Source organism: Bubalus bubalis, chromosome 22 (genome assembly GCF_019923935.1).
Source record: "Bubalus bubalis isolate 160015118507 breed Murrah chromosome 22, NDDB_SH_1, whole genome shotgun sequence".
Taxonomy (NCBI): domain Eukaryota; kingdom Metazoa; phylum Chordata; class Mammalia; order Artiodactyla; family Bovidae; genus Bubalus; species Bubalus bubalis.
In genome coordinates this window covers 12,071,272-12,190,890 of record NC_059178.1, presented here as the reverse complement: position 1 = coordinate 12,190,890, position 119,619 = coordinate 12,071,272, and the positions used below count along the sequence as shown (strand labels likewise).

At 42.7% G+C, this 119,619-nt stretch overlaps 1 protein-coding gene and 2 long non-coding RNA genes across 9 annotated transcripts; all 3 read left to right on the top strand.

Moving 5' to 3' along the window:
- Positions 1 to 2,110: 2,110 nt before the first annotated feature.
- Positions 2,111 to 17,756, top strand: SKA1 (spindle and kinetochore associated complex subunit 1). Its single transcript, XM_025273741.2, has 7 exons — positions 2,111 to 2,336; positions 3,634 to 3,729; positions 6,383 to 6,507; positions 8,008 to 8,105; positions 11,505 to 11,642; positions 16,401 to 16,570; positions 17,459 to 17,756. The coding sequence occupies exons 2-7, from the start codon at positions 3,645 to 3,647 to the stop codon at positions 17,605 to 17,607; spliced, it is 765 nt and encodes a 254-aa protein (XP_025129526.1). The 5' UTR covers positions 2,111 to 2,336; positions 3,634 to 3,644; the 3' UTR covers positions 17,608 to 17,756.
- A 14,491-nt stretch (positions 17,757 to 32,247) lies between these two features.
- LOC123331154 lies at positions 32,248 to 114,583 on the top strand. Of its 7 annotated transcripts, none has more exons than XR_006547647.2 (7): positions 32,248 to 32,460; positions 41,940 to 42,022; positions 73,877 to 73,969; positions 91,563 to 91,681; positions 92,477 to 92,586; positions 97,677 to 97,841; positions 113,634 to 114,583. It is a non-coding gene; the product is annotated as an uncharacterized LOC123331154 (long non-coding RNA). The 7 variants fall into 7 exon arrangements; XR_006547649.2 differs by lacking the exon at positions 113,634 to 114,583 and adding an exon at positions 111,228 to 111,902; XR_006547645.2 differs by lacking the exon at positions 113,634 to 114,583 and having other exon boundaries at positions 97,677 to 97,953.
- Positions 46,557 to 48,743, top strand: LOC123331155. The gene is made up of 2 exons (XR_006547652.1): positions 46,557 to 46,614; positions 47,565 to 48,743. It is a non-coding gene; the product is annotated as an uncharacterized LOC123331155 (long non-coding RNA).
- Positions 114,584 to 119,619: the final 5,036 nt, after the last annotated feature.

The window sequence follows — 119,619 nt, the reverse complement described above, 5'->3', positions numbered from 1 at the left end:
ACATCTTGCTCTTTCCATCTTTTTTCCCTCTTGAATATATGTGGTCCTAACTCTGAAGAAGACAGGTTTTTGTTTTATATCTCCCTGTCCCCATTGTCTCATAAATGTTGCTAGATTGTCCTTTGAGAAATTACCTCTATCCTACTCTGAGACTCGGTAGGGTAAGGCTGTCCTGGCTTCCAACTCCAGGATGTCTAGTGAATCAGACCATTTAAAATAGACTGATTGACTCAGGAGTGAGTAGATGACCCAAGTCAGGCTGATGAGATTCAGTCCTGGGGTTTTTGCTACATCTCTTAGGAAAGCGAGAACTGCTAACCCATTAGGGTATAAATCTGGAGATACCAGTGGTCATCATAGGGAACAGGCTGCCTGAGAATGGAACCAACACAGAGGAACACATAACTGAGAGATGGTTTCCTAAAGGTATGAGTACCTGGGTTCAGCTGTAACTAAACACACACACACACACATACACACTTTACAATTTTATAAGCCAAATAAAATCTTTTTCTTGCCTAAGTCAGTTTGGATTGAGTTTCTGTCATTGCAGCTGAAGGAGTCCTGCCAAGTGCCAGAGAGAAATCAGAAGTAGGCAGTATGATCCAATTGCTCATTTCTGTATTTTTTCCCCACATTTCCCCCTTCTCTTGTATTCAGTGCCTTTAAACTATCTTCTTCTCCATTTTTTTTGCGGGAAATAATCTGATAATTTTGTCTTTGATACTGCAGGGTGAATTTCTGTTATTATGTTATTTTTTGTAGAATTGATATTTTAGGCTGTACATTTAGATCTACAATGAAAGGCTTTAATCCTGCTATAGGATTTTAGCTCTAAATATGAAGGTGTGTTCTGATCAAAAGAGATTTAAGAAATGTATCAACCAAATAACAATTTGTAAATCTTGTTGGAATTCTATTTTAAAAAACCAACAGTTTTTAAAAATAAACACTTTTTAAAAAGTTTCTGTCTTAACAGATAAACATGGAAATGTTTTTAGGTGAAAAGATACATTTGAGATATGTTTCAAAATATTCTGGGAGGCAAGGGGTGGGAGGAGATGAAGTATAGCTGAAACAATATTTGCTATAAATTAATAGTGGTCAAAACCCAATGATGGGTTGAGCATGGGGTTCATTGTACTCTCCTAATTGTGTATGTTCAAAACTTTCAATAATAAAAGACTTTTAGAGAATAATAAGTAGAAATGGCCAAGGCAGCTGTTCACTGCCCCCAGAATCTCTGTTCTCCTTCTCGCTTACAAGAAGAACCCTTTATTGTTGAGGATGCAATGTAACTATCCAGATTTTTTTTTAATTTTAATGATTTTTTTTTCTAGTCTCCCTTGTAGATGTGAGTGACCAATGGAAAGCAGATAGGACTCATTAGTTGTGGTTTCTAGGAATACTCTTTAAAGGTGCTGCTTCAGCTAGTTCTTTCTCAAAGAACTGAGAAAGGTACTGACAGTTATTTTGCATCACAGGAAAACTTCACGCCAGAATGCATGATGAAATGGGCATGGGTGGAAAAGACAGACAGAACTTGGGTCCGTGATGACTGTGTAGCTGCCACACCAGCCCTTGGGCAACTTTTCCTCTTTTTTACAGAGAATTAAACTTTTTTTTTTTAATTTGCATTTGCCCTTACAGAGTTTGTTAACTCCACGAAAGAAGAGAGTATCTCTCAATCTTATAGTTCACAAACTTGGCTGCTTTTTGGAAGTACCTGGTGTGCTTTTAAAAATGTTAAGGCTTGGATCCTACTTACAGTGTCTGAATTCATTGATTTAGGGTACAGCTTGGGCGCTGGAATTTATAAAAGCTGCCCTGGTGATTCTAATGTGCGACCAATTTGGTGATCCAGTATTGAAGCTCGCGATTTGATCCCCCGAGCGCTGGGCCCTGGCTGGGGGGACGGTCAGGATTCGGTGACCGACTGAGATCACCTGTTTGTTACAACGCGGAGTCTGAGTGCTAAGTGTGTTGGTAGTCTTAGGCGCCGGAGCCAATCCGGCCCCGCCTTTTCCCCAGATCGGCCCCGCCCCCAGCCCGGGCCCCGCCCCGGCCCCGCCCAGCTGTGGCCCCGGATAAACGCGGAAAAGCGTGAGCCCGCTGAGCAGCCTTGGGGGTGCGGCTGTGCGCCTGCGCTGCGCCGAGTTCGGGAGTGCGGTTGTGCGCTTGCGCGGCACCGAGTACTAGCGGGCAGTTTGAATTTCGCTCCCGGAGCCAGGTCTCGAGACCCTACGCTTCCGACCGAGATTGGGTCGGGGAGGGGGCGGTGTCTCGGCGCCTCGCGACCCCACCGAGTGGGCCCTTTGCTCCCGGACCCGCACGAGGTTAGAGTCTGGTGTTGAAGATCCCCCCCCCGACTTCGGAAGCGGGCATTGTTTAGGCGGGGCGGGGGGCCGGGGCGGCGCGGGCCGGGGTGAGGAGCGGGCCTTAGCCGCGTTAGCTGGAGTGGAGGCTCTATTTAGACCTTTTCACCTATCCTCGGACTTCCCTGCTGGCTAAAAGGGTAAAGCGTCTGCCCGCAATGCGGGAGACCCGGGTTCGATCCCTGGGTTGGGAAGATCCCCTGGAGAAGGACAAGGCAACCCCATTCCAGTATTCCTGCCTGGAGAATCCCATGGACGGAGGAGCCTAGTGGGCTATATATGTAATCCATGGGGTCACAGAGAGTTTGACACGACTGAGCGACTTCACTGCTCACTTTTTTCACTTTCTTTCACCTCCCTTGAAGTGAACGAACAGTACCTGATTTCTTTCCTTCCCCTCCTTCCTCCTCCTTGTGGGCTTTGCTGTGCTCAGTCGTGGCTGACTCTTTGCGACCGATAGAAGAGCCAGGCTTCTCTGTCCATGGGATTTTCCCGGCAAGAATACTGGAGGGGGTTGCCATTTCCTTCTCCTGGGTCCGCCTCCTTACCGACCCCAACAGTAAAGCCCCAGTCCCCACAGTATAGGAGAAATGCTTCCCTGGACCCGTTTCTTTGAACTTCCTGTGTTTTTTCCTTAAAATTCTCGGGTATTTAAGTTTTCAGAGAAAATACTGATGTTGTCTTTATGTATAAATAGCATATTTGTCCCCCTGAATCTCTGAGGAAATGACACAGTCTTGTCTTCTGTACCTTGCTTTGGGATGCACTGACTATAGAAAGCTCTAAGACGGGACATTGGTGATGGTTGTTCAGTCACTAAGTCGTGTCTGACTGTTTGCAACCCCATGAACTGCAGCACTGCCAGGGTTCCCTATCCTTCACCATCTCCCGGAGCTTGCTCAAACTCATGTCCATTGAGTCAGTGATGCCATCCAACCATCTCATCCCATCCCCTTCTCCTGCCTTCAATCTTACAAATCCTGTGAGTCGGCTCTTTGCATCAGGTGGCCAAAGGATTGGAACTTCAGCATCAGTCCCTCCAATGAATATTAAGTATTGATTTCCTTTAGGATTGACAGGTTTGATGTCCTTGGTTAGAAACTGAATTTTGTAGAATTGAAAGATATTGCTCATGAGTTTTTGTACTTTGTTTTCCAGGAGATGTGACTTACTGGATATTTACCATTCTTAGATTTTGAAAGTGAACAGAAATTTGTTTGTTTGTTTTTTTGTAAATGTGTTTATTTTTTTTCTTCAGAGGCTTAAAGGATGGCCTCAGATCTGGAACAATTATGCTCTCATATTAATGAAAAGATCGGCAATATTAAAAAGACTCTGTCATTGAGAAATTGTGGTAAGTAAAACAGATTCCACTGACTTTGTACATTCAAAATACATTTTGATTATTGCCCCACTTTGATATCTTATGCGTGATTAAGTGAATGTATCTTAGAAAGGTAATTTTCAGTTTTGAATAGTGATTGTTAAAGCAGTCTGCTATCCATATTTTGAATATTGCAGAGGATACTAAAATGTAAATTACATTGAACAATGAACTAGCTAATAATTACATTTACTTATTTATTTATATGTTTTTCTGAGACACACAAGGCTGAGTAGTAAGATTTTAAGGTTATGTTGAGTTCCTGATTCTAGAGCTAAGCAGAGATACTAAAAGATAAGGAAAAAACCAGAAATGGAAAACACCCACAGAGATAGAAGTATCCCATAACTCATGTTGCAGACTGCTTCGATAAGGAAGGTTATCAATATATATCAATATATATCACTAGGAAACAGCTAATTGACAATGAAATCAATTTTTTAAACATCCAGAAACTTGGAGGTTGTGACCATCTTCCAAAATATTTTGAAGTGCAGAGAAACAGGGGATCCTGGAAAAATATCGTTTACAAAAACAATGTGCTCTCCAGCCTTATCTAGGAGAACTAAAGATTTGATAGGCAGAATTCCATCTGCAGGGGAGATCCTGTTGAACTTTTATTGTAGTTTGTATTTTGAATGGATAATTTTTTAAAAATTCAAAAATGAAATTATACTGTTGGAATGTCCTTTCAGATTATACATGTCCTTCTGAGACTTGCATATTCTCCCTCCCTTGTCGAGAACCACTAATAAAGAGACTCATCCAGTTTACAGTTGGTGGCTATGTATCCTGTAGAAAGTTAAAGGTGAAGCAACTGTGGGTTCTTCTGTAGCCTCCAGTCTCATATGAGGAAACCGAGGCTCTAGAAGTCAGGTGACTTGCCCAGGTTCTCCTGCTTATCAGTGGTCACTTGGGACTACAGCTTTTGTGTCCTGATTCCCAGTATAGTACTTGTCTATTTCTATGCCATTTTTATTGAATAATCTAAAAAGGACATTTAAATCTTTAATAAGTAGTCTTTAGATTTTCTTTCTCAGAGCATGATTACTCTTGGATAGATATAACTTAGAGATTATCAAACTATCAAACCTTGAATTCAAATGGCCCCATTGAAGCATGAGGCCTTGCAGAAGCAGTCTGACCTGTTAAGTTACTACACACTGGGTAACTGTCGTTTGCACGTGGGGAGAATAATTTGTCTGTTCGGTTCCGCAGCCTATTCAGGAAAGCCCAGTAATACATTTGCCACTTTGGCTGCTGTAATTTACTAGATTGCTACTATCAAAAGTAGTGAATTTACTTAGTGCACTTACTTTACTACAAATCAGCAAACAAGGCCCTAAAATTTAGGTGACTAGGTTATTTGAGATACCAGTATATCCAACCAACTGTTTCACCCCCTGAAATTAGTCTCAGCAGAGACATCAGTACTCTCATTTATTTGTTCATTTCTTTCAGCTGTTATGAACCTTCGGTCAAATGCTTTATTAGATTGTTGATTTGCAACAGCTTGCCTTTACTGAGTGCTTTACTAGGTTACAAGCAGAGCGCCCACTCCTCTTCTATGTACTTTCCTGCTTCTCAGGAATCCTCTGAGGGCAAGTGCTGGTGTCTCTACATGCCTAGAAACTCTAGCCATTTCACTCTGCATCTGTAATCTCCATGTGGTCAAATTTTGCTTTCACTTAGGCGTATTTCATGATTTGGTTGTTAGAAGAGAATATGGAAAATATTTGGTTATGAGGATGGTTTTTCCTTTTGTGCTTTTGAGGTGTCCTTAAAAATTCTTTTTTTTTTTTTTTCACTTCTTTTATTTCTAGGGAGGAAGTTTCTCTGGTTTTCCCATCCTTGTATCTATGAAGCTGGGGAGAGGGGCCCGGCGGTGGGGTTGGGAACTTTGAGAGCAGGCTGCTCTCCCCTACCTCCCCCAGACACTTGCAGGCCAGTCCATTCGAATGTAAGCTTATCTTCCTGGCCAGTGATTAGAATTTTTCAGGTTTACACATTCACAGGATATATCCCATGAAGAGAGTCCTGGCCTCCTTCGGGATTCTCACTTCTAGCATCCTGTGCTTTGAAGGCCCAAAGCCGGGACTCTTATCCCCATTAAAACCAATTATATTAGGTTGCTGAGGTTGACAACCTCCTCTCTCCAGCATTTCTCTGCACCTTGAGTCCCGATTCTGCATGCCCCCCACCCCCCTCATTAGGGCCACTGCAGCATCAGCTCATACATCCCACCTGGTCTGTGATTCTTTCTTCAAGTTGAAACTCCTGGAGATTTACTTTTTTTCTCCTAAGAGCCCAACTATGCATGCAAAAGGGTGTTTATTTTATCTAGCATTTCTAAGTGCTTTATTACAGTGGAAGAATTTTCCAAAAACAAAAGATTCAAGGGATACTTTGTATTTACCTCTTCCTCCCTTTTTTCTCATATTACTTAGTAACGAGTTCTTAAGATTATTCATGGAGACAAGTCCTAGGGGCTGAAACATTGTTCTTTCTTCACCCTCAGTGTCCCTTTATGGTAAGGCTATGTTGGAAGAGTTCCCTTGGCTACATGTAGGTTTTATGGTTTTCTGTAGGTTTTATTTTCCATTTTATCTTTGTTTATTAATAGGGCAAGAACCTACCTTGAAGACCATTTTAAATAAAATAGGAGATGAGATCATTGTAGTAAATGAACTTCTAAATAAATTGGAATTGGAAATTCAGTATCAAGAACAAACCAACAGTTCCCTCAAGGTAATGGTTTTTCTAGTGATGAAACAAAATAAAAAAGGGAGTTAATATAAACACCTAATCACCAGGGAATTCTTAAGGATTCTTTATGTTTATAATGTTGTTAGCTTTGATTATTAAAAGTAAAGAGTACTATTTGCATTTTATTTTCCCAGTGTAAAGGACTCCAGAGTTCCAGAGGTATTTCTTTCTCCATGCTAGTTAGGGAATATTTCCTAAATAATTCTTGGGAGGTTTAATTTAAATAAATGATCTCCTGTGGTGTGGGAGGAGTGCCTGCCCTGGGTTGAGGAGACATGGTCTCCCACCATGGCTCCCCCAGCACGTTCTGCCAACCTAAGAAAGTCATTTTTCCTCTTGGAGTCTCAGTGCCCTTAACTGAAAAGTAACGGGTCATACTGAAGTATTTCTTGTGTCCCTTCTATTCTGCATTTCTTTCTCTATTTCTACAGATTGTAGTGTAAGGATTCTCAGGTAAAAAAACCACTTGAGCCTCATTCACACACACATTTTGTTCTAAATAAGCCTTTACCTAATAAAAATGCTTCTGATAGGATGGGGAAAGAGTCTGTACCATAATTACCTCGTGCTCTTAGAGCCACTGATAAGTTCAGTGGGATTGATCAAGGTGGCCTCTATAGTCCTTTTCGAGCGTTATAATCCTCAGTGTCTGTAAAGATTTTTCAGGGGATTTTCTGTAGGACTGGACATGATTATGCCTATCCTGCTGTTGGTTGAAATGAGATCAGTATCTCTGAACATGACCCAGATCTTTAAAAGAAAGATGTCATACAAATTCAAAACAAACCAATAATGGTTACATTTCTACCTTGCCCAATAAGGCCCAGGGTTAGGTGTGGGTTTAGAGAAGGTCCAACTCAGGATTAAAGCCTATTTGGAATTTTTGTTTACGTGATGACTGAAAATCAGATGACAGGGATCCAAAGGTACAGAGTAGTTTTTCTTATTACATTTCCATGAGTTCATAACCTCAGATTCTTGGGAAAGTTAAATAAAGACAACACAAAATGAAGGCAGTTATGATCAAGTAGAAATTTTCATTAAGCTAGAATATACAAAGCGTTCCTAAGCAATATCTCGTCCTTGCATTCCAGGAATGTATTATCATTTGGTGCCGGGGAATGCTTGCTAAGTCAACAAAAGCACTTTTACCAGAATGACAAGCGTAAATCTTTCATATACTTTTTAGTTGCTTCCCAAGGTTGAAGTATTTTAGAAAACATAAATGTCAATCCTGCCTGTTGTAATGTTATTCTAGCAATTGTTCCCTGAACAAATCCAGTAGAGAAAAATAATGTCACCATCCCAAGTCAGCTCTGGAAACCAAAGGGCTCCTTTTAAATATTGCGGAGTTCAGTGCTTTTTAACCCCTTCCGCTCAGCATCACTGTAATTGTACTCAGTCTTTCCTGCTCTTTTTAACATGTTAAAACACACACAGGCAGGACAGATGCTTATTTGTGAGCTTTTTTCTTTTTTAAAGGAGCTCTTTGAATCTCTCGAAGAAGATTATAAAGATGTGGAGCATCTCAAAGAAAACATCCCTCCCCATTTGCCTCAAGTAACAGTTACCCAGAACTTGTAAGTGTGTTTATAATTATTTTTACTCTCTGGACATATAAAACTATTAAAACAAGCATTTTAGATCTTTTTGCTTTTCGATATACTTGCAGTTTTGTCAGTGATTATCCAGTTTTGTTTTGTTTGCACTTACATGAGAAATAATCTTTCCCCCATCTTTACCAGTTTTCTTATCCCACTGTCACTAGGGAAAATGTGCTGCCTCTTTCCCAAGGATCAGCCCCTCAGAGCAGAGTTTGTTAACATCGGCTCTGTTGACATTTGAGGTCAGATAGTTCTTTTTTGTAAAAATAGCATATTTAGCAGCATCCCTGCTCTCTTCCAATTGAGTATCAGGAGCTCTCCGGTACCCTCCTCCCATGGGCACCCTCCACCCCGGTGGTGACAATGAAAAATGCCTTCAGACATTGAGGGGGTGGAAAATCTCCCCTGACCCTTGAGAAACACCGCCTTAGGGTAAAAATAAACTTAATGAGCCTCCTATCTTAAAAATAGCTCAAGAAACAAAGGCTCAGCTCTGTTTTTACCCTGAAACTCCTGTCCTGCCTCTCTTGCCTATTCACTGCTAGTAGATGTTCTTGCCTGCCCTTTCTCCTGAAGCCCCTAAAACCTAGCTTTTGACTGTTAATTACTACCATACTTGTGAAAATGATTGCGTGAAGGTCACAAAGAGGTAAAAACAATTACCTCTTCAGCCCTGATTCTTTTCTGGTTTTATTTTGCTGCTCATTTTTTAGAAATGATGCTGTCTGCCCTACTGGGCTTTCTTAGTTGTCTTCCTACATCTTTGACTAGGCTGCCTCCCTTTTCTCTGCCCTCCTTTAAGTTACAAGTGTCTCCTAAGACACTGTTACTTAACACCGTTATTAATGCTCTCAGATGTCCACCTCCAGCCTTGACATGGCCTCTGGTTCAGCTGTTTGAACTGCTTGCTGGGAGTTTGAACAGCTCACAAATGAGCTGTTCTCTCTTCCAGGTTTGTGTATGTGAGACTAAATTGGCTATCTCCTTGTTACCTACCCATCACCTAGACAGGAATAGGTGTCTTCAACCTCTCTCTCTGTCCTGTAGCCCCTTGGCCTCTGCAGGGTTTTGTCTGCCTCTGCCCTCCCTCTCATTGTCTGGCTCCATGAGATCTCTCATCATCTTTTGTCTTGATGATTTGGGAGTTACTTGTGTTTTGTCTTTCAAGTATTTCTCCACTGCCATCTCTCCAGTCCTCTGCCACCAAAATTGTATTTCTTTTTTTTAATTTTATTGAAGTATAGTTGATTTACAAAATTGTATTTCTAAAAGGGGCTCCCCTTGTATACCATGACTAACTTAACTATTTTAACTTTTGAAATGGATCATATATACAGAAAAGTAATTGAAGTATTATTAGTGCAAATTAAAGGAGAATAATAAACATCAGTGAATCTACCAGTCAGATTAAGAAATAGGACACTGCCAGTACCTACAACACTTCTTCTGTTGCAGATTCTCCTTCTATCAAAGAGGTAATCACCCTGGCATTTGTGATAATCACAGTTTTGTGTATGTGTTTCCACCAACAATATACTGCTTAAATTTGAAAACTAAAAGGAAAGCATGAATCTTGCTGTGTAGGAAAAGAGCCGTGTTGCTGCTGATAGCTGAAGGTCTCCAGGAAATAAGCTCAACAGAGTCCCTGGCGTGCCAGGGTACCTTGGAATTTCCCTCCAAGAAGAGAAAATTAGGGAGTTCCTTGGCAGTCCAGTGGTTAGGACTTAGTGCTTTCACTGCCACGGACCAGATTCAATCCCTGGTCAGGGAACTAAGACCCCACAAGCTGAGCAGTGTGGCCAAAAAAAAAAAAAAAAAGGGGGGAAGAGAAAATTAGTGGGCAGGGTCATGAATGAATGGAGGAAGAAAGAACATCTTGGGATATCTGCCAGGTCTATTGGGCTGGACATTGGACACCCAGCAAGAATGTGGCCCAAGGAATAGGGGGGATTTTCTTCTAAACTCACTATGGCCTAGGTTCAGCTTTCAGGGCCAGGTCACAGCAGAACCTTTGTATAGGTAGAAAAGGTTATTTTTAGCTGATGCACACAGCAGGACCTGAGAACAGGTAAGAATCAACCAAGCTCAGCATGGAGTCTCAGGTTAGGATTCATGTAAGGATGATGCTTGGAGAAGGCATTGGCACCCCACTCCAGTACTCTTGCCTGGGAAATTCCATGAACAAAGGAGCCTGGTGGGCTGCAGTCCATGGGGTCGTGAAGAGTCGGACAGGACTGAGCGACTTCACTTTCACTTTTCACTTTCCTGCATTGGAGAAGGAAATGGCAACCCACTCCAGTGTTCTTGCCTGGAGAATCCCAGGGACGGGGGAGCCTGGTGGGCTGCCATCTATGGGGTTGCACAGAGTCAGAGACGACTGATGTGACTGAGAAGCAGCAGCAAGGATGATGCTACAAGCATTGGGCATCTTCACCTTCACAGCCTGTCACACGGTTGTCTCCTTGTCACACTGCCTCCCTCAGGCCTGGTTGCTGTCTGTGTCTGGTTCTCAGCTATCATCTTGGGATCTCACCTCCTTGTCCTTGGGATTCCCTTTGTATACTCCTGGGTTGGATCATTTCTTTCCTGTATCCCCTTTTCTGTTTGGAGAAGTCAAGCCAACCTGACTTGCTGCTGGCACTGGGGTTTCTTCCTTCCCTGGCAGTTAAACAGCCTAGAAGCTATAGCCCATTCCTGGACTCTACTAATGCAGAAGGAGCTGTATTAGGCTTCTCACCCACACCAAAAAATGGTGTGACCCTAGGGTACCCATGTTCATTGCTGGCAACTGAAATGAGTCTGCAGCAGGTGGGACTGATATTAGCAACCAATGGGGTAAATTAGAAGTATAAGATGATTGATGTTTCCACATCCAGAAATAGGGAAATCAGAAAGAGAAGTTTAGAGGTTAAATTCAGCTTCACACATACTGACTTTGAGGAGCCAGTGAGATAACAGATGAAGATGTTTGGCATCTGTATTATTTGCCCCATATTTTGTGTGCATAAATAATGTAATTATGTTACTGAAGATTTGGGAACTTAATTTTTCAGTGTTCTCTCCACTATTCAAAAAAAACCTTTTTTTTTGGCTGAGCCATGGGGCATGTGGGATCCTAGTTCCCTGAGCAGGATTGAACCCGTGCCCATTTCATTTGAAGCTTTTGGAGTCTTAACCACTGGACCACTGGGGAAATCCCTTCACTATTCAAATCTTCAAAGCATTAGCAGTAGGGATAGAAAACGAAAATGTTGCCTATAAAATTATAACAAGATGGAAAAATTATAAGACCAGCGCTTAATACTAGTCATTTTCAGTTGCAAAGCCTCCTACTATGCTGCAGAATTCTGACAATTGTGTGTCTCTGTTCTGTAGTGTTAATGGATCAGATCTTGACCCTGAAGAACCCATCAAAGTTGAGGAACCTGCACCCACAAAGAAGCCTCCCAAAGAACAAAGAAGTATTAAAGAAATGCCATTTATAACTTCTGATGAGTTTAATGGCATTCCTGCGTGAGTATTTGAGATAAATTTTAACATTCAGCTCTTTAGTAATCAGCATACATGATTGTTTGTCATAAACCTTGAATATATTATTTGTAACATGCTGTGTTCCAGTATTGATCTTTTCTAAAATAGTTTTACATTATGCTGCAGGAATCTTTTGTGGAAGATCCTTAAATTTTTGTTTTTTATTTAGTTGTAAAACCTAGTCATAGATCTAGAGATGGATCAATTTGTTCCTGAGTCCTCTTAGGGTCATTTTATGATACAGATTTTTTATCCAATTACATTTTAGAAGTAGCCTCAGTTTTGCTACAGTTTTAAGGAAAAGGAGTATGTTGTATAGATTTTGAAATAGCACGGAGAGAGCTCTGTTTGATTTCCATTTGTCCATTAACTTGTGCCACACACTTGTTTGAGTCTGCTCTATTCTGGGCTCTGGGTCACTGAAGAGAAGAATACAGGGGTGAATGGGACAAGATGCTTCCCCCCAGTAAGGACTCCATTGCCCTTCATAGAAGACATTAATGGGTAACCAATTATGGAAATCCATGTTTTAAACTCATAATTCCAGGGCTTCACATCTTGGCTTTATATTATTGCATTTCTTCTTATTTTCTTATACAAATCATGCATGTTGTTAATGTTTGTTGTGAGACTGATAACTCATCTGTAATTCCACCACTCAGACAAGATAGAGTATTTCCTTCTGTATTTTAATTTCACCTACATAACAAGTTGTTTCTAATTGTTATTACAACAGTGTAGTTATTCTATGAATATAATTTACTTATTTTTATTGAGCATTTTTCCATCATTAACTGTCATCAAAAACTTGGGTGTTAATAGTTGTATAATATTTTATGGTGTGGCTACTCTATAAGCTATTTAAGCATGACTTTATCAAATATTTGGGTTGACTGTGTTGTTATGAAGAATGGTGCAGTAAAATTTCTTTTACACAGGTCTATTTTGTAATTCCCTTATTATTATTATTTCCTTGAGATAGAGTCCTAGGAGGAGACTCCCCAGGGCAAAGAGCATGGTTATTTTACTTGCCTGAGAGTTGTCCATCCAGATTTTTTTTTTTAGGTTTACAGAAAAATTGAGCAGATTGAACAGTGTTCTCATAACTGAAAAAGTTTCCCCTATTGCTGACATCTTGCATTAGTGTGGTAAATTAGTTACTATTGCTAAACCAGTCTAGATACTGTTAACTAGATATTAACTACAGTCTGTAGTTTGCAGTAGGGTTCACTCTTTGTGTTGTGTAGTCTGTGGATTTTGTCAGGTGTGTGATGTCACGTCTCCACTGTTATGATATCATACAGAATAGTTTCACTGCCCTAAAAATTCCCTGTGCGCCTCCATTTCATCTCTCCCCCTGAGACCCTGTCAGCCACTCATCTTTTTATTGTCTCTATAGTTTTCCCTTTTCCAGAATGTCATACAGTTGAAATTATACACTGTTGCCTTTTTGGACTGGCTTCTTTCACTTAGTAATACACATTTAAGATTTCTCTAGTGTCTTTTTGTGACTTGATAGCTCATTTCTTTTTATCGCTGACTCTGATACTGGGAGGGATTGGGGGCAGGAGGAGAAGGGGACGACAGAGGATGAGATGGCTGGATGGCATCACTGACTTGATGGACATGAGTCTGAGTGAACTCTGGGAGTTGGTGATGGACAGGGAGGCCTGGCGTGCTGCGATTCATGGGGTCGCAAAGAGTCGGACACGACTGAGCGACTGAACTGAACTGAATATTCCATTGTGTAGATGTAGTATTTTGTTTATCCATTCATCTGTGGAACATTTTGGTTACATCCGGTTTGGGGCAGTCATGACTAAAGCTGCTGTAAATGTTCACGGGCAGGTTTTTGTGTGGACATGTTTTCAGCTCACTTGGGTAAATACCTAGGAGTGTGATGGCTGGATCATATGGTAAAACTGTTCAGCTTTGTAAGAAGCTGTGAAGCTGTCTTCCCTAAGTAGCTGTACCATTTTGCATTCCCAGCAGAACAAGAGTTCTGTAGCTCCATATCCTTGCCTGCGTTTAGTTTTGTCTGTTGTTTTCTATTTTAGCTGTTGTAGTCAGTATAATGTACCTCATTGTTTTAATTTTCAGTTTCCTGTTGACATATGATATTGAGCATCTTTTCATATACATAGTTGCCCCTTGAAAAATATATGGCAGTTTCACAAATCTGAGACTCGGAATGAGGCTGACATTTTAGTTTTTTTGTTTGTTTTGGCTGCTCAGTCATTTCCTTTGTTGACAGCTTTATGTAATTAAAATTGTTTGATGCTATTTGGTTTTCTAAATTGTTGTTGTTGCCAAGAACAAATGGCTGTGAGGAACAGTGCAGTAGAAAGGTCTTTAGAAAATGCTTTCTTGGGGACTTCCCTGGTGGTTCAGTGGTTAAGAATCCACCTTGCAGTGCAGGGGATGTGGGTTCAATCCCTGGTCAGGGAACTACGATCCGACATACCTCAGAGCAGCTAAGCCCATGTGCCACAACTACAAAGTCTGCGTACCACAGCAAGAGATCCCACGTGACGCAGTGAAAGTCTGCCTGCTGCAAATAAGACCTGCTGTAGCCAAGTAAATACACAGATAAAAGAAGATGCTTCCTTGTAGGGAGGATATTGAAGTAGTCATGGTAGAGTATTCGTTTTTAAACTAAGAGATTTTTTAACGAATGAGAGACGTTAGAAGGTTAGGATAAGAAGAATGTGTTCCAAGCATGGGACTTTGATTCATTTATCTTTAAAAAGTTGATACTGAGGTGCAATTTAAAGTGGAAAACACTTGTTTTGAGGAAAGTAGAGGATAGTTCACATGGTTGACTCATTGGAAAAGACTCTGATGCTGGGAGGGATTGGGGACAGGAGGAGAAGGGGACGACAGAGGATGAGATGGCTGGATGGCATCACTGACTCGATGGACATGAATCTCAGTGAACTCCGGGAGTTGGTGATGGACAGGGAGGCCTGGCGTGCTGTGATTCATGGGGTCACAAAGAGTCGGACACGACTGAGCGACTGATCTGATCTGATCACATGGTTTAAAGCAGGGGTCCCAATCTCCAGGGTCTAATGCCTGATGATCTGAGGTGGAGCTGATGTAGTAATAATAGAAATAAAGTGCACAATGAATGTATCACACTTGAATCATTCCCCAAATCATCCTCCCCTACCCTGCCCGACCCGGTCTGTGGAAAAATCGTCTTCCATGAAACTGGTCCCTGGTGCCAAAAAGATTGGGGACTGCTAGTTTAAAGGAATTTCATTGTGTTGAGCTGTGGCATCAACTGTTTGTGGAAATTGTGGTTAAAAAAAATGAGTGGAGGAAATGAATTTAGAAAAGAGAATAATGAAAATGGTTTTGGTCAATATGAATATTTTTCTTTAAACATTTATATATTATTTTATATTAAGAAACTTTCAATTAGAAAACTGCCCCTTTTAACAGAGGGGAAGGTCAGAGTTTAATATAATGAATCCATGGTTTGTTGAAGGGAAAAGGGAAGCAGATCATGAAAATTTTGTTTTGGGTATATACAGACCACTCAAAATCGAAGGTCTCCTATTCTTATATTCTAAGACTGTGATTGGCATCACTGACTCAATGGACATGAGCTTGAGCAAACTCCAAGAGATAATGAAGGCCAGGGAACCCTGGCATGCTACAGTCCATGGGGTCGTAAGAGTCAGACAGAACTCAGTGACTGAACAACAAGAAGACTGGTGACTGGGAGGACAGGCAGGAAGGAGGCTGAATTGGAAGAATAGGCTTTAGAGTCAAAGAGACAATGCTTAATCCACCTGCCAATGCAGGAGACACAGGAGATGCATGTTCAACCCCTGGGATGGGAAGATCCCTTGAAGCAGGATCCCAGTATTCTTGCAGGCTTCCCTGGTGGCTTAGATGGTAAAAAATCCACCAGCAATGCAGGAGACCTGGGTTCAATCCCTGGGTTGGGAAGATGCCCTGGAGAATGGAATGGCTATCCACTCCAATATTCTTGCCTGGAGAATTCCACGGACAGAGTATCCTGGTGGGCTATAGTCCGTGGGGTCACAAAGTGACTGAGTGACTTTCACATTCACTTTCAGATAGTACTTAAGGCCATTTGAGCGTGAAACGAGTGAGGCTGTCCATCCTTCTCCTCTGCCAGGCAGCTTAACTTCCGGGCCCTCTGATCCCTTTGCAGCTCGTCCACCATCAATTCTTCTTTGTTGGCTCTTCATCTCTGTTGTCTTCTTTGTCATTTTCCCTTCCTCCTCCCTTTTTTTTTTTTCCCCTTTATTTCTCTGAGCAGATCTGTTTCTGCAGAAAACTGCAGTGGTATGAGTTATATAATTATTAATACTAAAATTTTTCTTCCCCTTGTTTACAAACATTTTAAAATATTTAAATAAACTGTTATATTGGAATTAATCCATTGGAATCAGAGTCTGAGATTAAATTGTTAACTTAAATTGTTACAGTAATTCTGTAAGGAGTAGGGATAGAGATTTCTGCATCCACATATAAGTAGGGGAGATAAGCACTAATACATTGTAGCCTCTACTTAATTTTTTAGTGGTTGAGACACAGCTAGTTTATTTGGAAGTTGCTATAAAATATTTTTCCAAAGAGTGCTAGTAGCTTGTATAAAGTAGCTTGACTGTATAAAGTCACCATATGTAAATATTTTTCTTCAAAGAAAACAATTTTGTATGATGATTCTTTTAAAAAATTAATCATTTTCTTTTTTTACAGGTACATGAAATCCCGCTTAACCTATTGTCACATTAATGATGTTATTAAAGAAATCAACAAGGCAGTTGTTAGTAAATACAAGATCCTACATCAACCAAAAAAGTCTATGAGTTCCGTGGCCAGAAATCTCTATCACAGATTTATTGACGAAGAAACGAAGGAAACCAAAGGTAAAATGAGAGTATATATATGTGTGTGTGTACATGTCAGCTGTTTGGAGTATAACTAAATCATGAGAAACAAAACTAATTCCAGAAGATTCTAGCTCTAGAGAGGTAGTTCTCAACCAGGGGCAGTTTTCCCACCAGAGAATATTCTGCCATCTCTGGAGACAGTTTTGATTGTTAACACCTGGGGATGGGGATGCTCCTGGCACCTGGTGAGTAGAGACTAAGGGTCCCACTGAAGTACCCTATAGTGCACAGGGCAGCTCCAACAAAAAAGAATTATCCAGTCTAGAATATCTAGTCTAGATAATTATCTAGAATTATCTAGTCTAAAACAGTAGTAGTGCCGAGCCTCAGAAATACTGCATTGGAGTCTCTGACAGAATGATACCCAGTGTTTTCAGAATTAGAATAGTAATAACAGCTGGTGACACTTAGGTAACACTTACTATGTGGCAGAGAGTGTACTAAGGGCTTTAGTCCTCACAGCATCCTTATGAGTTGTGTACTATTAATACTCTTATTTTACAGATGAGGAAGACTTCAGTTCCTTGCCCTAGGTCAGTCAGTTGAGTGATAAAGCTGCCGTGGGTTTCTGGGTTACAGTCTCTTAACCACTACCGTATTGCTTCTTGAAAAGTGAATTGTTCAAAAGATACCGGCAGATAGCCAGTGATAAAATAAGCAAGGCCGCACTGCTGAAATGCTGCAGTAAACATTATGCAACTTCAGTTGAAAGAATAATTATTTTAGCAAGAATACCAGTTCTCACTTTGATTCAATGATGATAGTCAAAATCATTAATGTCACTCATAGTCATAATGTAATATATTAAAGACTCATCTTGAAAGTTGTCCTAATAAAAATTAGCACTAATATCTTTACTTTCAGGTCATTATTTTGTAGTGGAAGCTGACATAAAGGAGTTCACAGCTTTGAAAGTCGACAAGAGGTTTCATGTGATACTGAATATTTTACGACACTGCCGGAGGCTATCAGAGGTCCGAGGGAAAGGGCTCACCCGATATGTTATAACATAATGTCCTTGTGAGCTTTTGAACCAGCTAACAGGGTTTAGAGGCTGTTCCTATAGTTTCCTTACATGTAATTTTTTAATACATAATTTTTTTAGCTTTTTCATTCTTTTTTTGTTTCTTCTAAAAATAAAGCATGTATATTTAAAAATCCACTACCTTACAGTAAGTCCGTAATCACCTACCATGTGAGCCTCTCTTCTAGGCATACAGTGGAACTAAGAAATGTTCCTGTTTAGTTTTCTTGTTCAGTGACAGTGTCGCCAAGTCCCAGTAAGAGGGATGCAGATAAAAGCCAAAGTTCAAGAAGAGAAGATCAAGGAAGACCGGCTCTTTGGAATTAAAGTTCATTAGTGTCTATATTCCATCCTATAGAATGATGATATTTCAGGCTATAGTCAGAAGTTGGATATGAGGGCAGCCCATTGGTCCTGGGTCGGGGAGATCCCCCGGAGAAGGGAAAGGCTGCCCACTCCAGTATCCTGGCCTGGAGAACTCCACGGACTGTGTAGTGGACGGGGTCACAAAGAGTCGGACACGGCTGAGCGACTGTCACTTTGTTCACTTTCGTCCATGTGGTTTTCTGCTTTCCCATATGTGGTTAAGGAACAGCCTGCCTGAAATGCATTCAGTGTAACTCAGTCTGTAAACATCAACCTGTAATGAAATTGTAATAAAAGTATATTGAGATGAAAAAGATGATAAGATGTGCGAGCAGATTGATAGTGGTCACGGAAAATGGGTGGTTGGATTGTAAGAATTTAATGGAGTTTTACTTCCACACTTGGGGAGACTGTTAGTCTAATCTGTGTCTTAGTGTTCTCTAGAGAAACCGAATCAACAGGCTATCTATCTGTCTATGTGAAGTGAATTGAAAGTCACTTAGTCATGTCCAACTCTTTGTGACCCCATGGACTATACAGTCCATGGAATTCTCCAGGCCAGAATACTGGAGTGGGCAGCCTTTCCCTTCTCCAGGGGATCTTCCCAACCCAGGGATCAAACCCAGGTCTCCCACATTGCAGCTGGATTCTTTACCAGCTGAGCCACAAGGGAAGCCCAAGAATACCAGAGTGGGTAGCCTATCCCTTCTCCAGCAGATCTTTCCTACCCAGGAATTGAACCAGGGTCTCCTGCATTGCAGGTGGATTCTTTACCAACTGAGCTATCAGGGAAGCCCTTGATACTGGAGTGGGTAGCCTATCCCTTCTCCAGCGGATGTTCCCAACCCCAGAATCGAACCAGGGTCTCCTGCATTGCAGGCAGATTCTTTACCAACTGAGCTATCTATATCTGTGTCTATATCTATCTGTCTGTCTATCCATCTACCTCTAGTGGAGATTTATCATGAGGAATTGGCTCCTGTGATCATGGAGGCTGGGGGCCCCCCAGATCTGCTGTCTGCTAGCTGGAGGCCCGGGAAAGCCAGTGATTTATTCAGTCTGCGTGTGACAGCCTGAGAACCAGGGAAGCCAGGCCAGAGCAGGTGAGATGAGAAGTTGCAGTGAGGCAGGAAAATAAAAGAACACATTCTTCCCTCCTTCCTCCACCTTTTTTTCTACTCAGGTGCTTCCTGGATGGATGGGAAGATGCCCACCCACACAGGGAGGGAAGTCTGTTTCATTGAGTCCACTGATCCAGTGCTCATCTAATCTGGAAACACGCTGAAAGACACACCTAGAAATGATGTTTAATATGGGTGCCTGGCGGCCAGTTAATGCTCACAGTCTATGTCTGTGCCATCTGCTTGGCAGGCTGATCCTTGCAGCCGAGAAAGAAGTGGCCTGGTTAACACTCACTGTGATGACCCCAGAATACGTTAGCACTGCTTGTTTATTGTTATTCTTTTCTTTCTCCCTGAGTTAAATGCAGGTATGTTTAATTTTGACTAGACAGACCTTTGTTGGCAAAGTAATGTCTCTGCTTTTTAATATGCTGTCTAGGTTGGTCATAAAACTTACCTAGTCAAAGTTATGGTTTTTCCAGTAGTCCATGTATGGATGTGAGAGTTGGACTATAAAGAAAGCTGAGTGCCAAAGAATTGATGCTTTTGAACCATGGTATTGGAGAAGACTCTTGAGAGTCCCTTGGACTACAAGGAGATCCAACCAGTCCATCCTAAAGGAAATCAGTCCTGAATATTCATTGGAAGGACTGATACTGAAGCTGAAGCTCCAATACTTTCTCCACCTGATGCGAAGAACTGACTCATTGGAAAAGACCCTGATGCTGGGAAAGATTGAAGGCAGGAGGAGAAGGGGATGACAAAGGATGAGATGGTTGGATGGCATCACCGACTTGATGGACATGAGATCAACTTTGGGAGTCGGTGATGGACAGGGAAGCCTGGCGTGCTGCAGTCCATGGAGTTACAAAGAGTCGGACACGACTGAGTGATTAGAACTTCCTTTTCAACCAAAATGACAGGCTTGTTCTACTTACTTACTTTTGAAAATAACATTTTCTTAAAATCCAATTTTGAAAGGACTTTGTGGTCCTGGCCTCTTTGCCCTCAGACCCATTCCTTGCCCTTTCTCTGCCCCCCATCTTCTGCAGTAACATCAGTAGCTCACAGCCCAGAAGCACCCGTGCAGTCCAGTGCCCCCGTAGCATGGCCCTCTCTAGAACTTTATGCCCTGAACCTCGTCACAGCTTTCTGCTGCAGGTCTCACAGCCTGGAGGGGAACGAATTCCAGCTGACTCCAGCTGAATTCCACAGAGCCTGACACCTGGTTTACCACCGTCTAGTCCTACCAGCCTAGGTAGAAGAAGGGTTCACAATAGTGACCGAGGACCTCACTCTGTCTTCTTTGTTGAGATACTCATTTTTTAAAAACATTTTATTTTGTTTTGGGATATAGCCAGTTAACAGGCTTCCTTGGTGGCTCTGATGGTAAAGAATCCATCTGCAATGCAGGAGACCCAGGTTTGATCCCTGAGTCGGGAAGATCCTCTGAAGAAGGGAATGGCTACCCACTCCTGTATTCTTGCCTGGAGAATCCCACGGACAGAGGATCCTGGCAGGCTACAGTCCATGGGGTTGCAGAGTCGGATCAGTTACCAAACAGTGATTGTTTGACATGAACAGCAAAGAGACTCAGCCATACATACACAGGTATCCATTCTCCCCCAAACTCCCCTCCCATCCAGGCTGCCACATAACATTGAGCAGAGTTCCATGTGCTATACAGTAGGTCCTTATTGATTATCCATTTTAAATACAGCAGTATGTACATGCCCATCCAAAACTCCCTATCTCTAACCCCCTGGCAACAATGAGTTTATTCTCTAAGTTTGTGAGTCTCTGTTTTTTAAGTAAGTTCATTTCTATCATTTCTTTTTAGATTCCACATATAAAGGATGTCATATGATATTTATCCTTCTCTGTCTACTTCACTCAGCATGACAATCTCTAGGTCCATTCATGTTGCTGAAAATGACATTATTTCATTCCTTTTTAATGGCTGAGTAATATTCCATTGTGCATTTGTAGCACATCATCTTTACCATTCATCCATCCATGGACATGTAGGTTGCTTGCATGTCTTCACTATTGTAAACATTGCAATAATGAACATTGGGGTGCATGAATCCTTTCAGATCATGTTTTTCTCTGGATATATGTCCAGGAGTGGGGTTGCAGGGTCATATGGTAGCTCTATTTTTAGTTTTTTTAAGGAGTCTCCATACTGTTCTCCAGGCTTCCCAGGGGGCACTAGTGGTAAAGAACCTGCCTGCCAATGCAGGAGACGTTGCAGACGCAGATTCAATCCCTGGGTCAGGAAGATCCCCTGGAGAAGGGAATTGCAACCCACTCCAGTATTCTTGCCTGGAGAATCCCATGGATGGAGGAGCCTGGCCGGCTACAGTCCAAGGGGTCGCAAAGAGTTGGACACGACTGAAGCAACTTAGCACGCACGTACATGCTATTCTCCATAGTAGCGGTACCAATTTACATTCCCACCAACACTGTAAGAGGGCTCCCTTCTCTCCACACCCTCTGCAGTATTTATTGTTTGTGGATTTTTGATAATGGCCATTCTGGCTGGTGTAAGGTGATAATCTCGTTTTGATTTGTATTTCTCTAATAATTAGCAATGTTGAACATCTCTTCATGTGCCTCTTGGCCATCTGTATGTCTCCTTTGGAAAAATGTCTATTTAGGTCTTCTGCCCATTTGTTGATTGGGTTGTTTGTTTTGATGCTATTAAGGGTCATGAGCTGTTTGTAAGTTTTTTGATTTACAAATTTTTATGTAATGAAATCTTTAATCTGTTCCTTTATAGGTTCTGTGTGCTGTACAAGTGGGTTATTTGTAAATTGAAATATTTTTCCCAGGTAACATGGGCTAGCTAAAAGTGGTCATGCTAGATCACCACCTCGGTCTTGTTTTACCTCTCCTAAGGACCCCTGTTCCCTTTCACCTCTCCTGAGAACACTCTATCCCCTTTTACATTTCTTAACTGTGTGGGTGTCCCCTCAAATGGCCTCTTCCAGTTTGAATGTCTGGATGTGGATCTTGTGTCTATCCTACTTTCTGGTTACAAAGGGCAAATGTAACTTTAAATGAAGAGATCTGACTGTCACTCCTTGTGGCGGGTTGTATTTTCCAGCGTGAATGGATGATGGGAGAATTCCATACTCCATCCACCCCATGCGCCCTTTCAGTGTGATGTCAACACTCTTCCAGCAGGAGGCAGGCACTTTGTTCCCTCTCTTTGAATCTGGAGATAATATTTGTAACTGCTTCAGCCAATAAAATTGAGAGGAATGCCACTGCCTGATTTCCAAGCTAGCTATTAAAGAGAATATGAATTCCATCTGGTCTCTTCCTTGGGATGCTTGCCCTTGGAACCCTGTCACCATATTGCAAGAAAGCCCAGACTACATGGAGAGGTCACATTAACTGCCACTGACTACCAGTCATGTGAGCAAATTATTCCAGCCCCCAGCCTTAAAGTGTTCTTGCTGAAGTCCCAGACACCCAGGAATAGAGACAAGTTGCCCTACTGTGCTCTGAATTCAGGACCTTCAGAAATCCTGAAAAATAAATGATTATAGTAGTCTAAATACACTACATTTTTGCATAATTTATCATACAATGAGAGAGAAGGAAAACACTACTCAAACTTTGCATCACCAAAAAATGGGACATCCTGACATTATCTGCCTCCTAATGTGACACGATATGAAATAGACAGCACTGCCTGTGAAATACTGTCAAAAAGATTCAACTCGAATCTGATGAAGACTTTGGTTCTATCATTTTTGTAGGAAGCACAGGGGATGGAGAAACAAGTTAAAAGTCATCATGAAGAAATAATCAGACAAATCCAGATACAAGTAATCTGGTCTTTTAAAAACAAGTCAATAATGGAAAAAAAAATAAAGGGATCCAGTTCTAGATTAAAAGAGCCTACGATTATAGTCAACATAAACCATGAACCTTGATTCCTTTTGAAGAAAAAGATATAGGGACAGTATGGAAACTTAGGTTGTATATGGGATGCTGTGAAAGAACTAGCATCTGTTTTCTTAGGTATGATAGTATTCTTGTGGTCATGTAGGAGAATATCCCTATTTTATGCAGATATGTCTGAGATATTTTGGGATAAAACAGTATGTTTATAAATGGCCAATCAATATGATACATCCATACATAGAGTATACATGGCAAAGTGTTAATAATTGTTCAATCTGACAGAATAGCATTCCATTATAACAGTCTTTCTAATTTTATGTGTCAACATTTTTTTCCTAATAAAGTTTAGAATACTTGTGAAACAAACACTGATACTTACATTTCATGAAAACACAGATAAGAACTTGTGGGCTGGTGACTTGAAGCTGGGAAGGAAGAGTTGTTAGCAGTCCTTGTGAAATTCAGGTTCCTGTATCCATGCTTCCTAGCACTGCTCACTGAGCCTAGACTGGGTGTTTGAGTTTAATGCATTAGATGAAATTTCTTGAGTTATGCTGGATGTAAATATTATGTTTACACGTGAAGCAATGTGTTGGGCATCTGTTAATGACTTTTGCATGGAGAAATGATGCACAGGGTATAAAGCTTGATATCTGGAAAATATGTCACTTTTAATGAACCATGTTTTCACATAATCTTAGGTAGGGCATCTACTCCACGAGTGATGAACGTGGACAGATGTTCATTTCAAATGCATGTTTAACTTAATGATGAGCCCACTTGCCTGCCTTTTTACAACTGTAGAACAATTTCAAACTAATACTTTAAATCTGAGATCAATGTACCAACTCCCAAAGCTCAAGTAATTAAAATTCCCTTTGTCCTAATGGGTCAACATGACAAAGTGGGCAATTCTAATGACAAAAGTTTTCTTGGTAGAGTGATTGTCAGCTATGCCTCAACTGCATACTAAAAATCACAACTCTAATCCTAACTGTGACTCAGAAATCAAATTATTTCTTGGGGATACTCTCTTCAACTTAAAAAAATAATAATCCAGTAACAGGGTGCATCAGAAAGAAAACTTAAGGCACTCTGGGGCTTCCCTGGTGGTCCAGTGGATAAGAATCCGCCTGCCAATGCAGGAGACACAGGTTCAATCCCTGGTCCAGAAGGCTCCTGCATGCCATGGGGTAACTAAGCCCATGCACTACAACTACCAAAGCCTCCATGCCCTAGAGCCCCGTAGCTGCAATAAGAGAAGCCCCTGCACAGCAGTGAAGGCCCAGCACAGCCAAAAATAAAAATACTTTTTTTTTTTTTTTTAAGGAAAGAAAACTTAAGCTTCAGAAACATGGTTCTAGTCCTCCCTCTGCAGTTTACTCTCTCTCGGTTCTACCTTCAAAAATTTGACGCCTTCTCACAAGCTACCACCCTGGTTCCAGAAGTCTCTCTTGGATTAACTCAAAGCTTCCTGACTGGATTCTGTGTTAATTCTTGCCCTGCTATTGTCTGTTCTTCACATGAAGTCCAGGCGTTGGTGAGGGACAGGGAGGCCTGGCGTGCTGCCGTCCATGGGGTCGCAAAGAGTTAGACACGACTGAGCGACTGAACTGAACAGCCTATTCGCCACATGAACCAAAGTGATTCGTTCACTCTGCTGCTCAGAACCCTCCAACAGCTCCCCATTTCTTACAGAGCGAAGGCTGAATCCTCATTAAGGCCTGCAAGGCCCTTCGTGGTCCCTCCTCAGCTCAGGGGTACCGTCTCCTACTCCAGCCACCGTGGCTGCCATGCTCTTCCTGGGACGGGCCCAGCGTGAGTCTCCCCAGAGCGCTACGCTGGCTGGTGCCTCTGCCAGGAAAGGCCCTCATCCTTCACCCACGTGACCCTACCCCCTCCCCTCCTTTATATCTGCTCGTGTCATTTGATCCTTCAGGCCTTCTCAGACCACCTTTCTTTATATTTACAGCTCCCTCTATAACACTTTCCTTTGCTGCTTTATTTTCCTTCTTAGCACATACGTCTGTCTGATGGTTTATATACTTTACCTGTTTATTTGTCTCTCTCTTCCCACTAGAATATAAACTACTAAGGCCAGGAGGTTTTTTTGTCCCTCTCATTCCTGGCTCAGAGGGTAAAGAGTCTGCCTGCAATGTGGAAGACCTGAGTTCGATCCCTGGGTTGGGAAGATCCCCTGGAGAAGAAAATGGCAACCCACTCCAATATTCTTGCCTGGAAAATCACATGGACGGAGGAGCCTGGCGGGCTACAGTCCATAGGGTCGCAAAGAGTCGGACACGACTGACTTCACTTCTTTCTCTGCAGTGTCCCCACTTTAACAAGGCTTTCCAGCAGAGGGCGCTAAACAAACATTTACTGAACATACATAACGGACAGTTTGTGGCTGTGGGCAAGTGACTTCATCTCTCCAGGTCTTGGTTTTCTGTATATATTGAGATGGTTGAATAAAACTTTTTCTCTGGACCTTCTAGCTTTAATATTCTATGATTTTAATGTTCCCAGTTACTTCTGGGAAATATGTTGAGATTAAAGGATATTCTCTCTGCAGGATTATAAAAATTGTTTTTCAACCCACTCCAGTATTCTTGCCTGGAGAATCCCCGGGAACAGGGGAGCCTAGCAGGCTACAGTCCATGGGGTAGCAAAGAGTCTGACACGACTGAGCATCTAAGCACACGCACATTTTACTATAATTACATGGAACTCTCATTGTTGGGGCCAATGTGAGGAAAGCAGGAGAGACTCCATCTTGAAGCCTGTTATCCATCTTAAAGATTTGATGTGAACTGGCCTGAACCCTTCCCCAGAGTGAGGAAACTGTTTCTGGTGAAAACCAGGTCTCCTGGAGACTTCCCTCCCAATGGATGACAAATGGAGATTGTAGTTGAGATCAGGCTGCCCCTGTTAGATTAACCATGGAGATATCCCCCCTCGACATATAATCATTGTTCCCCACCTTTGACCTTAATTGTTTGTTCTCCTAGCACCTACTTGTTGCAAAACTCAAACATACAACAAAGAGGTTGCTACCATGTAACCAGTCACATAGTGGGGGGTATAAAACTGGGCCTGTCAGAAACATCAGGGTCCTTGTTGGGAACTGATTCCCCTTGCACCCACTGGTGTAATAAACTGTACTCCACTGTCTTGAGTGTCTTCAGAGGTGTGTTTTGCGACTCTGGATTCCACAACATCATCTTTTAACCAAAGAATCTGTAAAGTATTAAGCTTCAAGAAATACTGAAATTCTAATTACTAGTTAAATAATAAAAAGAAGCTTTCATTGACTAAAGTGTTAGTCACTCAGTCGTGTCTGACTCTTTGTAACCCCATGGACTGTATAGCCTGCCAGGCTTCTCTGTCCATGGAATTTTCTAGGCAAGAATACTGAAGTGGATAGCCATTCCCTTCTCCAGGGGATCTTCCCAACCCAGGGACTGAACCTGGGTCTCCTCCACTGCAGGCAGATTCTGTACCATGTGAGCCACCAGGGAAGCCCTCCATTGACTAAGGAATGGACACTTACGAAAACAAAACAAAACAACAAATCACTTTTTTTATGGGGTCGCAAAGAGTCAAACACGACTGATGGACTAACACTGTTCACTGTTGACTAAGGACACTTACAAAAAAGTGTTTTTTCTCTTTTCAGCCAACATCTTTAGTTTTCTAATCTTCCTTATTAGAAATAGTCTTAGGATTTCATACTTTATAAATGTTACACTTAATCATAAATGAAACTTCTGTGGTGCATTGAATAGACCTATGTGTTATAGAATGCAGTTTTGTTTCATGATATTAAATGATTTTTTATGAAACATTCCATCTCCTAATAACCATTGTCATTGTTCCATAAATACATCTACTAATACAAGTGGCATAAAGGAACGGTTACTCAAGATACTGAGGACTCTTCCTGGATATATTTCCAACAGTGTTACTCAAACTGGTGCCAAGGGTATATGCATGATTAGAAAGTAGAAATAATTCAACACAATGTCAATCGAACTTTGTTCAAGTTAGGCTGACAGAAGATAAGTCTAAGGAACATGCAAGAGAAGTGTTTATCAGAAATTATGGTACTTAGTAAGTTGCACCTCAAATTCTTCATTGTGAGCACTCTTTTGCCATGTTCCTCTTTAAAGAATATTTTAAAAAAAACGTTTTATTCTTTATTGTCTGTTCTGGGTCTTTGTTGCTGCTCTCGGGCTTTTCCCTAGTTGTGGCAGTGGGGGCTACTCTCTAGTTGCAGTGTGAGGGCCTCTCACTCAGTGACTTCTCTTGTCATTTCTCTTGTTTTGACTTCTCTTGTCATGGGCTCTAGGACATGTGGCCTTCAGAAGCTGCAGCATGCAGGCTCAGTAGCTGTGGCTTGCAGGCTCTAGAACACAGTCTCAATAGTTGGGGTGCACAGACTTAGTCACTGCATGGCATGGTCTGGAAAGATCCATGTCCCTTGCATTGGCAGGCAGATTATTATTATTGAAAAGTAGTAAATGTTGCTAGGAGGCTACAGCATTTCTTTAAACTTGAGATTAAATTTACCTACAGTGAAATGCACACTTCTTCAGGATACAAATCAATGAGTATTGACCAGTGCATCTATCCATGTAACTTATACCCCTATCATTTTTTTTTTCTTGAACTTATTTTGAGATAATTATATGCACTTGTACAAAATAATACAGAGAGCCCTTAACCCTGTACTCTTCACCTCCATAGCACCATCCTCCACAATTTTTGTACAATTATCAGAACCTGGATATTGACACTGATACAGTGGAGACAGAACATTTCCATCCCTCACCAAGCCCCTTTCTGGCCACACCCACTCCCCTCCCACTATCACCTCCCCCTTAGCCCCTAACAACCACTCATCTGTTCTCCATTTCCATAATTTTGTCATTTCAAGTGAAGTCGCTCAGTCATGTCCGACTCTCTGTGACCCCCTGGACTATATATATATATAGCCCACGAGGCTCCTCCGTCCATAGAATTCTCCAGGCAGGAATACTGGAGTGGGGTTGCCATGTCCTCCTCCAGGGGATCTTCCTGACCCAGGGATCGAACCCAGGTCTCCCACATTGCAGGCAGACGCTTTACCCTTTGAGCCACCAGGGAAGCCCAAGATTCTTGAAATTCTTTCAAATTCTTGTCATTTCAAGAATGTCATATAAATGGAATGATACAGTATAACACCGTTTGAGACTGGCTGTTTTCACTCAGTGTAACTCTCTGGACATTCATCCAGGTGGTTGCACATAGCAAGAGTTTGTCCCTTTTTATTACTGAGTAGTGTTCCCTGGTGTGTGGATGTACCATTGTTAGCTTCATCATTCTACCCGTTGAAGTACAACTGAGTTATTTCTAGTTTGTAGCTCTCATGAATTCAGCTGCTATAAACATTCAAGCACAGGTTTTTGTGGGGAAACAACTTCATTTATGTGGGAGTACAACTCCCAGGAGTTCAATTGCTAGATCCTGTGGTAGCTGTATGCTTAGTTTTTTATTTTTTTTTAACTGACAAATTGTTTCCCAAGTGGCTGTACTGTTGAAATTTCCCTCTGAGCCCTGTTTTCACTACATCCCACAAATATTGCTAAGTTGTATTTTCATTTTTCTTCCTTCAGAATATTTCAAAATTCATCAAAATCTCTCTTGAGACTCCTTGTTTACCTAGGTGTTATTTGGAAATATTTGTTTAATCTCCAAATAAATATTTTGCCATTCTCCAGCTATCTCTCTGTTATTGATTTTTAGTTTAATTCCATGTTTGTCTGAGGACATACTTCGTATTATTTCTAGTTTACACATGTGTTATTTATGACCAGGGATGTGGTCTCTCCTGGTGACTATTCCATGTGAGCTTGAGAAGAATGTGTAGTCTGCTGCTGTTGGATGAAGTATTTTATAAATGTCAATTAAATCCAGTTGATTGATGGTGCTGTTCACTTCTACTCTGTCCTTACTGATTTTCTGCCTGCTGCATCTGTTGATTACTGACAGAGGGGTGCTGAAGTCTCCAACTGTAAGAGTGGCTTTGTCTATTTCTGCTTGCAGTTCTGTCTTTTTACTGCATGTATTTTGCTGCTGCATCGTCAGGTCTATACACATTGCCGTTGTTCAGTCCCTAAGTCGTGTCTGACTCTTGGGACCCCTTGGTCTGTAGCAGGCCAGGCTTCCCCGTCCTCCACTATTTCCCAGAGTTTGCTCAAACTCATGTCCATTGAATCAGTGATTCCATCTCGTCCTCTGTTGCCTCCTTCTCCTCCTGCTCTGTCTTTCCCAGCATCGTGTTCTTCTGGAGCTTCAGCTTTAGCATCAGTTCTTCCAATGAATATTCAGGACTGATTTCCTTTAGGATTGACTGGTTGGATCTTGCTGTCCAAGGGACTCTCAAGAGTCTTCTCCAGCACCACAGTTCGAAAGCATCAATTCTTCGGTGCTCAGCTTTCTTTATGGTCCAGCTGTCACATCAGTACATGACTACTAGAAAAATGATAGCTTTGGCTAGACAGACCTTTTTTGGCAAAGTGATGTCTCTGCTTTTTAATACACTCTCTAGGCTTGTCATAACTTTTCTTCCAAGGAGCAAGCATCTTTTAATTTCATGGCTGCAGTCACCATCAGCAGTGATTTTAGAGCCCCCCAAAATAAAATCTGCCACTGTTTCCATTTTTTCCCCATCTACTTAGGATTGTTATATCTTCTTGGAGAATTGATCCAATCAATCATTAATGCCCATCTTTATCTCTAGTAATTTTCCTTATTCTGAAGTTGGCTTTGTCTGAAATTAATAGAGCTACTCCATCTTTGTTTTATTAACAAGACATACCTCTCTCTATTCCCTTACTTTTATCTGTCTTCATAATAAAGTTAGTTTCCTATAGATAGACAACATATAGATAAATCTTGATTTTTTTTAATCCACTTTGTCAGCCCCTGTCTTTTAATTGGTATATTTAGACAATTCATATTTAAAGTGATTATTGATATATTTGGATTAACATCTGCCATACTTTTTACTGTTTTCTGCTTGCTACATTTGCCTTTAATTCTTTTAAAAAACCTTCTTTCCTGCCTTGTCTGGTTTTGAGTGTTTATATGAATCAATTTTCTCTTTTCTCTTAGCTTGTAAATTATACTTATTAAAAATTTTTTTCAGTGGTTGGCCTAACATTTGTTAACATACATTTACAACTAAATGAAGTCCACTTTCAAATAACACTATAGTGATTCACAGGTAATGCAGGTTCTTTATAAAAGAATGTTCCCAGTTACTCCCTCCCATCCCTTATCAGTTCAGTTCAGTCGCTCAGTCGTTTCCGACTCTTTGCAACCCCATGAATCGCAGCATGCCAGGCCTCCCTGTCCATCACCAACTCCCTGAGTTCACTCAGACTCACGTCCATCGAGTCAGTGATGCCATCCAGCCATCTCATCCTCTGGAATCCCCTTCTCCTCCTGCCCCCAATCCCTCCCAGCATCAGAGTCTTTTCTAATGAGTCAACTCTTCGCATGAGGTGGCCAAAGTACTGGAGTTTCAGCTTTAGCATTATTCCTTCCAAAGAAATCCCAGGGCTGATCTCCTTCAGAATGGACTGGTTGGATCTCCTTGCAGTCCAAGGGACTCTCAAGAGTCTTCTCCAATACCACAGTTCAAAAGCATCAATTCTTTGGCGCTCAGCCTTCTTCACAGTTCAACTCTCACATCCATACATGACCACTGGAAAAATCATAGCCTTGACTAGATGGACCTTTGTTGGCAAAGTAATGTCTCTGCTTTTGAATATGCTATCTTGGTTGGTCATAACTTTCCTTCCAAGGAGTAAGCGTCTTTTAATTTCATGGCTGCAGTCACCATCTTGCAGTGATTTTGGAGCCCCAAAAAATAAAGTCTGACACTGTTTCCCCATCTATTTCCCATGAAGTGATGGGATAACTCAGTGGTATTCATTTCACTTATCCATAAGCTTTAATAGTTCCTATTTTTATTTTGAACCAACAATTATCTATCACATCAGTAAAAAATAAGAAACATAAAAAATTTTACCTTTATTTCTTCTCTAAAGGTTCTTCCTAACCTTATGTAGATCTGAGTTTCTGACCTGCATAATTCTCTTTGTCTCTAAAGAACTTTTAACATTTTTCTCAAGGCAGGTCTACTGGCAACAAATTCCCTCAACTTCTGTTTGTTTGAAAGAGTCTTTTCTTTTTCAATATTTATTGTTGTCTTATTTATTTTTAATGCTTATTCATTTATTTGGCTGTGTTGAGTCTTTGTTGTGGGATATGGGATCTTAGTTCCCAGATCCGGGATCGAGCCCGCGTCCCCTGCACTGGAAGGCAGATTCTTAACCACGGGGCCATCAGGGAAGTCTCTGAAAGAATCTATTTTTCTCTCATTCTTGAAGGATAATTTTGACTGTTTTTTTTTTTTAAAACCCATCACCTTAAATATTTCACTCCATTCTCTTCTTGTTTGCTTGGTTTCTTATGAGAAGTCCAGGATAATTCTTATCCTTGTCCCTCTTTAGGTGAGGTATTTTTTCCTCTGACTCCTTTCCAGATTTTCTTTTTCTTTGGTTTTCTGCCATTTGAATGTAATATGCCTGGGTGTGTAGATTCGGGTATTTATCCCTGCGTGATGGTTTCTGAGATTCTTCTGTTGTTAATTTTGGAAAATCCTCACGAATTATTACTTCAAGTATTTCTTCTCCTTTCTTTCTTCCCCTTCTGGTATTCCCACGATGTATATGTTCCCCATCTGTTCCCTCATTAGTCCTGGAACATAGGTTGTTTGCTCCTAAGGCTCTGCAGCCCTTTCAGTGGAAAGCCAGTAATGTTTAACAGATTCCTCTCACCTAGGAGGATTCGAGGAGAAGGCAATGGCACCCCACTCCAGTACTCTTGCCTGGGAAATCCCATGGACTGAAGAGCCTGGTGGGCTACTGTCCATGGGGTCGCTGAGAGTCGGACACGACTGAGCGCCTTCACTTTCACTTTTCACTTTCATGCCTTGGAGAAGGAAATGGCAACCCACTCCAGTGTTCTTGCCTGGAGAATCCCAGGGACGGGGGGAGCCTGGTGGGCTGCCGTCTATGGGGTCGCACAGAGTCGGACACGACTGAAGTGACTTAGCAGGAGGATTCGATATCCAACTCCGTTTCCTCTTGATGAGCAGCAGCTGGTATCTTTCCTCGACTTTTCAGCACCTGTTGCCCACGTGCTCCTCGCAGGCTCCTCCTCCAGGCCCCTCCTGCCTGCAGCGCAGCGCAAAGCAAACGTCTGAGTAGAGCGTTTGAGTAGATCTGGGGGCTTCTCTCCCTGTGACTCCTTCGTTTCCGGGATTCCATCCTATTTCCAGTCACTCTGGCATTCCCAAGGTCCTTCCTCTGATACCTTGAACCAAGGTAAGGTTGGAGCTTTCTATTTGAATTTTAGTTTACGGTCCACACAGCTGGGGAATGCCTTTCTAAATGCGGGAATCACCTAGCGCAGTTCCCTTTTTCCAAGGGCCATATTCCGTCCAGTTCTGCCTGTGTGTAGTCACTTTCCAGAGCCTTTAAACAATAGTTTTTCTTTAAATAACTTAAATAGTGTTGACTGTTGTTATCTATGGGAGAGTTAGTTCTTTTATTCCTCCATCACCGGAACTAGAACCTAGGAAGCGATTTCTTCATTGTTTTGATGAGACCAGCAAGGTAACCTTTAGGGTATAGACATTACCCCTTAATTCCCTAGATCACCAGTAATTACAAAAAAAAAAAAGTCATGTGCTTGCTGTGTGCTCTTAAGGGTCCATTAATATTTTTCTACTAAGAGTAAAGCCACCATTTTCTGTTTTCGACAGGTGTATTTTGGATTAAGGAATTTCTTCCAGCAGGGCATATTTATATATCTAGACTTAATCCTGGCCTGTTTCTACAGCTTGGAAGAATATTGAGAGAAGTGTTCTGTTTATACTTTTATTATCAACTCTAATCATTGAGAAGAAGCTCTCTCTCCTTCTCTAGTCCTTTGCGTTATCAGAAGCAGCTCTTGGTATTAATAAGCTAGAAATAATGATTCACTCCTGATTATCCTTTCAAACAATTGTTTGTTTCCCTAAACTGGAACACCCAAGCTTTGCTGTAGCATGTGGGCAGAGCATGGAGGTGGGTGGCTCTCTTCTATTCCGAGGCTCTCCTTGGAGGTGGGGTTGGATTCAGAGATGTTTATTCACAAACACCATTGTCATTTGTGAGTGTGAGCTGACTGCTGTCTTGGGGGAGGAGTGAGAAGGGCATTTGTTCTTTCTGCCTCCTTGACCCGCTCTGAGTCAGAAGAGACTGCTACCATGTGAACCCCCATATTTTGCGGGTTCTCCAGCCCAGAGAACCTTTTTGAGATGAGTAAAGGGCAGTACTCTGATCACGCAGGTTGGAAATTCATGTGTTAGATATGATTTTCTGCTTGTCTGTACCACTGGGGCAGAGACACAGTGATAAAAACAGTCACTGTGTTGTTAAAATACTTGTTGGCAACATTAAGAGGCTGAATCCCAAGAGCTTTGATGAGCTATAATGTTTAATTTTATTAAAAGTTAAATCTCATGTTATGTGGACCTCTTCTAGGTGGCTGTAATCTTAGATGGTGAAATGTCTCCTCTGCCATAAAGGATTATGTGGATTATTTATGAAAATGGAAAGTGACTCCCAGTTTTCTTTCTTTCTTTTTCTCTTTTAAACCTCTTAGCTTTTTAAATTATTTTTTAAAATTTTGGCTGTCCTAAGTCTTCGTTGCTGTGCAAGGGCTTTTTCTGGTTGCCTCACCTTGACTTAGTTGCCCTTCAATATGTGGGATCTTAGTTCCCTGACCAGGGATCAAGCCCACGTTCCCTGCATTGGAAGGCAGATTCTTAACCACTGGATCTCCAGGGGAGACTCTGCCCAGTTTTCTTAGCTATTAATTTCTCTTTGTATCTGATTGGGTCTCCTAGTTTGGCCATCTCTCAGTCATCTTTCCTATCTACCCTTTGGTTCACCCTGCATCTATTTCTAATCCCAGCCTGATTTTCAGCCTATTCTGGCTGCGTGTGATCTGAACCCTTAGCCTCCTGAGATATGCCTGCTTCCTCATGCCCCTTGGGAGAAACTTAAACACAGTGCTCCTCCATCTTTTTTTCCAGTCCAATAGACAAGATAGATGTGTTTCTCCACTTGACAAATGGTTACTGAACATCTGCTTTGACTCAGGTGTGTTAGAGCTTGGGGATTAGGGATATTAGAAAAAAAAAGATACGAGGTTTTGCTTCCATGAAGCTTCTATTCTAGAAGGGATTACAGCTAAGTAAGTGGAAAATATTTGTGCCATGAATGCTTTGATGTGCGTGTACAGGATATTGTAGTGACACACAGAAATGCCTGACATAGATGTGCAGGGGTCAAGGAGGAGTTCTGGCAGGAGTGGTATCCAGGCTGAGGCCCGAGGTGATTAGGAGGAGCGGGGATCCAAGCAGAAGGATCACGCCCATCCTTATTGCAGGGCATATGCCCAGGAAGGATCCAGGGTTAGACCCAGCCTCCAACTACATCATCTACCCACCCTTTTCTCTCCTGTTTTAGAGGGTGTATAGACCACAAGGGAGCAGTAAAGTCCCTGTGGGGGATAAATCAGAATCTGCTCTTTTTAAAATGGGAGAAGGCAGTGGCACCCCACTCCAGTACTCTTGCCTGGAAAATCCCATGGACAGAGGAGCCTGGTAGGCTGCAGTCCATGGGGTCGCTAAGAGTCGGACATGACTGAGCGACTTCCCTTTCATTTTTCACTTTCACGCATTGGAGAAGGAAATGGCAACCCACTCCAGTGTTCTTGCCTGGAGAATCCCAGGGACGGTGGAGCCTGGTGGGCTGCCATCTATGGGGTCGCACAGAGTTGGACATGACTGAAGCGATTTAGCAGCAGCAGCAGCTCTTTTTAAAAAGATAAATCATAAATTATTCACAAACTCTGCTAACTAAGAGTCTAGGTATGATCCATAGTTAAGGAATGCACTTCAGAAATAGTTTAGTGTTCCAGTGTGGTGCTTTAACAAAGCAATTCATAAAATAAGAAAAGTCATTAGAAGTACACCCCCTCCCCAGAGACAACCACTGTTAAGAGTGGGGATACATTCTTCCAGATCTTTTTCTTTCCAGCTGTATGTTAGGTGTATAAAAGTCTTGTGCAGTATTATTGGTCCTTTTGATTGAATAGATCATAAACATTTACCAGTGTCATTAAATACTATCTTACAGCATCATTGAAGTAACTGTATACTCTTTCATATGATGTATTTATAGAATTAGTTCCTTTTTGTTTGGCATTTGGGTGCTTCCAGATTTTTATGAGTAACATTGTAGTATCTCAAAAAAGTCTGTAAGCTATGTAGCTGAATCTTTCTAGTTTTGGAACTTCTATAAAGTGATTCTTCCATTTCTTAAGTTAAAGTTGAGATTCACTCAAATACAATGGGGTAAGTGATACAATAATAGAGTTTTTTGTTTTTTTTTAATAGTTTGAGAAATTTTGGTTGTGAAAGCAGCAAGAGTAAAAGGAAGCATTATAATTTTTATAATTTTCTTCTTCATAAACCTAGATAAGGTTTTCAATTTATGTTTGCATGGTTTGATGATATTATTTACTGAGTTTTGTAGAACTTTGAGAAATAGAACGAAAAGCCATGGATAATAGATTTAGGCACACAATGAAAACCATAATATTTTCTTAAAACGTTTACCATCAAAAACATAAAGGTGTAATTAAAGAAAATTTGCTTTTATAACCTACTGCATTTGGTAGAAATCTAATACTTCATGTAAATTCAGGGAGAGTGGGGCTTGAACTAAGAACAGGTTAGTTATTTAAAGCATTTTAAGCTACTTAAACTTATTATTGCTTTCCTTATCATAATACTATCAATGATAATGTGAGTTTATAGTCATTGGAGAGTTCTTAGTTGAGTCATAGGGATTTATGAATCCTTTAAAATGTTAATTTAAAAAAGCTAAAATATTATTATCTTAATATCCATCTGATTTTGAATTTCTCTTCAATCTCTATTTCCCCCAAGAACTGATAAGTTTTATACCACCTTGAGATCATTAGTAGTTAGATCAAAGAAAATTTCTTGCAACATAGATATTTGATCATCTAGAAGCATCCACCAAGAAGCCATATGCTGCTGCTGCTGCTGCTGCTGCTGCTGCTAAGTCACTTCAGTTGTGTCCAACGCTATGTGACCCCAGAGACGGCAGCCCACCAGGCTCCTCCGTCCCTGGGATTTTCCAGGCAAGAGTACTGGAGTCAGTTGCCATTGCCTTCTCCGAGAAGCCATATAAGCATACTTAATTTTGAAGGAAGTGCTAAACCTTTCCTAATTTCATCTGGTTCCACAGTTTTTCTTTCTGGAGTTAGTAGGACTGTTTGGCAGTCATAGCTGGCTTATTACAAGTCAGTTTCAGGTCAGCCCCTGTTTTCTCTTCTAGCCTGAATTTCCAGACCTCTCTCTGTCTTCCCCCTCCTTCCCTCCTCCTCTCTCTTCTGTGTGCCGTTCAGATTCAGCACGGAGGCTGCCTCCTGGTCCCCTGAAGGCTGGGCTGGCTCTCAGGGATTTGTGTCCCCACAGGACACCTCCCCTCACTGTTGCTTCTGTCCCCGGGAGCCTCTGGCCAGGAAGCAGGTGACAGAGCATCCATCCTGGGTGACAGGAGAAGGCAGGACCATGTGGGCTGGGGCTCCGGGTCCTTGGCGTGTGCTCCCATCAGACTTCATTTACTAAACACAAGAAAATCAAAGATAAAAATCATTAAGAATTCCAAGATGGCAATGGGGAGGTGGATTGGGGGGCATTAAATCCCAAGAAGGAAGCCTTCCTGAGGAGAGGGAAGGGGTATATGAGACTATGCTGGTCACAAACCCGAGAAGCTGGCCCTGTATGTGGAGATTGATTTCGAGGAAAATACTGCACTGAAAGGCTAAGTTACAAGTCAGATATCAGGCACCTGGGATTTGAACTTGGGTGGTTTATTCTTGTAGTTCTGCTCTCAACTCTTCGCTGGCCCATCCCCTGTGGTAAGGTGAGGCCAGGGTTCATGCTCTGGGAGGTTGGAAGCACAGGGTAGGAGGAGCCATTTCTTTGTGCTTTTCCTGCATGCATGCTGCTGAGGTGAATGAATCTCAGTCAGGTCTTTGGTTTCAGTTGAGGATGGATGATGTCTCACCTATTATTTCTTCTTCTTCTTCTTTTTTAGAATATTTATTTATTTTTGGCTGTGTTGGGTCTTAGTTGCAGCATGCAGGCTCTTTTGTTGTGGCATGAGTGCTTAGTTGCCCCACAGCATCTGGGATCATAGTTCCTGGGCCAGGGATTGAACCCATGTCCTCTGCGTTGGAAAGTGGATTCTCAACCACTGGGCCGCCAGAGAAGTCCTCACCTATTCTTTACGTTGGACGACGTTAACAATAAAAGCAGTGTGTCGTCGATCAGCATTGTCCTGATTTTTAAAAGGCTTCTCTCATTACATGTGTAATTATTTTTTTATATATTAACTTTGCTATTTTTGAAAACATTGCATCTGTATGGCCCTCCAGTGGCCGTGAAAGTGTCAAAAGGGACTAGGATAGCAAGTGGAAGAGCAGCTGTGTAATAAGTGTGCTCATAAAAGCATGAATCATGCTGCTACCATTTACTGCTGCTGTGCAGACACAGGGCCACAGCGACCAGATGGGCCGTGGCACAGGCCGGTGATGGGACGACAGGAAATGGGACAGTGCTTGTCCAAAGGCGGAGGCTTCCAGTGAGTTCCAGCCTCTGGTTGCCCTGGGGGGAGGCAGACCGTGTTGCTAAGGAAAAGCCCCAGCTCCGTCTATTTGTGTAAAAATTCCCAATTTTTCATTGCAGGCAGTTAACTAAAGAAAATTATCAGCATGGGCCATAACATTTCCATGAACTGGATTTGAGCTGCGGTCACCGCTCACTTGTGTCCTTTGGTTTATTGATGTTCACTGCCAGCTGGGCCCTGTACTAAGGCTTTTTCATACAGCTTCCCACTTGAGTCTACAGCATGGCCCTAGAATGGTTAGTCCCTTTCTCTCACACACCAGTTTCCCCCTGCCCCTTTGTGGCCAGTCTCCTGCCCTCAATTTCAGTCCCTAGACACCACTCATCTATTTTTTGTCCCTGTGGTTTTGTCTTGTCCAGAATGTCATATGAATGGAATCATATAGTTTGCAGCCTTTTAATTGCTGAATAGTATTCTAAATTGTTCTATAAGACAAGTGTTTCCTCAATGGCAACATTAACTTTGAAATTCTAATGAAAACCAATGGGAAATAATGGTTCCTGTTAGAAACTTGTCTTACAAACCACTTTCAAGAGCAGGCCAATGTCATTACGTGAGGCATATCTGAATTCAATAGCATCCCTTGGTTTATACATATAATTCATTGACATGTGAGATCATGCCTAGTCAAAGTAATAACTTTCTTGGGGATTGTGGTGGCAATGGGGTGGATAGAGACCAAGGAATCACCTTGGGAATTGTTGCTGAACTTCCGTCATTGTCTCCCCACATAGAGAAATACAGATATAAATGTTTCAATGTGCTGCATACTGCTAGTGTTTAATCAGTGCTGCTGCTGAAGTAGTGAGACCAAGGACCATTGGGTCTACATGGAAAATTAGTATTCCTGGGACACCCTCATGCATAGGTTGACTGGAATTAGCTTACCTGAGTGACTCAGAGGCAAGTTTGGTGAAGAAGAGAGAGAAATCATTTAAGGCAGCGTGAATATCACGTGCAAAGGTCCTGTGGCATTGTGCTATTAGTACATCAAGGTTAGCAAAAACTCAGGGCTGATGCTCAGCTGTTTTCACTGGTCTGACCATCCAGATGGTCAGTATGCATTCTGGCTGATGAGAGCATGGGCCTTACCCCTTGGTTCAGTTCAGTTCAGTCGCTCAGTTGTGTCTGACTCTTTGCAACCCTGTGAATTGCAGCATGCCAGGCCTCCCTGTCCATCACCAACTCCCGGAGTTCACTCAGACTCACATCCACTGAGTCGGTGATGCCATCCAGCCATCTCATCCTCTGTCGTCCCCCTCTCCTCCTGCCCCCAATCCCTCCCAGCATCAGAGTCTTTTCCAAAGAGTCAACTCTTCACATGAGGTGGCCAAAGTACTGGAGTTTCAGCTTTAGCATCATTCCTTCCAAAGAACACCCAAGGCTGATCTCCTTTAGAACGGACTGGTTGGCTCTCCTTGCAGTCCAAGGGATTCTCAAGAGTCTTCTCCAACACCACAGTTCAAAAGTATCAATTCTTCGGCACTCTGCTTTCTTCACAGTCGAACTCTCACATCCATACATGACCACTGGAAAAACCATAGTCTTGACCATAGACGGACCTTTGTTGGCAAAGTAATGTCTCTGCTTTTGAATATGCTGTCTAGGTTGGTCATGACTTTTCTTCCAAGGAGTAAGCGTCTTTTAATTTCATGGCTGCAGTCACTATCTGCAGTGATTTTGGAGCCCCAAAAAATAAAGTCTGACCCTGTTTCCACTGTTTCCTCATCTATTTCCCATGAAGTGATGGGACCAGATGCCATGATCTTCGTTTTCTGAATGTTGAGCTTTAAGCCAACTTTTTCACTCTCCTCTTTCACTTTCATGAAGAGGTAAATATGTTTAAATTATCTTCACTAAATGCCTTTAGGCCAGTTAGCCTCAGGCAGTTAGGTTGTTGTACATTTGAGCCCAACTAGAAACAGGAAGCAGTGTAAAGAAAATTAAACCCAGAGACTCTTGTCCATAATACATATTGGGCTAAGAGCTCCATGTCCGTAATACATATTGGGCTAAGAGCTCCATGCTGACTTCCTAGAGAGGCCCGTTATTACGGTAACTTAACAGTAATAAGTGCCATGAGCAAAATTGGGGTCCCTAGTTATTTTCCTGCAGCCACCAAGAAGACAAGCTGAACCAAAACCACTGAGGAAAGTGCCCAGCATAAAGCTGCTCATCCCTAAGGATTAATATTTGTTGATCTGCTGGCAAAGGACATTCAGGCATCTGTTATGTTTTCTTCTGAAGTCCTGTCTGATTAATACCTGTTCTCCTACAATAGGTTAGGTCTATTAGGTGAGAAATGGAGTATTTCCTGCCATATCTGTAAACAAGGATGTCACAGCCATCAGCTGTTCCCACCCTCCAAATGTGAATTCCTGAGCCCAGAGGGCTCCCAGAAGAGCAGTGCCTGCTATCTAGCAGCCATCAGCCACTCCCCACAGTGAGCGTTTAGGAGCTGGAGAGGAGGATGGGGGTGGGGGGAAGTGTGAAAAATGCGGATACTGGCCCCAGATCGCTGAGATGCATATAAAAGGAATGACTTCAATGAACCCAGACTTTTGCATCTTCCCATACACAGAAAAGTGCTAAATTCCTTAACTTGAGACATCTGGTTTTCCTTAATTAACAATAATCTTTTGATGTTCCGAGTACCTGCCCTTTCTTGCAAACTTCTATATAACCTGACTCCTCCCTGCAGTGCTTTCAGGGTCACTTGAGATGCTGTCTCCTGGGCTTGAAGTCCTAAAATTTTCCACCAAATAAAAACAAAACTCTCTCAGCTTCTAGGCTGTGACTGTTTTTTTTTTAAGCCGACACAGGTTTGATTTAACAGAATTCCATTCTGATTCCTGATATTTATAGAATATTTAATCCAACTCTAATTTTGCAAATGAGAAAGAAAGGAATTCGGCTTGAAGGACCCAGCTAGACAGTGAGTGCAACGGTGATTGAACTCAAGTTGACAAAGTCAGTTTACTCCCCTGTTTTAATCAACATAAATCGTCTCCCACCCTCCCCATTCCCATCCCTCCTGTCAGGCGAGTGTATGCTCCTCGGTTCTTTGTCTCGTCACAACAAGGATTTGGAGTGACGGACATGAAAGCCCCCTCGGCGTGTGACACATGTGTCACGGCTCTCAGGTCTCGAACAGGCCATGTTATAGCTCTCAGACAAATCAGTGTTACAGCTCAGCGTCACAGCTCTGTTTTATTTAGAAGATAGCAGGGAAACCCATCTTCGAGACATGAGGGCGTGTCGATCCAAAGATGCGAAGAGAAGAGCACCCCAGCGCGCTGAAATAGAGAGAGAGAGAGAGAGAGAGAGCCCTTTGGCTCCTCTTTTTATATGTTTTTTTCTTCCCCCTGGGCCTGCCCTATGCAAATTGGGCTTAGTCAGGAGTGCTGTTCTACCTAAAGTTCTCACTCCGGTCCTTGGACCTTCCTTTGACCTTCCTCTGTTCTATTTTCGCGGGTTTTTCCCTTCCTTGTCTTTTAGCCACCTCCATTTTGCACTCCTTTTCCCTATTCTAACTACCTAACATTCCCAGAGAAAAATGCGTTATGTTCCTGGAACCAAGGCAGATTCAATTGCTGCTTTCAGGTCTCAGTTCAGTAAGGTCCTGGTTTGGCCTACAGCAGCAAGTAGATCTATCACAGATGAAGTGGATATAAAAAGGAAAACCCTCACACCTCATAAAGCTTCAGGACAGCATCTCAGAGAGGCTGATATCCAGTGGTTTTATGAGGCCACCGATGGGGCAGGCCCTCAATCTGTTGCCAGAAGCTCCATGGACCTGTCAGGGGTGGGGCAAGGTCCAGATGCTGCTCACAGTTTTTCCAGGATAAAGAAACTGATTTAGGATTAACCTAGATGGGTGTTGTCTCAAGTGCAGCTAGAATGTTCTTTACTGCATAAATGCCTTCTTTTTATTATGTTTTCCTCCTACCTTGGTAGGAAGATTCATTTCCAGAGGGTTACATGTCTGGTTCTTGTGACAGAAAAATGGGTGATTGCTCTAATTTCAGCAGGAGAAGGAGGCGGGACTTCAGAGCATTCACTACAGCAAGCAGCTGGATTCCTTGCTGAGCACTTTTGCAGTCTAATTAGGGTGAGTTACACAAAATGTAATTTAGCCTGAACTGCCTTCATGCAGAGGTAACAGACTTTCTGCCTAATCTTAGCCTCCAAGATGAAACTGAACAGAAACTGGAAATTAGTGAATTTTTAAAAAGTAGCTCTAAGCCCTTCTTGAATTAACAAGAGTTGCTGTTGTTCAGTCGTTCAGTTGTCTTGTTGTATCCACACGTTCCAGGAAACAAACTCACTCAGAAGGACGATGCAGATAGTGGAGTACAGTTTATTACACCAGTGGGCCCAAGGCAGAGTTTCCTCTTAGCCAAGGACCCCGACCAACTTTTGTGAAAACCTTATATACCTTAAGCATACTGCTCAAGCCCACATCCCCAAATTCCTTAAACCTAGCCTCAGTTCAGTTCAGTTTGGTTCAGTTGCTGCATCATGTCCAACTCTTTGCGACCCCATGAATCGCAGCACGCCAGGCCTCCCTGTCCATCACCAACTCCCGGAGTTCACTCAGTCTCACGTCCATGGAGTCAGTGATGCCATCCAGCCATCTCATCCTCTGTCGTCCCCTTCTCCTCCTGCCCCCAATCCCTCCCAGCATCAGAGTCTTTTCCAATGAGTCAGCTCTTTGCATCAGGTGGCCAAAGTGTTGGAGTTTCAGCTTCAGCATCAGTCCTTCCAATGAATATTCAGGACTGATTTCCTTTAGGATGGACTGGTTGGATCTCCTTGCAGTCCAAGGGACTCGCAAGAGTCTTCTCCAACACCACAGTTCAAAAGCATCAATTCTTCAGCCCTCAGTCTTCTTACAAAAGAGTAAGTGAATGAATAAAACTCCGTCATTAAACCTTCTGACCGAAAGCATCTCCCCCGAAGCCTTTGATGAGCCCATCCTAGTGTGCTGGTGCCTTTTGTTCAGTTTGGGCAAAAGTGAATAACAAAGTGGTTAAGGGCCTTGTTTGGGGTCTGACATTTAAACAGACCTTGCAGGTGCTGAAGAATCTCTAGAAGAACAATAGCATTCAGGCAGGGAGTCTTTCTCATTGTCAAAGAAATGCCATGGCAACATCTCTGTGAAGCTGTGTGTGGGCAGATGGGCTGGAGCCAAATGCAAGTTCACCCTATGTGTGCTCATGTGTTTCACATGGATCACCCTCCCTTCTAAATCCTCATGTAACTATATATAATCAATCACATATGCTTATATCAGCTACCCCAAAGCAGCTTCTAATTGGTACTTCAAGCTCAGAACAAGGAGTGAAACTGAATAAATTTATCAGTGAGGGGGACAGAAAGTCTGCACACAGTCCTACGCTGTATGAATGAACCTAAGAAAAAAAGGCACTTTTTAGTTTAGAGAGCTCTCCAGGCATGGAGGTCACATGGAGGAATCAGGAACAATCACTGCTATAACAAGCTGGGACTTTGAGAGTGACTTGATTCTTTCTGCAGGGAGAACAAAATTGAAAAGTCTTTTTCGATTTAGCAATTTAGTTTTGACTACAGCTTCCTTGGTGGCTCAGATGGTTAAGAATCTGCCTGCAGTGTGGGAGACCCAGGTTCGATCCCTGGATCAGCAAGATTAGCAACCCATTCCAATATTCTTGCCTGGGAAATCCCATGGACAGAGGAGCCTGGCAAGCTACAGTCCATGGGATTGCAGAGTCAGGCATGATTGAGGGACTTTTTCACTTTACTTCACTTTTGAGAAGATTCAGAGTAAAGTTTTCACAATTTAGTTGTTTCAGTTGTTGTTCAGTCACTCAGTCATGTCCGTAGTGATTTTGGAATCCAAGAAAATAAAGTCTGTCACTGTTTCCATTTTTTCCGCATCTATTTGCCATGAAGTGATGGGATTGGATGCCATGATCTTGGAGTCCTAACGCTGTCATTGAAATCAGGAAACTTATTTCCACTTCAGGATCTCTCAACAGTATCCTTGGCCTGTAGAGCATGGGCCCTACCATTACTTTTGAGGATGATGACAATATTTTCACCAACATAATTCTCAAGAGCTTGGTAAAGAAAGTGTATCCTGGGTTCTCTTGAGGTACATAGAAGATGGATGAACAGGATAGGATGCCTGTGGTAATTCCACCTCAACATTTGTATACCCCACACACTGGATCCTTTCCTCATATCCTGACTGCTCAAAGTGTATGAGGAGCAGGAATACTGGCATCACCTGAAGCCTGTTAGAAACCCAGAGTCTTGGACTCTCTCCCAGACTTTACTGAGTTAGAATTTTAACAAGACCTCCATGCTATTTATGTGCACATTAAAGCTTGAGAAGCACTAAACTACAGTTATGCCAGCGAATTTCTGGCATCTCAGCATCTTGCAGTTAGGCCACCCCTGAGCCCAGGTATCAGTCATCTAATTGAAAACACAAGGAAAATCATTTCCACCTGCTCAACCTGACATACTGAATTCAGAGTTTGGGGTACCCCCAAATACCAGTAAAATCAGCCTGATGTAACATTATGTTTCTCTCTCCTTGGCCTAGACCCCCTATTCTCCATGTTTTTGAAAATAAAAATCAGCAGTATCTTCCCCATCTTTTGGTGTGTTCATCTCCTCCTGGGTTTGTCTTCGTAATTACATTCCAGGCTCTGCAGTTACTGGAAACTGGAATCTAGTCAAAAGCTTGGAAGCAAATAAGGGTGGCAGAACTGAATCAGAAGGAGAATGGGTTCCCTTAGCAAGGTACCCACTGAGAAATGGAATACTGCCTGCCACGTTAGTCAACAAAGGATGTCACAGGCAGAAGGGATTGCAGCCACCACGAGACCACAGCCACCACCTGCCAGCGAGCTGGTGAGCCCTGAGGAACTCAGGAAGGAGAAGAATAACCTGCCTTTTGGCAACCAGCAGACTGCCGTCATTCCTCATGGTGAGCCCAGAGGAAACTCAGGATGTGAAAACACAGGATCCTGGCCCCACATATCTAAGTTGCATATCAAAGGAATGATTTCAGTGAACCCAGACTGTTGCATTTTCTCCTACTTAGAAAAGTGCTAAATTCCTTAACTTGAGATGTCTGATTTTCCTTAATTAACAAGAATTTTGACATTCAGACCACCTGCCCTTTGTTGCAAAATTCCTGTATATACTAGCTCCCTCCTTGCCTCCTGGAAGCAGTTCTCTCAGGGTTACTTGAGATGCTGCCTCCTGGGCTTGAAGTCCTAAATATTTCTGCCAAAAAGCATATACAACTTTTAAGTTGTGAATATATTTTTAGTTGACACCACTTCAGCTATGATCTGTAGGCGTCCCCGGGCAAGGAAAGGATGACCTCATCAGGAGGGAAAGGAAAGGCTCCTTCTGAGGCATTCAAACCCTCCTGTTACATCCGTTTCATTTTACATGCCCAAATTTTTACATAAGAATGAGTGAGGCCGTGAATTACACCAATGCTGTAATTCAGCAACCAAGAGCTATGGCCATGCTCCCTGATTCCTACCAGCAAGAGATGGGAGGAGACAAGCTATTGGGCATTGGGGATTTCATCCTTGCCCCCAAGAGGGAAGCAAAGGGGAAAGACAGTTTCTGTCTTCCTCTGGAAGTCTGAGTCTAGAGGTGTTACTTGGCACTGCTGCGGTTTACCTGCTATCAGCCTGAGCGTGTAGACATCACTGAGAGAAAGAATGAGAGATGCCAGGAACCTGGGCCCTTGAAGACATTGCCGAGTCTTTGATTCCACCAACCCTGGGGGCTGGTTTCCTTCCGTGTTTCCTGTTATGTGAAATGACATCTTTTATCATCTTTTTAGCCTATTGGAGTTGGGATATTTGTTACTATGGCTAGAATCTGGGTGTAGAAGGACTAGGATGTCCATTGATACCAGATCCCATGGCAAAGAAGTGAGAGGCCCAGGATTTAAGTTGGTCTGAAGGCAAAGCCCATGCTCCAGGAATGTGGCCCTGCACATAGAAGGGACATTGGGGTTTTTATTAGTCATCTCCTGGTAGTTCTAGGGCAGGTGATGGCAAGGGCCAGATAGTAAAGATTTTAGGCTTTGTGGGCCATATGGTCTCTGTCTCAGTTACTCAACCCTGCCATTGTAGCAAAAGTAGCTATTGGCAATATGCAAATGAGTGAATATGAATGTGTGACAATAAAGAGCTTGGTAAAGGTTGGTGGACTTATGGGGTTGTATTTTGCCCATCATGGTAATAGAGTAAAAGGTTGGAAAAATCTGGAATTAGATCCTACATTTTAATTACAAGTGTCATTATATGAATATTGACTGAATCTGATTTAAGTGTTTGCAGCAAAATATGAAATTTCAACACAGCCAAATCATGTGTTGCATTTTTTAAAAGTTTTACCTACATCTTCCAGTAGCAGTGGTGGATTTGGGTCACCATAATGTGAGTTGAAGTTTTCCTGGATGGTGTTAGTGATAAAGAACCCGCCTCCCAATGTTCTTTGCAGGAGGTGTAAGAGACAAGGGTTCGATCCCTGTGTTGGGAAGATCCCCTGGAGGAAGGTATGGCAACCCACTCCAGTATTCTTGCCTGGAGAATCCCAGGGACAGAGGAGCCTGGCGGGCTGCAGTCCATAGGGTTGCAAAGAGTCAGACACAACTGAAGCGACTTAGCATGCATGCACAATGTGAGTTGATTTCTAAATACAGAGTGAGTAAGAAAGGTTTGCAAGTAAAGGGTTATGACCAAGTGCCCTGATGTGTTTGCAAAAGGCAGCCCTGGGAGGCTGAAAGGATGTGATTCCTGCCTGAGAGTGCCAGGAGATAATACGGTTGCCTTTCCCTCTGTTTCCATCAGTTCCTTCCCTCTTCCCCCTAAGGCAGTGACTGGGAGAGTAACTCTCTAGCTGGGAGTGGTTATTGCACAGGGCACTGTGGGTGTGATTTAGAAGTAGGGGTGGGGAAGTGGATTAGGGATGTATGGACCAAAAATGTCACCATATTAGTAAACTAAGGATTTTGCAGCCATCAAGCTACCAGCACTGCATCCACCCCCAAATAAGCATCCTGAGGGGGCTCAAGATGGAGAAAAATGGGATACTGGCTGCAGATAGTTAAAGTGCATATCAGAGACATGATTTCAGTGAGCCCAGACTCTTGCATCTTCCCATACATAGAAACAAGCTGAATTCACTAACTTGAGATATCTGATTTTTCTTTAATTAACAGTAGTCTTTTGATTTTCTGACTACCTGGGTTTTTTTGTTTGCTTGTTTTGTTTTTATTTTGCAAAAACTTCTAAATGTCCTGGCTGTTCCCTTACCTTTTTGGAGTGATCCCTCTGAGAGGTTGCCTCCTGGGCTTAAATCCTCAGCAAGTCTATCTAATAAAACTTAATTCTCATCTTTTAGGTTGCGCATCCTCCCCCACCACCACCCCCACCTGCTGACAGTGGGAATCCCTCCCATGTCTTTTGGGAGAACAGAGAACATTCAAGTAACCCTAGATAACCAGAGCTTTTGATGTGTTCTACCATGATTGTTAGTGAATTAAATGGTATTTTGGGGGGAACCTGTAAGATTTTTGGTCTACAGGAAGAGGAACATTTATAGCCCTCTTTACTTGATTTCTGTTCTAGGGCTTACAACAGTAATTGAAGGGGACCTCAGTGAGGGTCCGGATCAGGATGTTGGCCAGAATTGGGGAAAGAGAGAGGAGCCTGGAAACTCTCTGAAGAGATACAGAACGGAGCTTAATGATGTTGCCACGGCTGAAGATAACAAAAAATGAAATGCTTCCATTTGCTGCCCAGTGGACATGCTCAGGGGACACACATTTTGAGATTGATTCTCTGCAGAGCCAAGTATTTAATATGTCAGCTTAGCGGTAATACCATCAAGAGCATCACTTTTGTACCTGCCGTGATGAAGGCCAGCTCTGGCCTGGGCTCAGACAGTGTGTTTGTGCCTGAACTCCTCAGCCTAGGGAGCATTCGAGGTCCTAGCTCCCGCCTCAGTCTGGCTTCCTGGCAGTCCCTTGGGGTTGACTCATCTCATCTGTTATGGCTGGAGGGAAGCCTCCTGGGGCTGTTGGCCTGAGCAGAGGGGGCCCAAGACACAGTGGAGCCCTTTCTTGTTCCCCGCAGGCTGGATGAGATCCCCATCGGTGCTTTCTAATTTCAACCATGGGGTCCTCTGCTCGTGGTTCAGGAGGGAGGGTCCCAAAGTGAAATGTGACAAGTATTTCATTTTATGGGACACTTTCTGAAGCCCTTGCTAGAAGAAGAGATTTCAAAAGACAAAACGATGAACTACACATCACAAGTATTGACCAAGCAAAGCCACAGCCCAGGAACCGCCACAAAGCTCGGGACCTGGCTGGGAGCATAGAGCAGCCGCTTTCAAAGGAGATTCTTAGACAGAAAGTCATAACTTATTCATGCTTCATACACACGCAGGCATTCAGGTCCCTTAAACACAGTATGCCACTTCACTTCAATTAACAGCAAAGTGGTGCCATTTGCTCACAAATTCTGCCAGCTTTGGTGTAGACAGAGCTCCTGCAAGGAGGCAGCTAGCCATCAAGCCCAAAACTCTAGCAACTGATTTGAATCCAAGAAATGCCGGCCTCCTTGGCCATAGGAAAGACATTTGGGGCCATTTCTGTTTTTTTCTTAATTTGGAATAATTTGTTGTGATCAAATAGAAAGTCTTAGTATCTGAGCTCGGAGAAGGCAATGGCACCCTACTCCAGTACTCTTGCCTGGAAAATCCCATGAATGGAGGAGCCTGGTAGGCGGCAGTTCATGGGGTCTCTAAGAGTTGGACACAACTGAGCGACTTCACTTTCGCTTTTCACTTTCATGCATTGGAGAAGGAAATGGCAACCCACTCCAGTGTTCTTGCCTGGAGAATCCCAGGGATGGGGGAGCCTGGTAGGCTGCCATCTCTGGGGTTGTGCAGAGTTGGACACGACTGAAGCAACTTAGCAGCAGCAGTAGCAGCAGTATCTGAGCTTCACTTCATAGCTAAGAAGAGGTACAGATTAGAAATAGCATACCTACTAGAGAAGGTGTGTGTGTGTTCAGCTGTTCATTTGTGTCTGACTCTTTGTGGCCCCATGGACTGAGGCCTGCCAACTTCCTCTGTCCATGGAATTTTCTAGGCAAGAATACTGGAGTGGGTTACCATTTCCTACTGCAGGGGATATTCCCGATCCAGGCATCAAACCCGTGTCTCTTGTGCCTTCTTCATTGACAGGCAGATTCTTGACCACTAGGTCTACCTGGGAAGATCCTGAGAAAGTGAAGAAGCAGAAAACTCATTATCTGATGACTGGATGTACTGTCTGGTTGGAATCAAGAGATGGGCTGTTGAGAGCAACCTTTTCTCAAGGCCTAAATGGCTTCAGTTCAGCACACCATCTAACTATAGGCATTTGGATGGAGAGAAAACACCAACATTAAGTGGCTCAGTGGAAAAGAATCTGTCTGCCATTGCAGGAGACAAGAGTTTGATCCCTGATCTGAGAAGATCCCACATGTCACTCAGCAACTAAGCCGTGTGCCACAACTACTGAGCCTGTGCTCTAGAGCCCAGGAGCTGCAAATACTGCAGGCCACGTGCCTGGAGCCCGTGCTCTGCAACTCGAGAAACTGCTACAATGAGAAGCCTGTGCTTCTCATAGCTACAGAGTAGCCCCCACTCACTGCAACTAGTGAAAAGCCCGTGCAGCAAGAAAGACGCAGCACAGCCAAATAAATAAATACATAAAATTATTAAAAAAACAACAGGATACTCCAGCACATGTGACAACCAAGTAGGTCTTTATTGATAATGCTCTTGCAAGCCCTTGTTGACACAGCACACCTCAAATAATTCAGAGAAATAGCCCTTACATCATCATGAAAACCAAAACCACCTCCAAACATTTCTATAATCATATGGCTGGAAGGCTTTTTGGGAGATTACTTAGTTGAGTGACTCTTGACTGGAGTATTACCAGTCAAGAGTATTACCCCACTCTCCCCTACCCACTCTGCCATGGGGCATCTGGAAGTGTTTGGAGGTAGTTGTGACTTTCATGATGACTAGGGGTAGGGGCTTTGCAATGGCAGTTGGAGCTCAGGATTTCAGGGACCTTAAACATCTCACCACAATGAGCAATTCTGTCCAAGAAGAATTGTCCCAAGTAAAAGTCAGTAGTGTTCAATTTAGACCGATTGCCACATTTTACAGATGAGAAACCCGAGGCTCCGGTATAGAAGATCTTTTGTCTAAGATCACCCAGGTTGTGTTGGAGCTCTTTGCCAGGAAGTGGGGACATAGACCGCACGATTCCTTCTTCCACCAGAGTCACACTTAGCACAGCGCCTGGCGTGCCATCAGCCCTCAGCAAATGTCATCTGTTACCGTCATCAATAGCACCATTACCTTCCTGAGTTAAGCTTATTTTCTTGCAAGTAAGGAAGGTTCCTGGGGTGTAGATTGGAGATACAAATTAGAGTTTCTAATAAAACAGGAAAGCAATCAGAAAAATACAAGGGTCAGTACACTGAGACAGGAGATTCAGAACCATTCAGTTAATTCCAAACAGACTGTCTCAGCCTGAAAGGCTATACTCAGGGCAAAAGGCCATATGGTGGCTTGGTTGGTGGCATCCCCAGAGTGCTGAAGAACTGCCCTTTGGCCCAATTGTTTTTAACTTAAATGATCTGGAAAAGAGAATAAATCACACATCATGGCTACCCAGAGGTGTGTCAAGCATTAAAAACAAGTCAGAAATAAGTTGCAAAATATTAGTCTCCAAGATGGAAAATAAAAATATGACTTCATGAAGAATGTTGGCAGTGCCAATCCATGTTAATTCGCATAGGCTTCTGAGTCCCTGGCTCGACAGAAATACTTTTTAGGCAGGCTAAGATTTTAATTAAAATGGAAAAAGCCTCACTGCACTCTCTCTAATGATCATTATATACAAGGCTCATAAGGTTGGAAGAAACTGGGGAGGATTTGCAGGGGAAATAACTTTGCATAGAACTTCTGAAGGCTGTAGGAGTCCTGAGAAATTATTTCATTTAAAACCATTACTTTGTAAGAAAAGAAACTAAAGCCTAAGGAGATGACGTAATTTACCCACATCCTACATAGTAAATGACATAATTTGGCACTGCCAGCCTCCATCCAGGACTGCCCTCACCACTGTACCTCTAAAAAAACTGTAGAAATTGGTGATGGTGCCTCTTGATTTTTTTTCTACTCAGCCTTAAAAGGAGAAATTTTTTGAATATAGAGGGTTTCTGGTATGCTCATTTCCTGAGCTTTTTAATGCTTTGAATATTTATATATAATGAGATGATCTTCCATCATGGGAAATAACATCACGTTTTTCTCCCAGAATCTTCTCTGCAGCATTCTGGATAGGCATTTACCTGTAAAGAGAGAGCTGGTCAAGCCTAAGGCCAAGGTCCATTCCAGTCCCACCACTGTTCCACCTTCATGTTCCTTAGAAGCCAGGCTCTGCTCTTGCAAGCCGACTGAACCGGCTGGTATCAAATATTGTGCAACTGAACGAAATGTGGAATAATTGCACCTTCCCATTAATCAATTATACAAGACTCAGAGTCATCCTTCCCTTAAAAGCCAGTTGCTTCAGCAGTGGAGATTTCTCCCTTTCCATTAAATATGTCAGAAGTTAAGCTGGAAAGAAATCACATGGGTGATTTCATACATCAGTGAAAGAGAAGTGCACTCACACAGAATAATGGGAGTGAGAACAACCTGAAACAGATTCAGTGCTAACGGACTAGTTGCCTACTCTTTTTGCCCTACAGAACAGAAAACACAAGTAAAGTCCAGTTATTAAGGGTAGAAGAAAGGGAACAGTCAAGAGATTTCCTTGGAGAAAATGCTCCAGGTTCTTTTGTATCCCCAAGATTAAGCTCTGTCCTCATTTATGATAATGATTCAAAGTTTTTCCATTAGGTAGGACCAAATGCTTTTCTTCAGCAGTGGAGATTTCTCCCTTTCCATTAAATATGTCAGCAGTTAAGCTGGAAAGAAATCACATGGGTTCATACATCAGTGAAAGAGAAGTGCACTCACACAGGGCTATCTTCCCTGGTGGCTCAGAGGGTAAAGCGTCTGCCTACAATGCAGGAGATCTGGGTTCAATCCCTGGATCGGGAAGATCTCCTGGAGAAGGAAATGGCAACCCACTCCAGTATTCTTGCCTGGAAAATCCCATGGATGGAGGAGCCTGGTACGTTTGCCTGGAAAATCCCATGGATGGAGGAGCCTGGTAGGCTACAGTCCATGGGGTCGGAAAGAGTTGGACACAACTGAGCAACTTCACTTTCTGAATGCTTTTCAAATGTCAAGCTCTATCGTCAGCATCAGCAGCACGTAGTGTCCGTCTCTTCATCCCATGAGATGATGTCTTAGTCCATTGTGGTCCTATAACAAAATACCACAGACTGGGTGGCTTATAAATAGCAGAAGTTTATTTCTCCTAGTTCTGGAGGCTTGAAGTCTGACATCAGGGTGAGGGCCCCCCCCACCCCAGTTTATGAGGGTGCTAATTTCTTCACATCCTTGCTGATACTTATAATCTGTCTTTTTATTTTGTTTTGGAGTATATTAGATTAACACTGTTGTGATAGTTTCAGGTGAACAGCAAAGGGAATCAGCTGTACATATTACATGTATCTATTCTCCCCCAAACTCCCTTCCCATCCAGGCTGCCACGTAACATTGAGCAAAGTCTAGTGTATCTGACTTTTTGATTATAGCCACCCTAGTAGGTCTGAAGTGGTATCTCTTGGTTTTAATTTGCATTTCCCTGATGCTAATAATGTCAAGCATCATTTCAGGTGTTTACTGGAAGCTTGTGTATCTTCTTTGGATAAATTTCTGTTCAAATCCTCAGTCCATTTTTAATTAGGTTATTTAGACTTCTTATATATCCTCACATGATGGAAGGGGCTAGGGAGCTCTGTGAGTCTCTTTTATAAAGGCCCAAAATTCATTCATCAGGGCTCTACCCTCATGGACCTAAGCACCTACTGCCATCCCCTTGGGTATTAAGATTTCAACATTTGAATTTAGGGAGACCAATGTTCAGACCATAGCAGATGGTGAGAACACTGTGCTTTTTAATCTATTCTTGAATTTGAGACCAGAGTGGTAAGTAGTGAGAGCTATTTATGGTAATGAGATGGACTCTGGGTGTGAGAATTCAAGTCCACATCTTAGTTCAGAGATCTTCCTTCTCTCCTTAAGGCTTCCTGATCAGCTGAGTGGGCACAGCTCGATACACTTGGTGAGGTCAGACCCAAGACACACTAAGGAGTCTACAGTCCTCAGAAGCCTGCTGTCTCCATCTGCTGTGCTGGAGTCTCGCTTCCTGGGAACCTGTGTAGGGGCCTCTAGATCCTCCTGGGATTCTCTACTTTTCTGTTTTTAGTTATTTGGAACTTAAACATACCCCCAAATGCATAGGCAGAGAGTCCCTAGGCTCTGAGAGTAGGGGATCAACTCCAGGGGTCCTCCTTTAGAAGGAGGTTTCCAGGGTTGTATTTAGTTTGGGGAACTGTGGGGATCATTTACTAACATGCCCATGATGCCAGCTCTCAGAGTGATGTGGACAGCAATGATATCAGAGAGTATAGGAGCAGTAATATGTGTAATACCATCAAAGCTGTTTATTGAGTGTTTATTAAGTGCTAGGAACTATGTTAAGCATTTCACAGTCTGTCTTTTTACTTCTATCAGCCCAGTGAGGTGGATGTTATCCCTCTTTTACAGGTGAGAAACTTAAAACTCAGAGGTGAAATAACCTGCCTAAAGTCATACACAGCGGATGGCAAAGCTAAAATGGAAGTCTGTCTCACTCTGGGACTACTTGGCCACTATTTTCTACTGCTCACAGGTGTTCTTATTTAGAGAGTCAAGACCCATCCTTGGAAATTAGTGGGAAAGACCTACAGGCACAAGCTATCTTCCCTTAATCTGGCCAGCTAGCTGGCCAGCCTCAGTCAGGCTGGTTCCTGACGTGTATGGGCTTGCCCAGGTTGTAAATGACACCACACATGACTAAATGTCTAAATATTTTAAAGGTATAAATCCAGCTAACCCATAGTTAAATACAGTATGTTATCTATTTATTATTTAAGTATTAGATCAGTTGCTCAGTCGTGTCCGACAGTCTCAGGTGTACAACATAGTGATTCGATATTTTATAGATCGTATTACATTTAAAGTTATTATAAAATAATGGTAATATTTTCCTGTGCTGTATGATATATCCTTCTTGGTTATCTATTTCATACATAGTGTTAATAGTTTATATCTCTTAATTTCCTACCCCTGTCATGTCCCTTTTCCAATGAGTCAACTCTTCGCGTGAGGTGGCCAAAGTATTGGAGTTTTAGCTTTAGCATCATTCCTTCCAAAGAACACCCAGGACTGATCTCCTTTAGAATGGACTGGTTGGATCTCCTGATGCTGGGAGGGATTGGGGGCAAGAGGAGAAGGGGACAACAGAGGATGAGATGGCTGGATGGCATCACTGACTCGATGGATGTGAGTTTGAGTGAACTCCAGGAGTTAGTGATGGACAGGGAGGCCTGGCGTGCTGCGATTCATGGGGTCACAGAGTCAGACACGACTGAGCGACTGAACTGAACTGAACTGATCATGTCCCTTCCACTATTTCTCTCCCCACTGGTAATCATTAGTTTGTTCTCTATATCTGTGAGTCTGTTTTGTTACATACATTTGTTTTACTTTTTAGATTCCACATATAAGCTATACTGCTCCTAAGTCGATTCAGTCATGTCCGACTCTGTGCGACCCCATAGACGGCAGCCCACGGCTCCCCCGTCCCTGGGATTCTCCAGGCAAGAACACTGGAGTGGGTCGCCATTTCCTTCTCCAATGCATAAAAGTGAAGTCACTCAGTTGTGTCCGACTCTTAGAGACCCCATGGACTGCAGCCTACCAGGCTCCTCTGTCCATGGGATTTTCCAGACAAGAGTACTGGAGTGGGGTGCCATTGCCTTCCCCAACATATAAGCTATAACATAGAGTATTTGTCTTTCTCTGACTTATTTTGCTTAACATAATAGTTCCTAGGTCCTTCTGCAAGGTTACAAATAGCAGAATTTTATTCTTTTTATAGCTAAGTAATATTCCAGTATTCTTCAAATTTCAAATTTGCAGAAGCAAAGATGCACACTGAGGTAAATTCACAGCCTTGAGTGCGTGCGTGCTAAGTTGCTTCAGTCATGTCTGAATCTTTTGCAACCCCGTGGACTGTAGCCCTCCAGGTTCCTCTGTCCATGGAATTTTCCAGGCAAGAATACTGGAGTGGGTTGCCATTTCCTTCTCCAAGGGATCTTCCCAACCCAGGGATTGAACCCATGTTGTTTATGTCTCCTGTATTGGCAGGCAGGTTCTTTACCACTAATGCCATCTGGGAAGCCCAATATATTCATGTATGTGTGTATATATATATATATACACATACACATACAGGAAGATCCCCTGGAGAAGGAAATGGCTACACACTCCAGTATTCTTGCCTGGAGAATTCCATGGACAGAGGAGCCTGGCGGACTACAGTCCATGAGCTTGGTGAACAAATCAAAATGTTGGGAGGATGTTTTTGTCTTGAGATTGGAGATGGCATGTAAGCTCTGAGACCACTGCCTGCTCCCCGGCTGGCAATACCTTGCCCTGTTCATCTTCCATTTAGCTATTCCTGAGTTTATCCTTAATAAAAAAGAAACCCATAATAATAAACGAAGTGTTTCTCTGAGTTCTGTAGGACACCCTAGAGAATTGCTGACCCTGAAGAGGGGGTGTGTGGGAGCCCCTTAAATAATAGCCTACAGACAGGAGTATAGGTGGCCCCTGGGTGTTGCCAGTGGCATCTGAAGTGGGGGCTATCTTATGAGACTGAACCCTTAACTTGTGAGGTCTGCACTAATTCAGGGTAGTTAGTGACAGAATTGAATTGTTGGATGTCTGGTTGTTCTCAGAGAATTGGAGAATTGTTGGTGTTGGAAAAACCACACACGTTTGGTCTCAGATGTGGTTTCAGAAAACAGCCCACAATGTATAAAACATGCCTTTTTAAAATAATTTTTTAAAGAGAAACTGGTTTTTAATATATTTATGTATTTATTAATTTGGCTGCATCGGGTCTTCGTTGCAGCATTCAGGATCCTTGTTGCGCCACGCGGGATCTTTTGTTGCATCGCGCGGACTCTCTAGTTGTGGCACATGGGCTTAGTTGCTCCGTGGCATGTGGGATCTTAGTTCCCTGGCCAGGGGTTTAACCTGCATCCCCAGCATTGCAAAGCGGATTCTTAGCCACTGTATCACCAGGGAAGACCCAAAGCTACATCTCTTAAATAAATTGAGTGACTGGAGCACACAACTTTGATTGCAGGTGTGATGTGGATCCTGGAAAGAACAGGCCCAGGGCTGGGGTCCCTCTTGTCCAAGTCTAAGAGTGGTACTGGCTTCAGGAACATCAGGGATGGTCTAGCATAAATCTAACTCTTTGACTGGAAAACATGGCTCAGACAGCATCCTCTTTATAAAAGACAACTTACTGTGAGTTTGGGGTGATGAATTAAATGAAGTCACAGTAAAACTTAAAATTGAGCTCTGCGATTTGATCTCATTTTTGCTGTAGTAATTCAGTTTTTAAGTTACCATTTGGCCTGAAAATTACTTATTCCTAAACTTGAGCAGAATGATTGACTTTTCTTGGGTGTGTATTTAAACTCTATTAGGCAATATAGGTTTGAGCTTCGAGGCTTAACAGAAGTACAGTTTTATCTTTGGAGAAATGTGTTAGTCACTTTTCACCCATGCAGAAACATCCCTTTGCCATTTGAAATGAACAGTTCTCCAAACGGAAGTAGGATTTCTGATTTTAAACATTTTAGATCAAAGACAAAAAGTTAAGATCTCTGGTATACAGAGTTTACTTATGAGTAAGATAAAAATGAAAATGCAGTAGAAAAAAAGGAAAGGACATGAATCAACACTTCACCAAAGGAATATAAATGGTCAACACATGTTATAAAAGATACTCAACCTCACTAATCATTTTAAAACACAAAACAATAGGTGTTTTGTGGGTTATCTTTTTTTAGCCTATTAGATTGGGAGGGGAAAAGATTGCTAATATGAGAGAACAGACTTTCTAAACCTGCAGGATGAAGTGTCAAGTGGGTAGACTATTTTGGGACATGGGAACAGCATATAGTGTTATCTGCTATTATTGGAAATGTTTAGAAACATTGATTTGACAACTGATTTCTAGGAATTCATCCTAAAGAAACAGTCCAAACATAGATGAATAAGGATGCTCCTTGCCACAGTGTTTGTTAGAGTATGAAGCTGCATATTCAAGAGTCCCCAGGTCCACCATCTGATACCAGCTGCAGGTTTGGGGAGCCCCCAGACTACCTTCAGTTTCAGTAATTTGCTAGAAGGACTTGCAGAACTCAGCAAAGCCATTTCAACAAAGCCATTACTCTAACAATTAAATTTATCCCAGCAGAAACATGGATTAAAATCAGCCAAGGGGAGAGGCACACAGGGCTGGGTCCAGGAGACACCAAGCACAGTTTCCAGATGCTCCCTCCTGCCCCCTCAGTGGACCAGCTTCTCCCAGAAACTGTATAACAATATGCATGGCATACCGCCAACCAGTGAAGATCACTTGGGATTTGTGTCACAGATTTTACTGGGCTTAGTCACATAGACCTGACTGACCACCTGCATGGCTGATTTTAACCTCCAGACCCTCCAGAGCTCGAGCTGCTGCTGTATGACTCAAGGACCCCCAGCCATAAATCACACTGTTAGCCAAGACTATCCAGTGTGGCCCAAGGCCCCAGATAAACAAGGACACTCTTATCAGGCCAGAGAGTTTGAAGGTGTCTAATGGATTTTATTCTGTAGATGGAGAAGATTCATTGAAGAATCTTAATAAGAGGGTACCAGGAATAACATGTGCAGTAGACAGAATGTTATCTAGGTTAAAGATGTAGACAGGATCTCAGTGCTTATTAATTCCTGCCCCTGGCAGCACTGCTCTCCACTGAGGCCCAGTCTCACATGCACATCTAAACTGGCTGCCATCGCTTCTTGGCCTTTCTGTTAAGATCAAGTGAACTGGTTGCCATTATATTTAGGTTGGTGCAAAAGGTTGGTGTGGTTTTGCCCCATTGAACTTTGCTGTTTTATATCAGCTACATTCTTAAAGAAATGTGGTTATGTTATACATCATTTTAATGCACATTTCTCACTTTATGTTTTTTGGCTAAGGGTTTATTACTTGCTGTGTATTTTATATTTATTTTAGACTAGGGAATGATGTTAGACAAAAATCAAATTCGAGCAATTTTCATATTTGAGTTCAAAATGATCATAAAGCAGCAGAGACAACATCAACAATGCTTTTGGCCCAGGAACTGGGTGAGAGCAGCATGGTTCAAGAAGTTTTACAAAGGAGATGAGAGCCTTGAAGATGAGGAGAATAGTGGCCAGCCATCGGAAGGTGACAGTGACCAATTGAGAGGATCATCAAAGCTGGTGATCCTTACAACTACATGCTGTGTTGCTGAAGAACTCGATGTCAACCATTCTGCAGTCATTTGGCATTTGAAGCAAACTGGAAAGGTGAAAAAACTCATAAGTGTGTACCTCATGAGCTGACTGCAAATAAAAAAAAAATCATTGTTTTGAAGTATTGTCTTCTCTTATTCTGTGCAACAATGAACCATTTCTTGATTGGATTGTGACATGTGACTACAAGTGGATTTTATACAACAGCCAGCAATGACCAACTCAGTGGTTGGAGTGAAAAGAAGCTCCCAAGCACTTCCCAAAGCCAGACTTGCACCAAGAAGAGATCACGGTCACTGTTTAGTGGTCTGCTGCCCGTCTGATCCTCTACAGTTCTCTGAATCCTGGCAAAACCATTACATCAGAGAAGTATGCTCAGCAAATTGATGAGATGCACCCAAAACTGCAATGTCTGCAGCCATCTTTGGTCAACAGGAAAGGCCCAATTCTTCTCTGACAACGCCAACCACACCACACACAACCAACGGTTCAAAAGTTGAATGAATTGGCCTACGGAATTTTGCCTCATTTGCCATATTCACCTGACCCCTCGCCAACTGACTACGACTTCTTCAAGCATCTCGACAACTTTTTGCGGGGAAAACGCTTCCACAACCAGCAGGAGGGAGAAAACGCTTTCCAAGAGTTCGTCAAATCCTGGAGCACAGATTTTTATGCTACAGGAATAAACAAATTTATTTCCCGTTGGCAAAAACATGTTGATTGTAGTGGTTCCTATTTTGATTAATAATGATGTGTTTGAGCCTAGTTATAATGATTTAAAATTCACAGTCCCAAAACCACAATTACTGTTTCACCAATCTAATATTAAAACACTGTTCTACTGATGAGTGGGCTCTGGAATGGGACTAGTTGCCAAGAGCTTAGTGTCTGTGGTATGTGCCATGAACCTGGGAAACCCAAACCTTCCTGGGCACATCTTTTTCTGCCTCGTCTACCTGATTGTGTCCGCCTCTATATCTGTTTCCTGACATGTGCTCCGGGTGTCTGCAGGTGAGCTATCCTGAGCTGTCCACTCTTTGACCAGCTGCCTGGACTAGGCATACTCACTCAGGCATGAAGGTCAGAACATCCTTCTTCATCTTCATGTCTAGACATGATTCTAGAAGGATCTCCTGGAACCATGATTCTGCCGTTCATCCAGCTCCCAGCACCATCCAGAGAAGGGTGGCTAACATACTCTCTCCCCTCCCCTGGACCCACGCCAGCAGGGCCACAGAGCCCAGCATGCTTTCCCACTGTTATGGATGCAGCTTCAAGATCTTTTTCTACATAGTATTCTAAGCAGCCACTCAGATTAGTGTTGGCTATCAAGATTAAGGCCATTCCTCATTCTTGATGGAGGGCCCTGCCCCGCTTGGATATCAGTACGGTCCAAGGTGACTTCCACTTCAACAGAATCCTCCAATGTGCGTTGTTGGCGTGTCTGGGACCTCACCTGGCCTTGAGTCCACTTACTCCTGGCTTTTCTCTTCAACTTGGGTGTCTTAAGGTCAAGTCTACCTGAACCACAGTTCCAAGGTATGAATTACGGAGATTGTTTGTGCTTCTGGGAATTTGGAAATCTTTGGAGGCCAGTCAAGCCTTTTTTCAGTCAATACACTGAGAATTTCTACTCTCCCCGCAGCACTGGGTGCAGCCGGCTTGCTTCCCCAGGAGCTTACTAGCCAGTTAGAGAGATATTATGTGGGGCCATAAGATGAACCTAAAACTCCAGGCATCATAAGCTAAATGCTAAATGAGCAGAGAGGGTGACAAGTACCAGAGGAATTCAAAACACACGGGAGCAGATGCTTTCAGAAACAGCACACAGGGCTCCACTCCTGATTCATCACCCAGTCGCTGGCACTGGCCCCACAAGTGCCAGATGATGGGGAGGCAAAGCCAGATGCTGTGGAATGAGCAGGCAGGAGGAGGTGGTGCCCTGCCAGCCTGGCGGGGCCCCCGGGGCTTTGGTGATGCCTCCTGGTACTGGCAGAGGTTGCAGGAGGCAGGCAGGAGTGGGCGAGCAGAAAGAATGCCAGTCACCGGGAACATTCATGCGCTTTCCTGTCATTATCTAAACTAAACTCAGCTACACCCACAGGGCCCCCAAATCCCTAGGGAGGCAGCAAGCAGAGAAGCCATTTCTGGGGGTGGGCGGGAGGCTGGGGCACGCCCCTGTGAGGTTTCTTGGTGGCTTCACAGCAGCTGGTTCATGTGGGCTTAGAAAAGTGGGAGAGGACGAGGGGCTGGGGCAGCAGGAGCACCTTGACCACTGCGGCTCCATTTTGAATTACTTACCATGTCTTAACGTAGCTTAAATCCCATATATTTCACACGAGATGAGTAGGACTCATAGCACCGAAGAAATCACATCATAACAGAAAGACAAGGAGAGTGCAGAATATCCTCAGAGGAGGTAACTACAGAAAACCAGGAAAGTCACGCCCACCTCCTGGAGCAAACTTATTAGAAGACGTGTGCTTTGCCTCCCACCTGCCCCTGGCTCCCACCAACATGTTGCAGTCATCTCCATGGCCTGTTGCCAGACATTGAGGGAGTCCTTTCTGGGGTAACTTGTAAGCATCTGCCACATCAGCCCCCTTTTCCTCCACCTCTGTTGCCTGCCCTGATTGAGGCCATGGCCCTCCCTTGCCCACACTGGCCCCTACTTGGGCTTCCAGATTCTAATCTTGCCTTATAAACAAATAACCTGGATTTTACCTTTCTCTTCTGGGAAGGCAATCTGTTGGAAAAACAAAGCTCTTTGTGTCACTCTCTTATTTAAATCTGAACTCTAGATCACAGCTTTCACACCTCTTAGAGACCTGAGTTGGAGAAAAATAATTTATAACATGAGAGTTGTGAGATAAGTTTTACTGGGGGCAAAATGAGGAATGGGGCCCAGGAGGCAGCATTTCAGATGCTCTGAGAAACTGCTCCGAGAAGAGGGGGGAGCCTGGTGGGCTATACTCCATGGAGTCGCAGAGAGTTGGACACAACTGAGTGACTAACACACACACACACACACACACACACACACACACTGTGTCTGTGAAGATGCGAGAGTCTGGGCTCACTGAAATCTTGCCTGTGATAGCACTTCAGACATCCTGGCCTGTGTCCCGCTTTTCTCCACCCCGAGTCCCCTCAGGGCACACAGTCGGGAGAGACTGCAGTGGCTGAGGGCTTGGCAGCTGGCAGCCAGTCTGTCTCCATCATTTGTCTCCATCCTGTCTTCCCTCGAGGCTGGTTGTAGTGGCTTGATGGCTGCAACATCCTTTGTTTACTGATTTGGCAACAACGTTTTTTCACTCACACCATGAACTAGTGAAGAAAGCTTTTCCCATTGTTTAGGTCCCACGGAGAAAGTGTCTTATTTCCATAAACACGAGAGGGATCCTTGCCCACTTGCTGCCCTTAAGCCATATTATCACCTTGGTTGATTTCTTCGATTTCAAAGAAATGAAACGAGACAATTGCAGGGAGGCAGAGAAGACCACTGCGGTATGGGCTGGGGCTACCCTGTGCTGCTTGCACCCCGACTCTGCAGGAGCATTAGGAACAAATTAGATCATAGCGATGTTTTCTTAGGTCAATCTCCCAAGGCAATAGAAATAAAAGCAAAACAAACAAATGGGAACGAATCAAACTTATAAGCTTTTTCACAGCAAAGGAAACCATAAAACAAAAAGACAATCTATGGAATGGGAGAAAACATTTGCAAATGATGTGACCCACAGAGGCTTAATTTACTGAATATGCAAGTAACTCATACAACTCAACAACAAAAATCCAAACATCCATATTAAAAAATGGGAAGAAAATCTAAATAGACACTTCTCCAAAGAAGACAGATAGATGGCCAATAGGCATATGAAAAGATGCACAACATCACTAATTATTAGAGAAATGCAAATCAAAACTGTTAATGCAATGAGATATCACCTCATGCCAGTCAAAATGACCATCATGAAAGTCTGCAAACAATAAATGCTGGAGAGGGTGGGAAGAGAAGGGAACCTCCTATACTGCTGGTGGGAATGTAAGTTGATAAAGCCACTATGGAAAACAGTACGGAGGGTCCTCGGAAAACTAAAATTAGAACTACCATATGATCCAGCAATCCTACTCCTGGACATATATCCAGACAAAATTATAATTCACAGTAGCACTATTTACAATGTCCAAGATATCGAAATAACCTAAATATCCATTGATAGATGAATGGATAAAGAAGGTATGATACATATATACTATGGAATACTCAGCCATAAAAAAGAATGAAATAATACCATTTGCAGCACCATGGATATAACTGGAGATTATCATACTAAGGGAAGTAAGTCAGAAAGAGAAAGACAAATACCATATATATCACTTATATATGGAATCTAAAATATAACACAAATGAACCTCGCTATGAAACAGAAGCAGACTCGCGGACATAGAGAACGGATTTGTGGCTGCCAAGGGGAGGATTTTGGGGGAGGGACGGAATGGCAGTTTGGGGTTAGCAGATGTAAGGTATTATATATATTATAAACGACAAGGTGCTACTGTATAGCACAGGGCACTCTATTCAATATCCTGTGATAAGTTGTGATGGAAAAGAATATATATATATATACAACTGAATCACTTTGTTGTACAGCAGAAATTAATATGACATTGTAAATCAACCATCCTTCAGTAAGAAGTTTTAAAATTTATAAAAAGAGTAAGTGAGGACCATTCAGCATTGCAGGCAGGTGCCCACCCTCTGCTCTGTGGGGCTGAGGGAGTGTGGGCTTTCTGTCAAAGGAAGCTCCTTGGCTCTCCACGGTGAGATGGTGCTCACAGGCGATGACCTACTTCAAAAGCACCTGCTTAGTTATTCTCTGGCATCCCAGGCTTTCTGATAAGGAAATGGTACGTGGGGACTGGAATTCCAAGGTCAACAGGAGTCAGGACATGAGCTTAGAATGAGGGGCATGTACTATGAGTCTAGAACAGGGGGCAAGAACTTTTGTTTATAAAGGCCAAATAGTAAATATTTATGACTAAATAGAGACCATGGACCATGTGATTTCTGTAGCAACCTCCCAACTCTGGCCATTGCAAGGTGAAATAATATGCAATTGATGGGCCTGGCTGTGTTCCAACAAAATTTATTTAAACAGCATGTGGTGGGCTGAATTTGGTCTGTGGGCTGTGCTTTGCCAACCTGTTGTCGAGAATTTCACATTCAGAGATCCTGGGGGATTGTGTGTTGATGTGTTGGGTCATTTCTTAGATCACCCAGTTGCAAATGTGCATCGTGACTTACTCAAGGTCACACAGCTGGTAAACAAGGCTGGGATCCCAGGCCAAATTTTCACTGCCCAGGGAAATGCCACCTCCTACTCTTCTACTATACTGACAATCCCAGATGGTGGGCACACAGAAAGGAAAATGAGCTCATTAAAATAAGCCTTTTTCATCCCCCTTTAGTCACAAGGTTTAGTAGAAAAAAAGATCAGTCACTCTGAGTTGCCCTCTTCTAGAAGTCCAGCACAGAGTGACTCTGAGCGGGGTTGAGGGTCAGCCTCTCCTTTGCCTCCTGGATCCACCGGGCCGCAGCGAATCAGCGTTCTACAGGAAAAGTTGCTGCGGTTCACTTCTCAGTCCAGGTTCCCTGGCAAGGACACTGCTGCTCTAATCAGTTGAACTGCTCCTCTGATCAGAGCAGAGCGGGCAAAACGAGCCTTGTCTTTGGGGAATTAACTTTAATTTGCCATGTGATTTGTTTCTGTCCACCTGACTGTAGAAGTGCAGTGAGTTTTAACTCTGGTTCTGCTTCAGGGTTCCTACAGTCTAGTTGTCAGAGTTAATTAAAATGCAACACTTGGAAAACACTTCCAGTGCAGTCAGAAACATCCACGTGTGTATGCGTGTATACACGTAGATGCGTACACACTGTTCTTTCTGTGAGTGAACAATGATTATTAGAGACTGTGTAGTAGCATTAAGCCACTTTAGGAAAGACAAACATTTTTTGTGAGTATGCTGTAATCTATCCCACCCCTCCTTCCCATCATGCCCTTTCTATTGCTATGCAGAGCAGTTTTGGTGTTTTCTTTCCAGCTTACAGACAATGCCTGAGATTCAGTGTGGTCTAAGAAAATGAGGGTCACTTCAGTGTCTTGCCAGCCAGAACCATTCATCCCTGTCGGATGCCCTGAATTACCTAAAACTCGTAAAAACTTTTGAAAAGTGTCCTTTCCTTTCTTTGGAAATAGAAGTTTTAGCTTTTAGGCAAGGACCATTGACCGGGCAGACTGTCCTCCTTTCAGAAGAAGGGCCATGCAAGGATTTAGAATGCCCCTGGCCACACTACAGGGAAATGGGTCATTCTTACCAGCACACACTGGATGTTTCCTCTGGTCATTTCACAAAAATAAATACCGAGTATTTACTCTGGGGAAGGTGCTCGGTGTTCCTAAACCTAAAACGATGAGAACAGCGACTCAAGACTTCTTTGATTTTTAACCTGACATTAACTACGAAATGGAATTATTAACCTTCCGTTAACAAAGCAGCAGAGCAGAAACGGTGGTGAGGGTCCAGGTTATTTCCCTAGGGAACTGGGTATGTCATGCATGTCCTGGTTCAGGGGAGAGCAGCGGCCGGGGATCTGCTCTGCTGCACAGCCCTGGCCTGGCGATGCTCCTGGGCCCTGCTCACAGAGGGAGCCTTGATGAGCAGCTGGCGGATGTGAGTGCTGAAAGGGGCTTCAGGACATCCCTGGTCCCTTCTCTCTGTGCAGCTGCTCTGGAACCAGCACTGCCGGGCATGTGGCCACTGAGCAAACCAGAACCCCGGGCTGGCACAATCCCACTGGACAGCGCTCCTTCTGGTTGGCCAGCTGTGCTTTGTACCTGCACCCGTGTCTGGGCTGCTGGAGTCTGTACCCATTTCTGATTCTCTTCCTGATTTCTGGCTGCCTTCCCCTGGCTCCGGGTCTGCTGGATCACCTTCCAGCTTTCCACAAACAACCCTCCTGACAACTCCATCTCCAGTTGCTTCTTTTCTAAATCTGGTCATTAGGAGACATCTCTAGCCCTCTCCACCCCTCCCCCCACCCCCACTCCAAGGCCCATGGATGGTTCCATTTGTGCCTTAGCTTGGAGTTATTAGCAACTACTTTTCTGGGACGATATGAGCCTTCTGGAAACTTCATATTAACAATTGCCACAGGAACAACCAGTTTAATAACAGCTTTACTCCTCCGAAATCCAGGTCCCCCCAAAAGAGTATGCCCTTGCCTCAGTCTGTCATTTTCAAAGCAAGTGAATTTACTCATTAGCAATCAAAGTGATTACAGTTCAGATGTCTATTTGCCAGTAAACCTGATATCATTTTAAGGGCATCAGTTTTACAGTGAAACTCCTGCATTTGTCTGGAATCATGATGCTTTTGCCATTTTATTTCATGGCTCATGTTTTAACTCACTGCATATCTTAACCAGCCGTATTGTAACAGGGTGGTGCTATATTTGAAAAGTGACTTCACTTAGCCCAGCGATATAGAAAGACACTGACTTAAGGGGGAGAACCCTGATTTTTCCTGTCTCTGCTTAATTTGGACTTGTCATTTTGAAGGGACAGGATCTGCTAAGATGATGTCAGAGCAGTGGTCCACATGGACCTGGTTATTCCTGGATTTTTGCCACACACGGATTCAGGCTTCCCAAATGTCAAAAAGAATTTGATCATGGCCCTGGCTGTTCCCTTGTCTTTGGCATTAAAAACCAGCAAACATGTGTCATCTCCCAGCTTCCTGGTTACCTCCCACTCCCCCATTCCTGATGACATCCAATCTCTTTTCTGTGGTTTGCTTCTGGATTTTATCAACCTAGCTTCCTAATATGACTTAATCTTACAATTCACTCTGAGCTCTGATCCCATCTAGTTTTTAAAAATGAATAACTTTATGTTTTTTTTTTAATTACACATTTTCATTGAAATGAATTCATACAAAACAAAAAGGTACCAGGAAAGAAGTTTAAATACCGCCTGACCTTATACCATCCAATGACAAGCACCAGCTTCTTGCTAGATACCCTTTCAGGCATCTATATACAGTTTTATAAAAATGGGATTTACTTTACATTCAGTTCTGTGTCTTGCTTTCTTCACTCAACCAGATGTCATCGTGGAGAGAGAGTTCCCCATGGGTCTCTTGTGCTCCTACATGGTCTTTCTGGGCATGCGCAACATCGCAAGGTCATTTTTCAGGATTGTGTTGATAGCAAACCACCTGAAGGATATCTTCCTCCTGGACAGAGGGCCGTCTTGCTTACTGCCTGCAATAAAATGTGGGTTCACTTGAATGGCAATGAAACCTCTATCCGAAAGGACACAATTTACATGTCTATAGACAAGAATTATTTTGGAGTGATGTCTACAATTTTTCAAGAAGTAAAATTGCTTCCATAGCATCAGGGTACCCCAGGGGTGTCCTTTACAGTCTGGATGAATCCACAGTTTCCACTGAAGCGCGTTTCCCCCATTAGCACTAAGCAAACAGAGGCAACGAACTCCAGTTGCCTCTCAGAGGGCGGCAAAATATTGGGAAACATGCAAGGGCAGGGTTGACTTCAAGTTCAGCTAGAGGAGAGCCGCCTTCTATCCTTCCTGATTCAGAGCAGGGCTGGTCTCAGAGCTGGGGGGTCAAGGTGTTGAGGGTGCTGAGGAGCCAGAGCGGGGGCAAAGAAGGGGAGAGAGACAGCAAAGTCATTACAAACACACCCATCACACGTGATAGTAATGGATTTCTATTCAAACCCACTTGAATTTCATGAAGCAAAACTGGTGTCCCGTCAGGTGTGTTAAAGCTGGGTTTTAATCAATAAATGAAAATTGAGAGTAGGAAAAAAACTAAAAATGATACAGGATTTTGGGAAAGGGTCTAGAAGTAGCTCTATTTTCCCTTTTATTGCATCTCAGTTTTATTTCCAGACACAAATTTTCTTGGTGGAAGTGCCCACAGTTCAAAGTTCTGAGACTGGCCGTGAATCTCTTTTTAGCACCTTTTCGTGGTAAAAAAAATCTGGGTTGTTTTCCTCAGGGCTGGCCTGGAAGGGGCCTCCCTCCCTCCTGTATTTGGACCTGCATTTTAATGAGACCCCAAGGGACGACTCTGGGGATGCGAGGAGCCAGCACTCAGGTTCATTTAAGAGACTGGCTTTTTTAATTTTATTTTTTTCCTTCTGGGTCTTGGGCAGTGCTGAGCACTCCAGCTGACGAGTTTAGCTCTCCATTCTGAAGCACCCGTGCTGTGGTTCACTGAAAAGTCCTGAGAGGACTCAGGGACATAAGAATGATGTGTGTCTAGTGACCACAAGGCTGTCTGTAAACAAAGAACAGTTTCATAGCACAGGGAAGTCTGCTCAATATTCTTTAATAACCTATGTGGGAACAGAATTTGAAAAAAAAAAATAGATTCATGTGTATGTGTATCTAAATCACTTTGCCACACATCTGAAACGAACACAACATTGTTCATCAACCATACTCCAATATGAATAAAAATTGAAAACAAAAGAATGGTTTGTTGGGAAAATTCCACCTCTGCCAGCTGCCCATTCAAGTATTCATTCAGCAGCACTTACATTAAGCACATGTTTTAGTTTTCAGAACTTCCAAGATGAGCAAACACAGAACTCATGTCTGTTGAGGCTTGTTGTCCAGTACATGATAAACCCCAAAACAGACCATTGTAAGCAGCCTTTTTTTTGTTGTTAGTTTCTCAGTTGTGTCCAACCCTCTGCTATGCCATAGACTGTAGCCCATCAGGCTCCTCTGTCCATGGAATACTCCAGGCAAGAATACTGGCACGAGTTGCCATTCCTTTTTCCAGGGGAATCTTCCCAACCCAGGGGTTGAACCTGGGTCCTCTGCATTGCGGTCTCCTGCATTGCAGGCAGATTCTTTACCATCTGAGCCATCAGAGAAGATCCCAAGCAGCCTAGAAGTGGCCAAAGATTCATGATGAAGAGGAAAAAAGCTAGGAACAGACCACCTGACTAATACCCACTCCCATCTGAGTAACAAGAGTTATTTATACATATGGAGAGACATAAGACATATATGCTTATATATGCAGAGAACATTTCTGGAAGCATAGAGGATAACTGGTTATTTCTGGAGGTTTGGCTTTGGGGAAACAGGCAAGATTTTTACTTTCTGCTTTATACCCCTCCATATGTTCAGAAAGCATTCTTTTTACAATGAGAAAGCATTACTTATAAAATAAAACAACAAAAACAACACAGCATGGCAGTGCCATCAAAAAGATATAGACGGTGAGTAATGGAAGCAATGAAAGAAGTTACCAGGACTAAACTTAGGAATTTTCTTGACCACCTTAACTGGGGTCAATTTTTCTGTCTTCTGGAATCTCATAGGCTTTTGCTTACACATGTCATGCATGATACCTATCATTCTAAACCAGCATTTCCTTCCCCTTCCTCTTTCCCTCCCTCTCCTCCCTCCTCTCCTTCCTGCCTTCTTCTTTCTTTTCTTCTACAGATGTTGATTGAGATTCTATTATGGACAAGGCAGATGATTCAATACTGTGTTATGATCAAGTTTTGGGGCTTCCTCAATGGCTCAGCAGTAGAGAATCTGCCTGCAATGCAGGAGATGCATGAGACATGGATTCAATCCCTGGGTCAGGGAGATCCACTGGAGGAAGGCATGGAAACCCACTCCAGTATTCTTGCCTAGAAAATCCCATGGACAGAGGAGCCTGGTGGACTACACTCCATGGGGTGCAAAGAGTTGGACACGACTAAAGTGACTGAGCACAGCACATGATCAAATTTGGCTGAATATGACAGAAAGAAAAAAAATAGTGGCTCAAATAAAAAACATTGTTTCTCTCACACATGAAGAGTAGTCCAGGACCTGTATGGTAGCTCCAGAGTCATCAGAATCCCAGGTTGCTTTAGCTTGCTGTTCCGTCATCCTTGGCATGACAATTCAGAGTCTAAGATGGTGGCTGCATCTTCAGCTCTAATGTCCAAATGCAAGCAAGCCAAAATGAGGACTAGAGAGGAGCTCATACTCTCCCTTTTTGTGAGACTTCCCAGAGCTACCACACCACACTCTGCTTAAATCTAATTGGTCAGAGCTTATTCACATAGTCACATCTAGCTGCAAGAGAAGCTGGGACCTGTAAGAAAGTTGGAACATGTAGGGAAGCTGGAACATGTAATATTTTAGTGGGGTACATTTCTGCCTTCAATAAATTTAGGATTCTTTTTCTAATTAAAAAAAGTGGATACCAGATATTGGAAGGTCATGAGCAATCTCTGCCACACATAGGAGCCAAAACAGTCCTTGTCTTTATAATGCTATACTCTAGTATGGAAATTAGACAGTAATCCAACAATCATGAAAATAACAGTAAAATTGCATGTTGCAGTAAGTGAAGTAAAGAGAAATTTCAGTGGATTCTAGAAATATATAATTAAAAGTCCTGACCTACTCTTGGGGGAAGACATCCACAGGAAGTATGTAATGAGGCTGGAGAAATAGGCAGAGGTCAACTATGCAGGGCCTTGTTGTCTATGTCAAGGATTTTGATCTTTGTCTTAAAAATAAAGTCATCCATGGAAAAGTTTTGAGCAGGTTGTAGGATTAAATTGTTATTCTTCTATGCTTATGTTATAAAAGATCTTTCTGACAGCTCAGTGCAGTATGTGCTAAAGGTAGGAAGAGTGGGTGTGAGGGGTGAGATTGCACATCAGCAAAGGGATGACCGTAGTCCAGTCCACAGTGTCTTCCTTTTTTGGAAATTGCCAGTGGTTGCTGGTGAGGCTGCTCAGGGTTGTGCCATTTGTCTTGCCGTATCCTACTGAAGGAGGAGGGAAGGGCCTACGGCCACAAGAGAGGAAGGTCTGCATTGAGTCATATGGAGTCATGTATTATTTATCTATTTTTCCAGTGATAGCACAGCCTGGTAAACATGGTTGGTTGCCTACCCAGCAGCTGTTTCACTCACTGTTTTCCTGCTGAGTGAACCCTGATATACTCAATTGGATGGTAAACTCAGTAAGATCAATCCCTCCTTTATCCCTTGGGGATAACTCATGATTGTACAGATATGATAATCCCATACTTCTTCCCAGATACTTTCCCAGCTTTCCTGTAGCTAGTGATAAACTTGTGACTCAGTGAGGTGAAATGGAGTTTCTTGCCTAATTACCCTACCTGGAGAGAGCAATGTTGAAAAAATATGCTGAAAGTAGACATCGTGCCTTTGTACTAATCTTAGAGGGAAATTCTCCAGTCTTTAACCATTAAATATGATTTCAACTGTGGATTTTTCACAGATACCCTTTATGAAGTTGAGGGAGCTTTTTTCTGTTCTTCGGTTGTTGAATGTTTTTATCATGAAAAAAACGTTGAATTTTCTCAAATGCTTTTTCTGTATCAACTGAAATGATCATGTGATCTTCCTCCCCTTCATTCCATTAATGTGTATGGCTTTGATTGATTTTCTAGTGTTGAGCTATCCTTGAATTCCTGGGATAGACTTAGTCAGTTTAGAATTCTGTTTATATGCCACTTGGTTTGTTAGTATTTTTTTTTTTATGATTTTTGCATACATATTCAGAAGAGCTATTGATCTGTAGTTTTCTTGTTAGTGTTTGCCTTGCTTTGATAAGACAGGGTTATACTAGCCTCATCGAATGAGTTGAGAAGTGTTCTTCCTCCTTCTGCTTTTTGGAAGAGTTTGTGAAGAATTGGAATTAGTTACTCTTTAAATGCTTGATAAAATTCATCAGAGAAGCTAGCTGGTTTTGTTTTTCTTTGTGGGCAGTTTAAAAATTTTCATTACTAATTCAGTCTCTTCCCTTGCCTTTTCAGATTGTCTATTTCTTAAGTCAGTTTTGTTAGTTTGTGTGTTTTTAGGAATTTGTCCATTTCATCCAGTTTATCTAATTATTTTGCATATAATTCCATTAACTTTGTGTATGTTTCCTTTATAATTTGTTATTCTTGTAAGATTGGTAATACTGTTCTCTCTTTTGCTTATAATTCTATTAATTGAGTTTTCTGTCTTTTTCCTGGTCAATTTAGCTAAAGGTTTATTAATTTTATAGATTTTTTTCAAATAATCCACTTTTGGTTTCATTGCTTTTTGTCTATTTTTACCATTTCCTATTTCACTAATTTCCACTCTATGCTATGCTATGCTAAGTCACGTCAGTCGTGTCCAACTCTGTGAGACCCCATAGACGGCAGCCCACCAGGCTCCTCCATCCCTGAGATTCTCCAGGCAAGAACACTGGAGTGGGTTGCCATTTCCTTCTCCAATGCATGAAAGTGGAAAGGGAAAGGGAAGTCGCTCAGTCGTGTCCAACTCCTAGCGACCCCATGGACTGCAGCCTACCAGGCTCCTCTGTCCATGGGATTTTCCAGGCAAGAGTACTGGAGTGGGGTGCCATTGTTTTTATTATTTCTGGGTTTCTGTTGGCTATAAGTTTTTCATTCTTCCAGTATCTTAAGGTAGAAGTCTAGGTTATTGATTTGAGATCTTTCCTCTAAATATTGATATAGCTGCATTCTCTAAGTTTTACTATGCTCTATCTTTATTTTCACTCATTGCCAAAGTATTTTCTAACTTCCCTTTTGATTTTTGCTGTGAAAGTGAAAGTCACTCAGTCCAAATCTTTGCAACCCCATGGACTGTATCCTGCCAGGCTCCTCTGTCCATGGAATTCTCCAGGCCAGAATACTGGAGTGGGTAGCCTTTCCCTTCTGTAGGGGATCGTCCCAACCCAGGGATTGAACCCAGGTCTCCCACATTGCAGATGGTTTCTTCATTGTCTGAGCCACCAGGGTTTATTTAGTAGGGGTATGTTCTTTTTCCACATATTTTTTAATTTCCTAAAGCCTTACATATTCTAATGAATAGAATATGTCAAAACTGAGAATATATCACTGTTGTGATTAGATTTTTGAAAGACTGGTACTTCTATATTGTTTGCACAAACTTTCACAAATTGGTACAGCCACTGTGGAGAACAGTATGGAGGTTCCTTTAAAAACTAAAAATAGAGCTACCATATGATCCAGAAATCCTACTCTTTGGCATATCTGGAGAAAACCATGATTTAAAAGGATACAAGCACCCAAATTTTCATTGCAGTGCTATTTACAATAACCAAGACATGCAAGCAACCTAAACATCCATTCATGGACGGATGGCAAAGAAAATATGATACAAATATACAATGGAATATTACTTAGCCATTAAAAAAGAATTAAACAATGCCATCTGCAGCAACATAGATGGACCTGGAGATTATCATACTAAGTGAAGTAAGTCAGAGAAAGACAAATGTCATATGATATTGCTTATATGCAGAATCTTTAAAAATAATGCAAATAAACTTATTTACAAAACAAAAACAGATTCACAGACTTAGAGAATGAGCTTATGGTTTCCTGAGGGCATGGGTTAGGAGGAGGGATTGGTTGGGAGTTTGGGATTGACATGTACACACTACTCTATTTAAAATGGATAACCAACAAGACTATAGTACAGGAAACTCTGCTCAATATTCTGTAATAACCTAAATGGGAAAAAGAGTTTGAAAAATAGTAGATACATGCATATGTATAACTGAATCAATTTGCTGTATACCTGAGACTAACACAAAGCTGTTTAATCAACTGTGCTCCAATAAAAAATAAACATTTTTTTTTTTAAAAACCTAGTGCTTTCATCTTGTTTGTACAAGCTCTTGCTTTTTCTAATGAAGCAGGCTGCCATGTTGCATACAGATAGAGAGGCCTAACCATCAAGAACTGAGGGCGGCCCCTAGCCAACAAATCAGAGTCCAATGGCCCACAAGCAACTGAGCCAAAGGACCCAGCCAATGCATACCTGACTCAGAGAAACTGTGAAATCATAAATGTTGTTGTTTTTAAGCCACTAAATTTTGCATTAACTTATACAGAATTTCTCTGTCCACAGAATTCTCCAGGCAAGAATTCTGGAGTGAGTAGCCATTCCCTTCTCCAGGGGATCTGCCCCACCCAGGGATAGATCTTGGGTTTTCTGTATTGCAGGTAGATTCTTTACCATCTGTGCCATCAGGATAGCTTGCAGTAGATAACAAATATAATGTAGTTAATTCAAAAGAAGGGTCTAGGTCCTTTGGGTGGACCAGCCATTTCTTTCTTTTTATTTTCTGTTTCCACGATGTATGAGACCTTGAAAGAACCCTAGCTCACACATTCTCTCTTTGTTCCAGCAGCTCTACTAAGAACTAAATGGTAAATCAAATTGGGTCTGCTCTAGGGAACTGACCATCTTAGACTCAAGAGAGGAAGAATCAAGAGACCCTTCCGTAAGTTCAATTTTCCAATCTCTCATTCAGTACTGGGGTTAGATGGAGGTTGCTGTTTCTAAAGCGTTTCTTTGTTTACCATTTGGTTATTGTCCCCAGTGAATAAACTTGCTTGTTTATAATGGTAAGGGAGGAAGGGGAATAAAAGACTAGAACTCTCAAACCTTTACACCTAACCCTCATTATGATGAAAGTATTCAGTATTCATAGTAGGTGTTCAATAAGTGTTCATTTTTTCCCTATCATGTTCCTTTCCCTTAGGTAGTCTTCCAACCCAGGAAGACTCAGAGAAAAGACTCAAACAATTGGCATTATACCCCAGAACCATGGTCTAATGGGAGGTTATAAAACTCCTAATTTGTCTGCTATTGACATGCTTATTGATAACCTTTGTTGAAAGGGGAATTCAACTCAACAAACATCTAGGTGATGGGTATTATTACCTTGAGATCTCACAAACGGAGATGAATAGAGCATGGTTTCTGTCCTCAGAGCTTTTAGTCCAGAACTAGTACCTGTATTGGAGAAGGTGATGGCACCCCACTCCAGTACTCTTGCCTGGAGGATCCCATGGACAGAGAAGCCTGGTGGGCTGCAGTCCATGGGGTCGCACAGAGTTGGACACGACTGAAGCGACTTAGCAGCAGCAGCAGCAGTACCTATATGGGATAAGTTCGTCTTTATGGATCATCTCATAATTTGAAGTTAAATTGCTAAGAACCCACTGATTTTTTTTGTTTCACTGCACTTTCCATAATCCATCCTGCTAAGTGATCATTTCAGGAAATCTAATAGTTCTTCCATTTTAGCTTCAGTCCTGGTGATGGATTTTTCCTGAAGCTATCTACCTGGGTGCCGCCTTGGCTCCCACTCCTAGAATAGAAGCCTGCCCTGAAGGAACTCTACTAGCCTATATGGTAACTTTATGTAAATTAGAAAAAAGCGACTGAACATCAAGTCACTTCACGGCCACTGGTCACAGAATGTCCACAATAATGGTACAACTCTATGACATCTATGGGGTAAATGGTTCGCCACAGTTGTGTAATGTATGCTTGCACAAACATGAGTGATAGACAGCTTGTACACTTACAGGGAGCAGGAGTGAAAATATGGGGAAATGGCCTGCTTCATGTGGAGCAGGAATCTGGGGATGCCGGAGGTGGGTGGAGCAGGGGTGCCAGAGGAGGACGGAGAGGAAGGCCTTGTCCTGGGCGTCTCCTCCAGACGCGCACCTGATGCTAACATTCACACAGGAATTTGCTAGCTCACCGTTGCTATCAGTACCTTCAAAACTGCTGGATTTTCAGTGTCCTCCGGTTAATTCTGGTCTCAGATACATCTCAGACCAAGTTGGCTTGTCTCCTTGTTGAGCGCCCCTGCCCTCCAACCACTTGAGGGCAGTATCTCACCACTGGAGCTGCTGCCAAGTCTGTTCTCTTGAGACCAGTGACTACCCCTTACGTAGGCGACGGGTTTCCCAGGTGGCTCAGTGGTTAAGAATCCACCTGCCAAAGCAAGATATGCAAGAGATGTGGGTTCAATTCCTGGGTCAGGAAAATCCCCTGGAGGAGGGCATGGCAACCCACTCCAGTAGTCTTGCCTGGAGAATCCCATGGACAGAGGAACTTGGCGGGCTACAGTCCATGGGGTCACAAAGAGTTGGACACAGCTGAGCATGCATGCACTGCACTACTTAGGCTACAGCAGCCTTCACAGAACAGCAGAGCACTTCAGATGCCAACACTCCCATCTGTGTTCCCTCTCGTCTCTGTCCATCGAGACCCACACTGTGTCCCAAACAGAAATCTCCAGCCCAGATCCACCCTGGCTGTGGCTCTCAGGCCCTTCAGCAACCATGCTTGTCCCCCAGACTTCATAGTTTCCCTCATGCAGACAGCACCCCAAGGTCTTTTCTGCTTTAATATTTCCTCCATTATACTTCCAACACCCCCACCAGTTAGATACAACCAGCTTCTGAACACCCATCATGGAGTGTCAGAGAAACTCAGAACACCCTATTACAGTCATTCTGGGAAGTGGACCTTTACTTCAGGGAAGGGGTCTCCAGAAGTTTTGTGAATTAAAATGGTCTGTCTCCCTTCTGCAGCCATATTGTTGTTGGTACAAGAGGTAGATATGGGTGAAGAGGGATAAAATCCTTGAGCAAGTTGTTTCATGTGACTGTATGTGTGAGACATTGACCCACATCAGGATTAGAAGATTAGAATGGAAGCCCCTGCCACCTTCACTCTTTTCCCTTCTGGAAATCCCAGCACACTTCTGGCTCCAGGTTGGGGATGGATCACAGCAAGATTTCTGAGGACAATAACCAGTTTCCAGAGCCACTGCCTGGAGCTTTAGAATCTGCCCTGAAGGGGCTTCTGTGCTGGACACAGAAGCTGTGTTGGGGGGACTAGCTTCCAACCAGAAGGAAACTCAAAGTTCAGTTTTCAGATGAGTAAATAACTATATACAAATATCTGCCAGTCAAATGTTGACTGAAAATTTCCTGGATTTTTCCTGGTCTTCTGAATACATCCAGACCTTTCTTTGATCTTTTCTAGGAGGTGATTGTTTGTATTCTCACACTGAGTCAACTCAATTAAAAAATTAATGAATGAACCCACATCGGGGGAGAGAAAGGATGGAAGAAAAGAAAACTGAACAAACGCTGGGAGACCGTGGCTCAGGCTTTGTCATTAACTATTTGGGTGACACTGTGTCTTGATGGTCTCACCATTAAGATAAGTGGTTAAGGCAGTACCGTTCTTGAAGGAACCTGCAATGCAAGCGTTCTCTGCGGACACCCTTTCCCTCCGCCTTTGCCTGTCCGCCCCCATTTCTCCCTTCTTGCTCTATTTCTTCGGCACTGTCTCCTTTCACTGTTCCTTTTCCTTTTCTTTCATGTCTGTTGTTTTTATTCCCAGATCTTTACACAGGCTCTTTTATTTTCATCACCAGGCGATCTGTGCCAACAAGTGTGATGCAAATAAAGTTAGACAGGATTTTGGTTCTGACTGAATAAGAATTGCTCCACTTGAATTTTTTAAAAAAACAACCCAGTCCCTCTCAACTGATTCTATTCAAAGTTTCTTGGCCTCTGAATTTAAGGAACAAGTTGTTCTCGTGGGAGGTTAATTATAAAATGTTCAGTCCACCCCCTGCCCCAGGAGTGACCAACACACAAAACGAGTCCCCAGAAGGGTGTGCAAGCTCAGAACAGTCTTCCAAAGTGAGGACTTTCCCCTCACCTACCAGGTCAGTGAATCCAAGTTCAAAATTTCAAAATTCTATGAAGCCAAGTCTGTCTAATGATAGTGAGTTGAGGAGTCTCAGGAACATTCAGCATTTTCTGGCACACTCACACACCCTACACCGGACCATCGCTGTCAAAGCAGACTGGAATTAGCAACTCCAACTTTCTAAATGGTCTCTCTTGCTTATAGAAACAAGTGGCCATGGTGGGGTAGTACATTTGGGAGGAATAAGAAAAACCACAAAAAGATGAAGCATCTTGAACTTCCTAGTTATGAGTTAGGGAGAGGATAGGATTCAATTGCCTGAGGTGGGTGACATAATATGAATAAATCATGGAAACAGGACATAATTCTATTCTTTCCACCATTTTTTATCAAGGAGATGGAAAAATCACATTGAATCAAGTGGAATAAACAATACTTTTGTGCCCAAAATCCAAGATAGGTGAGAAGAAATTAAGAGAGCTCCTAGCTGCCCAGATGAAGTACCCTCCAGGCAGTTAAGATGGACATAGCGTCTTAGCAGACATTTTGATGCCTTGTCCCATATCCCTGGAAACCACCTGAGTTTGCAGCTACAGTGAGCAGTTTCTGCATGCTGCCGGCTTCCCAGCTCAAGCACCTGACCCTCTCTTCTTCTCTGTGTGATGCCTTTTTCCGTCCTCACCAGGCATCATTGGACTGTTCCCAGGCACAACCCAGAAAGTCAAAGTGGGGTTAATGCCCACAGAGGCAAGTCTCTGGGAAGTAAATGGGAAATAGGAGCCAGTGATAAATGCCGCAACCTCCCCTATTCTCCAGAGAGACGCTCTTAAGTCATGGTCCACCTGGTACCCAGGGTAAGGCAACAGTTTGCCCACAGATGGAGGCTGCTCCTTGGTGCTTCCTTGCTCGGGCGTTTGGCTTTCTCCATCTCACTTTCCCTGTTTCCTCCCTGGAGCCTCCTGACTTCACTTCTCAGACAACCTAAACCCAAGTCCCTGAAGTCCTTGTCTCAAAATCTGCTTTTCCGGGAACCCAAATGAAGGCTCCACTAGGTAATTTTTTTTTGGTAAATATGCATAGTATAACATTTACCATTTCAACCATTTTTAAGGTTAAGTGGCTTCAAGTTTCATCCGTGTTGTGTCATGTCAGAACTGCATTCCTTCAGATGTACTGAGATACAAGTTGCATATAGAAACACTCACCCTTCTGAGCTGTAAAGTTCAGTGGGTTTTGATCGGTGGACATAGTTGTGGGCCCGCCACCATAAATGAAGATGCAGAGCGTGCTCCTCGCCTTAATGCGCAGTGGCCTTAATGCACAGTGGCCTTAATGCACAGTGGCCTTAATGCGCAGTGGCCTTAACGCGCAGTGGCCTTAACGCGCAGTGGCCTTAATGCACAGTGGCCTTTTAATGCGCAGTGGCCTTAACGCGCAGTGGCCTTAATGCGCAGTGGCCTTAATGCGCAGTGGCCTTAACGCACAGTGGCCTTAATGCACAGTGGCCTTAATGCACAGTGGCCTTAACGCACAGTGGCCTTAACTACACTCAGGTTGTGCAACTATCACCACCATCCACCTGCAGAAATTTTTCACCTTCTCAAGCTGAAAGCCTGCACGCGTTATGTAACAGCGGCCCGTTCTTCACCTCCTCCTGGCCATTGTAACCGCCATTCTACTTCGTGTCTCTATGAATCTGACTATTCCAAGGACCTCATATGAATCGAATCATACATTTATTTTGTCCTTTTGTGGCTGGCTTATTTCACTTAGCAAAGCAATGGCAACCCACTCCAGTATTCTTGCCTGGAGAATCCCAGGGACAGAGGAGCCTGGTGGGCTGCCGTCTATGGGGTCACACAGAGTCGGACACGACTGAAGCGACTTAGCAGCAGCAGCAGTGCCTTCAAGCTTCAACCACATTGTAGCAATGGTCAGAATTACATTCTTCTTCTTTTTTTTAATTCAGATATACTGAGGTACAAGTTACCATATATATCAGTCACCCTTCTGAGCTATACAGTTTCATGTGTTTTGACAAATGGACACAGTTGTGGAATGGCTGCCATCAATTAAGATATAGAACATTTTTATCACTTCAAAAAGCCCTACTGTGTTCAAATAGCCAACACACACATAAAAAGATGTTCAACATCACTATCATCAGGGAAATGGAAATCAAAGCACCAATGAAATATCACCTCACACCTCTTAGTATGGCTCTTATCAAAAAAATTTCTTTCCTTTGTAAGGATGGATAATATTCCATTGTGTATATATATACTATTTGTAATCTTTAAAAATTCATGTTAATCACTGGATAGAATTTTTGAAAGACTGTAGATGGACTGGTTTTCAAAAAGGAAAACATTCGTTTTTGCTGCACAGCAAACAATCCCCAAATCTCAATGGTTCACAACACATACTCATTTTTCTCACTGCCAGGTGTGCAGGTCTGCTAGGGCAGCTCTGAGTCACACTGTGGGTCTCGTTCAAATCAGCAATATATGTCTTTCATTCTTTGTGGACCAGCAATCCCTGGCACATTCACCATGATTTTCATGGTGAATGGTAGGAGCACCTGAGGAGTGACTGGATGTATAGGGCCTCTTGTATGTTTTATAAGCCTGCATCTCTGCATCTCCCCCATCTCTTCTGGTGCCTTCCTTTGACTGGCCAAAGCTGCCACATGGCCACACCACTGTCAGGGCTGGGAGGAAATAGAATCTGCCAGTTCCCATGGGAATCCTGCAACGTCACACAGAAAAAGATGTGGATATATTATTCCAATGTAGGAGAGTGGAGAATTAGTAGCAATAATCCACGCTATAACAGAGTTGATTATGGAATATAAGAATCGATGCTTTTGAACTGTGGTGCTGGAGAAGACTCCTGAGTACCCCTTGGGCTGCAAGGAGATCAAACCAGTCAATCCTAGAGGAAATCAACCCTGAATATTCATTGCAAGGACTGATGCTAAAGATGAAACTCCAATACTTTGGGCCACCTGATGGGAAGAGCTGACTCACTGGGAAAGATGCTGATGCTGGGAAAGATTGAGGGCAGGAGTAGAAGGGGATGACAGAGGATGAGATGGTTGGCTGCATCACTGACTCAATAGACATGAGTTTGAGCAAACTCCAGGAGACAGTGGTGCCGCAGTCCATGGGGTTGCAGAGTCGGACACAACTTAGCAACTGCACAATAACAACAAGACTTGATAATGATTCCCAGTAAATTTTGAATGGGATTACTCAATGGGTGGTTCTGCAGTACTTAAAAAAAAAGAGAATGGCAGCTATAAGGATTCAGTATAACTTCATTAAGAGTAAATCAGGTCTATCTACTTTCAGATCCTTTTTCTCCTTTAGATTTGCTTTACAACCAAATCCAGGGAATGTGGCAGTTTTACTTAATTTAGATTTTAGAAAGGCATTCTAAATTTTTTTCTGCTATGTTCACCACACTGTACAATACATCCCTATGGCCTACATTCTATCCCTATGCTATACACGCTAATCCTTATGCTGTACAATACATCCTTATACACAATCGTTTGTACCTCCCTCTCCCACATCCCTATAGTCCCCTCCCCCATAACCACTAGTTTGTTCTCTGAATCTGTGAATCTGCTTCTCTTTTGTTATACTCGCTAGTTTGTTGTATTTTTTAGATTCTGCACATATGTGATATCATACAGTATTTGCCTTTCTCTTTCTGACTCATTCACTTAGCATAATACCCTCCAAGTCTTTCCACGTTACTGCAAATGGCAAAATTTTCTTTCTTGTTTATGGCTGAGTAGTACTCCATTGTGTATATATACCACATTTATTTATTTATCTGTTAATGGACACTTAATTTGCTTTCATATCTTGGTAATCATAAGTAACGTTGCTTTGAACATTGAGGTGTATGTATCTTTTCAAATTAGTGTTTTCATTTTTTTCCAGATAAATACCCAGGAGTGGGATTGTTGGATCATATGATACCGTTTTCAGCTTTTTGAGAAACAGCCGTAGCATTTTCCGTAGGGGCTGCGCTAATTTACACTGCCACCAACAGTGTGGGAGCGTTTCCTTTTCTCCACACCCTCGCTGACACTTGTTATTTGTGTTCGTTTTGATGATAGCCTTCTGACAGGTGTGAGGTGGTATCTTGTTGTGGTTTGCATTTCCCTGCTGATTAGTAATGTTGAATATCTTTTCAGGTGCTTGTTGGCCATCTGAATTTCCTCTTTGGAAATTCGTCTTTGGCCCACTTTTTAAATGAGAAGTTTGGTTTTCTTTATGTTAAATTGTGTTACCTATTTATCTACGTTGGGTATTAATCTCTTATCAGTCATATCACTTGCAAGTACCTTCTTCCATTCAGTAGATTGTATTTTTATTTTATCAATGGTTTACTGTGCAGAAGCTTTTAAGTTTAATTTTGTCTCACTTATTTATTTTTGCTTTTGTTTCCTTTACTTTAGGAAATAGATCCAGAAAATATTTCTGCACTTTGTGGCAAAGAGCATGTTTTCTGCATGTTTTCTTCTAGAAGTTTTATAGAAACCAGTCTCATATTTAGGTCTTTAATCCATCTTGAGCTTATTTTTGTATGTGATGTTAGAGAACGTTCTAATTTCATCCTTTCACATGTTGCTGTATAGTTTTCCTAGCACCACTTATTGAAAGACCTATCTTTTTTGTCATATATTTTGCTTTTGTTGTTGTAGATTTATTGACCATAAGTGCATGGGTTTATCTCTAGGCTCTATATCCTGTTCTATTGATCTATGTATCTGTTTTTTTTATGCCAGTACCATACTCTTTTGATTACTGTAGCTTTGTAGTATAGTCTGAAGTCAGGGAAATGTGAGTCCTCCAGCTCTGTTCTTCTTTCTCAAGATTGTTTTGGCTGTTTGCTGTCTTTTGAATTTCCATACAAATTTTAAAATTACTTGTTCTAGTTCTGTGAAAAATGTCATTGGTATTTCGATAGGGATTGCATAGAATCTGTTGGAGAAGGCAATGGCAACCCACTCCAGTACTCTTGCCTGGAAAATCCCATGGACGGAGGAGCCTGGTAGGCTGCAGTCCATGGGGTCACTAAGAGTCAGACACGGCTGAGCAACTTCACTTTCACTTTTCACTTTCATGCATTGGAGAAGGCAATGGCAACCCATTCCAGTGTTCTTGCCTGGAGAATCCCAGGGACGGGGGAGCCTGGTGGGCTGCCGTCTGTGGGGTCGCACAGAGTTGGACATGACTGAAGCAACTTAGCAGCACCACTGAATCTGTAGATTGCTTTGGGTAGTGTAATTTTAACAATACTGACTCTTTCAGTTCAAGAATATCTTTCCATTGGTTTGTGTTGTCTTCAGTTGGCAAATATATTTTATTTAAATTTTAGAAAGGCATTCTAAATTTTTTCCATAATATCCTTGAAGTTAAAATGGAGACATACAGATTATATAACAGTACTGTTATATAACAATATAAATAGATGTTTATACAACTGCTGTTAAATACTTTTGACTAATGGATCATGTGTCATTCTGGGAGGGAATCTTTTATAGCATGGCACAGAGATAAAGCTCTGTTTGGGCCTCCATTTTTTATCAGTGATATGTGTGAATATAGACATGGGAGTGAAGCAAGCACAGAATGGAATTACAGATAAAAACCCAAAGCTTAAAAGTTAACAGGTATAAATGTCGACTATCCTACTTAAACATTTTTAAAAACACCAAAGAAGCAAAAATCAACTACAGGAAAAGGAACACAAGGGAATGAATAAAACTTTAAAACTCTACTGGGGATCATAAAGAAAGACTTAATTAAAGGGAAAATATAGGTAATTCTTACATAGGAAGATTCAGTGTTATAATGGTGTCAGTACTCCCTCAGTTGATATATATTTTAATAAATGAGTTTAACTCATTCATATTTGAATTACTGATATGTTTGGAATTCTTTCTTCTGGCTCTTTTAATTTGGGGGAGAGCATATGGGGACTGCAGGATACTGGCAAGGTTGTATTTATGGACCTGGGTGGTGCTGTATAAAGGGGAAACCCTCTGTGTTTCTCCTTTATGCTCATACCCTGCCAACACTTTGCTTCACTTCTGACACCAGATGTGTGGATTTTCCACACATCAAGTAGTTCTCTGATGCCAACTGAGTGTCCTACAATTTAACTTAATTCTGATACCATTGACTTGAAGATAGCTTCAGACCTTACACAGGAAAGGCTCCTTCCCACAAGACATGCTCCTCCCTGCTGCCATTTTTAGATGCCAGTCACAAGTCTCAGATTGTTATCTATACTGGTTATAAATCAGGTTTATGTCACTCCCTCTTGCATTCAGTACTTTGCTAGAAGGTTCACAGAACTCAGGGAAATTCTTATGTTTACTGGTTTATTATATAATGAAGGACACAGATGAACAGCCAGATGAAGAGGTACATGAGGTGAGATCTGGAAGGGTCCCAAGTGCAGGAGCTTCTGTCCCTATGTAGTTGGGATATACCACCCTCTAAGCATCTGGACTTGTTCACCAACCCAGAAGCTCTCTGATCCTTACACTTTGAGGGTTTTTATGGAGACTTTATCACGTAGGCATAAACTCAATCTCCAGCTCCTCTCCTCTTCCTGGATGGTGCTGAAGTAGAGCTAATAGTTCCAAGCTTCTAATCACGGCTTGGCCTTTCTGGTGGCCAGCCCCCATTCAGGAGCCCACTAAGAGCTGCTTCATCAGAACAAAACACATCTCTATCACCCAGAAAATTCCAAAGGATTAAGTTCTGTGCCAGGAACTGAGGTCAAAGACCAAATGTTACTCTTAGCACTTAGGAAGTTACAACAGTTTAGTAGCTCTGTGCCAGAAACCGGGGCAAAGACCAATATAAATATCTTCTATTTTACATGATACCAGGGCATTTGCTTTATAATTATGCATTATGCTTTACATTTGTTTTATGCCCTCCTAATCACAATCTCCTTTCTCTCCCCAGATGTAGCCATCATCCAAACTCTTATAGTAATCAATTTCTAGCACTTAGTTTATATATCTGAATGGTATAGTTTAGTTTTACCTATTTTTGAACTTAATATGAATGGAATGAAATAGTACATATTTTTAATGTCTGGCTTTTTTTCCCTCCAAACTGTATTTAATATTCATATATTTAAATATAATGCAATGTATTTTCTGTCTTACTGTTGATTACTTTGATGTGTCTAGCTTTTGAGTATTAAGAACATTGCTACCACGAGCCTCTTCTTGTATATGTGTTTTGGTGCATATGTGCTCGAGTTTCTCTTGCGTACATAACTAGGAGTGAAAATGCTGAGTCACAGAGTATGAGACTCTTTACCTTTAGTAGATACTACCAAGCAGTTTTTCAAAGTGATTATAATAATGTATACTACTCCCGGAAGTGTTCAAGCACTCTTGTCCATCCACATCATTTCCAACTCTTGGTATTGTCAGGCTTTTAGAATTTAGCCAGTGGATTAGGTGTGATTATAAAGTTGTCACATGCATACTTAATATGCATTATTCTCAAAAAGTCTCAATAAGTGTATATATATATATATATATATATATATATATATATATATGTTTTTTCCCCTGGGACAGGAGAAGGATGTTAACATCCTTTTATTTCTCACTGCTCCCCTGGTGCCTCTACAGCCTTACACATACCTACCTATGTTATCTTCTAGAATTTTAGACTTAATTATTTTTAAAAATAATATTTTTATAAGTAAAACTTATTATATAGTTTACTTTTGTCTGTGTATTTTTACTTCTTCCATCTCTTTACTTCTTTCTGGATTCACTTTCCTTCTTAATGGAGAGTATTCTCTGTGAGGGTCTGTGGGTGGTGAACTTTTGATATATTAAAATGTCTTTATTTCATGAAAATAGTACATAACAAGATGTTCTTTCATATCATTGGAGAAAAGATGGATTATTTACTCAATGATGGCTTAAAATTAGATCCCTACATCATTCTTTTTTAAAATTTATGTTTATTTATTTATTTTTTGGTTGCGTTGGGTCTTCATTGCTTTACATGGAGTTTCTCTAGTTGTGGCGAATAGGGTCTCCTCTTGGTTGTGGTGCGGGGGCTTCTCATTGTGGTGGCCTCTCTTATTGTGGAGCACAGGCTCCAGGGCACATGGGCTTCAGTAGTTGCGGCGCAGGGGCTCAGTCATTGCGGCTCGCAGGTCCTAGAGCGTGGGCTCGGCAGCTGTTCTACATGGACTTAGTTGCTCCACAGCATGTGGAATCTTCCTGGACCAAGGATCAAACTGGTTTCCCCTGCATTGGCAGGCAGATTCTTATCCACTGTGCCACGAGGGAATTCCCTTACATCACTCTTTATGGTGAAAAAATGTTCAGATGGATCTAAGATTTACATGCACCAAAAGGGTGAGATTAAGCTGGCTTCACAAGAACCCACTGGCCAGTCATTACATCATTAAAAGTGGACATGCAGTCATTGAGTGTCTCCTAATTTGATCCAATCAGATACAGAGCACTTGCTAAGAAGTATTCCTGCCCTTCACAAATTGAGCCTAAATCCAGTCAAGTTTTAGATCTACCAGAGAAATACAGGAGATGGTGCTACATATTTAGCAATACCACAAGGACATAGTCAATCAAGACAAGAGTGGGAAATTCTAAAGCCTACCCCAAATTGCCCACGTTATTAAAAATTAACTGGCTCATACACACACAACACACACACAAACACACACACACACAGAGGAAACTGCTGTGGATTAAAAGAGACAGGATGTAATAGCAAAATTTGAGGTATGACTTTATATGGATCCTGCATTGAACAAACCAACTGTGAAAGACATTTTTGCCCCAATCAGGATGACTTGAAAATGGACTGAGGATTAGATGATATTGAGGAATTACTGTAAATTTCATTAGTTGTAACATGGTTTTGTGGTCTTTTAGAAAGTCTTTATCTCTTAGAGATATACACTGAAGTATTTAGAGATGAAATGATATGATGTCTGGGATCTATTTTAAAATAATTCATTAAAAATGTTTGGAATCTAGAGGTACTGATGAACCTCTCTTCAGGGCAGCAGTGAAGATGCAGACGTAGAGAAGAGGCTTGTGGACACAAAGGGGGAAGGAGTGGGTGGGACGAATGGAGAGAAGAGCGCTGAAACATCTACATTACCATATGTAAAATCAGATGGCCAGTGGAAATTTCCCGTATGCCGCAGGGAGCTCAAAGTCCGTGCTCTGTGACAGCCTAGAGGGGTGGGATGGGGTAGGAAGTGGGAGGAAGGTTCAAGAACTAGGCAACACACCTTTACCTGTGGCTGATTTGTGTTGATGTATGGAAGAAGCCAGCCCAGTACTGTAAAGCAATTATCCTCCAATTAACAATAAGTTAATTTAAAAAAGAAAAAAATTGGGGGAATGCATGAAAAAAGAATAACAGAAATTGATCATTTGGTGTAAAATGAAGTCGCTCAGTCATGCCTGACTCTTTGCTACCCCATGGACAGTAGCCTGCACCAAGCTCTTCTGTCCATGGGATTTTCTAGGCAAGAGTACTGAAGTGGGTTAAAGAATAACAGAAATTGATCATTTGGTGTAAGGAGGTGTTCAATTTTTGTGTGTGTTCGAAATTTTTCATAATGAAAAGCTGAAAATAAAGACAGCCTTTGTAAAGCATCTGCCTCTGCTTCTAGGAGGCACTCAAACCTGTTAGCTATAATCACAATAACCACACACATAGAATGCTAGACAATATTCTACCAGTTTTTACTAAGTGAGTAAAGTACAATTGAAGTTGATAATATTGATGTGATTTGTGTTAAAGTTTATTTTAACTGGGAGGAACAGACTTGATTAACAAAGGGCTCTGACTACCAACTTAATATATTTACTTAATGTCTCAAATACTGCATAAAAATAAGTTCTTGGACTGTGATTAACAGACTTAAAAAAAATAAAATTCTTAAGTTAGCAGTTCAGGTTTCCTAGGCTTAGTATTTCTAGACAACAGTTTATTCCTGGTATTTCCTGCTTAAATAATTTCTGCCTTTTTCTCATTAATATTCTCACACTTTCAAAACTCAGCATAAAGTAAATTAATAGGAATTTTCTTTTCAAATTACCGTTATGAGATAAGAAGCAAATGTCTTGTGTGATAAATGGATATGAGATCTAATTTTTTCACTCTTTCAGGCGCATTTCACACATACTCTTTCAACATACAATTAACCTAATTAACTCTTGATTAGTCCCTAATAGGTAGGGAAGGTTCATTATGTTTTGAGGACCATTTACTAAACAAGGCAAAAAGAAACCTCCCTGTGTTCTTCCTCCTCAAGTGTAGATCCTACAACAAGATAAGGATAAAAAATCCACATTGAGAGAACTCTACAGTTCAAGTATCCCAGAAGTAGTAGCCTCTGGAAATTCTTTGCAGCCAAAGATGGAGAAGCTCTATACAGTCAGCAAAAACAAGACCGGGAGCTGACTGTGGCTCAGATCATGAACTCCTTAGTGCCAAATTCAGACTTAACTTGAATAAAGTAGGGAAAACCACTAGACCATTCAGGTATGACCTATATCAAATCCCTTACGATTATACAGTGGAAGTGAGAAATAGATTTAAGAGACAAGATCTGATAGACAGAGTGCCTGATGAACCATGCATGGAGTTTCGTGACAGTGTACAGGAGACAGGGAGTAAGAACATCCCAAAGGAAAAGAAATGCAAAAAAGGAAAATGGCTGTTTAAGGAGGCCTTACAAATAGCTGTGAAAAGAAGAGAAGAGCAAAGGAGAAAAGGAAAGATATATCCATTTGAATGCAAAGTTCCAAAGAATAGCAAAGAGAGATAAGAAAGCCCTTCTCAGTGATCAGTGCAAAGAAATAGAGGAAAACAATAGAATGGGAAAGACTAGAGATCTCTTTAAGAACATTAGAGCTACCAAGGGAACATTTCATGCAAAGATGGGATCAATAAAGGACAGAAATGGTATGGACATAATAGAAGCAGAAGATATTAAGAAGAGGTGGCAAGAACACCCAGAAGAACCATACAAAAAAGATCTTCATGACCCAGATAATCACGATGGTGTGATCACTCACCCAGAGCCAGACATCCTGGAATGTGAAGTCAAGTGGGCCTTAGGAAGCATCACTACGAACAAAGCTAGTGGAGGTGATGGAATTCCAGTTGAGCTATTTCAAATCCTAAAAGATGATGCTATAAAAGTACAAAATGCTAGCAAATTTGGAAAACTCAGCAGTGGCCACAGGACTGGAAAAGGTCGTTTTCATTTCAATCCCAAAGAAAGGCAATGCCAAAGATTGCTCAAACTACTGCACAATTGCACTCATCTCATACGCTGGTAAAGTAATGCTCAAAATTCTCCAAGCCAGGCTTCAGCAATACATGAACCGTGAACTTCCAGATGTTCAAGGTGGTTTTAGAAAAGGCAGAGGAGCCAGAGATCAAATTGCCAGCATCCTCTGGATCATCGAAAAAGCAAGAGAGTTCCAGAAAAATATCTATTTCTGTTTTCTTGACTATGCCAAAGCCTTTGACTGTGTGGATCACAATAAACTGTGGAAAATTCATCAAGAGATGGGAATACCAGACCACCTGACCTGCCTCTTTTTTTTTTTTTTTTGACCTGCCTCTTGAGAAACCTATATGCAGGTCAGGAAGCAACAGTTAGAACTGGACATGGAACAACAGACTGGTTCCAAATCAGGAAAGGAGTATGTCAAGGCTATATATTGTCACCCTGCTTATTTAACTTATATGCAGAGTACATCATGAGAAATGCTGGGCTGGATGAAGCACAAGCTGGAATCAAGATTGCCAGGGGAAATATCAATAACCTCAGATATTTAGATGACACCACCCTTATGGCAGAAAGTGAAGAGGAACTGAAGAGCCTCTTGATGAAAGTGAAAGAGGAGAGTGAAAAAGTTGGCTTAAAGCTCAACATTCAGAAAACAAAGATCATGGCATCTGGTCCCATCACTTCATGGAAAATAGATGGAGAAACAATGGATACAGTGTCAGACTTTATTTTTGGGGGCTCCAAAATCACTGCAGATGGTGACTGCAGCTGTGAAATAAAAAGGCGCTTACTCCTTGGAAGAAAAGCTATGACCAACTTAGACAACATATTAAAAAGCAGAGACATTACTTTGGCAACAAAGGTTCTTCTAGTCAAGGCTATGGTCTTTCCAGTAGTCATGTATGGATGTGAGAGTTGGACTATAAAGAAAGCTGAGCACCAAAGAATTGATGCTTTTGAGCTGTGGTGTTGGAGAAGACTCTTGAGAGTCCCTTGGACTACAAGGAGATCCAACCAGTCCTTTCTAAAGGAGATCAGTCCTGGGTGTTCATTGGAAGGACTGATGTTGAAGCTGAAACTCCAATACTTTGGCCACCTGATGCGAAGGGCTGACTCATTTGAAAAGACTCTGATGCTGGGAAAGCTTGAAAGCAGGAGGAGAAGGGGATGACAGAGGATGAGATAGTTGGATGGCATCACCAACTCAATGGATATGAGTTTGAGCAAGCTCCAGGAGTTGGTGATGGACAGGGAAGCCTGGTGTGCTGCAGTCCATGGGGTCGCAAAGAGTCGGACATGACTGAGCGACTGAACTGAACTGATCTGAATGACCTTTGAGATGCTCAGGGTAATCATTAGCTTTCAACTTTTTGAGTCCAAAGCCTTCTGGTACTCTTTGATAGTTTGAGAAGATAATATTGCAAAGAAGGGGAAAATGCTTTTCAAAATCACGGTGGCCTTCAAGGTCAGACGTAGCAGAGTCTTTGTCAGGCCTCTCATATGCTGTGTATGTGTGCTCAGTCATGTCCGACTCTCTGTGACCCCATGATCTGTAGCCCGTCAGGCTCCTCTGTCCATGGGATTCTCCAGGCAAGAATACTAGAGTGGGTTGCCATTTCCTTTTCCAGGGGATCTTCCCAACCCAGGGATCAAACCCCCATCTCCAGCATTGACAGGAGGATTCTTTACCGCTGTGCCATTTGGGAAGTTGTCATATGCTAATAAGCCCTGTTTTTCAATTGATGACTTGATATGGGCCTGAATGGGTTAAGGACTAGGGGTTGAAGAGAACTGACATTGAGGTCTAGAGAATTGACATTCAGGTCTTAATAAATAACAAGAATTTTTAATTTCTGGGGACAGCATTTTGGAAGGAGGAGTAAAGAAAAGAGACTGAGGGGTAAGGAAAAGAAGGAATTAGCTAATTGGCATAGTGCCTTGAATGTATGTGAAATGTCATTCAGTGAAATGTCCAGTGGAACAGTAGCCAAAATGACCTTTAGGAAAGGGAGATCTAATACAAAATTTCAAACAGTTCGTGTTCTGCAGTGTAAACACATTTGGTTTCCCCGTAAACATTGATGCTCAAGTAGAAACCTTTATGATCTGACTGTGTTTATTTTTTGTAGCAGAAAGGTGAGGATAATCAAAGAAACAAGTTTAGTTTCCTACGGGGATGGGTTTAGCATAGAATAATGTGAAGTTGATTAACTCAAGCATGTCATCAGAAGAAAGAAATTAGAGCCAGAGGTGACCATGAAAAACCCAAGCTTCCGAGAATTTATAAAAATTGGTGGTAAGAGCTTAGACTTTTTACAGTCGTGGAATGGGCGTTTGAACAAACCTTCTCCAGCTCTTAACAGGCAGGGCTACCTCGGCTGATAAGGAACCATACAATCCTACTGTTTGTGCTCATCCTAGAACAACATTAGCCAAATCAAGGAAGTCATGTCTGGTTTCTAATGTCGACATGAAAGTGATATTCCTTTCATCAGTCCCCTTCAGCCTGTTCCCATTTGAAGCCACATCCAGCCTCTGAACCCTGACACTGAATTAAATCTCAGAGACAGAGCAGTGGGTGAAGTAGAAAAGAATAGTTTCATTGCTTTGCCAGGCAAAGGGGGCCAACAGCAGGCTCAAAACTGTGTGTTCCCACCTGGAGAGGATAGTGAGAAGTTTTATAATATTAGTTCCCAGAGCACGTGATCAGCTCCTGGACATTTTTCTGATTGGTTGGTGGTGAGGTTAAGTTGGAGTCTGCATCTTCAAACCCTCCATTTCCAACTGGTTTGGGATTTACGTGCCTGTGGGCAGCATACCATGGTTAACCTTTAACTTCTCCCATCTGGTGGGGGTTTCAGTATCTACAAAACAGCTAAAAGATATTGGTGCGTGTGTCCTTTGAAGAGGAACCAGGACCTTGCCCCAAGCTGCACTGTTGTTCTTCTTGACTGTTCCTCCTTTGTCTCCCATTCTCTCCTTTCCCTCATTAGCAACTGTTTGAACCTGCCTGTTGGAACTCGGGGAAGGTCATGGAAGCTGAATGAAGAATCAGAGAACTGGGGGACACAGGAAGGCTTTTGTGCCCAGGAGCTCCACAACGTCTTGCTTGGTATCACTTTGAGCAATTCAATTTGCAACTTTGAGCAAATCCGTTGTATTTGATTACAATTAATAGTTGTATTCATTTCAGTCTGTCTTTGAGAGAGAATGGTTCAATCTCCATAAGCATTCTAGTTGAACTTCTCTGACTCAATTCTATTATGATGTACTTCTTGTGTAAGGCTGTGTTTTAAACAAATATTATCCAAGTTCAACATTTCTGACCATTACCACTGACATCAAGAGGGTTGAGTGTGCCCTAGATTTGATCAGCTCAGAGATGCAGAGGACTCTAGACCAGGAGTAAAAACTTCCATGTTTGCGTCTCAGATTTGCTACTTAACTCACAGTGTGACCTTGATCCTCGACTTCCTTTTCTGCGAAACAGGGTGTCAGACCTTCACTGCTCACCTCATAAGACCCCTGGAAAAATTAGAAGAGATAATTTATACCAATGATATTTTTATATCATAAGAATAAATTAGAAGAGATAATTTATATCAATGATATTTTTCAGCATATAGAATTATGTAAATAAAGGTGAATAACTGAGCTGATGATATTTAGATTATAAAGACAAATGTATTTCCTTTGCTAAGGACTATTTGATCTAGCAATGTACCGAGAAAAGAATTAGTAAACCCTGAATGTTCTTTCTTGCTCAGTGGGTGATCTGACGATGGTCTAAACAAACACAAAATTGGGAATTCCTTTAAGCCTTTCTGGTTGTTAATTTTCCTTCAAGCATTCAAGCAGGCCAAGGACCCAGCTAACTTCTAGTTTCTCTCCTGTGAACAAACTGCAGGGAGAACTTCAGCTGAACTTCCTTTAAGGGTTACCGCCCTGAGGCTCTTGACGTTTTGCAGGACTTCTCTGCAAGCCAAGAATCAGATCTTTAGAGAGGACCAGACTCAGGTAAATAGCCTCAGGGCTGTAGTGCTTCAACTGAGGAAGAGAAACACCTTCCGGAACAGCTTCTCTGGCTCTCCCACTGCTTCACACTCTTTCAGCTGCTCTTCTCGGCTGTCATCACTTTGGTTGAATTCTCTTCCTTGTTCCAGGGAAGGAGACAAGAACCTCCAGGTCTCACCCATGCATGTTTTTCAGACTTAGTAACTGGAGCAGATGTTTTTATGGTAGGGGTGAGAAAGTTACTATTATGACACAGGAAAAATGGAAACGAATTAGGACACAGAGACTACTTGGTATAGATTATCATGAATGGATAATCATTGTTATCTGGTTATACATTTATCCAAACCCAGAGAATGCATTACAGCTTAAGGCAAACTAGGGCCTTTGGTTGATGAGGACGTGTCAGTGTAGGTTCAGGAGTTGTAACAAATGCACTGCTCAGGCTGGGATGTTGATTAGGGTGGAGGGTGGCAACGTATGCATAAGGGCAGAGGGCATATGGGAAATCTCTGTACTTTCAATTGTGCTATGAATCTAAAACTGTTCTAAAAATGGAAAGTCTTTACAAAAGAAATGCAACAAACTTAATAAACTATACAAAGATTAAAAAGCAGAGACATTACTTTGCCAACAAACATCTATCTAGTCAAAACTATGGTTTTTCCAGTACAGACATAAGAGTTGGACTATAAAGAAAGCTGAGCACTGCAGAGTTGATGCTTTTGAACTGTGGTGTTGGAGAAGACTCTTGAAAGTCTCTTGGACTGCAAGGAGATCCAACCAGTCCATCTTAAAGGAAATCAGTCCTGAATATTCATTGGAAGGACTGATGCTGAAGCTGAAACTCCAATACTTGCTACATGATGCAAAGAACTAACTCATTGGAAAAGGCCCTGATGCTGGGAAAGATTGAAGGCAGGAGGAGAAGGGGTCGACAGAGGATGAGATAGTTGGATGGCATCACTGACTCAATGGGCTTGAGTTTGAATAAGCTATGGGAGTTGGTGATGGACAGGGAAGCCTGGTGTGCCGCAGTCTATGGGGTCGCAAAGAGTTGGATACTGAGCGACTGAACTGAACTGATACAAAGATATTTTAATGCTAGTATCAATACATCCTTTCACAATCTAAACCTTAAAGTTCTTGATACATCGCACACAGACACAAACAAAAGCAAAGTAATTCCAGAGCAAGCTCCTTACCCACTTGTCAGGGCAATCACTGGTTCTGCATGAATGGTTGAGTCTGGGGGTTGCATGCTGGCTCTCCACATTGGTCCCCCAGCTTCTTACTCTTGGACCAGCAGTAGTTATCACCAGGCAGTTGCAGCCATGCACTCCCTGAGAACTGAGCTCTATGCTTTGCTTCTCCTTTATTGTTTTCTTAGTTGTGTCATTTCCTTGGGTTTACCACTTTTCTCCTTTTCTTTCATTCCTGAGGAGAGCGAGTATGACCCATTTATACATGTCTTTATTGTTGTTGTCTAAATATCATCAGCCCAATTAGTAATCACACACTCCATCTGTTACACAAAGCAAGTCGATCAAGGAGCAATGGATTGCATTCCAGTTACCCCAGAAATGTATGGCTGGGAAAATGAACAGTTGGGACTACTTATAAGGCTTTTTAAAAATTATTTTTTCTTTTTATAAAATAATAAATGTTCATGATAGAACTTGGCAACATATATGAATAGCCCTAAAACCCTTTTGTTGGAGATGTCTGATGGTGCATTTGGTTGTACAAATGTTGTTGAACTTAGAACATCTTCCTCTTTACATGGTGCCCATGGGAGAGAAATGCACAAAAGAAACAAGGCCAGGAAGGGACTCCTAACCACGAGGAGGGGTTCTGGATCTAAGTCTGATATTAGACTTGTGCTGGATCACATGGAATGCTCCTTTTTCTGAAAATAATTGGGCTTAAATGGCTTTGAATCTAAGCAGACTATAAACTGCTTCATCTGGGGCCTCCAGTCCTGAGCCCAAGGGGAGTGACAGCTGCCCTTATTGGAGCCAAGGGGAGAGAGGAGTCAGGACAGGGGCCACTTAGGCCCTGGGCTCGCCCTGCTCTGGCAGTGGCCTTGGGTCCAGCGGTCACTGGGGAACTCATGGCATCCCACCCCAGCCACCAGTTGTTTGGTTAGTTGCTCAGTCATGTCTGATTCTTTGCGACCCCAGGGATTGTCACCTGCCAAGCTCCTCTGTCCATGAAATTCTCCAGGCAAAAATACTGGAGTGGGTTGCCATTTCCTTCTCCAGGGGATCTTCCTGACCCAGGGATCCGGCACTGGCAGGCAGATTCTTTACTACTGAGCCACCAGGGAAGCCCCAGCCACCTGTGCTGGCCCAGAAAACGAGGCCCCTAAGAGACCTGAGATCTGATGGATACAGAGCCCTCTTGACCTCTTGGGGGTGATGACAGGATAAAGGGGAGGGATGGGGAGAGAAGAGGAGAGGACGTTTTCCTCCAAGAGACCTTGACCTTTGACCCAACAACCCCACTCCAGGGATTGTATCTAAGGAAATGATCAGGCACATGTGAAACCTTGGCTATAAGAATGGCCATTACAGCTTTACTCATGATATTTAATTCAGATGTTAAGTGTTAAATAAATTATGGAAACTAAATTATGAGGCTCTTAAAGGCATACTCTACATATCAAAGTTACAATCCCTGATCCTATCAAAGCCATTTTCAAGAAGTTCAGCTCATAGCTCAAGAATACTTATTTTTCTAAATTTCACAGGATTAATCCATTTCCCTCACAAGGAAAACATCAGAAAAAAGACCAGTGAAATGCCTTTCACAGATCCAAAGAGCAGTGAAAAAGCCAAAAATAATACTGACATTTGGAGCTGGACAGGACTTTAGAGATCATTTGGTCCAATACTTCTCACTGTGCAGATGATATAAAATTGAGATCCTGTTGAGGGGACATGACTGACTTGAGATGGAGTCATGATCAGATTGCTTTTCATGGGTGCCCCCCACACTTGGGCAGCTTCTTCTACCCCTCTGAGGCATTTACATTCTGGGAGGGATTTGGATCAGACTTTTCCCATTGATGTAACCTCTGATTAAATTTGGCATTCAAATAGAGTTGCTCAATTCAGCAAATAGAAATAAGGACACCCAGTAAAATTCGAATATCAGATAAACAACAAAAGTATGCATAGGATGTACTTATACTAAAAAACTTTTGCTGTTTATCTGATATTCGAATTTTACTGGGTGTCCTTATTTCTATTTGCTGAATTGAGCAACTCTATTTGAATGCCAAATTTAATCAGAGGTTACATCAACGGGAAAGGTCTGATCCAAATCTCTCCTAGAATGTAAATGCCTCAGAGGGGCTCCTTCTCGGGTGGGGGACACCCTAGAAAAGGAATCTGATCCTGAGTCCATCTCAAGTCAGTCATGTCCCCTCAACAGGGACTCAATTTTATATCATCTGCACAATATATAGTGGGCTTCCCTTGAGGCTCAGCTGGTAAAGAATCCACCTGCAATGTGGGAGACCTGGGTTCAATCCCTGGTTTGGGAAGATCCCCTGGAGAAGGGAAAGGCTACCCACTCCAGTATTCTGGCCTGGAGAATCCCATGGACTGTATAGACCATGGGTCCACAAAGAGTCAGACACGACTGAGGGACTTTTGCTTTCACTTTCACATATATACTAAAAATGGATTTGTTTATATATATATATAAACATATATGTAGGCTTCCCAGGTGGCAGTAGTGGTAAAGAACCCAGCTGCCAATGCAGCAGATGTAAGAGACATGGGTTCGATCCCTGGGTTGGGAAGAGCCCCTAGAGAAGGCATGGCAACCCACTCCAGTATTCTTGCCTGGAGAATCCCATGGATAGAAGAGCCTGGAGGGCTATAATCCACAGGGTTGCAAAGAATTGGACATGACTGAAACTACTTGGCATGCACACATATACATTTAGTATATATATGTACGCTAAAAATTATCTAACATTCAAATTTTACTGGCTACTTATTTTTAAAAACTGGATATGTTTTTATTTGCTAAATCTGGCAACCCCACATGCAAAAAGAGATAGGAGTGAAAGGTTGTTAGCATAAGAAAGGATGAGCCATTTCAATTTCCTGGATTTTGCAGATGAAAAAACTGATGAACAAAGAGAAGCTGTGACTTTTTCAAGGTTCTGAAGCTGTTGGACCAAGTTCAGGTCAGAAATCACAGTGATGACTTCCAACCTGTGACTCTTTTAAGAATGAAATTCCAAGGAGATGGTCTCCTGTCCAGTCAGTACCCCTCCACACGTCTCCTAGGCTACAACCTCACAGTGAGGACTTTCCAGGTTGCCAACACAACTTGTCCAGCACAGCATGCTGGGAAGATCTTTTAGAACAGTGGTTCTCAGATGCCAGCCTGCATCAGAATCCCCAGGAACGTTTCACAGATTGCTGGCTCCCACCTCCAGAGTTTCTGATGCTGGAGGTCTGGGGCGGCCCTAGACTTTGCAATTTCCAATATTTTTACAGGTGATGCTGATGCTGATGCTCTGGGAACCACAGTGGAGAATCACTTCTTATTCTACAGGAGTTCCTTGATTAAACAAGAAAAGATAAAATCCTTATGTTGGGTAATCGTGTATGTCAGTTATTTAAAATCTCATCTTGTGTGTTATGAACCACTTTTTAGGGGCAAAACTGATTGAAAGTGATTTGCTGAGCTGAGACCAGTACGACTGGACTAGAGCAATGAATTACATGATTATCAGACAAATTTAGCTGGCAAGGGGAAGAGGGAGTAGGGAACAATAATTAGTTTCAGGAATGGGGAACCACGTGAACGATTTGAAAATGCAGTGTAGTCAAAATGTTCTGTGACTATTTCATACCTTTTGTTTTTTCCCCTCAAACTTAGCTATCCAATTAGGTGACTAATTGCAGCTGAATGAGACATTTTGTTGAGATCGTTAGGGCCCAGATGCAAAATTTTGAGGCCTTTGTTCAGTAACTTTTGTGGGAACTGAGCGCCCTATTTCCACTCATCCAAGCTGCAGTGCCCAGTAGGGTTTCTTGTTGCCCCTTCCTCCTCCTCACCCACCACAGGGCCTTCTGGACTGTCCCCTGAACAACGACCACATTGTCACACCTCTTCTGCCTGCTGAAAGAAACCATCGAACCGAAGTTTCCAGATCTTCCCTTCTCATCCTCGTCCTCCTCCAGTTGGCCCACCGCAGCCCTGCGCTCCCAGGCTGAGAAGTCAAATTCATGGTCAGCATCTTCTCCTCTCGTCCCTCTGCATTTTAGTAAGGCACATATGCCATGATTATTTGACCTTGCGCCAAATGACATAGCTTAATTCTAAAATTACTAGAAGATGCTATTTTTAAAAATCGTATTGTATTTTTTGGGGGGAGCGGGGGGAGGCTGTGCTGGATCCTGGTTGCATGGGGCTTTCTCTCGTGGTCGGCTCAGGCTTAGTTGCCCTGGGTCATGTGGGATCTTAGTTTCCCAACCAGGGATCGAACCTGTGTCCTCTGCACTGGAAGGCAGATTCTTAGCCACTGGACTACCAGAGAAATCAGCCCCACCCCCCAAATCATATTGTGTCTTGAAACTGAGGGGTCTGCTAGATACATTGTCATGGGAAGAGCAGTCTTTCTGGGAAACTCAGGTAGCCACAGTGGAATTCCATGGATGAAGTTTCACTGGAAACTGTCTATGGCAACAAATAAAGAGCAAAGGGGGAACAAGCCACACCAGCCAGTGGCTGAGCTGAAGAGTGGTATCCTCAAGGCTTACTGCTCCCAGAAGTACATCCCCAGTTCACCTGAAGGCAGAGGCCCACGGTCCCTTGAAGCTGCGAGCTAAAAACAAAGGGAGTTGGTTCCCTAAATTAACTGCAGCCCAACAGCTCTCCCAGGTAACAAGAATGGCACCTCACCTTCGTGGAAATGGCAATAAAAGCACACTTCAGATTTCAGCTGGATATTAAGAAAACAGAAATTAGAATGAACTCCTTCAGGGATAAACGTGTGGTAGGCAATTTATTATAGGGTTCTGATTTCCTCTCTACCTCTCAAATACCATGCCTGTGACTCCCAGCAGGGAGCTTGCTGGAGGTCAGGGATAAAGGCTTGTGATATAGCCTGATAAATAAGACCGCAGTGAGAAACAGCATTGGTGTGCGGGATTACTGCGGTGAAATGTGAGGCAGGCGTGTCCCTCAGACTTTCTCGCTGCCATGTTGCTGTGTTTCAGAGGCTTCAGGGAGCTGAGTGAATACAGTCTTGGGGAGAGGCTGGGCCAAGACATGCTATTCAGAAGGCCACTATCAATCATTGGTTAAATAGACCTGCAACTCAGCAATAAGGCTGGGCAACCAGTCACGTGGTAATGGGATTTTATTTTTCTCTGAGTTCAGAGGTTGAGGAATTTAAATAGCTTACCCAAGATCCAGCATCTCTAAGTGGCAGAGTCAGAACTGAACTGAGGTCTCTCTACCCATCCCATCTGTGGTCCATGCCCACCCATTCTTGTATAGGAAGAGTAGTTAAACACAGAAGGAAAAAACAAAAGAAGGGAGTTGATCCTTGTGTTCACAATTCATGAAAAGGATCAGAATACAGTCCTTCCAATGGTAATTGGTCTGAAGATCTGGATAGAGGAGGTGAATGAGAGAGCACGAGAGGGAGGAAGCAGAGTGGCCTAGAGCACAAAGACACAGAGGGTAGGAAGGCAAAGGAAAGAAATGACGACTGAAAATCGTAGCGAATATATATATGCACATGCACACACATGTACACACACGCGCTAGTGTGACAGGCAGTCTTCTAAGTGCTTTACCTATAAAGGTATTAACAGTTCATAATCCTACGAGGAAGGAGAGTGAGTGAAAGTCGCTCAGTCGTGTCTGACTCTTCGTGACAGTCCACAGAATTCTCCAGGCCAGAATACTGGAGTGGGTGGCCTTTTCCTTCTCCAGGGAGGAGGTAGGTAGGTGGTCAGATATTAGATAGGTGGTCGATTATTAATATTTTTGTCATTTTACAAATGAGAAAACCAAAGCACAGACAAGGTAATTAGCTTGTCCAAGGTCAGATTGCTTAGCCACACTGCCAGTTAATAGTAGAGCTTGTATGTGAACCTATAGAGTTTGGGTCCACCCTCTGTGCACCTACCTCTGTGCGGCTCCAGCCCTCCCAATGAGTAAGTCAGCTCTGAGAATACCATGGACACGGAAAGAATACAGAGCATCGCGAGGTCTAGGTGGAAATGGTCCAGGTGGGACTGCTCGTCAAAGAGGAGCAGTGCAGGCTGACCTCAGCTGATGGCGGAGCAGAGTGATGCCTCCCCTAACCAAGGCTTGGAGCCAGTGTATCTGAGTAGGCGTGTGGATTTGGACCCTGCTCTGGCCTCATGTGAGCTCGGTCTTTTTGGACAAATCACGTAGGATCTTTAGACTTGGATTCTTTAAGTGAGGAATCCATTAGAACCCTCATAATATGAGGCAAGTAGTAATTAAACAATATTGCCTTGTTGCTACCCCTAGGGATGTTTAATGGTGTTTCACAGAAAGTGTCTTGGAATTGAGTAACTGGGATCAAATTTTGGATCCCTCTCCAATCCAGGAAATTCTTCTCCCCAAGAGAGATTTTGAACATTTATTCCATTACCACCATGTGCAGAAAATGCTGGTCCTGCAGAGAGGAAGAGCCAGCAAAGAATACAGAGGCCCAAATCATCCATATTAGACAATCATAGAGGCATTACTTTGTTTATTAAGGGAGCAGGCAGCCAGCATCTCCTGCAAGGTACTGGTGGGAACAGTCTTTATAGAAACCATTTGATGAAGTTTAAGTGGAAGTCTACTCACTTGTCATGGTGGGAAACTTACTAGTGAGGGTGTAGCCTAAGGCATGAAATAGGCATCTCAATATAACAGTTGAGCAGACATGCATTACAGTTGTCTCAGATTGGCCCAATAGGACATGGTCTTGGCTGCACTGATTAAGGCCTAGCTCTTGTGAGAAAGAGCTACAGGATGGTATCAGGACTCATGGTTCCCTTCATAGTCCTTTTGTACGTAGCCACACCAAAATCTGTATATCAGTTCATCTATAAGTTTGTGCTTTTCATAGAGTATGATGCTAGTCCCTTTGATGTCAAGCCTCAAGTTAAAGAAACCAGCCTGGAATGTTGAGTGTAGCTATCTGGACTTGGTGAACCCTACTACATGCACAATTTTGTGCCTGGAGTAGATAAAACAGGCAATTGGCACCCTTAAAAAATTCTTTATTGGTAAGATTCATTTATACATATGTATAGGTACCTTAGGTATATATACCTATACATACCTTAGGTCTATTTTTGCTGCTGTTGTTGCTAAGTCACTTCAGTCGTGTCCAACTCTGTGCGACCTCATAGACGGCAGCCCACCAGGCTCCTCTGTCCATGGGATTCTCTAGGCAAGAATACTGGAGTGGGTTGCCATTTCCTTCTCCAGCCTTAGGTGTATAGATGATTGTTTTTGACTTGATGGAGATTACAAAGGGATTGGATGGACAAACAAACCATAGTTGATCACACATCTGCATAATCATTAATGGCTTGCTAGGGTGATCAGAAAGGGAGAGCCCGCTGAAAACCTTCAAGGACGTTCTGTTGATGAAGTGTGGGTGGAAGACTATGAACTGATAAGAAAAGAGGGATTCAGGTTTGGAGAATGGGATACGAATTCATTGAGGACACATTTCCTGAATTCCAGCAAAGGAGGAGATATTGGGTTGGCTCAAAAGTTTCATTCTGGTTTTTCTGTAACATCTTATGGAAAAACCTGAATGAACTTTTGGGCCAACCTAATAGAACAAAACATGAACATAGTGTCAGCTGGGTAAGAAGAGGATGTCATTGGCCGAAATAGTTAGAACATGTGGTTGGGCCACGTGGTCAGGTAGTATACTGAGAAGATGCCTCCAGCAGGATCAGGAATAATCTGTCCCTCAAACAGAGCAGGAAGATGGGTTTCCTGCCAGGGCTATGATGTGCAGGAGAATGACACACATTTCCTGGGTGAAAGGAGGATAAGTCAAACAAGGAGCAGGGAAGAACTCGCAGAAGTTTCCACAGTAGAACGGAGCAGTCGTCTTGGGGCAGATGGTGTGTCCCTAGCTATGGGAAAGCCAAGTGCTGAGACCAGACGATGTCACAGAAAAAGACAGCCAAGGGTATGTGGGCCCTGTGCTCCTTCTAGATGCTTCGAATGTGGGACACTGGGTTTTTACACTGGAGCACCAGCACCCAGCCAGCAAGCCAGATCATGAGAGCCAAGACGGACATACACATAGATGAGGAAGAAAAGGCAAGACAATGCGGGATCAAATCCAGTGAGTGGTGCTCGGAGGATGAGGCCAAAGGAAGCCAGCAGGACAAGAGACAAGAGGAAGCAGTGCATGCATGACTTGCCTTTTAAAGGAAGGGACAGGAAAATGGGCAAAGAAAAGAAAGCCATTCTGCTTGACCTTTCAGTTCTCCAAAACCAGTGGGTCTCAAACTTGAACATGCATGAGAATGAACTGGAGGACTTATATTAACAAGTTGTATTACAACTGTGTTAAAACACAGATTCCTGGGCTCCAAACCCAGAATTTCCAATTTAGTAGACTGGGAATGGGACCTGAGAATTTGCATTTCTAGTCTCTTCCTAGATGACAATGATGTTGCTGATCTGAGGACCATGCTTTGAAGACCATGGATCTGAAACAGTGGTGAGGAAGAGTTTAGAGTTTCATTTTGCAAACTTGGTGCATCAGTGCCCTTCAGAAAAACCAGAATTAGGCTTGGTTAGGGTCAGGAACAAGAAAAGCTTACATCAATGTGGTCCTGGAGAGGAAGATGCCAAGGATGTGAAGTCCCAAACTGACTCAATTAGCAGAAAGAGGAGGACAAGATTGGTCCTCTGCTCGGTCAGCCAGGGAGACCAGACAGATACAGAGGGTCTGCTTGTGCACTTGAAGTCAAGGAACATTTGAGAAAGGGTCTTTGAGACCAAGGATTTCTTCCATTGCCTTGTCAATAGCTGTCTGAAATATTAGTGGTATGGTTCCATCTAAAGCAACAACAAGACCTCTGGGCATTACCATCTGAACTTGCAAAGAATTCAACCAGAGTAAAGTCTATAAATCTTTGTCCATCTCCAATTCTGCCTCACACTGGTGAACTCTGTCCTCCCCCAGCTCACAGTCTCCACTCAGGACCCGGCACTGTTACCATCTGAGCTCCTGACACCTGAGGGCCTTTGAGGCTGAGATTTCATCTACTCCTATTTATTGCGCCTCCCACACCTGAGGATCAGTGATTTGCACATAATACATTCTTATAAATCAGTTCAGTTCAGCTGCTCAGTCCTGTCCAACTCATTGTGACCCCATGGACTGCAGCACGCCAGGCCTCCCTGTCCATCACCAACTCCCAGATTTTACTCAAACTCATGTCCATTGAATTGGTGATGCCATCCAACCATCTCATCCTCTGTTGTCCCCTTCTCCTCCCACCTTCAATCTTTCCCAGCATCAGGGCCTTTTCCAATGAGTCAGTTCTTTGCATCAGGTGGCCAAAATATTGGAGTTTCAGCTTCAGCATCAGTCCTTCCAATGAATATTCAGGGCTGATTTCCTTTGGGATGGACTGGTTGGATCTCCTTGCAGTCCAAGGGACTCTCAAGAGTCTTCTCCAACACCACAGTTTCAAAGCATAAATTCTTCGGTACTCAGCTTTCTTTATAGTCCAACTCTCATATCCATATATGACTACTGGAAAAACCATAGCCTTGACTAGACAGACCTTTTTGGCGAAGTTCTTATAAATAGTTAACAGTTATTCAATATGAGTAGGGCTTTCCTTGTGCCTCAGACGGTAAAGAATCTGCCTGTCATGCAATAGACTTGGGTTTGATACCTGGATTGGGAAGATTAGAATGTTACCCACTCCACTATTCTTGCCTGGATAATCACATGGACAGAGGAGCTTAGCAGGCAACAGTCCATGGGGTCGCAGAATTAGACACAACTGAGCAACTAAGCATGAGAAATATGAATAATTAATAGTTTTCAAATGAAATACACAGGGAATGCCCTCATAAGACGATCTGATTTTAAGCTGTTATTTATTTTTATTTTACAGTGTTTTTTTGAAGCATATTTGATTTACAGTGTTGTGTTATTTTCAGCTATACAGCAAAGTGATTCAGTTATACATATATATATATTCTTTTTCAGGTTCTTTTCCATTATAGATTATTACAAGATATTGGATATAGTTCCCAGTGCTATATAGTGGGTCCTTACTGTTTATCTATTTCATGTATAGTAGTATGTATCTGTTAACTCTAAATTCCTGATTTATCCCTACCTCCCTTCACCTTTGGTAACCATAAGGTTGTTTTCTATGTCTGTGAGTCTGTTTCTGTTTTGTAAATAAGTTCCGAACTCTTTCTTTTAAGCACACATACCTGCAGCACAGTTTCATGTGTAGCAAGTTGGATTTGATGTTGCCATTGGCTTCTGGACCCACTTCTGACAGTGAGAAGCTGGGGAGCCTTTGCCTCTCTCAGGTTTATTTGATTCCCCATCAGTTAGCTGGAAAAGCTACCTGGCTTATCTCATAGCATTGCACAAGAGGAGGCTCAAGTGAGATGGACGGAAGTGCTTTGAAGCTTTTAGGAAGGGTACCAATACAAGGGGCCTAATTAGATGTGGCTTCTCGCCATTGTTCCCTCTAGTATAAATGCTTGGTTGTTGAACTCTGATCTAGTCACTGGATGACAAATGCAAATGCATAAGACAAAGACACTCCTACCCTGTCCTTGAGAAAGGAGATCAACTCACTTTGAAGCTCTTCAGGAAAACAGTCTGTATGCGAATTGAGAGCAGGTTGCAGATCCCCTGATACCTGATGATAAATTTAATAGACCCTTATCAAAGGGGGGGCAGAGGTCATGCAACATTGAGTTGTCATCCAACAGTAGCACTTGCTGTGAGGATCCTTTTGGAACAAAGCAAATCATCATTAACTCTCAAGAGGTTTAATGTGCCACTCTAGCTAAACATCTTTCTTGTTTCACAGCTTCTGTGAAGCTGATTTTTCAGACCAAAGTATAGGACCTTATATTCAGTTCAGTTCAGTTCAGTCGTGTCTGACTTTTTGCGACCCCGTGGACTGTAGTACTCCAGGCTTCTCTGTCCATCACCAACTCCTTGAGTTTACTCAAACTCATGTCCATTGAATTGGTGATGCCATCCAACCATCTCATCCTCTGTTGTCCCCTTCTCCTCCCACCTTCAATCTTTCTCAGCATCAGGGTCTTTGCCAATGAGTCAGTTCTTTGCATCAGGTGGCCAAAGTATTGGAGTTTCAGCTTCAGCATCAGTCCTTCCAATGAATGTTCAGGACTGATTTCCTTTAGGATGGGCTGGTTGGATCTCCTTGCTTAATTTTATTCAATTTTGCCCTTTAGCTAAATTTCATGGTGACAGTTTGGGGACCAGAGCAGGCTGAAGCAAAAGCCCTGAGGAATGTCTCTGGAATTCTTTCTCCAGGTGGGGATGGTGCAGATGCTTTTGCATGGATGCTCTTAGATGTTCAAAGTGTCCAATACTTTGTAGCAACCCAGATCCATCACCAACTGTGTAATCCTATTTCCCAGCCCAGAATCCCTACTAAGGTAGAAAATGAGGTTAGGGTTTCCATTCAGGTCCTATGGTCACTCCTTCCTTTACGCTCAATGCCCACAAACCATCTCTTTCATCATCTGAATTGACATCAAACAACCTGTTTCCAGTCTTCTGGCACCTCGTTCCTCCTTGCACATCCTCAGAAGTTACGGCTGTGGCTGATCCATCTCCTTCATGAGTCCTTTCATTTCCCCAGGAGGCAGCCCACCTAGGCTGGGAGGCTTGAGGTGCTTGGCCCAGTTCATCACTTTTCAGATATGCTCTTTACTCATCTCTGACCACCTGGCCTCACGCACGTTTGTTCTGCCCTTTGCAGTCTGAGGCTTGTTCTCTTTGATGGAGAAAGCTGACATGCATGGGGAAGGATTAAGAGTCTATTTGCTCAACATCACTCCTGGCACATCATTTTTAGTTTCAGACAGCTTAGGGAAACAATTCTGCAGTATCCCTCCCTGATACTTGTTTTCTGCAGGGAAACCAGAATTATGTCAGACTCTCAGAAAACCTGTGACGTTGATCAAGCTTATCTGTAGCCGCCCTGCATCTTCTGTATTAGCTCCCACTTCCCCCCAGCTGGGGCCACTCCATCTGGTGCGTAGGCTCTGTGGGTTTTCTTTCCTACCTTTGGGGATCCTGCCTGGCACACACTCAAGCTAAAATAACAGAAGGGTCTTCGGTAACAGAGCTAGAGGTGATGTAGAAAACAGACATTCTCTTTAGCATTAAAACGTCCAGGAAATAAATTGGCAGGGGGCTGACCTTGGCAGAATGGAAGATCTGACTGTATCTTACCTGTACCTCTCCCTGAGGTTAGATCATGATGTGGGTCTGTCACCTCTCCTCTCCCCTTTTCTTCTCTCCCCACTGCTGGACTCCTCTTGGTAGTGATGATGGATGAAACTGAATGATTGAGCGCTGACACTGGCAACCTAGCCCAAGAGGACATGGGGCTCCAGAGTGGACTGCGGATGGATGGGGACTATGGGAGGAACAAAGGAATTAACAATGACTCAGAGGCTGAGGGAAATGAGGTACAAGAGAACCAAGGAGGATTCCAGGACCAGATGTTTCTCAGCTCCCGACAAGGGGGTGGCCATTTGGGGAATCTGAGAGTCTAGAGAAAAGACTGAATTGATTGAACAGTCTGGCAGGTCAGTTGAACACAAGGGAAACTCCACTCCCTAAATTCCACTGTTTGGGGAAGGCTGTGGAAATGAAATGAGAAATGAAGGACTGCTCATACATACATTCTTCTAGGATCCTGAGTATGCTTGGCTGGCTCCGAATAGGGTTCCTTGCTGATGGATGCCTCATCCTCACTCCCATGGCCCCACATTGCTCCTGCGACAAGTAGCATAGAGCTAGCAGCACACCTGGGTTGCATTCTTGCCCTGGCAGGCTGTCAACTCATTTTTACTAAGGCACCAACTGACTAGTAAGGTGCTATCTGTGAGAACGAATTGCATTTTGTAATATTAAGTTCACAAGTATGAACCCCGTGCTGTACACACTGCACTGTGGTTGGTACTGGCACTATAGCATTGAATAAGACAGTACCTGTCTTCATGGGTCTCATATTTAGTTGGGAGTCAGATATTGAGCCCTTGATCACAGGAATGATTAGAGTAAGATGTACTATAGAAGAGAAGCCCTGGGCACTTAGCCTTTTCAGGGGGACTTTCCCTAACCCTGAGGAGCCAGGAAGACTTCCTTCATGAAGTGACCTTTCATTTGAGTTCTGAAAATGGGTAGGACCGGGTTAAGTGCAGAGAGGCAAGGACGTAGAATGTTCTAGAAAGAAATGAGTGTGTCTATGATTACCCTGAGGTAGGGGGAAACAGGCTTCCCAGATGGCTCAGCAGTAATATATCTGCCTGCAATGCAGGAGACCTGAGTTCAATCCCTGGGTTGGGAAGATCTCCTGGAGAAGGGAAAGGCTACCCACTCCAGTATTCTGGCCTGGAGAATTCCACGGACAGAGCCACCCGGCAGGCTATAGTCCATGGAGTCACAAAAGAGTTGGACACAGCTTAGCGAGTACACAACTATACAACAAAGGGGGAAACAGAAGTTTCCATGAGTGGAGTGCAGTGACTCCATGGGGAGGCTGGGGAGATGGGCAGGAGCCAGGTCACATAGGACTTTGCAGACCATTTCAACACTTGAGGATTTTATTCAAAGAGCAATGAGAAGCCAATTAAAGGCTTTAAATGGAGGAGTGAAATAATTAGATTTGCATTTTAAAAATGCAAATTGATAGAGTAGGGGAAATAGACTGAAAAGGGTCAAGAGAACATGTGGTGAGGCCAGCTGGGCGTCTATTATTAAACAGTATAGATGAGGAATGGGGGCATATTGAACAAAGGTGGTGGCAGTGGTGATGAAGAGAAGTAAATCTATTTGAAAGCCATTTAGAAGGTTAAATATCCAGATGTAGGGGTTAATTGGATAAGGTTTAAATGAGCTATCCAAAATGGCATGGAGAAGCACTCTTTGCTGATGTAGAGTGATGGAGGGACACAAGTATGGGAAGAAATCAAGGCTAGGTTTTGGATATGTTGCATTGGGGAGATGTTGGGATAAAACCATGCATCTTATGTGACAGTCTGAAACAGCCATCAGGACCCATGGGCAAATGCCACCCAGAAATAAGCCTTCAACTACAGACCATTTATACAGTGATCCTGGCTGACCTGGGATTACTGAGGTGTGTATCTGAAGACAAAAAAGGGAACGACTGAGGAAATTTACAAAATGACTTCATTAAACTGTATCAAAGCAAAGCCGCAGTATACTGCTTAAAAATCCATTTTGTTGTGTCTTTCTTTCTTTTTTTTTTTTTTGAGGTAAAATTCACATAACAGTCACCATTTTAACCATTTTAAAATGTACAGTACAGTGGTTTCCAGTATAATCACAGTGTTGTGATTGTGATTCAGCCATCCCCACTATCTAATTCTAGAACATTTCACAATGTTCCCCTAAAAAACCCTGTACCCTTTAGGTACTCACTTCCTGTTTCCTCTTACCCATGTTTATTTGCAGGCTTCATCATTTTTGTTGTTGTTGTTGAAAACTAGACACCTTGAATGCCAACTCTAGAAATCAGATTCTCCTCCTTCCTCAGGGTTACTTGTTGATGCTTGTGGTTACTGTTTGTTTTTAGTTTTGTGACTTTTTCTGAACCAATTTAAAAAAATCTGTTCTTTGTCATGTGTGGCCACTGAAGTCTGTTTGATTTGCTTAATTGTCAGTTAGCTTCCTAAATGGCACTAGTGGTAAAGAACCCACCTGCCAGTGCAGGAGATGTTAGAGATTTGGGTTTGATCCCTGGGTTGGGAAGATCCCCTGGAGAAGGAAATGGCAACCCACTCCAGTGTTCTGGCCTAGAGAATCCCATGGACAGAGAAGCCTGGTAGGCTACAATCTATAGGGTGACCAAGAGTCAGACACAACTGAAGTGACTTAGCACAATGATTCAACAGATTTCCTAAAATGCCCAGAACTAAACACAAAACTATCCAGGTCTGTGCAGATGTGTGTGCATGTGTGTGTTGAGGCATGCCTCCCACTGTTCACTGGGCAGGTTACAACTCTGCCTTAGCCTTCACTTCCTGCTTCTGCAGAACATGCAGGTCAACCAGAGGTGAAAGCTTAAAGCCCTCTTTGGTCTTTTCAAAGCATATGTCCTACCCTGGGCATGTGTGTGGCCTTCTAGATCCCTAGCAATATGGGTTTTCAAAGCCCTTATTCCTAAAGAATCTCACTCTCCATACTTTCTTCCCAAGCTCTTGGATATGTATACTGTGTGCCAACTGTTATCCCTTCCTCTGGCAGCAATGGCTAATACATTTGCCTTTAAGTATTTCTGACAAATGTCCCTTCAGGCAGCTGCCTCTCTACTCTCTGAGAGTTCCAGTCTAAGTAAAATATAAACAAGAGGGAACCACCATTCAGGTCAAACTAAACAACCATAATTATTTGAGCACCGGGTCTGCTCTATATCCACCAGCACCAGGAGCCCACACCAGCAATGTAGGCTCCATCTTTAAGACTGCAGGCAATCCAGGGAGGTGGGATGGAGCCAGGATAAGCTACAATGTCACAAAGATTTCCTACCAAGATTTAGCCACCTTTTTCTTGTTTAAACATTCATCTGGCTGCTATAAACCTTTGACTCATCTCTAGAGTCCCAATAAAATTGATTTGACATTATTCACTGTTTTCACCATTTCATGGGCATCTTAACAGTCTTTGCCTAAAAGAATGACAGGCTTTGAGTGCTGGCAGAGTTCATGATGGTTGATGAGAAACACAAGAGGCAGAGAAGCTAAACATTGTCATTAGCTTGCTTAGGACTGGGAGGAGCAGATTTCCTGAATACACACATAATGGATGGGGTGAAGAAGATAAGCACAGGAAGATCCAACTTTGGTCAAATATTTCCTCTCACTTCTCCCTCCTATCATCTACCTTAATAAACGGTAATTGTTAAATATTATGCAACTTGGTTTAGCTAAGCACTATTTAGGAGACCAAAGAAAGAGGAAACTACATCTGGGCTCAGAGGACATGTTTAATTCTGCTGATGAGATGTCATTCATTTGCCATGAACAGTTCTGGAACTGATGTGGGGAGTTGGGGGGCAGTGGACAAAGGTTGCTGTGATGTGATTAGGATTTGTAGGGACTTCTTCGGGATTTGAAAGGACTCAACCTGTGCACTCCAATTTGGGAGCCACCAGCTACATGTCTGGAGAAGGCAATGGCAACCCACTCCAGTACTCTTGCCTGGAAAATCCCACGGACAGAGGAGCCTGGTAGGCTGCAGTCCATGGGGTCGCTAAGAGTCGGACATGACTGAAGCGACTTAGCAGCAGCAGCAGCAGCAGATACATGTCACTTTTTAAATTTAAATTTTGATTAGGTAAAATGAGATAAAATTTAAAATTCAGCTTCTCAGTCCCCCAGCCACATTTCAGATGTTTAAGTGCTACTTGTGGTTAGTGGTTACTCTATCAATGTACAGCATGGCTACCATTGCAGGAAGTCCTATTGGACAGGGCTGGGCTGGGGTGTGGAAAATGTACTCAGAACATAATTTCCTCCTTTTGAGAAACGTAAAATTCCTTGAACAAAATCATATACTGCTGTGATGAGCAATATAAGGCTAACATTCAGTTTATGTGCTATCAGGTCAAGATTTATATCTTTATGTCTTTGTCACATGATCTCCTTAAAGGTCTTCTCCTCACAATTTGCCTGAGAGATGGAGGTGTCACCCAGGGAAGAACTCCTTCTGAGGGTAAAGGTTGGGCACAAAACTGGCTCATTAACAGTGGCTCACTATCAAAGAGCAGAGGTGATTCTGGGTTTTCCAAAAGTCTGTCTCTCAGATTTGTCCTCCTAAGTCTTACAAATTCACAACCAAGCTTAGAGAGAAAGGCTCATGTGGATAAAATGGAGACAGTCTTCCCACTCACATCTCTGGGAAACATGGCCATGATAAGGACTAACATCTTGACATCACTGAGTCTTCCAATCACTCTATATCTCTGTCTCTCCATTTTTTTGTTTTTCAGTCACTCTGTTTGTCCCACTCTTTGTGACCCCATGGACTGTAGCCCCCCAGGCTTCTCTGTCCGTGGGGTTCTCCAGACAAGAATACTGGAGTGGGTTGCCACTTACTTCTCCAGGGATCTGTCCATTTATTTAGCAGTATTTTGTAGTTTTTAGTGTAAAGGTCATGGGCATCCTTTTTCAAGCTTATTCCTAAGTATTTTATGCTTTTTGATGATATAAATAATAGTTTTTAGCCATTTTATTCTCCTTATTGTTTGTTGCTACTATAGAGAAATACAATTGAATTTTCATATTGATCATGTATTGTGCAACCTTGCTAAATTAACTTTTAGTATTTCCCATAGGTTTGATGTCTTTGGATTCTCCATCTACCCAATCATACGTGTTGATTGAAAAATGACTGCTTCCGGTTGTGTCTTGGCTACTGAAATGGGGAGTTACTGTTTCTATTAGGTCATTCTTGGAAATGGAGACACTCTACCCTGTTTGCACCTAGTTCTTTTTTATTTATCACATCTTGAAAATATTTTTCATATCAGTAGAGGTAACTTCCTTTCATTCCTTTTTGTAAAGTTACATGCTTCTCCCTTGGGTCCATGTATCCTAGTTTATTTATTGAGCTTTTTGAATGGACTTGGGTTGTTTTCCAACTTTTACTCTCACCAACTAGGCTGCAGTGAGCCTCTTTGATAACCACTCTTTCATATGTGTATAAGATTAACTTTAGATGAATTCCTGAAAGTGGAATTATTAGGGCAAAGCATATATGCATACGTAATATTGGCAGATTTTGCCTCATTTTCTTCTGTAGGTTTATACCACTTTGCCCTCCCTCAGCCATATGGGAGTAACTTTTCCCAAAGCTTTGCCAACAAGCGGCTGTCCAGTATTCAGGTGTTTTCCACAGTGATACAGGTGAGAAATGGTGTCTTGGCATCAACCGCTCCAGAGTCACATGCAATCCGAGTGCACAGTTGCAGATGAGTGGGTGTCCTTTCGTGGGTCTCCAGTACTGCCTGAGCTGAGGGTGGATATTGTGCCTGACTTTGGATCACCAAGAGAGGGAAAAAGCATCTACCCCAAACTGACCTGTTCCCATACTCACATTTGTATTTGTGTGTGACTTAAATAGAACCAGTCCAAAGGAGATTTGGGGTCCAAATCTCCTTTGGACCCCAAAGAAGATTTGGGGTCCAAATCTCCTTTGGACCCCAAAGAATTAGAACATTCCTGTTATTGCCTAAAGGAGAGGGGATTGAGAGGTAAGCCAAGGGTTAGGACCGACATCAACCATAAGCACAGCGAACCATCTCTGAAAACCTAGGAGCTCATGACCTTCAGTCAGCGCCTCCGCTTGTGGGGCGTGGCCGTCTCCTCACCACCGGAAGCTGTGCTGCAGGACTTGGGGGGCGGCGGGGAGGGAAGACGCACATTTTCCACAGCTTCCTTTCAGCTTGACATTATTTTCCGGGTCTGCTGAGGTTGCAAGTCCAGATACCCTGAGAGAATTTCCTCAAATCTGTTTTCAGTGCCCCTTAGCCAGACCTCTCCCGGAAAGCACTGTTGGTGTTTTGTAAGTCGCTTCCCCTGAAAAATCTCGCTCAGGTTTCTACCTGAGGCACTGGCCGCTCCCACTGACCAGAGCTGTAAACACACTGGGCTCCTGGGCTCCCCCGGCGGCTGCTTCTCACACGTGGTCTGTAGAGTTGTCCGGAGAGAGGCACGATGTCCGAGCTTCTGGGCGCGAAGGCACGGGATTAGCCTGGGCGGCGTTTTTAAAGCCTTTTCAGGAGGCCATCTCTGAACTTGCTGCCCATCGTTTCCCCACTCAGCTTACCCCTGAGGTCACCGCTGCCTCCGCGGCCCGTGTGCATTGCTGCTTCCTTGTCATTGCTGGTGCTGCGCCCTGCCCCTAGTTTATTCCTCTTTTCTGACTGTTTAATTTCTATGCCTTTTTCAAGGACAAGGTCAGCTTGCATCTCCTGAACAAAACTTGCCCTGAAAGTGTAAGTCACTCAGTCGTGTCCGACTCCAGGCCAGAATACTGGAGTGGGTAGCCTATCCCTTCTCCAGGGGATCTTCCTAACCCAGGGATTGAACCCAGGTCTCCCGCATTGCCGTCAGATTCTTTACCAGCTGATTCACCAGGGAAGCCCAAGAATACTGGAGTGGGTAGCATATCCCTTCTCCAGCGGATCTTCCGGACCCAAGAACCGAACTAGGGTCTCCTGCATTGCAGGCGGATTCTGTACCAACTGAGCTATCAGGGAAGCCATCTCCTGAACAAAAGCTTCCCCTGAACTCTAGCCTAAATCACCTCTCCTTCTTTCAAATTCTAGCACTTTTGTTGAGACCTTACTTGTCACTTGTCTCCTACTGCCTGTGACCTTATCTTTCTGCTATGTCAAACCGTTTGGCTTTTCTACTGACTTCCAAATGCCTGCAGTGTGAAACCATGAGCAAAGATCACTTTATTTTCACTCCTGTGTCTAGAATTTACTATGTACATAGCAAGTGTCCAGGAAATACCTGTGGGATGAATAAGCAACTAACTCCAGCTCTTTTCAAGATATGGCAGCCGTTTTACTAAACACAGATCACTGTCACGTGTTTTAACTCCAAGCAAGTCTTTCATGCTTTGTTTTCTCATCCTGCTGCTTCAGAACATCCCTGATTCATTCATATCCAAGCAGCATTTGGAGCCCAGTTGTTCTTTTTTTTACTAACCATCTCCTTTTTGTCCGTGGCAGCTCTAGGATGGCACCGTTTTCTCTGCACTCAGCCCGTTGGTCCACTTTCCTTGCTTCTCCTCTCGGATACCCAGGTTCCAGGATCAGTTCTTTGCTTAAGGAGTTTCCGAATGGCGTGGAGTCAAGGAAAGTGAAGTGGGACAGGGTATCCACTTTAGACTTTGGCTTCCCCATAGAGCAGTGACAAGAGTGACCAGCACTTATGTGGTTTCTTGGGGTTCACAAAGACTTTGCATATTAGTAACTTCATGTGACCCCCATAACCACACTGTGATGTACACCCAGAAACATTTTGTGTGGGAGGAAGTGGGGAGATCTCTAGGCTGGGTAGTGGATTCCTTCCTTTGCTGTGAGGAATATCACAACAGGCCTCTGTGTGCCTGGAGAAGAATTAAATTTAAATGTAATAGGATGGCTGACAGCCTAATACTCATGTTCCTCATTTGTTCTTAAGGAAATCCAGAGAATGTTCTATAATAAAATCTATCCAGGGGAAAATAACTTTTATCACTCATGCCTTCGTGAGGTCCCGAATAACTTAACCTAAGGCATAAGCATCTGGACTTGGAGGGGGCTGTGGTGCTGCTAGGAAGGTGGGTGGGGAACAAAGGCTGCATAGAAAATAAATGCTAATTTAGAAATATATAGAGGAAAGTATAAATTTAAGAGGTTCTCCTGTAACTTTTGATAGTTTAATGTTTTTGTTTCCTGCCTTTCTCTTTGAATATAAATAATATATTAATATTACACATAAATTTATAATCGTATTTTTACAGCCTGCTCTTTTTTTTTCTTGATTCATTATGAATATTATTCCACACTGTTAAAAAATTCTTTCAAAATATCACATATATTGGCTGGAACAGTATTTAACAATTTTCCAGTTGTGTGATATTTATGTTGTTGCCGATGTTTCTCTGTTATAATAAAACTGCAATTATCCTTATGCTTAAATCTTTGCCGTATCTCTAATCATTTTCTTTGAATAGATCTCTAGAAGTGAAAAATCTAGGTCAAAGCTCAACAACATTTGAAGGCTCTTGGTACATACACAGTCAAAACCTCTTGAAAGAACTGTCTACATTTGATGTATCCATCCTTGTGTTCTTTTCCTCTTGGCCCACTGAAATCTGGCTTTTGCCCCATCAGCCTCTCTGAAATGGCTCTCATGTAGTTCACCGGTGACTTCTTACTTGATACGCCTATTTTCCAGTCTCATCTTCCTTTTGATTCTTCTATAGCATTTTTACTGGCAGTCACTCTCTCCTCCTCAAACTGTGCCTTCTGCATCTTTGTCTTTCTGGTTTCTCCATCACATCTTTCTAGGCTCAGGAGTGATTTTTGCTCTAACAGAAAACCCTACTAACACAATCTGAAATAAATAAGCGCACAAAAAAGATGAAGTGCAACTGCTGAAACCAGCTTAGTAGCTCAAAGATGCTAGGACCAACATCCCTGAGATTCCCCTGGCCTTCTTCCCATGCTTGTTGCCTCAAGATCACAGTGCAACTGCTGTAGAACCAGGCATCACATCTATATTCAGGACAGGAAGAATGTGGCAACTTTTGTCTCTTTGCAACCTTTTAATTCAGGAAGGGAGTTCTCTTTAGCAGACTGCTTGCTATGTTTCATTAGCCAGAACTGGGACACATATTGGTCCTTAAATCAATCATGATTCATCCTCTGGAGGTCTGGGAAAGGATTAAGCTCCTGAGATCAAGAGATCTCAACCTCCTATCTGAACAAACCAGTGTTGTCTTAGTAGGAAAAATGGGGACAGAAAGGCCAAGAATGGCTTTGCATAGTCAATAGAGAGAGTTGCTGCATTGGTGATTTAGAGTTTCTCCTTGACCCTCTGTCCATTTGACTTGCTTTCTGGGAACCTGAAACTCAAATACAGACTCTTTCCTACCCACATTGTCATGACAAGTTCAAATCCTGTCTCTCCAATCCAGAGTCCAGCTACCCTCCTGGTTTTTCTCCTAAGATTCCTTAGGCCATAGTGTTCCCTGCAGGTGCATTCAGAATTCACCATCAGAAACTCATGTGGCCCTCTGACTTCTCCCAAACTTGCCCCAACATTAAATAGTCCAAGAGCTTTCAAATGTGTTTTAATGTCTGAGCTTGAGATGAACTTCATATGCTTACCTTATAGTCCTCCTCTGCCTGCACAGAGTGGGTAGGAGTGGGGACTAAGCTCCTTTGAGAATCTTCAGGACACTGAGGAATCATTTATCTTAGTGTCTTAGCTTGGGATCCCTAAAGCAGATTCCAAGACAAAAACTTATGTCAATACCTTATTAGGAGGGGCTTCCCAGGTCACACTAGTGGTAAAATATCCACCTGCCAATACAGGAGACTCAAGAGACTGGAGTTTGATCCCTGAGTGGGGAGGATCCCTTGAAGAAGGAAGTGGCAACCTACTCCAGTATTCTTGCCTGGAAAATTCCATGGACAGAGGAGCCTGGCAGGCTACCGTCCATGGGGCTGCATCAAGTTGGACATGATTGAGCAAATGAGCACATTTTATTAGGAAATGCAGTCCTGCCTAGGAAGCTGGAGTTGGGGAAATGAGAGCAGGGCAGAGAGGGAAGGAGAGAAAATAAATGGACATCTTCAGGACCCAGCTGCCACTCATGTTCAAGCACAACAGATGGCTTAATCTTGTCTCTTCTGAGAGGCCACATGACCTGTTGCATCTCGAATGATCTGTCTTGGGGAGAAAGTGAAAAGAATTTATCTGCTGCTTCCCAGAACCCACTGGAGAAAATTTCACCCGAGTGCCTTAACTCCCCTGTCCATTATACGCAAGGGCACCCAGTGGGTCTTGTGGCATCTCACACATCAGAGGAAACAGGTGAGCCTCAGGGCAGGAGGCGAGTGAGGGGCACGCAGCATGAATGGGGGGCAAGGAGCTCTCGGAGTCCCTGAGCAAGGACAGGCCCCTGTTGCGGCCAGAATAAGATGAGACCACAAGGGCCTGAGGCAGTGGCCGAGGAGAGTGTGATAAGTGGATGAGCACTCCCATTTTACAGATGAGAAAGTTATAACTCAGCAAGGGGAGAAGACTTGCCTGATGTATATAGCCAGTGAGTGGCAGAAGCTGCACCCCAGACTCTCAAGCCAGTGCTCTTTTACCATGCCTTGGGTCATTGAATGATTTGGGGGGCTCCTCTTCCTCTTGATTCAAGAAAGCATAATCAAAGCTCTGATCCTTCTGAATTGAATTTCCCAAGTGACTCTGGCACCAACTCCATCTATCACAGACTGTGTGCACATAGTAATTGGAACTTTTTTTTTTTTTGGTCAGCCAGTTGTCTTTAGAGTTCAGAGAAAGCAACCCTGTAAAAGCTAAGTGGAAGTCTATTATGATCAGCCACATCTGTCCATATCAGGCAGGGGTTTTGCTCATCTTAGCCAAAATTGAATAGCAGCTGTCTTTATTTAATAAAATCCTGAGAATAATTGTAAACCGAGACTGGTGTACTAAAACTTAGAAGAATGCTTTATAGCTTCATATGTCTTTTAATATTGCAAAGTGCCTCCTGTCCCTTTCTGTAATCGACAGGTTACAAATCAGGCATAACTATAATATAATCATAAATAGATTTTCTTCCAGAACACAAAAACAAACTGAGGAGCAGGTATTAATCTAGCATAAATCCACAGTGTGCTTTTTTCAACATCGTCAAGCAGTTCTCCAACTCTCAGTGGACACTGACTGAGTGTCCTGCCTGCAACTCAGTGTCCACACTGTCGACCTGGAGATAGCCTCTGATCCCACATGTTAAGGACTCGGTCCCACAAAACTGCACTCCCTTCAGATGCCAATCACAAATCTAGGTTGTTGCCTGTGCTTATGACAGGACAGCTATAGATCAGAAGCCCCCATGACTCCCTCATCAGGTTTGATTTCTTTGCCAGAGCTAGAGTGGCTTGCAGAATTTAGAGAAACATTCACTTACATTTACTAGTTTATTAAGGGCTTCCCTAGTGGCTCAGCGGTAAAGAACTCGCCTGCCAACGCAGGAGACATGGGTTCCATCCCTGGGTTAGGAAGATCCCCTGGAGGAGGAAATGGCAACCCACTCCTAGTATTCTTGCCTGGAGAATCCCATGGACAGAGGAGCCTGGTGGGCTACAGTCCATGGAGTCAAGTCACAAAGAGTCGGACTTGACTGAGCAACTGAACGACAACAACTAGTTTCTTAGAAAGGACACAGAGGACTAGCCAGATGAAGAGGTACACAGGGCGAGGCCGGGAGGGCTCTTGCGCTCAGGAATTTCTGTCCCATAGAACTGGGGTGTGCCACCCTCCTGGCATGTGGGAGTGGTCACCTACAGAGCAGTTCATCTAATCTCATCATTCAGGAGTTTTTTTTTTAGTTGGGAGATAATTGTTTTACAATGTTCTGTTGGGTTCTACGAGTTTTTATAGAGCTTAATTTATAGCCATTCCCCCTGTCCGTACCCAGAGGCTGTGGCTGGACCTAAAAGTTCCAGTCCTCTAACCACTTTTCTGGTGACCATCCCTATCCTGAGGTTATGCAGTGGCCTCACCTTAAGTCCCCTCATTAACATAAACTCAGGTGTGATGAAAGGGGCTCCTCCTCGTGAAGAACAAAAGACACTCCTGTCACTCAGGAAATTCCTAGGATTTGAGGAGCTTCTTGCCGGGAACAAGGGACAAAGATCAACCATTTCTTATTACCCACAGTAAATGAGTCATATTTTTAGTTTACAGAGAAAGCTCGTCGTTTACTACCTCTTTTGAAACCCTGGGCCTTCCTGAGAGCTGTTACTCTGTTGTCCATGTCTTTTCAGGCTGCTGTAACAATCCCAGAGACTGGGTGGCTTACGGACAGCAGAAATGTTTACCTCACATCCTGGAGGTTGGGAAGTCCAAGATCAAGGCGCTGGCAGAGTAAGAGTCCGGTGGCAGATGCTTCCTGATTTATAGATGCTGTCTTCTCACTGGGGCTGCACAGGGTGGAATGAATGAAGGGGCTCTCTGGGGATTCTTTTACAAGGGCGTGAATCCCACTCCTGAGAGCACCACCCTCATGACCTAATCACCTCCCAAAGCCCCCCACCTCCCAATACCATCACTTTGGGAGATTAGGCTTCAGTTTACAAATTTGGGGTGGAGGGGTACACAAACATTCAGTCTATAGCAACTGTGAAATGATTTCTTGGGGTTGAATGCCTCCTAGGAAATGATGCTTAAGGAATTCACTCACTCTTCAAGAATTCAAGCACAATCCCAATAACTGACAGGCAACAAGTAACTGACACATCAGAACTTCTGTGAAAACAAAGGCACTAGTTTACAATGTGCAAGCACACATTCCTAACACATTCACTAATCTTTGCTTTCCCTCCTGGCGAGCGTATGTCCTGGCCATGAGATACCCTTTATGTGGACTCAGTTTGTGCTGCAAATTCTATTCACAAAATAATGGTACTTCCTTAGAGATTTAGGTTGTTATATTCTTGACTTAGTTGAATAGAATGTATATTCTGCTCTTTGATAGTTGACTGATTGCCCTGGAGAAATAACTGGAACTCATTATGCTTTCACTGGAGACTTGTGTGTCTGTGTGTGTTATTTATATTAAAAATATTAAAAACACATTTGTGTGTAATCTACTCAACTGCAATTTTCTTTCTCCATGAAAATTATTCACATAAACTGGGCTGCTCATTGTATCTGTCATTACTAGCAAAATTCCTGATGCCTAGGACAGAGGCTGGCTTAGATGAGTGCTGGGATCATAGAAACTACAGTCTCTTCTTGCCTATACATTTTATAATGGTCTCATAGAGCCAGAGACAATTTCTAGTGAAGCAAAAATGATTTCAGCACTTAAGAAAAAACTTCCTAAATGTCCCTTGAGATTTTTTCATTCAACTACAAAACCACTGGGGTGCATTTGCGATTGTAGTCGTGTGTATCTCCTTCTGACATTGGGAGATCGGGATTCAC

What these genes read in the sequence shown, in the direction of transcription:
- SKA1 (XM_025273741.2), top strand. Translation starts at nt 3,645, where the DNA reads ATGGCCTCAGATCTGGAACAATTATGCTCTCATATTAATGAAAAGATC. An exon ending in AAACCAACAGTTCCCTCAAG is followed by an intron (nt 6,508 to 8,007) that starts GTAATGGTTTTT and finishes TCTTTTTTAAAG; the next exon opens with GAGCTCTTTGAATCTCTCGA. An exon ending in GTAACAGTTACCCAGAACTT is followed by an intron (nt 8,106 to 11,504) that starts GTAAGTGTGTTT and finishes TCTGTTCTGTAG; the next exon opens with TGTTAATGGATCAGATCTTG.